The sequence below is a fragment of the Acartia tonsa genome, chromosome 2 (genome assembly GCF_053477335.1).
Source record: "Acartia tonsa isolate MP-2025a chromosome 2, ASM5347733v1, whole genome shotgun sequence".
In the NCBI taxonomy this organism is placed as follows: Eukaryota; Metazoa; Arthropoda; class Copepoda; order Calanoida; family Acartiidae; genus Acartia; species Acartia tonsa.
Genome location: NC_137261.1, coordinates 17,740,957 through 17,885,135, shown reverse-complemented (window position 1 = coordinate 17,885,135; position 144,179 = coordinate 17,740,957). Strand labels below are relative to the sequence as shown.

The window sequence follows — 144,179 nt, the reverse complement described above, 5'->3', positions numbered from 1 at the left end:
CATTGCGCTACTTATTAAACTAGTCCCCAAAGTCTTATAATAACATTTTCTTATTCGTTAGTTCACATTTAGGGAGACTTTAGTTAATTTTGATTTGTTGATTCATTAAATTGAGTGTACAAACGTTTTAACCACTAATTGTAATCTGCAGGAGGAGTAATTTTGTGTATCATCATAGGGTATGTACATTAATTTATCGGCCATTGTCTTAACCCTTTATATCCCTGGTGTGCTGTGCATCCAAAAATGAATGATGTGCTTATGTTTATATTAACAAAATATTTCATGCAATTTCGAGCATTTGCGGACAATTCTCTTTTTTTTGCGACTGTAGCACAAATATTTTCCCCCGGCAATGTCGGGTTTGAGTTTGGACCCCTCAGTGTCATACTAAAGGCGTTAAAATGGTACCTACAACTACAACTGTGAGGAGTGTGACAATTATAGTAAAAGTAGAGGGAATGTCTTGGCACAGTAAGGGCTTCAAGACAAAGATGGTGCAAAAGGTTGGTATATAAGTTAATTCCATTTGGAAAAAAAATCACTGAAGATAATAATTTTGTAAAAAAAAAAGTTTAATTAACCCATTAGTGCCGAGCGCCACTTTTATGGGCCGATCGAGCTGTAAGTTTCAGGGAAGCTTTATAATGGTCAAAACGGAATTCGTATTTTTTTGTTTTGCTCTAGTGGCGTGCACAGGAAAGTTGCAAAAAAACCCGGTTCGGCTTGGCCATAAATACCAACCAGGCATTAACACCCGTTTTTGGTGCTTTCCCCCAGTTTTAAAACCCGGTTGACCTGTATAAACCCGGTTATTTTGACCAAAAATCGAAAAATGTAATTTTTGAACGCCAAAAGTGAGATGAACACTTTTTAGAACTTTGATACGATCCGTAATTGAAAACTACAAAACCTCATGTAATCTAATATAATACGAAGCGAATTATTTCAAATTTTGTGTTTAGCCGGCGATTTCGGGTAAAAAAAAACCCTGTTTTGTTGTTGTTGTCAAAAAAGATCTATTAGTGAAACCGGGTAATAAAAATTTCAGACTCAAAATGGAAATGCCGAACCGGGCCTATATAGGGCGTAAAAAAACGATAAAAAAATCATATAAAAAATAATAATTTAAATAAAACAAATTCACAAATAGATGTACTTGTCAATAAACTTTAGATTTAACGAAAAAAATCAGCGACTTTACTATAAAAACAAAAAAGTTAGATGGGGTATTTTGAATTGTCATGATTTTCAAACTTTGTTGATCTATACCGGCAAACGGAAGTAAGCAAAACTGCCTGCTCCAGGGGGAAATGAAAGCCAGGGTAGTAGAGGGGGGATTCATACTGAGAATGATGCAATTATGAAGCCGGAAACCGTTTTTTTTACATTTTCTGGCACCGGGTTTTAAAACCCGGTTCGGCACTAATGGGTTAATTATAAATAGGGACTTACTGTATGAATATTAGGGATCTAAAGCGATAAGACAATGACCGATAAATTGATGTAAGATCCCAATATTAATACACAAAATTGCACCGTCTACAGATTACAATTTATGGTTGATACGTTTGGACACTCAACCTAATGAAACAACCAATTAAAATTCAATAAAGTCCCAAAATTTGTTAGGCTAACGAATAAGAAAATGTTATAATAAAAATTTATGGACTAGTGTAATAAACAGCCTTATGTACCCTCCCTCTCTGTATATGAATATAAAAAGAGCTGAAATAAATCTAAATAGTGGGTGATGTACATCATCAAATTCTGGTTTGTTGGACGATGCCTGTAAATTTGTTGTAAAAAAAATGTGCAGGCAGTATTTATCTAAGATTTTAAATTTCCACATGCTTTTCATTCCTGTCTTAAAAAATGAGATCGAAGGCAGGGAAGGAGGAGACATTGCGCTGTTTATTACACTAGTCCCCACAGTTTAATAATAATGCTTTCTTATTTGTTGCCTTAACAACTTTGTGGACCTTTTGTTGTATTTTAATTGGTTGGTTCTTTAATAATAGTGCACAAATATTTTAACCAATAATTGTAATCTGTAGAAGATAATTTTGTGCATAATCAATGGTCATAATCTTATCACTTTAGATCCCTGGAACGAAGCTCAAAATTATGCATAATTTAGTACAAAGATTAGGTCGTACGTTATTTTTTCTATCCATACGAAAAATAAAATCACAAGAAAAAAAGTTAATTTGCGTACATTATGTGAGTACATTATTTCTATAAACTAAAGAAAATTTTCAATTTGTTTTATAATGTAAATATCCAAATTCAAAGATACCGAAAACTAAATGTTTTTTTCTTTCTTTTCTTTGATATGAGATAAGAAATAAGCAAAAAATATTTATAAATTGATTAAATTAGAACTTAATTTCTATGAGAATGAAACAAAACTGGGCGCTTTCCCCAAACGTTACTCAAGTGCAGGCACCCCTTATTTGAAATCAATTGAAATTGAGTGGGATTCTTATTGTTTGTGCATAATCCCTGCGGGACTTAAAACTGCAGTGCCCTAATATAACCTTACCTATTTAGACTAATGTAAAGTTACAATTAACTTTTAAGTTTCAAATTATTTCAAAATAAGAGTGAAGAAAACCGTCCAAATTTTTTTTTTGAGGTTTCAACTTTTTTTAATTTGTAAAGATCACAATGTCGTTATCAATAGCAGGAAGGTTAGCTCTTGTATGTCATATTATACTAGAGTTGGCTCAATATAACTATCTCGCTATTGGCTAGTTTTCTATAAGTACATATCTATTTATCTATTTCTCAATAAATCAATTTTCCTCCCCCGCCATTACTATCTAAAAGAATGAAGTAAATATTTATTAATTTAAATGATTTTAAAAATATTTTTTCAATTATATTTTTTTCACATTACCATCACCAAAGGGTTAATATGATTAAAATTTTAATTTTAATATTTTAACACAAAGGAAGTGTCGCCACAATCGAATTCTTTAAAAATAGAGTTTTTTTAGATTTACTCTATTATAAACGTATATATTTTTTTAATGAAATAAGGATTAAATACTTCAATGTAATTCAAATATCAACATGAGGTGAAAAATTTAATTCATTCCATAAACAAATAGAATAAAGGTCTTATCACTTTGGTCAATGAGAGTTTAATGAGGATTATTGGAGCACTGTGATTTTTAAACACTTTACCATTGGAAGACTCGAGCTCATTTATAGACGTTTATTTCCTATATAGATCTGTCATGGATCTTGATGCAATAAAGCAGGCCGTTTTGTAAATGTTAAAAATTGGAAGATTTCATTAAATAAAAGTAATCGCAAATATACTTAGTAAATAAAACTGTAAACACAAGACCTTACAGTTTTACACGAAAGAACTATATGCAGAAAAAATAAATTTTACTGAGAAAATTTAAATAAACAAAAAAAAACATAATTATATAACCGTTAACATTAAAATCTAAATATCAAGGCTAATCAAATTAAAATGTGAACAATTAGATCCATAAGTAGTTAGCGCATCAGTAACAAGCTATGAACAGAAACAGTTGTTTTAACATTTTGGATCATGGAAAGTAAACGAAGTAGCGGGTTTCGTCGAATTTTCACATTAACTTATGATAGGTTATTTTAGGTTTGGTAAATGTTAATGATTCCCCCGCAGGTCATACTGGAAAATCATGTATAGCATCATTTTACATAAAACTCCCACGAATATTTAAATAAAAATGATGATTTTTATTTGATATATCCGCGGATGACTGTCTATAATACGATATCTGTATGAGATATCTTAGATGAAATGCATAAACAAAGTATCCAATATGACTTAAATATTGGCTGGGTTTCTTCTAAAGCAGTGTGTTCTTGTTTGTTAAAATTACTTTGTTTACATATATTTGTAAAAGCTATCAGAAATAAATGGATAAGTAACTTAATAGACACAGACCAACAAACCCTTAATAATAAAGTAATATGATCTTTGTCTGTTTGTTTGTACCAATGAATCTTGGTAAAGGCTGAACCGATATGGTTCTCTTTTACAGGATAGCTTCTGTTAGGTGAATTAACTTAATTTTAAGTGAATTTTGATTGGTTGATTCATTAAGTTGAGTGTTCAAAAGTTTCAGCCACAAATTTAATTTACAGTAGTAATTTTAAATATCATCATTGGGGATGTACATCAATTTATCGGCCATTGTCTCATCCCTTTAGATCCCTGACGTAACAATCATTTCACAAATTCAATAAACTTATCTCTGTATCCCTGACAAGGCATATAAAAAATCTTTATTTGTTTAATTCATGCCCCTACGAATTTTGATAAAGATAAAAGGGACAATCTTTCATTTTATTTTATATGCATGATTTTACAATTATTGAACTAAACATTTTCATTTAATTGAAAATTTTGAGGCAAAGTTTTTTTTCATTTTTAAAAGCGAAGCTTTTCTATATTTGGGTTCGGTACGTCCGTAACAGTTAGCTTTTTTGGTTTATGTTACATTTTTCCTATCGATTTCAACTTTGCTTCCTATAACAGTAAATTACAATTTAATGTGCGTAGCAACTCTATAATCATTACCAGGAAGTCTGTGTTTATCTGCAACATTGACAACAATTTTTATGTGATAAATATCATAATCATTTGATTTTTGAAATACTGATTACTAGGAACAAAATACAATGTAATGAGCAAAAAAGCTCTATCATCAAGTCCTTATAATGTAAGTATGTTCTATAACAGTGTCCTGTATTTCTACAGTTTGGAACAAATTTACATATAATTTTGTTTATGAGATTCCTTTTAAGTATTTCAGTATTTTATTGTCCATATCATAAAAAACTAAATTTACGTCTTTTTCAATTTTGACAACGAAAATTTTGACAGGATTAAAAGTATTTGGCAAAATCCTCTATTACCTATTTATAGTCAAAGAGAAAAACTGGCTAGGTTTCTTCAGTCATCCTACTCAGGAATCTAAAGGGATAAGACAATGACTGATAAATTGGTGTACATCCCAAATGATGATACACAAAATTATCCATTGTGTAGATTACAATTAGTGGTTGAAGAAACGTTTGGACACTTATCTAAATTAACCAACCAATCAAAATTCAATAAAAGTCCCCAAGGTCGTTAAACCAAATAGAAATACGTCCTGCTAAATATATTTTTAGGATTACCGTCCTGAAATAATGTGTATGGGGAAGGGGATGTCCACTCGAAGAAAAAAAGTTTTTGCTTTATATTATGACCAATAAAAATTTTTTTATGTTCAAAGTTTGGCGCAAATTTTTTATAATACAAATCTTGAAAAAAGTATTTTTTTCGTGTACTACATCCAACCTAGTTTTTAGTTTTCTTTGTACTTTATCTTGAATTCATTGTTTACGTCTTAATTCTATTTATGACTCACAAATATTAATAGCTTTTAATTAAATTTAGGACAAGAATAAAAATCATCCATGAAATCGAAGCTTGAGCATAAAACTTTCGCATATAACGGAGGAGAAATGAATACGTGTGGTAGATGAATACATATACCTAAATAGAGTTTTTTATTCAGAATTTTATATACATAATGTTCTGAACAGTAACATCAACAGGGTTTTGTCAGGGGGAATGAACTTTTTGGGGGTAAAGACAGGCCATTTCAATTTCATTTTAAATTCCAAACGCCTATGTTTCCAAAAAAAAGTTAGGTAACAATCAGATGAAAGAAAAGTATTATTAAAGAAAAGATTTGCAATTCATTTAATTTGGCAGCCGTTATTCAATGGTGTTTTCTCATATTTTGGACGTTTGAACACTCAACATAATGCACAAACTAATCCAAATTCACTAAAAGTCCCCAAAGTTGCTGAGCCAACAAATAAGAAAACATCAATATAAAAAAAACTTTGGGGAGTAATGTAATAAACAGCTTATTGTCCCATCTCTCTCTCTTTGGAATTATTGGTGCTAGAAGTTTTATTGCTGTGTTGGTAAATTTGCGATTTTGATTGAACAGCCTTTTGATATCAGGTCCAAATATCTTTGAATATCTATTGATGATCATTTACATGAAAGAGCTCTTTATTCTCTAAATACTTTTATAAAGATTTACAGGATTAAAAGGATAGGTAAATGAAAAAATTCAGTGATGTTATTGCCCTAAAAATCATATTTAGAAGTTCATTAATAATTATAGTGTATGTAAAAAATGACGTCATTCAATACAAATGACTAATGATAGGCCAATACACAGACATAGTTACCAATGGCAGTCTAGCATACATTTTAATTGACTTATGGTAGGCCAGTATGTCGGCACTATAAAGAACTTCATAGGTAGTTGCAAAAAATCCATTCATATTAATGCCCTAAGAATATTATTTCTTTGAATAGGTCATATGCCCTGAAAATTAAGTTGTATATTTGACAACAAACAAAACTGTGTTTATGACAGTATAAAATATAACTGTGCAATTATAAAAACAGTTAATTGGTATAAAAACACAGTAATCATATTTTTGCTAGCTGTAAAATTTTCATATACACTACAAATGTGTAAGTGCGTTATTCGTTATTAATAACATTTATAGCATGCTAGTGTAAAAAGATAAAATCTTTTATTTTGTAGAGATCTAAAACTTTTTTATTTTTCCCTGATTTTTGGACGATAGCTTAGGCCTATTTATTTATTTGCTTTTGTCCCTTAAATCAAGGATAAAAAAGATTTAAATCTTAAAAAATGATTTAAAGATAGATAGATATTCTTTTATAACATATGTAGGAGGTTAGTCTTTAATATATTTTTTTTGAAAAGAATGTTCGGACTGCCAGATAATCATTATAAAGTTTCTTCTTATTATAAAATTTACTAAAACAGAATTATCTTGCAAAGATTAAAATTTATAGGGCAGTTATATCTTGTCTTAAGTAAAGCCAGACCTATCAAAATTGTCCAAAGATTTACTTTTAGTAAAGGCAGGTAAAAAATTACCATTCCTTGGCACATTTATGAGTTTAATATAGCTTACTTGAGTCGAATTGTTGCTAACATGGACCATCACTTATTGATCAGTTCGTTCATAAAGCAGAAGGGTATATAGGGTGGATCGTTGTTATAGCCAGCTACAAGTTTCACCAAATTAGAGTAGATTATAAACTGGTTTAAGATCCAAGTAATTAAATCCATTACTAAATCAAACTTTAAAATCTTGTGACGAACTTAAAAATTTCATGAAAATACATTTTAATAGTGTATATGTTTAATATACCACAGGGAGGGAGAAATCTTTGAACTTAAAATCAATCTGGTACCCAAAGTTTTATAGACACAATCTCTTAATCAATAATTTGAAAACTTTGGGTACTTTTTTTAAAATTTTAATTGGTTCGCTTAAATACAAGAGTTTTTTTGATTTACAGAAGAGATAATTTTGTCTACTATCATTAGGGATTTACTTTACCTTTGTCTTATCCCCTAAGGTCTCTGATATACCCAAATATGGCAAAAATCAGTTTTCCTCCTCAAATTTTGGTTGAAAATTAAACAAAGAAAATTGGTTATGAATAATGGGATAGGTGTATAAACAAATAAACCGATTTATTATATAGATGTACTAGCGGCTTCGCCCCTAGCCTCTAGGGGCTTCGCCCTATGAAGTAATGGGAAGTCAACCCTCCTAAATAGAAATATTCAAATAAATTATTCTTTGTTTAATTACTCTGTGGTAAAATTAAACCGAGCTTGTGCGTTTTATGCACAAAAATTTTAATTTGTACAAATCAAACCCAGGTTGTTTGCCGTATACACAAAAATTTCAATTCGTAAAAATTAAACCTAGGTTGTTCGCATACACAAAAATTAGAATTAAAAAAAAAAATATTTAAATTATATAAATATATTAAATTCGTGGGGGCTTCGCCCCATGTTGCAGTGAGGTTCCCCCACCCCAATTACTGGTTTTTGTTCACAAAAATTTCAAAAAATTAAAAATTTTGGAAGTGGGGATTTTTATTTTTGGGGGGGTTGGGGTGTCCCACCCCCCAAGAAAATAGCTTAAAACCACCAGAGGACCAGTAGGTATATTCTCAGAAGGGTTGAGCCCAATTTGATCAACAGTTACTGAGATTTTACAAAAAATGTAAAAAACAAATCTTTGGGGGGTGGTTTTTTTTATTTTTTGGGGGGTTGGGGGTGTCCCACCCCCCAAGAAAATAGCCTAAAACCACCACAGGACCAGTAGGTATATTCCCTGAAGAGTAGAATCCGATCGGTTCAGTGGTTACCGAGATCTTAAGGGACGGACGGACAGACAGACGGACAGACAGACGGACAGACGGTCAGACGGACAGACATCAAGCTACTTTGTATTATAGATATACAGATAACTACTTTCCCTTTTTTCCAATGACCTTTTTCGTCTGCTAGCAAATTGTTTTCTGCTAGTTGGCTGTGTCAATATTCCCGACACCATTGGTTAATTTTCAAAAACCCAATTGACAGTTGGCACAAGGTCATTGGGATAGGGAAATACAGTTACTAACCCCTATCCCCTCTAGTGTTTTACTATAATGCTTATTATTATGATTCCTAATCCTATCATATAAAGAAGTAATTTTTAAAAGCGAAGCTTTTCTATAATTAGGGTCGGTCCGTCCGTACGTCCGTCCGTCCGTCCGTCCGTAACGGATAGCTTTTTTCGCTAATTTAGGCATGTTAGAATTGTCCTATTGATTTCAAACTTTGCATGGTGATTCCTGTAGTAGTTAGGTACGATTTAAAAAGCGTAGCAACTCTATAATCATTACTAGAATGTCCGTACGTCCATTTTAAACATGTTGATTTTTTTTACTTTTTTAACAACAAATTTTTATGTGATCTAATAATCCGATTGATCTGATTATTGGTATACTGATTCCTGGGACAACAAAGTACAATATTACAAGCGAAGCAACTCTATAATCAAGTCCTAAAATGTAAGTATGTCCATAAATATTATTCTGTATCAAGCAGTTTTTCAACAATTTTACTTACGATTTTGCTTCGACATTTATACATTTATATTCTGATTATTCAGTTCTGACACTATACAAGTGTTAGTGTCCGTTTGTCCTACCGTTTCAGTGCTTCGCTTTTCTGGATGTTGTCATCCTTGTTTGTATGTAACTTAAGATTTCGACAACCACTTAGATTGTTAAGGAAGCTTTACATAGGTCCAAGGATGGTTTTATGATATTTTACTTGGAAATCTTAATCTGGGAAAAGTTTTACTGTTCTCCTTCCTCTAGCTTTTATCTGTGTAAGATAACATATAAATAAATTGCTTATCAAACATGCGTTCTTGGTATTTTAAGGTTTATAAAGAGTAATTCTGTTGGTTATAATGCCACCGTATAATTGATATCTCAATATATGTCTATAGTTTTAAAGGGGTAGTAATAATAAAAATAAAAAATTATTTTTCATTCAATTTTTACTTTCTTCTTATCTCTGACTATTATTAAAGGTTATATATTTTGAAACCATTAATTTTAACTTTTTGCCCGAGCAACAGATATTTGAGTTTTGTCTGAGGAGATTTGCAAATTTTGTAGCTGCATTTTTTGGAGTCTTTTGCAGATTTTCTTGTGAACAAAGGGGATTCAAGTTAAAAGTGAACAATGTTTCTTAGTTTACATGAAGAGGTTGATACATTAGAGGGTGAAGGGGGAAGTGTATGTCCCCACCCCGTGGACCCTGTGCCGACTTTCAATTGAGTCTTTAAATAACAGCCAATAGAGTCGGAAATATTAAGACAGCCAAGTCGCTACAGAAAGCAATTTTCTAGCATACGAATAAGGTTCCCATCGCTGGATCCAGGTAGTTATTTGGATTATAAAGATTAAATAGATTCTTCATCTCACAACCCCAAAGTTCCAAGTTGACTAGCCTTAAAATGTTAAAATAAAGAGTTGGTATCTGAGGCGCCTAAATTTAGGTATTTGAACAAACAAAAACTATGGGTATCATATTGACAGCAAAGCTTTTTGTATTATATAAAACTATGCTCTTCAAAGACGTCCAAGCATTTTTGTGGGGAAGGTGGGGTGGGGGTAAAATGAGTTGTTTGAAAGGTTGTGGTGGGGGTAGGGTAATCTAATTCTAGTGTACATCCACAATTTTTAAAAAAAGATACAGGGAGGGAGGGGACATTGGGCTGTTTTTTACACTAGTCCCCAAAGTTTTATAATAAAGATTTCTTATTCATTGGCTTAACAACATTTGGGACTTTTCTTAAATTTTGATTGGTTGGTTTATTAAGTTGAGTGTTTAAACGATATAACCACTAATTTTAATTTACAGAAAGAATAATTTAGTGTATCATCATTGGGGATTAACATCAATTTAATGGCAATTGTTTTATCCCTTTAGATCCCTGGATTGAAGCTAAGAATAGAATAGAGTGTGAAGATATCTAGTTACAGATATTCTTTTCTATAGCAGCTAAACCCTATTTGTTCTGGGGTATGGTCAGAGGGGGGGGGGGAGCCTGGAGGGGTTGGGTCATGGCAATTTAAAATATTCTTATCATTGTGTATGTAAATAGAAAATTCTAAAAATCCTTAATTTTAAATAAAAAAAGTTTTTAAAATTAATATCTAGATACATTTTTTTGAATATATCTTTTTTCAGTATCAATATTTTATTTTCATTCCCCCCCCCCCCCCCTCCACAGGAATAGAGTTAACTACACAATATAAATATCTTCTTCCACTTTTACTAAATTATTCATTGTTTGGCCATAGGCAAGATTTTATAGAAAACAAGCAAGAATCAATCCTTCCCATTATCCTTCTTTTCTCTCCAATAAGATTTTTATCTTTCGTTTGATTTTATTTTGGCCTGTATGAAAACAATGTGTGAATAGACATTACTACATACTTCCTACTTTTTAGGAAACTGTCATTAGGAAAGAAAATTTTCATAAAAAATACCATATCAAGAAAATTTGACTGTATAAAAATGAGGCTAATCAAATCTAATAAAAAAATCTAGTACTCATTGAATTATTTGAGCAGCTGCGTCCCTGTCATCAGAGGATTCTGCATTCAAAGAGTACAGAAAATAGCCAAAACCATACTAAGATTTGTAGTACTGCCATTGACATACCTGTAATAGAAAATATGATATAATACCAATTGTTCTCCTGGTTTTTTTTGATCGAAATTTTTTTCTTTAATTTGCTAATTTTTAGAGAAATGATAAATCCAACTTTTCCGTCAGTCAAATATTCCCAGGGAGGTAGGGGACATTGGGATGATCATAACACTAGACCCCAAAGTCTTATAATAACGTTTTCTTATTCGTTGACTTAACAACCTTGGGGACTTTTATTGAATTTTGATTAGTTGGTTCATATTGCTGAGTGTCCAAACGTGCCAACCACTAATTGTAATCTACAGATTTGTGCATCATTATCGGAAATAATTATCAATTTATCGACCATTGTCTTATCCCTTTAGATCCCTGCAGTTCTGCTGCATTTCTAGGACACAGAGAGAGAGAGAGCTGCACATTAATGTCCCTGGGGCATTTTTGGACAGGAGCCGGTGGGGGGGGGGGGGCGGAGGCGACAAAACTGGGGACGTGCGAAAAAAGGGGTAATAAAGAGAAGAGTTTAAGCATTATAGAATGAGTATGTGTGAGTGTTTGTGTGTGTGTGTATATGTGTGAGCGTGTGTGTGCGGCCTGCTTCACATTTTAAAATCTGGCAATGATCCAATTTTTAGCCTAAAATCACTTCACTTGCCTTAAATAACAACAATCTTGTATGTACTACCTACAAAATTTTCAACCCTGTTGAAATATTTTAATTAATTTTTATTAAACTCATCTAAATTTTTTCATAAATAGTCGCTTAAAAAGATAAATAGTCATTTTTAAGAATAAGATCCAACACTTTCTTTATGAAACTTATCCTTTTTAAAAACGTCTGTAAGAAACTTTGCATGATGATTCCTATAGCAGATAGATAAATCAAGTTGATTTTTATCCTTTTTAACAACAATTTTTATGTTATTTAATTACCCTGTATATCTGATTTTTGGAAAACTGATTCCTAGGACAACAAAGTACAATATTAGTTCTGACACTCTACAAGTGTTAATGTTCGTTTGTCCTACCGTTTCAGAGCTTCGCTTTTATTGATATCTTCATCCATGTTCCGTTGCATTTAATCAAAACTTATTTATCAAATGTTAAATAAATAACATATAAAATGTTAGTTAAGTTTATAGATACAATGTTCAAGTTTGAGAAAGTTTAATTAAAGAAAAAAAACATTACGACAATTTTGATAATAGAAAAGCAATGCTGAATTAATTTATTAATGTACTCTATATATACCTATTGCACTCAGGGATCCAAAGGAATAAGAAATAGCCGATAAATTAATGTTTATCTCTAATGATAATTCACAAAATTAACCCATCTGTAGATTATAATTAGTGGTTGAAACGTTTTGACATTCAACTTCATGAGCCAACCAACCAAATTTCAATAAAAGTCCCCAAAGTTGTAAAGCCAATGAATCAATATTTTAAAACTTTGGAGACTAGTGTAATAAAAAGACAATTGTCCCCTTCCTTCCTGTATAGAACTCAATTAAAAAACATAAACTTTACCTCCACCTAAGTATGTAATAGAAATTAATAACTAGACCTCTCAACAATGTGTAAATGGTAGGTATAAATGTCTATGTCAGTAAAATCTTTCACTCAAAAGTAGCTGGATGGTTGTATAATAAATCTAATACAATTTGTGATTTGGTAAAGTTAATACTCCTGGAGCCCATAGGGCATTTATATTTCAAATTCTTTCGAATTCTTAGTTTTGGTCCTAGGGTGGTTCAAGGCTATTAATTTGAATAATTCTAACAAAAAGTAGAGCAGCAATATCAACCCAACAAAATTAATTATAATTTCTTATACTAGTCAATAACAGCTCGACCTTTGGCCCCAACAATTGAAAAGGTTATAATTTTTTATGGATTTGATTCATGAAAAAAAAACCTTACAAATTTAATATAGAAAATATTTGACTATATTCAATCTTAACTTCAGTTTTAATTTCTTGATAACTGAATCGAGCAGCTTATAGTGCCTATAAAAAAATGACGTCATACAATACAAATGACCAATGATAGGCGGTATACATTATAATTGATCAATGGTATGTATGGTCAGTATGACGTCATTTTTTATAGGCACTATAAGCTGCTTCGACTAAATTACTTTATTTCTAGATATCTACATGAGAATCTCTATTGCCTAAGTAAACATTTCTAAATGAAGGGCTCAACTCATTAATAACTAAGATTTAAATGTTAACCTTCTGAGGTTGGGACTATGAAACCAAGCTCAACTCATTAATAACTAAGATTTAAATGTTAACCTTCTTAGGTTGGGACTATGAAACCAAGCTCAACTCATTAATAACTAAGATTTAAATGTTAACCTTCTGAGGTTGGGACTATGAAACCAAGCTCAACTCATTAATAACTAAGATTTAAATGTTAACCTTCTGAGGTTGGGACTATGAAACCAAGCTAAACTCATTAATAACTAAGATTTAAATGTTAACCTTCTGAGGTTGGGACTATGAAACCAAGCTCAACTCATTAAACTAAGATTTAAATGTTAACCTTCTGAGGTTGGGACTATGAAACCAAGCTAAACTCATTAATAACTAAGATTTAAATGTTAACCTTCTGAGGTTGGGACTATGAAACCAAGCTAAACTCATTAATAACTAAGATTTAAATGTTAACCTTCTGAGGTTGGGACTATGAAACCAAGCTCAACTCATTAATAACTAAGATTTAAATGTTAACCTTCTGAGGTTGGGACTATGAAACCAAGCTAAACTCATTAATAACTAAGATTTAAATGTTAACCTTCTGAGGTTGGGACTATGAAACCAAGCTCAACTCATTAATAACTAAGATTTAAATGTTAACCTTCTGAGGTTGGGACTATGAAACCAAGCTAAACTCATTAATAACTCAGATTTAAATGTTAACCTTCTGAGGTTGGGACTATGAAACCACACTCAACTCATTAATAACTAAGATTTAAATTTTAACTTTCTGAGGTTGGGACTATGAAACCAAATTTACTTTTTGTATTCATTAATAGTTAGAATATGATTACGCAGCAGCAGAGAGAGATAGAGAGAGAAAGAGAACAATCGGCTGTTTATTACACTAGTCCCCAAAATTTTTATAATAACGTTTTCTTATGTGCTCGCTTAATAAATTTCCCTTAGTTGTTTCATTTAAGTTGAGTGTTCAAACTTTTTAACCACTAATTGTAATCTACAAATTTTGTGTATCATTATTGGGGAAGTACATCAATTTATCGGTCATTGTCTTTTATCCTTTTAGAAAGTGAAATTGTTTTCATACTCCCAACTGGTAAATGTTAACCTTCTCTACTAGTACATGTAAACAAAAACAAAAATATCCATTGATATAAAAAGCTAGATATCAATATATAAGATCCAAGTCAGGGATATGAAAGGAAAAGACAATGGCCGATAAATTGATGCACATCCCAAATGATGATACACAATATTACCACTTCTTTAGACTACAATTAATGGTTGAAACGTTTAAATATTAAAGTTAAAGAACCAACGAATCAAAATTCACTTTAGTCTCAAAAGTTGTTAAGCCAACGAATAAGATATTTAACCTTGTTTAAGTTTTAAAAACAATTACTACATATTTGTTAAAATGAAGTCTTTTTAAAAGGTGATGATAACAATATAATTAACGTTTTTTTCATAAGTTGAGAAATGCCATGTTTTTAAAAGCGAAGCTTTTTTATAATTATGATCGGTCCGTCCGTACGTCCGTAACGGTTAGCTCTTTTCGTTAAGTTAGGCATGATATAGTTATCCTATCGATATCAAACTTTGCATGATGATTAACTATAACAGTAAGGTACGAATTAGAAACCGAAGCATCTCTATTATCGTTACCAGAAAGTCAATACGTCCATTTAAATCATGCTAATTTTAAACTTTTTTGACAACTTTTTTTTGAAAATATGATGATAAGAATACAATTAACGTTTTTATCATAAGTTGAGAAATGCCATATTTGTAAAATTAATCTAGATATTGTCAAAACAGACAAAACACAGAATTTTACAGAGACATAAGTATAGTTAGCTTTTGCATTTTATTACAAACAGTTTCTGCGGATAAAAAAATAAAAAGATAATAGGATTTATCTCTTTTTTGGTTGCCCCGAAAGGCCTTGGCCAACAAAACAGGGTTTATTTTTGTTATATTGTTCATAGAAAATAACTTTAATACGATACTTGGTTTTTTAGCATGGCTAAGAAAAAGGTTCAAATTCAGTTGGAATAAATCGGATTTGGAGCTATATGATAATAGTTATTTATTGCATCGTATTATACAGCTTTCCGCGGATATTAGAATTAGAAATTATAAGATTAAAGCCAGTTACATCCGAGGTGCCGAAGGCCCGGGCTAACAATAACAATATTAATGGAAAATTGTCTTTAATATGATGCTATACATTATTTTTCAGTATGGTTGAGAACCGTTTCTAATCAACCTGATGTAAATCAATGACGAAGCGATACTGGAAAACATGCTCTACGATTTGAAGAAAAAAATGAAATAAAAACAGAAATACTTCTTATTTACTTATCCCTTTTTTTTCATAAAAAAACTGTTAGTTAAAAAAAGGTTGTTCTAGATTAATAACAGATTTTTCTACCATATAAGGTAAATTTGATGAAAAGCGTCCAGTAATTATCAGAGCTACAGGGAAAGGGCAATGATATATTAATCAGGTATCTAAAGGGATAAGACAATAGCAGATAAATTAATGTACATCCTAATAATGATACAAAAAAACTACCCCTTCTGAAGATTACACTAAGTGGTTGAAACGTTTGGACCCAAAAGTTGTTAAGCCAACGAAAAAGAAAACGTTATAAAACTTTGGGGACTAGTGTAATAAACAATGTCCCTTTTTTAAATTCAATTGAAAATCAAAAACAAACAACTGGATAAATTTGAAATAAATCAAATTGTTTTACTTTCAAAGTCTGAAACTGAAAGAAAATTTTATAAATTGATTCTAAACTTTAGAAATGAAATTGAAATGAAGAAACTTATCCAAAGTTGTTGTAATAGAAAGTACAACAATTTGAAACTGTAAGCCACAAAAAGTTAGAAATCCCTTCGATGCCACGTTTATAACATTGTACCTTGTTGTAATGGGAATCAGTATTCAAAAATCAGATGAATAGGATAATTTTAACATTCAAACATTTGTGTCAAAAAAGTAAAAAATTTGCTTGTTTTAAATGGACGTACGGACTTTCTGGCAACGATTATAGAGTTGATACGATTTCTAAATCTTAATTAACTGTTGTAGGAATCATCATGCAAAGTTTAAAATCAATAGGACAATTCTAACATCTAAATTAAAGAAAAGAGCTAACCATTTCTGACGTATGGACGGACTGACCCTTATTAGAGAAAAGCTTCGGTTTTAAAATCTATGTTGCTAGATTAATAGGTTTATTGAATAGAAATAGAAGAGTAGAAGAATATTCTGAACCCTTTTTTCGTCAAATCTAAGAGAGAACATTCCTAGCAGACAAAAGTATTGTTTACTTTCGACTCAAGCTGATGTGGATTCTTAAAAAATGATAGACTCGCTATTCGATAGTGAGGCAAAATTATTTTTGTGAAAAATCATCCAAAAGCACATTAAAAATCTACAAAAATTAAACAAAATCATATGTTAATAACCCTCTTAAGATTTTATTTCATTTTTGTAAATTTTTTTATTCGATTTTGGAGGATTTTTCACAAAAATAATTTTGCCTCACCAGCGAGTTGCCAGCCTAACTTTTTTTTTAAGAATCCAACTTTGTTTCAAGCTTTCAAATTGTAAACGAAATTTTTGGGCAATTAATTCTGATTCCGCAAAGCTTTCTACTAAGAAAATATACTGTTAACAGCTGACTTTTATGTATGTATGAAATGAAAAAAAACATGCCTTCGTAGGAAAATGTGTACATAATTTCAACCAATGAGATCCAATGTAAATTCCGATGCGATTCTCCTATTGGCTCAATCAGACATTCCCTCTCTTTCTTAGTACCTTTATTGTTTATTGAAAAATAATCAAAATATGCCTTGGGGGATTTTATACCTTGACCAATTTTAAATTAAGAAATTAAACATGAAAGATGTGTTTTAACAATTTTATTTTCTCAATTTATTTGAAGAGTAAAACGTGAAAAGTAAAATATGTAAATTATAGTAAATAATTTGATGCTTGATTGGTTATTTGTTATCGAATGAAAAAACTGTTATGATTTACAACATTCTATGTAGACATAAACAGGGATATGACAATTGCCGATAAATTTATTTGCATCCCCAATGTTATACACAAAATTGCCCCTTCTGTAGATTACAATTAGTGACTGAAACGTTTGGACACTCAACTTGAAGAACCAACTAATCAAAATTCAATAAAAGTCACTAAGGCTGCTAAGCCAACAAATAGAAAAACGTTATTTTACTTTGGGGACTATTGTACTAAACCGCCCAATTTATCCTTCCCTCCCTGCTAAAATTAGCTATTTAAAAAATATTATTTGTAATTTTGTAATGACAGCATTTAATTTTAATTCACCATCAAATATTTTGATATTTCATCTTCTGAAGTAAAAAGTTGTAAACTTTCTTGTTTTTCTTATATTTTGTATTTTCTTTGATAATTTATTTAATTGTCTACCATAAATGGATGCTTAAAAGATCCCGCTTAATATTTTCATAATTAACAAGGATGACAACATCCAAAAAGTATGGCTTTGTATCAAGAGCTTCAAAAGCTCCTTCATTTAGGGGGAAAGGCCGGGGGGAGGGTAAAAATTCAAAATTCACCTCCTTACCCCTTTTTCTCCCCCCCCCCCCCCAACCATTGGACGTCCTTGTTTATTATTAGGCTTTGAAACTGTTATTTCACAGTATTTTAAAAGGATAAGACAATAGCCGATAAATTGATGTACATTGTACATACCCAATGATGATATACAAAATTACTCCCTCTATATATTACAATTAGTGGTTGAACCGTTTGAACACTCAACATACTTAACCAACCAATCAAAATTAACTGAAGTCTCCAAAGTTGTTGAGTCAACAAATAGAAAACGTTATTATAGGACTTCGGGGACTAGTGTAATAAACAGCCCATTGTTCCCTCTCTGGTTGAAACCCATTGAAAATCTGTTTCTGTACTTGTACTTTGTTGTTAATAATTTAATGAAAATTAACCTTTATTCACCTTTATTCCGTACACGTCTTAAAAACGCAATATCATGGGAAAAGAATGGGTTAAAATGCTATAAAACTAAAATACTCTTATTTTTAATAGCTTAACCTTCTTTCCCACTTCTCCTCTCATCTCCCTCATTTTTATGACGTTACATGGGTAATTTTTAACACACTTTGGTCTTTGTTCTCTTTTGCCTCAGCAAAATATTTTTTTTTTCTAAAATCTTTTCTACTTTGTTATTTAACCTATTCCTTTACCCCCAGACTCATATACACTCCTTTTTTTAATCCATCCGCCCACATTGAAAAGTTTTAAATTTTATCAGGGGGTAACATCACATCCGCAAACTCCAACAAGGACGTGCAGTATGGGGTTGGGAAGTTAAGCCCCCCCCCCCCAAAAAAAAAAAAAATTGATTTCTCCTTAACTTATTATTGAAACTCTAGGCTAATTTTTTGTGCATACGTTTGATTGCAAATATATTAACAGATAAAAATGTGATCATATTAAGAAATGAGACAATTAATGGACGTTAAATTGATATCAATACCAAATAATGATAAACAAAATTAACCCTTCTGTCTATTAAAACTAATTGCTAGTTATCGAAAAAAAATTAGAATTAGTAAAAAGACCCATTATTTTTTAGCCAACGAATGAGGAAATTATATTACAACAATGGGTACCAGTTTAATTTGTGGTCAAATGTCCCTTCCCTCCCTTCGGCATATGGGTTTAATTCTAATATCGATGTAAATATCAGGCAAATTATAATATATTCCAAATAAACCAATTAATCTTAGGTCGACCAAAATCCTCTTTGTGGACATGAATTGCCAACTTTATGATAATGTTTGAAATCTGAAGAAATTCTGTTTTGAAATTGTAATAAAATTAGACCTACGCAGGTACTTAAAACTTTCAGGGAGGGAGGGGACATTGGGCTGTTTATTGCACTAGTCCCCATAGTTTTCAATAACATTTTCTTATTAGTTGGCCTAACAACTTTGGAGACTTTGAATTGAATTTTGATTTGTTGGTTCATTAAGCTGATTGTCCAAACGTTGTTTATTAACGTTTTTATCAATAGAAGAGGGAATTTTGTGTACCATCATTTGTGTGGTACATTAATTTATCTCCATTGTCTTATCCCTTCAAATACCTAAAAACTTTCAATCAAGTCGCTAATACAAATAATTTAATTTATATTTTAAAGAGGCTGGCGCTCTATGTTCTTTAATGTCCACTTGTCGTCTAATTTGTTGAGCTTCGCTTATATAGATGTTGACATTCTTGTTTTAGAAAGGACGTGTTCTCTTTTGTACTCTCTGTCAATGTGTAATACAAAAATGATTACGTCATAGAAATTTCTAGATCTGCAAGCCATTAAAAATTTTCTTTCATGATAAACAACTAAGTTTATTTAAACAATACTGGCTTATTTTTAAAATATGTTTTTAACATAGATTATCATTAATTATGTTTATGGAGAATAAATTGAAATTAATAATTTTACATTTTTGAAATAAATCTTTGAATTTGATTGACGTTTGGACACTCAACTTTGTGAACAAAAAAATCAAAATTCAATGAAATCTCCCAAAGTTGCTGAGCCAACCAATAAGAAAATATTATTATAAAACTTTAGGGACCATTTTAATAAATAGCCCATTGTCCCCTCCCTCCCTGGCTAATAATGTTATGGACATTGGTGGAAGTTAATAATAATGTTCCTACCTGTTGTTCATAATGTTGTGTGCTCCTCCAGGGGGTGAGCGCGGTCCCAGTGACCGTTGGCTCGCGCCTGATGGGCACAATGCGCGTCTGACCCGACTCCAGCCCTATTGCTGACGGGCTTTTCTCAAACAGCAACACACGCTCGGCGACCGAACCTCCGGGGAGCATTGCTCGCCGTGAGGGCATAACATTCAACGGTGCAGTTGAGGCAGCCGCGGCGGTAGCCGTCCGCTCTGAAATATGCTGCCGCTGTTGGGGAGTTAGTTCTGGGTGGGGAGCGGCGGGGGTTTCCATGCGGCGTTTATGCCGCCGGCGAAGTTGATCCAACAGAAAAGATCCGCCGTCATCCGCCCAGGAATTAGTAAATTTCCCGTCATCAAACATACTGCGCGCAAGGAGGCTGTTTGGTCGCAGTCCGCCCTCACGGGCTGGCAGCGATAGCGCCATCCGCTGCTTAGCCTCCTCAAATCTTTGTCGCATAGCTTTTATGTTATCATCCGCGTCCTTTACCCTGCCCAGGGGGTCAAACAGGTTAGGCATTGGACTGTGAGCGTCCTCGTGGTGGGGGGCGGTTATAACACTTTCCGGCTTAGACACAATTGGAAATTGAAACGGATTGGCTGGTTTGCTGTTGGGTGTTATATTACTACTGCCACTTGAATTATTACTATTATTATTATTATTGCTGCTCACGTGTTGGAGCACGGAGGGGGATTTTAGCCCATGACTACTAGAGCCAGCACTAGATACCACTTTCACTGGTATAGGCATGGAGGGCTCATTCATATCCTTGCGGGAGTTATGCAGCAAGGACGAACTGGTAGGAAAAAACGGTTCCTTTGTCACAATAGGTTGACCTAAACCTAACCCCAGTGGGGATCGCACCGACGGTGGGCTTTGGAGAGAGGGTGTTCTGACCGCCCCCGGCTTGATGCCGTTGTCCCCAAAGATGGACTGCATGGGCGCGTGCACGCTGTCCAGGTTGCTAGAGAAGTCGGAGGGAAACATGCTGGCTAGGGACGGCTTGCTGGGGGAGGTTAACCCTCCCTGCGGGTCGGGTGATGTCATAGACCTATAGGCGATACTTAAATAGTTTAAAAGAAATTAAAGGCATTGAGTTTTTTTATAGGAATAGAAAAATATTATAACTTTAGAAAAGAATTTCGGGTGTTTTTCCTTATGTAGAACTCTTAATATTTAGTATTGGAGAGGGGGATCCTATGCCTAACTCTGCGTGGCTACCAAATACCCAATATAACCTATCGTAATATATTTTTCTCTGTATTAATTAATTGTCTTAGACTGACACAAAATCGGGAGGTAAAATAGTTATTTCTACATAAAAAAATATCTAGGTATTGAAAATAAGTATATAACTTAATTAAAATTATTGCTTAATATTTTTTTTAACTAGATGTGATGTAATATATTTTAACTTAAACATATGACACTGTAAAAAAAGAGTCACTTCTTTTCTACAATAAAGATTAAAATTTCAGTACATATTATTTTAAATTTCTTGAAAATAAACTCTAAAAAATATGTGTCAAATATGCCAATGAATTTTTTACAGTGTATGATGTAATATTATGCAATAAATGTAAAAATTTGCTAGGTGAAATAAAGTAAACACTGAACAGGACACCATAGTAGGGATCTAAAGGGATAAGACAATGGCCGATAAATTGATGTACATCCCCTATGATGATACCCCTTCTGTAGATTACAATTATTGGTTAAAACGTTTGAACACTCAACTTAATGAATCAACCAATCAAAATTCACTAAAGTCCCCAAAGTTGTTAGGCCAGCGAATAAGAAAACATTATTGTAAAACGTTGGGGACTGGTATAATAAACAGTCCAATGTCATATGACACCAAAAGGATTTAATTATCAAACTTTGAAAATATTTAAGATTAAGTTTTTAAAAAAATCACAAATGGTTAAAAAAAAGGTTTTGAAAGGTTAGGTTAAAAAGCTATTTAAGTATGCATCCCTAGCTGAGCTGGTTAGCATTGGGCTCCTCAGGGGACTAGCCCCCATAAAAGCTGACGCGCTTGGGGAGGGGCTTCTCACGGGGGAGGCAGTGCCCCCGCTGGGGCTCGGGGAGCCCAGCCGGCGCATAATTGTGGACGAAATTGTGTTTCTCGCCGCCTGCTTGGCACGATCTGTGCTGACGAAACTGGTGACAAGCTCCTCCAAGTTTCCGCTCAGGTTGGGGGAGGCGAGCAACTCTAGGGGTCCCACTTCTGTGGCGATGGAGGATGGTGTGTGTGGGGGGGAGGTGGTGATGTGGGTTATGCTGGAGCCTACAATCACAAGATCTTTGGAGACTCAAGATTTTTACTTGAAAGTACGATAGGGAAATGATTTTACAGTATGGCTTCCAATCCGATTAAAATCCGCTGGATTAGAACCGGTTCTGAGTCATACTAATAAAAATTATGTATAGCATCGTATTGAAGACTATTTTCCACGAATATTAAAAAATCATAAAATCAAAACCAGTTTTGTTTACATAGGCTTTTGGCCCCTTAAATAACAAAACTGGTTTTAATCTTAAAATTTTTCATTTAAATATCCGCAGAAAGCTGTCTGTAATACGATGCGATAAATAACTGTTTAACATTTATTTTAACATGCACTTTTGAAATATTAAAAGGTTAACTAAAGATTCTAATTTATCCATTTTCTTTAACAAAAAAGTGAATGCTTGTATTGCTGCGATGCTTTTTACAGTGCTTATAAAAAATGACGTCACACAATACAAATGACCTAAAATGACCAATAACACAGACTAAGTTAGGCCAGTATACATTTTAATTCACCAATGGTAGGTCAGAATTTTTATAACCAATATAAAAAGCTTCTATTGTTGCGCTTTTTCGATTAAAATTGAATTTCTTTTGTCTCTCAAGATTTTGTTCCTTTAGCTGGAGACTCTCTGCTAGATGATGGGGGTGACGAAAATGATGAATTTCTTGACAATGAAGCTGAATTTCTGCCCGGCTGCTGTTGGCTGTTATATCCACCGCCGCCAGAATGATGACCGTTCGGCGTTAGTGAGCTGTTGAACGCCCCATGTCGGTCCAGGCTGTTGGTTGAAAAATTAGCGGGTACACTGTTGGTTCGCAAGTTTTGGCGGTCAAGACTGCCGTATTGGCTGTTACCGCCGGGATAGCTAATTTTCACGGTTGGCCGTTCTTCTAGACCGCCATTTCTAACTTCCGTTTTAATCGGGACTGTATAGCCGCGAGTTACACTACCGCCGTTACCACCACCATAGCCGTTAGCATATGGGCTGCCGCCGACGCTGCTAGGTGCCGGCGAATTGCGTCCCCCGCCGCGTTCACGTAAATCACGGGACAACGTATTGTTTGACTGATCCTCTAGCGAAGGAGAAACTGACTGCTGCTGCAACAAATTATTTCGTTTCAATGTGTTGATAGGACTAGTGGGGCTTGTGGGCGCAACTACATGACTCATCCCATTAGCAGAACTAGAGTTGTTATTATTATTGTTTTTCCAAGAATTATACAACACCTCTGCATGCTGTGATATCTGTTGGGATATAGCTTCAATATCGTCCAATTCTTTCACCATATCATTGTCAATTAGCTGTTGATAGATGTCCCGGCCGTTGGCAGCAGCGGTTGTGTTACCATTGGGTTTAAACCCACTACTACCATTACTACTGCCCGGCCCTCCTCGAGACATTATTTGGGCCTAGTATAATAGTAATCTTTAAATTTTGAGTGTATAGTGCTCCAACACACACACACACACAAGCTTTATATGGAAACACCTGTTTTCTTTTTCAGATGATAACAAGATTGTCTAGAGAGCTGTTGATAGTTGTTGTTGTTGTATTAATAACTGTTGTTGTTGGATGTTGTGCTATTTAATTACGTCACTTGAATTACACCGCAAACACATGGTTATAAACGCGCCACCACCTAAAAAATTGCAATTTTTTTGCAGATTATTTTTTTATTACATTTCTGAGTTTTTTCACTATAAATACACAGAATTTTTTTTAAATCACTTAAATTAGTATATGTAATAATTATTTTACATTCATTAATCACTTAAATCACAAATAAAATTCAAAATCAAATATATATATATTTATATATTTTAAGGAGTGGCAAATTTTTTAAAATTATTGTGTCGTCACATTATGCAAATTTTTTTGAAATCACACACACAGAATAAATTATTTCACTGTTCAGTATTGCAAAGATATTTGACTTGCTAACTTTGCAACAAGCTAAAATAGTATTTTTATGTATGTTTAATATTGGCGATAGGCCAAGTAGACTAAGACTTGAAATTTAAGTTAGTAAGCAGCACTCTACGGCGCTCTCTCTCTCTATCTCTCTCTCTGTCAAGCTGAAGTTTGAACACACACAGCTGAGATTTTACACTAATATTCTCTCTCTTCTATACTTTTATTTCTCTAACAAAAGAGAGAGAGAGAAAGAGAGAGAGAGAGAGAGAGTAAGAGAGAGAGGGAGACAGACAGAGAAAGTAAGAGAGAGAGAGAAAGAAATAAGAGTAAAGGGAGAGACGTGACACTTAAATTGAAAGACATAGAGAGAGAGAGAGAGAAAGAGAGAGAGAGGCGTAAAAAGAGGGGAGAGAGAGAGGGAAAAATGCAGAGATTGCGGTCTTTTACATATACATATATACGGTTGTAGATAAAGTATATCTGACATGAAAAATATATATTCTAACCGGTTTATGATAATAACAATAATAAAAGAAAAATCTCATTATTCGCTCTTTTTTTTAGTGCAACTACAAATCCTAGCGATTTTAAAAGACTAAAAATGATAAAAAGATTCTAGAATAAAATAAGCATAATATTTGAATTGTAAACCTATATATTTAATTACATCCAAGAAAAGCCACAAGGCAAATAAATTAAAGAGTAACTGCACTGTTGATCAACAATTTTTTGGCTGGAAATCCATAGTTTGAAAATTATAGGACAATTCTAACATGCTTAAATTAATCAATTTATCGCATCATATTATAGACAGCTTTCCACGGTTATTTAGAATGAAAATATATACAAATAAAACCAGTTTTGTGAGCCCTGAGGTGCCTAAGGCCCATGGTAAAAAAAATTAGCATTAATTTTATGATTTTTATTTTAATAATTGTGGAAATTTGATTGTTATACCAAGCTAAACATTATTTTTCAGTATTGCATAGAGCTGGTTCTAATCCAGCGGATATAAATTGGTTTGGAAGCCATACTGGAATAGGTATTTATCGCATTGTATTATAGACAGCTTTCCGCGGTAATTTAGAATGAAAAAATATACAAATAAAACCAGTTTTGTTTGCCCTGAGGTGCCGAAGACCCATGCTAAAAAATTAAACATTATTTTATGATTTCTATTTTAATAATTGGAAATTTTACTGTAAAACGAAGCTAAACATGATTTTTCAGTATTGCTTAGAGCCAGTTCTAATCCATCTGATATAAATCGGTTTGAAGCTATACTGGAATATATATTTATCGCATTGTATTATAGACAGCTTTTCACAGTTATTTATAATGAAAAAATATACAAATAAAACCAGTTTTGTGGGCCCTGATGTGCCTAAGGCCCGTGGTAAAAAAATTAACATTAATTTTATGATTTTTATTTTAATAATCGTGGAAATTTGACTGTAATATGAAGCTAAACATGATTTTTCAGTATTGCTTAGAGCCAGTTCTAATCCATTGGATATAAATCAGTTTGAAGCCATACTGGAATAGTTATTTATTGCATTGTATTATAGACAGCTGTCTGCGGATATTAAAATGGAAAATTATAAGATTAAAACCAGTTTTGTAATAAAGGCCTGTGATAAAAAAACTGACATTATTATTTATGATTTTTATTTTAGTAATCGTGGGAAAATGTGGAAATTTAACTGTAATACGAAGCTAAACATGATTTTTCAGTATGGCTTAGAACTGGTTCTTATCCATCGGAAATAAATTGTTTTGGAAGTCATACTGGAATAGTTATTTATTGCATTGTATTATAGACAGCTGTCCACGGATATTAAAATGGAAAATTATACAATTAAAACCAGTTTTGTGGGCTCCAAATGGCCGAAGGCCTGTGCTAAAAAAACTGACATTATTCTTTAGAATTTTTATTTTAGTAATTGTGGGAAAATGTCTGTAATACAATGCTATACATGACTTTTTCAATATGGCTTAGAACAGGTTCTTATCCAGCGGATATAAATCGGTTTGGAAGCCTTACTGGAATAGTTATTTATCACATCGTATTATAGACAGCTGTCCGCAGATATTAAAATAGAAATACAAGAGTTAAAAACTTAAAAACGAAGTGAAAAACGTTATTCTATAGCCATTAAATTACTAACAATATTTGTTAAAAAGTATCGTTAAATTGGATGGTTTGTAACGTAAAAACAACGTAAAAAATTCATTAAAATAACGGTTAGTCTATAGCCATTATATTGCTAACAATATTTGTTAAAAAGTATTGTTAAATTGGACGGTTTTAACGTAAACATGATGTAAAAAACTATTTAAAAAAACCGTTATACTATAGTTATTAAATTACTAAAAATATTTTTATAAAAAGTATCGTTAAATTGGACGGTTTTAACGTAAAGACAATGTAAAAAAGGATTAAAAAGACGTTATTCTATAGACATTAAATTACTAATAATATTTGTTGAAAAGTATTGTTAAATTGGACGATTTTTAACATAAAAACAACGTGTAAAACGATTCTAAAGCCATTAAATTACTTACAATATTTGTGCCAAATTGTCTGTAATATGATGCATTTCAGTATGGCAGAGAACCAATTATAATCTAGCGGATATAGCCATATAGGTTTATAAAACTTTGGGTACCAAATGTAATTTACAGTCCAATGTTTACTAATGGTTATGAAACTTTGGGTACTGAGTGTAATTTACAGTCCAATGTTTACAAATGGTTATAAAACTTTGGGTACCAAATGTAATTTACAAACCAATTTTTACTAATGGTTATAAATGTTTGGGTACCAATTAGTCCTGATTTAATATTGTTTGCCTTATTTATTATAGGTTTATTAATAGAGAGAAAATTGCCTGTAATATGATGCTTTTCAGTATGACTGAGAACTGATTTTAATCTAGCGGATATTTATCCGTTGCAAAGCTGTACTGAAAAAATAAAAGATCCCTCATTCATGGAAATATTTACAAGGTAGAACATGTTGTATAGTTAGGTTGCTAATATGGACCTCATTTTTTGGTAAGGGGTAAGGGGTAAGGGGTTGGGGGCAGACCCAAATGGCAGGATTTATGCTAGTTTTCATTTGCTAGGTTTAAATTTCGGATCAATTACTTTTTTCCTGTAACAAAATTTACATTAACTTTTCGTGCAAAAAAAACCCACTAAAATTAAAGAAAGGAGTCTGAATTTTTTTGTGTAGATTCCTTAGGCAAATAAGAATCGCAGTTCTATTATGCTTTGTGCCCGATTTTTACGTTTAAACCCCTATAGTTATGTAATCTTTGTCAGTAGGTTCTTTGTTTAAATTTCGGATCAATTATTTTTTTCCTTTCACAAAATTAACGTTAACTTTTCGTGCAAAAAAAAAACACTTAAAATAAAGATAGGAGTCTGAAATTTTTTGTGTAGATTCTTTAGACAAATGACAATTGCAGTTTTTTCATGCTTCATGATCGATTTTAACGTTTAAATCCCTTTAATTTTGCAATCTTTGTCCGTAGGTACTACATTTAAAAAAGTCTTTTTTTATACTATTAAATAAAAAATGTTGATTGTCTTTGAGTGTCGTTAACTCGTTGGCCTTTCAATGTAGATCGATGAAATTTTAAACATAGCTAGTTAAAGTAGTTGGTAGTCTCTGTATGGAATTTCATTAATATCACATGAATACAAAAAAAATTAGTACAATCGTAAAAAACGACACTAAAAACCATAAACCCCAAATGAAAATAAAAAAAACATTTTTAAAAAAAATTATTTAAGACTTTTCACGTTATCGTCAGCTAAGGGGTTAATACGAGCCCACTTATTGAAACCATTTATAAGATTTTATATGAAAGCGAAAGTGTTCCCCATTTTCAGGCCATAAAGGGGGAGAGGGAAATGGCCACAAACCGGTTTCAACATATCCAACACAATATAGAATTAATCTATACTCAATCCATATATACATATCAGAAAGAAAGAGAGAGAGAGAGAGAGAGAGAGAGAGAGAGAGAGAGAGAAAGACATAGAGAGATAGAGAGAGAATGTGAGAGCTAAAGAAAGAGTGGGGGGAAAGGTATTTGTGAATATTCCATTACCCCACACTCTTTTGAAAGGGGTTAAAATTAAGGGGTGTGGGGAAAGCCATATAATGCTAGGAGAGAGGGTAATATGGGGGAAGGGGGTAAAGGTGCCTATTCTGTATATTGAGGCCTGTGCTAACAAAATTGTGAGTGTCAGCTCACTCACTCAGGCAGTTGCAGGGACGTCAAATTTCATATTTAGAAAACCCTAAATTATTGAAAATTTAAATGTTTGAAAAATGAGATGCGACAACATATTAAGTCTTTTGAAATTTAAGTAATTTTAATCAATGGGTTTATTACCTTTTATGTGGGAGTAAGGGGGGGGGGGATAAATCCGCATATTGTTGTTGATTTTGAAGAAATTAGTAATTAACATTTTTTTTGAAAATTTCACATTTTTTTTAAGGGGGTTTGAACCCCCACCTTAAAATTTAAGGGGTGCCTCAGCCTTATTCACTCCCAATTTAGGTTCATGGGGATAAAACATATTTCCAACACTTTTGGAGTTACTTATTATACTACCAAATTCGTTTGGAGTGGTTGAAGAATCATTTTCTCCCCACCTTCTTGGACGTTCCTGGTATAGGGTTTGTCTCTCTGCAATGACTTGGTCCAGATCCCCCACCTCTCAAAATGAGGACCTTTTATAATGGAACAAGTTACAAAAGTATTGCTTAATTTTACCTACTTATTATTGACAGAAATTAATGATCTTATTATTTTCATAGGCTGGGGTGGGACATAATATTCAACAAATTATACCCCAAAATGTGTTTTTCGATTGCATATTATTTTAGATTGCAAGGTCATTATGCACTTCTCTTGAAAAGATTCTATATTTCCCTGATACACCTCTCTATGTGTATCCGGGGAATATGGAGGGTGTCAAATTAAAAAGTCACACTCTTACATCCCATTAAAGGTATTATCCTCTTAGGAAATTTTTTTCAATTTTGAAAATTTGAGTACCCCCCCCCCCCCCACAGCAAACTATGAACTCTGGCCGCAGTGCTCAGCTCCCTAGCCTGCCTAGCCGCAGCGCTCAGCCCCCTTGCCTGCCTAGGCACAGCGCTCGGCTCCCTAGCCTAAAACCTAACCTAACCTAAAATAGTTGTTCGTCGTTGTTGGGGGGGGGGGGGGGGGGGGGGTACTCAAATTTTCAAAATTGAAAAAAATATTTCTAAGAGGATACCCCCATTAAAATTTAAGGGGGATGTGTGAGAAAAATGGCATGCTTTTTGCATAACTTTTCCAATGAAACAACACTTTTGAACTCTTGGGTATGTTATTTATGTTTTGGGTTGATTTATCCACGGACCACTCCCCTAACATTAAAATTGCACCCCTTTTGTTGTCTGTATTACAAACCCCCCACCCCCCTCCATTTTTTGGAGATGTCAAAAATTATGAAGAGGATGTCAAAACTCTGAGCATGACACTGCAGATGCTGAATTTGTTTTAGATTTAATTTTGATAGGAAGCTCTTTATTGTGTCTATAAAAAAATGACGTCAAGCAATACAAATGACCAATAATAGGCCAATACACAGACTAAATTAACAATCGTAGGCCTGAATACATTTTTATTGATCAATGATAGACCAATATGACGTCATTTTTATAGGAACTACAAAAAGCTTCTTTTGATAGTATATTTGTTTTAAAGTTAGTATGTTTTTAATAGTATATTTAGCAAATTTTTAAGATTGATTTGACAAAAAATTTTAATGCGCTTCATGCTTCTTTAAGGGATTTGTTACTTCAAAAGTTGGACAACATTTCATAGTTAGACAGCTCTCTATGTAGTCAAATATATATTTTCTGTCCTTAAAATCAGAGTCAGCTTAATAAAATGATACCATTTAAACATTTACAAAAAAAATATATTTTTTTACCAAATTCTTATTTAGAATTATATGTTCATAATCACTTTGAGCTAGAAAAATAGAATAAAAGATAGCTTATGTCGTGTAAAAATTTCCATTCAGGCCACAACTGCATATCCACTCCACACACACATACAATATACTTACTTACCTCATATTTAATGCAGGAGCACACAGGGGGCTTATTGAAAGAGGGGAAAGGAGGGTAAAGTGACCCTTTAAGAGACTGCCCCTTCCTTTTCTAAATTTGCCCTTTTCATTGAAACACATATAGAGAAAAATCAGCTGATTTTGAGCACCAATTTAGAATATTGGGGGGATGCATGTAGGGGAGAGGGGGGTAATATTGTGGAGGTGTTTGTATTTATAATTGGCACACACACCCGCACGTACACACGAACACGCATACACACACACACACACACACACACACACACACACACACACACACACACACACACACACATGTAAGATGAATAGAGGAGTAATAATGAGGAAAAGACACCTGTGTAAAATTTCCCATTTTTAATTGGAAAAAAAACAACGATGTCAATTATAATTTTTCTAGAGCAACAAGGATGACAATATCCATAATAGCGACGCTCTGAAACGGAAGTACAAGCAAACATTATCACTTGTAGAGTGTCAGGACGGAAAAAGCAGAATTTAAATGTAAATTGTAAATTGGTTCACAGCTGCTTAAGGACGGACGGACCGATCCTAATAAAAGAAAAGCTTCGCTTTTAATACAAACATAATTTTAAGAATGTAAAATGCATGATTTACAGCTAAGCTTTTTTTACATTTATGGCGTGTCTGTCTGTAAGGCGAAACATCGTAAATTTAAGCCATTTAAAATCAGTCATTTTTTTATTTTTATTTAAACATAAAAGTAAAACAATAGAGGGGACACGGTTTAATTAACTGTATGTATGTCCTCACTTCGTGGACCCTCTACCGAATTTTAATTAGATCTTTGAATATCAGCTAATAGCGTCGGAAATATTAAGTCGCTTCAAATGAGCAGAAAGCATTTTGATAGCAGACTCTTTTATGGATTTTGTCTTTTTTTTTACTTCTATCTTTTTACATCTTATTGTATATTTTACATGTATATTGTATGAAAAGAAATCCTTAAACTCATACAAATAAGGAAAAAATACCAAATATAAAATTCATAGCATTTTTGACACTATTCCTGACCTATAGCTCCGCCAAATTGCTGTGTAGTACAAAACCAAAAGTTAATTCCAAAATGGGTACATTGCCCCCCCCCCCTCCCTCTCTTTTACTTTAAACAAGGATGACAACATCCATAAAAGTGAAACTTGGAAATCGAAGGACAAAAGAACATTAACACTTGTAGAGTGTCAGAACTGAATAAGCAGAATATGTAATATCTAAACAAAATTGGAAGTAAATTTGTTGCAAAATAGAGGATACTGTTTAAGGAAATACTTCAATTTTTAAGACTTTAATATAGAGATGCTTCGCTCATAAATTTGTACCTCGATTTCGAACTTGGCATCAGGATTTCTATAACATATAGGTAAAATCTGGACAGCAAAGCAACTATAAATTATTCTTGCTACAACCACCGAACGTCTATTTTAAATTTTTATAGATTTTTTGTGTAATTGGTCTTTTTGATTCATTTTGAGAACAACAAAGGAAAACGCTTTGAGTATAAAACCAAATAAATTTCAGCAAAAGAGAATTCAAATAGGTCCTAACTTTTAAGAAGGGATATTGCTATACAATATCTATTCACAAAAGCATGTAGAAGATTTTTGGACATATGAATTTTGGTTAGAAAATAGAAATAGTAAAAAAATATTCAGATGTAAACAAGGATGGCAAAATTCACACAAGCAAAGCGTAAGAAAGGGGACAAACAATAACCATAATGTAAAAAAAATAATTATGAAAGGTAAATAACAAAATTACGGTTGATATCAGAGAGAGAGGGGATTATGGGATGTTTATTGAACTAGACCTCAAAGTTTTATAATAACGTTATCTTATTCGTTTGCTTAACAATATTGGGGACTCTTAATGAATTCTCATTGATTGCTTTATTAATTTGAGTGTCCAAACGTTTCAACCACTAATTGTATTCTACAGAAGGGGTAATTCTGTGTATAAACATAGGGGATGTACATCAACCTATCTTTTTTTCCGGGTTGATATCCTTTTAAATTGTTTTTCAAAAGTTAGAATAAATAAATATTTAGCCGTAGTTATAGAGATGTTATGATTATAACATGTTACCCAATTACTAAAGGAATCACTTTTTAAAATTTGAATGATTTTGTTATATCAAATGTAACTTTTGTTTTGTACTATAATATTCTGCACAATATGTCGTCATACAGAAACATAAAATCTTATCAAAATATATATATAAATTTTGCTCATTTTCTTTTCGAACAAGGATGGCATTATAAAATAATCAAAGCTTTAACAACTAATAAAATCTGACAAACGAAATCTTTCAGTCCTTATAATAAAGTAAAAGGATCTCTGTCTGTGTGTACCGAAGGATCTCGCTAACCTCTGAACTGGAAAGGTTCTACTTTACAGTGAAGCTTCTTATAGGTTCATGGAAGGTTTATAACTATTGAAAGTACGGGAATCTTCACCCTCCGAAGAGAAAATTATTCCCCCCCCCCAAAAAAAAAAACTTAACTTTTAAGAAAAAATGGGGGTGGTTTGACTTCTTCCTTAAATGCCACTAGAGGGGTCTAGGGGACGTAACCGTAGTATGATAAAATAGTGATATTCTACGTTGAACTTGACTTACTTAAAATTCACGAATTATGGGAAATAGAATTTTTGGAAACTTATAAATATACCATAAACAAAACTTTTTAGGGAAATGTTTAGTGGTCCTCTTATTCTTAAATGGGAGGTGGGGTTGATTATATAGAGTAGCTTCGCTACCAAAAATAAAAGCACAAACAAAAGATATTTATGCAATCAGAATTCTTTAAATTTATTGAATCAGGCAAGTCAGTGCAGAATAATTATCACCATTTATTGCTAAAATAGAGATTGAATTATAAGAAAGATAATACATAGTTATGTATTATAGGCAACTTTCCGCGGATATTGGTATGAAAAATTACAAGATTAAACCAGTTTAATTAATCTTTTAATTTCTATTTTAACATTCGTGGAAAATTGTCTGTATAACATAAAAAAAAATTTCATTATTGCTGAAAAACGGTTCTGATCCAGCGGAATTAATCGGTTTTGAATCCATACTGGAAAAAAAATACTTTATCTCTGTATACAGCTAAAGTATCAAATTGCAATCTAATGTGAATTTTTAAAGACACTCGAAGAAGCTTTTCAGATGGTAGGGTTACAAACATACAAATATTGAAGACAACAAACTTTTTAATACACAAATTGAGTCTATATGTCCCAATTGGTCAAGCTTAAATTTCATTTTTTTTTCAGGCTAGGTAGGACAAACGAACATTAACACATGGAGAGTGTCAAAATTGAATAAGCAGTATGAATATGAAGGTCTAAGCAAAATTGTAAGTAAATTAAATACAGCACTTGATAATAGAAATGCTTTGCTTATAACACTGTACCTTGTTGTAATAGGAATCACTATTACAAAAATTAGATAAATGGAATGATTATAGAGTTGCTATAGAGTTCCTAATCATAACTGATAGAACAATTCTTACATGTCTAAATTAACCGTTACAGACGAGCAGACCCTAATTATAAAAGCTTTAAAGTTAAAAGTTATAGAATCTAAGAAATAATTCATTTCAACAGTAAGATTGTATCACCACCCATATTTCTTTTGTTATTAAGACTGTACCACAGATCAATTAGGTAGAAAACAGAGACGTACAAAGAGCCTGACAATCTCAAATTTTTTTTAGTTATTTATCGCATCTTATTATAAATAGCTTTCCGTGGATGATAAAATAAAAAATTATAAGTTTAATACCAGTTTTGTTAATCCCAAATGGACGAAGGCCCCGGTTAACAAAAATGGTATTAAACTTATAATTTTTTATTTTATCATCCACGGAAAGCTTTTATGATTTTTATTTTAATATCCGTAAAAATTGTCTGTATTACGATGTTACATACACATGATTTTTCACTATGGCTGTAACCGGTTCTAATCCAGCGAATATTAACCAGTTTCGAAGCTGGAAAAGATTTCCACCTTTTCTCTATCTTCGGACGTAGTGGACCTTTTTCTTCACATACTGTGCATTAATAATCAGAGAGAGTAGATGGACAATATGAGCTGTTTATTACACTAGTCCCTAAAGTTTTAAAATAAACGTTGGCTTACCAACTTTGGAAACTTGAGTGAATTTAGTTTGATGTTCAAGCGATTAAACCACTAATTTTGTGTATTATCATTGGGGTTGTACATCAATTTATTGGCCATTTTCTTATCACCTTAGATCCCAAATAAACACTACCTACCAAAAAAACACTCTTATTCTATGCTATGAGCATTGAACACAAGCTAAATTGGGTAATATGATCTTTCCAACAACAAAAATTCAAACACTTTAAAATTGGCATTGTCGAAGCTGCAGTTGCAACCGCAGTAGTAACAAACCGTGAGGCTTGGAGGAATAATGAGCCACCATGAGTCAAGCGACAAGTCGTTGGCTCAACAACCTGGGGGACTTTAATGAATTTTAAATGGTTGGTTCATAAAGTTGAGTGTCCAAACATTTCAACCAATAATTGTAATCTACAGAAGGGGTAATTTTATGCATCATTAATGCAGATCTACATCAAATTATCGGCCGTTGTCCTATCCCCTTTGATCACTGCCTAAAATGAAGATGCAGCCACATTTGCAACAAACCGTGCGGATTGGAGGAGTCGAAGCATCCCACAGCCTTTAAGCCAACTGTAGCTATACAACTGCCAAATTTTATTTCGGCCACCCTAAACCACAGCGTTCCTGCTTTAAATTTGGTATTTACTCTGTATCCTTTGATATAAAGTGGAAAAATAAATTTGTCTCTAGCTTAAGATCTCGAAAATGGCTAGTCTAATTAGACTGTGCTTTTCAAGGAAGCTTATTAAACTTATTATCACTCACTAAAAAATAAAAAAATAAACATCTGTGCGTCAGCTGTACAAAAACCGGTTTGGGTTTACAGAAAAGATGCAATGCCTCATCATGAAGAGGGTTAGACAAGATTTTAACGTCGATTTGTTGTTGATGGCCTTATTGCACCGATGCTTCTTAGCCCTGAAAAAGAAATGAAATGAAGGTTTCGTGATTATTTATCATCTTCTTTTTTGGCATTTTAGCAAAGGGATTAGACAATGGCCGATAAATTGATGTACATCTCTATTGATGATGCAAAAAGTTACCCCTCCTGTAGATTGCAATTATTGGTTGAAACGTTTGTACACACAACCTAATGAATTCATAAGTTATAGCATGTATGTTTGTCTGCCAGTTTTTCTGTGGCTGTTATCTCGCCAACCGCTGATTTGGTTCTCCTTCACTGGGAAGCTTCTTAAATGTCCGGTATATGGGCGTAATCGCTAGTAACTATATACAATTACTACATACTTCTATTGATTTAATAACACACAAAGTTTGGGTAGGTTTATCTCCCACTTTCCTATTCTTCCGCGCATTGCATGTACATTTAAGTATTTTAATACCTAAATGAAAAGATGAAAATTAAATTTAATGCATTTTTAAAGCTTTTCTTTGAATATTGAGCAAATTTTTAGCGTCTATCTTTTTACTCCATTTGTTATTTTGGATATTAATATATTAAGAAAGAAATATTTCATTTCAAAGTTTATTGATAAAATGTAGTGCATTTTATGACACTCACATCCATAAAAACATACAAGCAATTAAATTTTTTTCTGTATTATAGATTTATTCATTAAAACAGAATTAAATGTATGTTTCTTTGCTTGATATTGCTACGCACCTTTGGACACAATTGTCCTTTTCGTTGTATAATTGACTTAGGGGACTTTTGATTGGTTGCTTCATTAAGTTGGGTGTTCGAAAGTTTTAACTACTACATTTAATCTACAAAAGGGGTTATTTTGTGTATCATCATTGGGAATGTACATAAATTTATCGACCTGAGTCTTATCCCTTTATATCCCTGATAATTTTACATGTTTGACATGGTTCAGACTTAAATTGTACAGTGATACTAATATATCCAACAAATATGGAACCATTACTAGAAGCGTAGGAGTGGGGTTTAATTAACCCGCTTTTTCCACACCTTCTTCCTTGATAGCGTAGCAAGGCATGGATCTAAAGGGATAAGACAATGGCCGCTAAATTTATGCATATCCCAAATGATGATTCACAAATTACCATTTCTTTAGATTAAATTTTGTAGTTTAAAAGTTTGAACTCTCAACTAATGAACCAACCAATCAATAATCAATAAGAGTCCCCAAAGTTACTAATCCACTGAATAAGAAAATGTTATTATAAAACTTTTGGGACTATTGTAATAAAAAAAACATCGACCAATTTTCTCTCCATCCATAGTTTTAAGGAACATTGATCTTTTGATGAGGGTACATGAAGTTTTAACACCGTCCTACAGACAACCAGTTCTAACCTTGGATAATACAACATCAAGTATGAAGAAGGAATTAATAAAGACAGTGTAATAAACTTTTAGAGAGTTAAAAATATTATCTGCCAAGATGATTTCATTAAAAAGAGAGGGAAAAATGTAATCATACTCTACACTTTTTATAGGATCAAAACCGTAATCAAAGATTATATTTCTGCTTTTATAAAAATGGATTCGACCCCGGCCTCCTAACTGTTGACGCCCTTGCAATACTATTCAAAATTCACCTACTAGTTTTTCTCAAGAAAAAAAGTTGATATGTTTTGACATAACAGGGATGTATCTGTTCAAAGTAAAACTGGATTGATTAAGATATTTTTTAAAAATCGCAATAATTTTAGATATCTAACCTTGCGTTTAGGAAGTGGGTAATCCTCCTATTTTTGAGGTTTTACTTTGTGGACAATTTTGGATTTATTCAGTAACGTCATATTTCTAGCCTCACTATATTAAGGTGACTCATTAAAAATTGAGATCGCCTTAGAACTCTTTCTTGTGAATTGGGCTTCATATAAATTCTTAAAATAATCACGAAACCTTGCCCTTGTAACTAAAGGCTCCGAGATCAAATATAAGTATAAGATTTGGGGGCAAGATATCTTCAAATATAGAATTAGATATTCATAAAACTAAAAAAAAATAAGAGAAAAAATAAGGTTATGAAGAACCTACTTAAATATCCCAATTTATATTTTTATAAATTTAATTCTTTTCAAATTTAACAGCATTGCTTTTTTTACTCTATACCTTAAAACAAACCATAAAATATTAAAAAATAGCCTAACTCGTTATCCTAAAATCTTGATAGGAGTCTGACATATACAATTTGAATAAAATTTTAAGCTATGTTTATTAATTAATTGTGTAGAATTGACATAATATATCTAGATGGTCCATCTGACCCAAAAATTCGTCAAACTTAAAAAGGGATTCCTAGCAGATAAACACCTTTTGTTTATTTTTTTGCATTTAAGGAACGAAATTTTTGAAGAGTATTAAAAGGGAGGAGGGAGGGAGACATTGGCTGTTAATTAAACTAGTCCCCAAAGTCTTATAATGACGTTTTCTTATATGTTGGCTTAACAACTTTTTAGCCTTAAATTTTTATCAGTTGTTCATTTAGTTGAGTGTCATAACGTTTCAACCACTAATTGTAATCCACAGAAGGGGTAAGAATATTATCATTAGGAATATAAAACAATTTATCGGCCATTGATTTATCCCTTTAGATCTCTAAAATTTGCCTCTTCCAAAAAAGTTGATTATTCAAGCTGGATAAATTTTTCAGATAGGAGCCAGGAATAAGGTATAGCCAACAAGCTAAATAAATCTAAAATAATATTTGCGGGGCAGATAAAAAGGTCGTAAATTATACTAAGTGTTGCACCCCAACGACAGCTAAAATTTTTTTCTCGAATTAATTGCATTGTTGGTATAAGCTAGAGAGGGTCCATTATATTATCAAAAGGGTCGGTCCGTCCGTACGTCCGTCCGTAACGGATAGCTTTTTTCGTTAATTTAGGCATGTTATAATTGTCCTATTGATTTCAAACTTTGCATGGTGATTCCTGTAGTAGTTAGGTACGATTTAAAAAGCGTATCAACTCTATAATCATTACCAGAATGTCCGTTCGTCCATTTTGAACATGTTGATATTTTTACTTTTTTAACAACAAATTTTTATGTGATCTAATAATCCGATTGATCTGATTTTTGGTATACTGATTCCTGGGACAACAAAGCACAACATTATAAGCGAAGCAACTCTATAATCAAGTCCTAAAAATGTAAGTATGTCTATAAACATTATTCTGTATCAAGCAGTTTTTCAACAATTTTACTTACAATTTTGCTTCGACTCTTATACATTTATATTCTGATTATTCAGTTCTGACACTATAAAAGTGTTAATGTCCGTTTGTCCTACCGTTTCAGTGCTTCGCTTTTTTGTTTGTTGTCATCCTTATCATAATCTTCAAAGTTTTAAAGACACATGCTCTCATTCGTTTGCTTATGTTTTATGGTTTGCGTTAATTTTTTGTCAAAATTGTCCTATCCCTTAAGATCCCTAAATATTTAACTATCTAATCATTTGCATATAAAAGGAAGCTCAGCTTCATGAATGCACAAAGTCATTAGTAAAGCAAAGTAATTAACAAATATAGACATACATATTAGGTGCTAAATCGATCACTTCTCATGAAAATATTGATTTTTCAAAACAAAAATCTACCTTATAATTAAGTATAGTAATGATAAGAAGCACATTTAAAACACATTTATTAAACCAATGAGAGAGGGGACAATTGGCTGTTACATTATTACCCAAAGTTTACAATAACGTTTTCTTATTAGTTGACGAAACAACTTTTGGGACTTTTACTGAATTTTGGTGGTTCGTTTATTGAGTTTAGTGTTCAAACGTTTCAACCATCTACAGAATGGGTAATTTTGTGTGTCATTATTGGGGATGTACGTGAATTTATTAGCTATTGTCATATCCCTTTAGATCCCTGGTTTCAACAATGAGCTGTGTCCATAACCTTAGCGAGCTTTACACCAGAGGGAAGGGTGTAATAACCCTTAAAGCTTAAATAAAAAAAAAACTGTTAGCAAGATCTGAGGTTAAATATATAATAATGATGGACATTTAAAATATTAAGTTAAAGAAGAATGTTATCATAGATTTAACAGCGGGCACACCTCTTGCCTCTAGGAGCTCTGTATATTGGAAGATGAAGAGAGAGGCTAGAAAAAAAGCTTAAAACCATCCAAAGAATTAAACCTGAAAATATAATTTACTGAAACTATCACAGAAGCTATGTAAAGCTTACCAAAAAAACAATCAGTTCAGTAGACAAAAAACCTATAGCACTGAAAAGTATCATGTGTAACGTCATAAAAATACATCTAAAAAGGAGAAGTGGGATAGAAAACCTCTAAAAAAAAGATGAATAATAAACGTATTTTTATTACGTCACAAATGACACTTTCCAGGGCTTCAAAAACCTTGTATGATAGGATTATAATTAAACTAAACCATTCTAATGAACTCATAATACAATCCCATGACACAATTCATCTACAGCCAAGTCTACAAAGATTTCAATCTATTGTTTAACAGTAGGATTTTAAGCTACCTTCCATTCAAATTTTACTGTAAAAGTACTAAAGTAGTAACGTTAGACCCGTACCAAATAAAAGAGCTGTCATTAACTTCCCATCTCTCGCACAAATCAAGGATGCATATCAAAGGTTGTTAACCAATATGGGAGGGAAAATTGGACTGTTTATAATTAAACTAGTCTCCAAAGTTTTACAACGACGTTTTCTTATTTGTTGGCTCAATAACTTTGGGGACTTTTACTGAATTTTGTTTAGTTGGTTTATTAAAGTAAGTGTTCAAACGATTCCACCACTATTTTTAATCTACAGATGGGGTAATTTAGTGTATCATCATTGGGGATGTACATCAATTTATCGGCCTTGTCTTATCCCTTTAGATCCCTGGCTCATGTGAGGCGAGTGTAAATGTCTTGTTCCACACACCCATAAACAGACAAGGGCAGGGACGTCCAAGCTTTTATTGTATTTTTAAATATTTTGAGGGGGGCAAATGAGTGGTTTAAAGTTTGAAGTCTATGGACAAGGGTAATGCAATCAAAGGATTTGTTGTATGCAGGATTGATTTTATCTTGATTGATTTTGACAACCATTTCTTGGTCTTTTTACTTATTTTTTTCGATAAGTTATTGAACATAAACAAGCTTTTATAAAAATAAATAAAGGAATAATGTAAAAATATTATAGCCGCGCTACGAAAACCTGCTAATTTTACAATCAAAACGTAAATAGTCCTTGATAGATTGCAGAAATAGACGGAGTCAAACTATTCTCCGGCAATTGGACCTCAAACCTCCGTTTAAGCCTCGCAGCTTCGGAGAGGCCTGTTGCCGCCAAGCCCTCTGATTGGTTGGGAGTGGACCAAGTGCCGCCAGGATATGATGGTAATGTTGTTTGTTTGTTTGTGTAAATGTTGGTTAATTTGGTTTTAGTGAGCTTACCGCCCCGGTTTTATACAGAACACAACAGTTATTCATTTATCATATTTTTAATAATTATCTTTACTTGTTTAATTTTTCAATTATTAATGGTTACATATATATACATTACTTTTTAATTAAATAGTATTTTTAATCAAAGAGATAGAGGAGACAATGGGCTGTTTATTACACTAGTTTTCTTATAACCTTTTTTTTATTTGTTAGCTTAACAACTTTAGGGACTGTTTCTGAATTTTGATTGATTGGTTTACTAGGTTCAAAGTTCAAACGTTTTGACCAGCAGAAGGAGTAATTTTGTGTGTCATAATTTGGAATGTACATCCATTTATCGGCCATTGTCTTATCATTTAGATACCTGAAATTTGATGCTACGAAGCTTCTAATAAAATCTAATGCAATTATCTATTTCAACAAACAAATATTGTTACTTGGTTTCTGATTGATAAGTTAACCTGCGATTTTTGTAGTGTAACATATTGCGCATTCGCTCATCGTTGGGAAGATGATGAATTTGTTTTTCATTCTCAGCCACAACCTTTTACAAGACGTAAAATTGTAACTACTGTTACTTTGCCAGATATGTGAAATTAATAGTAAGTGTAGAGAAATGCCTTGGCCAAAAAAGGCGCAACTCATCACTATGCTCAGTTAGGGCTTCCAGACAGAGGTCTTATATAATCAAAGGTTTCAACCACTAACTATAATCTACAGAAGGGTTATTTTTGTGTATCATCATTTGGGATTTACAACAATTTATCGGTCATTGTCTTATTTCTTTAGATATCGGGATATGAGTTTCTTGGGATCTACATGCAGAGGTTTTATTTAAAGTTATATATAAGGCTTGTTTGAATTTCGTAAAGCGTTTAATATTTCTTTTTAAATTCTTTAATTATTCGTATTATAACTTATCTTGACCTAAAAATTTAAATCTCTTAATATCTTTGTTTCACTTTGTTACAATTGAAAAAGAAAAGATGAAGATTTTAACATGACAAAACGTTAATAACAATCCTTATAATAAAGTAACAGGATGTGTGTTTGTCTGTTTGTTTGTTTGTACCAAAGGATCTCACTACCCGCTGAACCGATCGGGTTCTCCTTAACATGACATATTTAAAATATAAAAAAAAACATTTAAAGTGCAACTAGAGGCCTCTTGGGACGTAGCCGCTATTTAAAATATAAAAAATTTTAAAAATTCAATAAAAAAAGTGCAGCTGACCACGATATATGTGTACTAAGGTTAACAGTGAAACATTGTAAAATCTTCTAGGATATTTCTATCCACTTTCTCACCCCATAAATTTTAAAGAGTGCCTCTACACTTACAATACATTTGAAACTAAGGTTTGCTGCATGAAATTTGTCGAAGCAGCATATAATGCATGACGTCATAGAAGCTGTTTAAGTGCTCTAGGAAAATGGGGATAGATGTCACCGCTTTTGACCTATCTATTCTATTGATGTTATAGTAGGGGGAAAGAGAAAGGAAAGGGTGAAAGAAAAGAATTAGGGGTATAGGGAATTTCCTGACCTCATTAGAATAGGTAGGCCGAAAGCAGTAACATCTATCCCCTTTTGCTAGAGTACCATAGAAAGCTACGACGTCTTAAAAAACAATCATAATTGAAAACTGAATTTTTATTAGCCTGCATTCGATTGTTCTATATTATGCGTTGAGTCAGTGCATTATTTAAAAATTGTTTTTTTATTTAAGTGATTTAATTGAAAAGTTTCTTTAGAGTTTTGTTTTATGATTAAGACTATATTTATAAAGTTAAGATTCAATTAATTGAAATGAAAGAGTTTATTCTATAAAGGAAAAAGATAATGTTTTTTTCTGAGGTTTTGTATCTTCTCCCTTGGGACTTATTCAATCTACACTGTATCAGTACTTCCTTGTTATATAGATAGATAGATAGATAGATAGATAGATAGATAGATAGATAGATAGATAGATAGATAGATAGATAGATAGATAGATAGATAGATAGATAGATAGATAGATAGATAGATAGATAGATAGATAGATAGATAGATAGATAGATAGATAGATAGATAGATAGATAGATAGATAAATAGAAAGAGAATTTAGCTAGATATTTAGAAAGATAGATAGATAAATAGATAGATAGATAATTAAATAAATAGAGAAAGAGAAAATAGGTAGAAATATCTTCTAGATACTTATTAAATATACAGAAATAAAAAGGATAGACATACAGAATGGTCCAATTTTAAGAAATATACAAAGACGTAGAAAATCTAATTTGAAAATCTAAATATCTTTATAGATTGAAAGGGAGGGAGAGGACATTGGGCAGTTTATTACAATAGTCCCCAGAGTTTTATAATAATGTTTTCTTTTTCATTGGATCAACTACTTTGGGGACTTTATTCGAATTTTGATTGGTCTATTCATTAAGTTTAGTGTCAAAAAGTTTCAACCAAAATTGTAATTTATAGAAAGGGCAATTTTGTGTATTAACATTAGGGATGTACATCAATTCATCGTCCATTGTCTTATCCCTTTAGATCCCTGTTGAACAGTGGAAATTCTATAGAGTAGTCAAATTTAAAACTAATCCACTTAAATATTATGACATAGTTTAACAACACTAAGTCGACTCTATCAGGGGGAAAGCCAATTTTTAAAATATCCTATAAATCCTAGGTTTCTTTCTGGAATCTAAAAGGATAAGACAATTGTCGATATATAGATGTACTTCCCCAATGATGAAAGACAAAATCACCCTTTCTTTGATTAAAATTATTGGTCGAAACGTTTGAACACTCAACTTAATAAACCAACAAATCAAAATTCAGAAAAAAGTCCTCAGAGTTGTTAAGTCCACGAATAAGAAAACGTTATTGTAAAACTTTAGAACTAGTGCAATAAACAGCACATTGCTCTCTCTCTCAGGATTTTCACTCCATCGACTTGTTTGATAAAGAAACCTGCCTTTTGTAAACTTTATCTTTTGTTAGGCACATTATGATTTACCCAATCGCCCTAAGAATCATCATCATTAAGGTTAAAGCTAGCTGTTTGATACCCCTAATTCAACAAAGCATAGCTTTTAAAGATAGCAAAGTCCCATTAAAAAAGGCTATTTTCTTAGATAATTGTTCATTTCAGGGAAGCTTTATTTCAATATATATGGATAAAATTTAACGTGTATAGTAATAGCTTTTCCTTTATGTTTTCGAAACCGATTAATAGCCGCTGGATGAGAGCCGGTTGTACGCCATACTAAAAAGCATGTATCGTATATTATTAAATCCAGTTTTCTACGAATATAAAAATGTACAATTATAATATTTAAACAAGTTTTGTTAAATCGTGCCTTCGGTATCTTAGGACTAACAAAACTTGTTTTAATCCCATAATTGTACATTTTTATATCCGCAAGAAGCTGTTTATAATACGATGCGATAATTAACTATACTTGAAGGATCGGGCCAAATTTTAAATGAAGAATATGTAATATGTATGTAAACTAACAAATTTTCTCCAACAAATATTCAAATGATATTTTTATAGGTCAAGTATGTATAAAGTTGGCCTTTTTATATTTAAGAGGATTTAAGCCTTGAAAATTTCATAGAGGCCAGTTTTTAAAGAGATTATTAGAGATTTTAAGCCTTGTTTGGTTATCATCCGCCCGTCACTTTAACTTTTTAAAATCGAAGATTTTCTATAATTAGGGTCTTACGTCTGTACGTCACAGTAAGCTCTTTCCGTTGGTTTAGGCATGTTGGAATTGTCCTATCGTTTTCAAACCCTAGTAAGAAGATTTCTGTAACTATAAGTCATATCTTTAAAAAAAAAACTATGTTTTAATATCTAAAAAACTGATTTATTTTAATCAATGTATTTCAACTTTGACATTCAGAAGTACAAAATCATTACCCAGCTTTATATAAAAAGCGTAGGGGAAGAAAATCACTCAAAAATCAGACACGTCACTTCATAAAAATGAGGGAGATGAGAGGAGAAGTGGGAAAGAAAACCCCTAAAAAATATATGGATATTACTTTATTTCTATGACGTCACGTGGCTAATTTTTGAGTGACGTTCTCCCCCTTTTAAATTCTGAAAATATTGTTTTATTGTTTATAGAGGTATCTAATCTTTATAGAAAACACTTTGCGTAAATTTTAGTATCATTAATAATATTTATTTTACATTGCAATATAGGACAAAATCAAATAAAATCAATGAAAAATATTCCAATTTAAATGTTTAATCTTCCTTACATAGTTGATATCCTGGGAATTCAAAGGATCATATCAAGTCCAGATATTCTAATATCCTGCCGTTTTTTGCTGACCTTAAGACTGCAGCTACTCTTGAATATCAGTAGGTATATTCCCTGACGAGTAGAACCCAATCGGTTCAGCGGTTTCCGATATCGTAAGCTTCAGACAGACAAATAGACAAACAAAAAGACAGACATCGCTCTACTTTGTATTATTTACATCCTGGAATTCAAATGATCATATCAAGTCCAGATATTCTAATTCTGACTTTAAGCAGGGATCTAAAGGGATAAGATAATGGCCGATAAATTAATGTACATCCCCAATGTTAATAAACAACAAAAAAACGTCTGTAGATTACAATTATTGGTTGAAAAATCAACCAATTGGAATTCATTAAAAGTTCCCAAAGTGGTTACACCAACGAATAAGAAAACTTTAATAAAAAACTTCGGGGACTAGTGTAGCAAACAGCCCATTGTCACTTCTCTCTCTGTTTAAGACTGCAGCCACTCTAAAACTAGAGTTGATCTAAACCTCCCAAATTTCCTATTTGAAACATTAAAATCCCTATTTCTTGACTGATTAATAAATGAAAGAATGTTTGTTATTGTTCATAGTTTGATAAGTCATAGATTTTAGAGATTTATCCATAACATTTGGGTTTTTGCTGGATTTTCTCTTCATTTTGAAATGCTACTAATTTTTAAATATAATATATACTATTTTTCTCGGATAAAATTTCATTAGGAACATTATAAAGTACATTGTTTGTAATAAAACAATTTTTTCTAGCTATATGATATATCGAGAAATCTAATTTTTTGCTATTAAAAGAAAGACTATAATTTCCTTCCTGAATTCGATGTAAAAATATGTAATATAGTGGGACAGAGCGAAAAGTAAATAAGGCAAAAATATGTTGTCAACTTTTTTATTGTACTTTTTTTAACAATAATTGATTAGAAAGTAACTACACAAATTAAGTTAAATTACAAAGTGCAACAGTATTTGAACTGCTATAAAATAAAATTATAAATAATGCTCTATAATAAGGTTGCAAGACAACTTATTAGAATATGCTGTGCTTATAGAATTTGTAGTCTGACCTTAAACAGTCTGGACTATAATGTAGCTTCTGTGCAGTCATTTTAAAATCCACGAACAAACACACATCCAACTACTTCAGCTAATAAGAGTTTCCTTCATTATTTATATGATATTTATTCAGAGATCTAAAGGGATAAGACAATGCCCCATAAATTTATGTACATCTCCAATGATAATACACATAATTACCCATTCTATAGATTACAATTAGTGATTGAAACGATTGGACACCCAACTTAATGAACCAACTAATCAAAATTTAATAAGAGTCCCCAAAGTTGTCAAACCAACGAATAAGAAAACTTTGGGAACCAATTTAAGAAACAGCCCAATGTCCCCTCCCTCCCTGTGTTACATGATATTTATTAGTTTTTAAGGATGTTAACAAGTTTTTCCCTTCCCATAAGTTAAATCAAAATGAGGGATATTACAACTGAGGAAATATTATTTTGCCCCAAATATTCCTCCATCAATCACCAATAAAAAAAAGTGTATTGTTGAATCAGCTATATTGCCTTAAAAATGACGTCATACAATACAAATGACCAATTATAGGTTAGTATACATTTATATTAACCAACCGTAAAATGTATACTGGCCTATCATTGGTCAATTGTATGATGTCATTATTTTGCTTCTTATTGTTCTACAAAATGTATAATATTGAATATTATCCCGTATTATTTTCAAAGAAAAGTTAGGGGCAATAATTAAATTTTCTGCTATTTAAATATCCCTCCCAAAATTTTTGAATATTACTTAATTGTGTAGTAGGGAATATTATAATTTGTAGATATCAAATTTTTGTTAACTTCTTTTAACTTCTATAGCTTACTTTTTTCGTCCTTCAATTGAATTATCTGTGTTGAAATTTTAGAAGAAAATGTCTAAGATTTGCTTTTAACAAATGCTGTCATCCTGTCATCATTGATTTTTTAAATGCCTTAAATCCTGAGACCTTCGTAAAGCTTCCCTTAAATGGGGAACTCAATTAATTCAGTGGTTAGCTAGATCTTAGCAAACAAACAAAAACATTTTAGAGACTATTTAATAAAATTACATGAAGTAGTAATTGATCATTAACTGAAAAGTAAAAGTTATGAAAAGACAATTGTGTAAAATCTAATTTTATGTAGAGGGAGCCTAATTTTCATGTGATTAGCTCAAATCCTTTTTATGATATGAATATGCTTTCAACACCCAACCTAAAACACAATTTCCCCATCTTTAACACTTTGGAGGGTTTAAATTAACCCCTCTCAAACTTTTTTTTTGTTGACACTCCTCTACGCCCCCATTGGCAATGGTTTACAACCCCTTTTTATAACCCCAAGGGGGAAGTCCAATCCAGGTAAAATAGTTACAAAATTTGCGCGCTTCGCACTTTAAATGATCAATTGAAGAATGCTTGATTGACTTTCAGGTGGATGTGTGGGCATCTAGGGGGGTGTATCCATCCCAATGAACAAAAATAAGCAAAAAAAGAAAAACAAAATTTTAAACATTTCAAGATTAAAATTTTTTTAAAATTTATTTTGGGGAAGTGATTTTTTTGCTTTTTGGGGGGTGGGGGTATTCCACCTTCCAAGTAAATAAAACCAATTCAGTTCAGCAGTTACCGCGATATTAAGCTTAAGACGGACAGACAAACGGACGGACAGACAGACATCATTCTACTTTTTATTATAGATAAGAAGGGCTATCAGAATTATATAGGATATTACTTTTAGTTTGTGTCTAACAAAGTTTTCTGTTCAGTGCAAATTATGCTTCAAATGTTTTAAGACTTTTGGTCATATCTTTTAAGTGCAATCATATTTAAAAGAAAATTATTTCTCGTATTCATTCGAATCCGGTGGATAGGAACCGGTTCTCATCCATACGAAAAAACTATGTCTAGCATCGTATTATTTCCAGTTTTCTACGAATATAGAAATGTACAATCATAAGATTAAAACCAGTTTTTTTAGCCGGTGCCTCCGGCACCTCGGGGCTAAAAAAACTAGTTTTAATCCTATAATTGTACATTCTATATCCGCGGAAAGCCGTTTATAATACGATACGAGAAATAACTATTCTCGTATTCATTCGAATCCGGCTGGAAAGGAACCGGTTCTCATCCATACGAAAAAACTATGTCTAGCATCGTATCATATCCAGCTTTCTACGAAAATAAAAATGTACAATCATAAGATTAAAACCAGTATTTTAGCCCGTGCCTTCGGCACCTCGGGGATAAAAAAACTGGTTTTAATCTTATAATTGTACGTTCTATATCCGCGGAAAGCTGTTTATAATACGATGCGAGAAATAACTATTAATACTTTTTAGTAGACTAGCGGCTTCGCCCCTAGCCTCTAGGGGCTTTGCTCAAAGAGGTGATCAAAAAAAAATTAAGGTGAAATTCGTAAAAGGACGAACAAAAAAAAAGGACCAAGGAAATCTTCTGCAATAAAAAAATGGGGGGGGATTTTTTTGTTTTTGGGGGGGTTGGGGGTGTCCCACCCTCCAAAAAAAATAGCTTAAACCATCACAGGACCAGTAGGTATAATCCCTAAAAAGTAGAGTCCAATCGGTTCAGCGGTTACTGATATCTTAAGCTTCAGACGGACGACAGACGGACAGACATCGTTCTACTTTGTATTATAGATAAGCTACTCCAAATCGAAATGTCCTTTTATCTTAGTTTTGTTTTGTTTTTTATCAGATTTTCAATTTTTTATAATATATATTATCAAAATATAAAATGTTAGACCGATAGACGATTAAACACTCACATACACACACACACACACACACACACACACACACAAACACACACATACCCCCCCCCCCCCACACACACACACATTATTATCATTTTTTGTAATTACTAATGGGAAATAATTTAATTACCACTATCTATCTATCTATCTCTTATTTTGTAAGAATAATGAAATTATATATATTTATTAAGATATAATTAGTCAGATGTACATTTGTTCACACATATGTAACCCCATGCAGGGAGGGAGAGCACATTAAGCTCTTTATGACACTAGTCCCCAATGTTTCATGGTAACTTTTTCCTTATTCGTAGGCAAAATAACTTTTGGAACTACGTTGAAATTTGAATGGTTGGTTCATTAAGTTGAGTGTTCAAACGTTCAAACGTTGTAATCTACAGATGGGGTAATTTTGTGTTTTATCATTTTGGATGTACAACAATTTATCGACCATTGTCTTTTTCTTCTAGATCCCTGGCAGCCATGTTACAGTTTCCTTTTTTGAAACCATATGTACAAAATTATTCCCCCACCCTTCGTAAAAAAAATCCGGCATTATGACATGAAATTTCATTAGTCGACAATCATTAGCAGTGATCTAAAGGGATAAGACAATGACCGATAAATTGAAGTACATTCCCATTGAAATTTCACCAAATAACACTGCTGTAGATTACAATTAGTGGCTGAAACGTTTAAAGACTCAATTTAATGAAACAATCAATCAAAATCAATAAAAGTCAACAAAGTTGGTAAGCCAACGAATAAGAAACATAACATAAAACTTTAGGGACTAGTTTAATAAACAGCCCAATGTCTCCTCCATTCCTGAATCATTGGCTATTATTTATGTCGACTATTTGGCGTTAAATAAAGTGCTTTTTGCTGACATTCAATAGATTATTCTAATGACATTATGAAGAAGATGTTCTATAGAAGTTCTGTATCATGAAGTACAGACGTACATATAGAGTAGCTAACAAAAAGTAGGGGTACATATGTATGTCCCATTACAATCTATATAAAAATTACCTACTCTATCTATTATTTACGTCATAATGTCTCGTCGCCTCTTTGTTAGCACCTGATAATAGGTACATTAGCTATTTTAAGAACTATAAATATTTATCTAAAATCTAATTTCATTACCTAAGAAAATAATCATTTAAACTGTACATATTAATCTGTTTAAATATGCAAAAAAAACTTTTAGGTTAAATAAGCTTTTGTTGAAGAAAAAATGATTGAAATATGTTATCATGTTATGACTATCTATCGATTCCTTAAACAGTTAGAATTTAGAAAGTGAAGCAACTCTATAATCGTTATCAGAAAGTTCAACAGTTATTCCAATATTTGAAATACTGATTCCTAGGACAACATTGTACAATGGTTAAGCGAAGCTTCTCTATTATCAATTTCTAGAAATGTAAATATGTCCTTAAATTGTATCCTTTATTTAAGCAGTTTTGCAACAAATTTACTTAAATTTTGTTTGCATTCATATATATATTCTGCTTATTCATAACTTACACTCTTCAATTGTTAATGTTTGTTTGTCCCATCATTTCAGAGCTTCGCTTTTATGGATGTTGCCATCCTAGTATTATCTAAAACGCATAAAAATATTACTGCAAAAAAATAAATGGTTTAACAAATGATTAAAATGAATAGAATATAAAATGAGGTTTATTATGTTAAAAATCACTCAAATGCTCTTACAATTGTTTTCCATTGCGTTTGTTTGAATCCTTTTCATATATTCTAAATTTGCTAATTAGATTTCAGGAAATTAAGACACAGCATTTTGGTTAAACTGTAGATTTTTATTTTACATTAATGTTGTATTTCATCTACAATAGATCTATTAAGCACTAACGGCTACGTCCAAGAGGCCTCTGGAGTGCTCTTGAGGGTGGGGGGGAAGTTAAGTGGAACCTCTCTTTACTTTCAATTAAAGTTTTCTAGGTGCCATTTCTCTTGGGAAGGTGGTGTTACCTTCCCACAAAACAATTAGAAACCTTCTTAGAAACCTATGAGAAGCTGACCTGTAAAGTAAGACCATAACAGTTCAGTGGTTAGCGAGATCATTTGGTACACACAGACAGACACATAGAGATCCTTTTACTTTATTATAACGATATCATAATATTTAGTTAAAAAATTTAAAAAACTTTATCCTTGTTAATATAAATTACTGAATACATATCATTAAATTTATTGTTTGTTTGACCTTAGATCAACGTTTGATCATACTATCTCAAAGAATTTTCAGCTAAATGTACTGTAAAAAGTTTTTCTTTCTTGTGCTACAATTAGTATTTTTATAAGTGAGCTTTTATATAATTGGAATCTGTCCGTCCGTACGTTTGAAACTGTTACCTTTTTTCGTTAATTTAGGCATTGTCCTATCGATTTGAAACTGTTCATTGTGTTTCCTGTAGTCTATAATCCTTACCAGAATGTCCTATTTGTATTTTAACTTTTTTAACAAAAACGTTTTTTGTGATATAATTATCCAATTCATATGATATTTGGAATACTGATTTCTGGGACAACAATGTATAATGTTATCAGCGAAGCATCTCTTTAATCAAGTCCTAATAATGTGAGTATGTCCTTGAACATTATCTTGTATTCATTTAGTTTTTCAACATATACTAACAAATTTTTTTTCTCGACTTTTAGACATTTATATTCTGATTATTCTGTTCTGACACTCTACCAGGTATTAACGTTCGTTTGTCCCACTTAAGATGATTAGGTACTTTTAAAAGGAAAAACATCCATGTAAAGCTTCATAAATTTTGATAATTTACATAAGATTTACAAAAATTATTCTGTTTCTTATATATTGAGTTGATATTGCAAGTTTTAATATTCGTGATTTTTTTTAGCTTCGCTTTTTATTTATGGTGTCACCCTTGTTATATGCAAATTTTTATCATTGATAATTAATTAGATTATCAACCAATAATAGAAATACAGACCTGATAACATACATTTATTGAATTAAACATTATTAGCAATTCTTATAAGGAAAAGTATAATGGGAAAACATATTTTGTTTCCAATTTTGAAGCTCTTTTTAGGCACTTCCATAAATAAGTCTAGAAAAAAAGATAAAGAAATTAAATACACAAAAATAATATAGATAAAATGCAAGAGAATAGAAAGATATAAAAAATAGCGGTGGTGGTAAAGTGTGAAAAATAAAATAGAATTGATATGAATATATGTACACGGCTGTAACGTATTGTGTTTCTTTATTAAACTATTTTTTTTCTTATAGGCAACATTTAAACTTGGTTATCTATAATACAAAGAAGAACGATGTCAGTCTGTCCGTATAAAGCTTAAGATCTCGGTAACCACTCAACCTACTCTTCAGGGTATATACCTATTGGTCCTGTGGTGGTTTTAAACTATTTTCTTAGGGGAAGGGACACCCCCAACCCCCCAAAATAGAACCCCCAACCAAAAAAAAAATAATTGCTTTTAGGCAGTTACTTCAAAATAAATGGCAGCACCAGAAATACTTAATTTTTTAAAATTACCTCTTGTAGAAAAACAAGCCCCTAGAGGCTAGGGGCAAAGCCGCTGGTTATCGTAAAAAGTAGTGTAGAGAATAGTAATGATTTTTCTCGTATTCATTCGAATCCGGTGGATAGGAACCGGCTCTCATCCATACGAAAAAACTATGTCTAGCATAGTATTATATCCAGCTTTCTACGAATATAAAAATGTACAATTATGAGATTAAAACCAGTTTTTTTAGCCCTGCATTGTACATTCTATATCCGCGGAAAGCCGATTATAATACGATGAAAGAAATAACTATTAAAACTTTTTTGACAATAATTGTATTTAAAATTCTATATATTTTTGAATTATCAAATTGAATACTAAGGTTGGCTTTTGTAAATTTTTCATCCTTTTTTTTCATTTAAATTGTATGCTATAATAGTAAAAGGAAGAGAAAATGTTTTTCCTCAAACTCTCAATCTCTGAAACCCTAGAAATGTGGGACTAGGACACTTACAATACAATTGGCCACTACACCCATGGGAATTTTATTCTAGGGAAATCTTTACATTATTCTATACATTCAAATAGATAGATACAGAAGTATGATTTAAAATAGACCGACAGTCAAAATAATCATTGTTTAGTCGAAATTATTCATATTTTTGACCTTTATTATGGATTGTTTTATTAGAGAAATTGGAAAAGGTATTTTACAGTGCCTGTACAAAAAATTATTGGTCAAATAAAATTTATATTGGCCTGCTATTGGTAATTTAGTCTGTGTATTGGCCTATCAGTGGTCATTTGTATTATGTGACGTCATTTATTTATTTTATTTCTTAATCTTTTTGTTTGTATACTTATTTATGAAATTTCTTTATAGTGCCTATAAAAAAAATGACGTCATACAATACAAATGACCAAATGACAATGGCCAATCCTTATAATAAAGTAATTGGATTTCTGTCTGTTTGTACTAAAGGATCTCGCTAACAGCTAAACTAATATGATTCTCCTTTACAGGGTAGCATCTCATTGGTCCTGGGAAGGTTTATAACTATTTTAGGGGAGGGTACCACCACCCTCCCAAGAGAAGTCGCCCCTAATGTTATTAAATTTAACTTCCTCCTCCTAAAGTTCTATAAAAAGATGATTACTTTTTTTCCAAATAAATTGAAAAAAAGGGGGAGAGTTTTATCTTTTAACCCAACCATTGCGAGGCCTTTACCTAGTGTTTAAAATCAAGGTTACTTTTTTGTTATTTTTAGTTGAATTTTTATTTATTTTTGATTTTGAGAATTGAACTCCCTATGGTATATCATTATCCAGCCCCTAGAGACTATGAGCGCAGCTGCTTGAGTAATGATAAAGTATATAAGGCCTGTACAATTTTCGTGTTATAGACAATTAGCGCAAAGATTGGATCCTTTAACACTCTCTCTTTCTCACTCTTTCTCCAAAGCCTTCTAAATCCCGGTATCTAAAGGGATAAGACAATGGCCGATGAATTTATTTACATCCCCAATAATAATACAAAAAAAATTACCACATCTGTAGATTGTACAGTTACACTCAACATAATGAACCAACCAATCAAATTCAATAAAAGTCCCTAAGGTTGTTAAGCCAATGAATAATAAAAAGTTATTATAAGACTTTGGGGACTAGTGTAATATGTATGTACCTCTAAAGCCTTCTCAATCTCATTTTTAGTTTAGCAAAGCTACTCTATAATTATATCATGTTCTTTCTTCGTCTTTGTGGAATATTGATCCCTAGTACAACATTATATTCTGCTTTTTTAGTTCGTTTGTCCTACCATTTCAGAGCTTCGCTTTTATTGATATTGCATCCTTGTTTTTTTTAAAGTTTTTACTACTTATTTTGCTTACAAACATAATTGTCCTTGTCAATATGAATGAATATTTATAACATCCCTAATTTAGTATTAAGATTGTAGAAAAAGCACTTCATCTTTTCTTTCTCGTTTCTGTAGCAGTAATTTTTCATACAAATATCCTTTAATAGTTCTAGTCATACCTAACTCAGGAATATAGGTAAACAAAGATCAGCTGATTGTACAATTGGTGTGCAATTGCCGCGTAAAATTATGAAAATTAAAATGTCGTCTTTTTGTGTTGAAATAACATCTTAAATTAATGACTCAAAAAATATAATTTTTTTTACATATTTTTAAATAGTTCTAGTCATACCTAACTCAGGAATATAGGTATACCTAGTAATTTTTAATATAAATATTTTTTAATAGTTCTAGTCATACCTAACTTAGGTATATAGGTATACCTTGTAATTTTTCATATAAATATTCTTTAATAGTTCTAGTCATACCTAACTTAGGAATATAGTTATACCTGGCAATTTTTCATATGAATATTCTTTAATAGTTCTAGTCATACCTAACTCAGGAATATAGAGTGATATTTACGCTTTAGACAGAAATTTTTTAAACTCATTTTCAATATTATTAATTTTTTTTGCATTTTTTAGAAGAAAAAAAATATCAAAAAGACATATGCCTAAATTCTTGCAAAAGTATGCTTTACTCTACTCCTATTTTCCCAAAATATATTGGGTGAGAAAAAAAGCAGTCAATATCTTAATATACCAGTTGTCATATCATTAGTAATGTTTACCAGGGATCTAAAGGGATAAGACAACGGCCGATAAATTGATATACATCCCCAATGAAAGAAAACGTTCTTATAAGAGTTTGGGGACTAGTGTAATAAATAGCCCAATATCCCATCCCTCCCTGTTAGCTAGTACTAAATACCATAAATAAATAGGTGCATGCTATTGTACAGTAATAATAAATTATACAGGTTGATAAATGTAATTTATCTTTTTATAATGAAGAGTTTGTTATCTCAACAATTAACAAGGAATTACAAGTGAATTCTTATAATAAAGTAACAGGATGTTTTCTCTCTGTCTGTCTGTTTGTACCGTAGGATCTTGCTAACCGCTTAACCGATTTGGTTCTCCTTTATAGGGTAGCTTCTCATATGTCCTGGGAAGGTTTCCAACTATTTTAAAGGAGGGTACCACCACCCTCCCAAGAAAAATCACCCCTAGAAAACAGCCACCCCCCCCCCACACTCAATTTTTTTTTATATATTTTAAAAACCAAATTATTTTTTTTTACTTTTTCTTTTTAAATCTAAAATAAAACGAAGGAGTTATTACATTCAACTTTCCTTCTTATTAAGTGCTTCTAAAGGCGTAGCCGCTAGAAATATACATTTAATTAGCTCACCTTCCATATAAGAGGTCTTTAGAGGTGAGGTTATTTAAATAAATAAAGAGAAAAAATTGTTACCTAAATAACAATTAGACATTTTCAAGACTAATGTGAAGCTACATGAAAAGTATAAAAACATACAAAATGATATTCTGCTACTTTGTATAAAACTTATATAGGATGTATTTTTATTTATCAACATAGAAAATGGTTTGTTTATTTTTATACCTTTTATTAAAAGCTTTTATATTAATCTATTAATAAATTGTTTGCTAATACTAAATGGCTCTATTGAATAGTTAAATTTGATACTCTCTTTCAGTGGCGTGCAGAGGATTTGGCCAGGGGGGTGGGCTGTATGAAGCGCCATCAAAAATTTTGAAACCAGCTTCCTTAAACCAAAATCAATGGAGTAAAGGGGGAGCTGTAGGGGGTAAATTGTAGACATCAAGAGGTGTGTATTTTTAGTGTTAGGGGGGTGGATACACCCCATAGGTGTTGATCTATGTAAGTGAAAAATATGTGATATGCCTTAGAAAAGCTTTCTATTGATCTTTAATGGTTGATAGGTTTAATATTGATTTTTTTTATCTGTTGCACTAAGATATTACAAATATCATAGAGAAACGGTGCATGTTTAGCTTAAAAATATTGATTTTATTACAATTAGGTAAAAACGTTTGGACACTCTACTTAATGAACTAATTCACCAATCAATAAAATTCAACATAGGTCCCTAAAGATCTTAAGCCAACAAATAAGAAAACGTTATTGCAATACTCTGGAGACTAGTGTAATAAACATTCCAATGTCCCCTACCTTCCTGAAAATGATCGATATCCACCGTTTCCTTATTTGTAACCAAACAGACATCCTGCTTATTAGGATTAAATATAATATTATACAACTTTAAAATGTAAAATCCACAAAAAAAAACCAAAATTTTTGTAGGTTAGATGTTTGTAGGTTGGTTTGGTGTAAAATTTCTTCTATTCAATTAAAAGAAAGAACAAAGTTCGGGCTGTAAAAGTTATTTCCATGGATGTAGGGGATAAGTTATTCTATTATTTTTTTTTCAAAAATAGATTTTGGCATGTATACACAACTAAGTTTACTTTTTTTCAACTGAATTCCAAAATTAAAAAAAAATTTTAGGAAAGATACATAAAATTTTAAGGTATCTTTGCTGAAAAGCATTATACTTAAATATTAAGTATTTTTCGTCTAAAACTTAAGATTTCAATAACTACTCAACCGATTAAGTTCTCAATTTAAAGGAAGCTTCACATAGGTCCTGTCATAGTTTTAATCTTTTTCATTATACAGATTTAAGTCTTTGAATGGTTTTATGATTCAGTAGATGCTAAGGGTACAGCCGCTAGCACTTTTTATAAAATATTAAAAGTTGTTCTGGAAACTTTTAGAATATAGACTCCTTCCTATATTTTCCACATTTACGTTTTATTAAATTGCATCGATTAAAAAAAGTAAACCAAAATTTTGATTAGTTTCTAAATAGGATTATCCTGACTCTAGACATTGAAGTTTGGGTTCATATTTAACAGGGCTCGTCAGCTGCGTATTAGCCGCCTGTAAGCCTCAAAGAAATCACCCCTTAACAATTTTAAAAATCAGCTAAATTTCTAAAACAGACCTAAATATATCAAGCCCTATTTTTTTTCAATTCAAAACGTCATAACGGGTTTAATTTTGAGGCTGATGCGCGGCCCCCCCCAGTGCCGAACACTGATATTTAACTTCTACATCAGCAAAGTTACTGTACAATGTACATGTTATCCACATTTTAATTGTCAGTAATATTTATTTTACTTTCGTCCCTTTTTTTATTTTAGTAAATATCCGTTCTTTCTACATTAATTTTTAATTAGCAATTTTGCACGTTTATTCTTTTTAAAACAAACATTTAAAGAAACTATGTAAAATGTGTTGTTATAAAATCAATATCCAACAAACTTACTTCTGTTAGCGACTTAGGTTTCATGATTTATATAATCAAGTTTAATGTTTAATTTTTATGTCACTGCTCAAAGTACTTTTTTCCCCAGTAAAGATGATATTTGAAATCACAATGATGAGATTTATTTTGTTGTAGAGTAAAGTTTATATTTTGATTCTCAATTAGTTTCTGTAATTTAAGATCAACCACTTGATACCAGGGATCTAAAAGGATAAGACAATGGACAATAAATTAATTTGTATCCCTAATGTTGATACACAAAATTATCCCTTCTGTAGATTACAATTAGTGGTTGAAACGTTTGTAAACTAAACTTAATGAACCAACCAAGCAAAATTCAATAAAGTCCTTAAAGTTGTTGGGCCAACGAATAAGAAAACGTTATTATAAAACTTTGGGGACTAGTGTAATAAACAGCTCATTGTCCCCTTCCTTCCTTCCAGGGACGCTGGGGACATTGGTCTCTTTATCATACTAGTCCCCAAAGTTTAGTAATAACGTTTTCTTATTAGTTGGCTTAACACTTTTGGGGACTTTTATTAAATTTTGATATTTTTTTTGTTAAAATGTTTCACCCGATAAAAGTAATATACATGAAAAGTAATTTTGTATAGCATCATTGGGGATGTACATTAATTTATAGGCAATTGTCTTATCCCTTTAGATCCTTGACCTGATACACAGAAATTGTTTGCAAACTATTTTCCCATCTTCTAGTTTTTATAACTTGTTTAACCTGAAAAAATTTATTTTGGTATGGATAAATTTAAAATAAGCCAATTTAGCTGCTGCTCTTCTAGAATCAAGGGGGGTTGGGCTAAAAAAAGTTAAACCCATCCCTAAAATGGAAAACATTATTGGATTTGTGGGGTAGCGAGATCTAAGCTGACATGTCATGACAAACAAAAAACCTACTACTTTGTATAAAAGCAAGTTAACAAGAAAATATGTTAGTGGCTTGATATATTCATACAAGCAGTAACATATTTCTTTGCCTTATCTGTAACTAGCGGTTACGCCCCCTAGAGGCCTATAGGGGCTCTTGAGAAGGGGGAAGTTGAATCCCAAAACATTTTTTTATTGTAGCGGTTCAGCGGTTAGCGAGATCCTTCGGTACAAAAATTCAAACACACAGAAAGATAGATATATTATGATTTTGCTCTAGTTTTGGCATTTTTATTTTTTTTATTACAATTGTTGTTAGAATGCAAATATTAGTTTATGTCAATTGTATGCAATTTAAACCATTTTAACAACTTTTGAGAGGGGGATAAAAAATGGAAAATATAACTTTATTGGAAACTGCCATTTGTTTTTCAGATTGTATTACTTGAAGAAAATGAGAAGTTTTGGTGTAGTTCTATTTCTAGTCTTTACTCAGATAATCAGGGGGGAGAGAGGAGAGGGATTCTATAGTAAGTAGATACTTAGATAGATATATGGATAGATAGATAGATAGACAAACAGATAGATAGATAGATAGAAAAAACATATAGTTAGGTAGATAGATAGATGGTTCTATTTCTAGTCTTTACTCAGATTATCAGGAGAGGGGGGGGGGGAGAGAGATCCTATAGTAACTAGATACTTAGATACATATATGGATAGATAGATAGATAGATAGAAAAATATATAGATAGATAGATAGAAAAATATATAGATAGATATATAACTAGATATACAGATAACTAGATATATAGATAGATAGATAGATAGATAGATAGATAGATAGATAGATAGATAGATAGATAGATAGATAGATAGATAGATAGATAGATAGATAGATAGATAGATAGATAGATAGATAGATAGATAGATAGATAGATAGATAGATAGATAGATAGATAGATAGATAGATAGATAGATAGATAGATAGATAGATAGATAGATAGATAGATAGATAGATAGATAGATAGATAGATAGATAGATAGATAGATAGATAGATAGATAGATAGATAGATAGATAGATAGATAGATAGATAGATAGATAGATAGATAGATAGATAGATAGATAGATAGATAGATAGATAGATAGATAGATAGATAGATAGATAGATAGATAGATAGATAGATAGATAGATAGATAGATAGATAGATAGATAGATAGATAGATAGATAGATAGATAGATAGATAGATAGATAGATAGATAGATAGATAGATAGATAGATAGATAGATAGATAGATAGATAGATAGATAGATAGATAGATAGATAGATAGATAGATAGATAGATAGATAGATAGATAGATAGATAGATAGATAGATAGATAGATAGATAGATAGATAGATAGATAACTAGATACAGACAAAATAAGATATACTAGAACTTAAAAATCCAATCTCTGCTAAAATTTTATTTGTTTAGAATCGCCTGAATTCCTGGGAAGTATAAAGAATATTACAGTTGCGGCTGGTAGAGATGCATCGCTCTCGTGCTTCATCAAAAATAGTAAAGTAAGTCAGGGAGGGAGGGGACATTGGGCGTTTATTACACTAGCCACCAAAGTTGTACAATAATGTTTTATAATTCGTTGTCTTAGCAACTTTAACACTTTTGTTAAATTTTGATTGGTTGGTTCATTAGATTGAATGTCCAAACGATTCAACCACTGATTGTAATCTAAATAAAGAGTTATTTGTGTTTCATCAATGGGGATATACATCAATTTATCGTCCATTGTCTGATCATTTAGATGAAGTAATGTGGATGGGAATTTAGAAGAGTCATAAAACCATTATCAAAAATATAAAATCAATATGTTTTAAGTGTAGAAAATTTTTATTCAATTTGTTTCCTGTTAAATATAAAACATAATATTCTAGAATATTATTATACTTATATTAAATAAAAAGAAGCATTTTTCCAGTATGGCTTTGAAACCGAATAATATCCGCTGGATTAGAACCAGTTTTCAGCCATACTGAAAAATTATATATTACATTGTATTACAGTCAAACTTCCACGAATATCAAATTATAAATAATTAATTTAATATATGTTTTGGATAGCCAGGACCCACGGGGCTATTAAAACTGGTTTTAATCTTATGATTTTTAATTTTAAGTCCGCGGAAAGCTGTCTATAATACGATGCGATAAATAACTATAACCATTTTAGGGATATAAAGTAGCATGGGTCAGAGTTAGCACACAAACTATTCTTACCATGAATCATCATGTTATCACTAGAAATCATAGGTAAATTTTGGAGTAGTTTACGCTGGTACCCAAAGTTTTATTACTATATTATCTTATTTGTTGGCTCAAAACTTTGGGTACTTATAGCAAGGGTCAAAGTGAGCACACAAACTATTCTTACTATGAATCATCATGTTATCACCAGAAATCATAGGTGAATTTTGGAGTAGTTTCTACAGGGAGAGAGAGGACATTGGAATGTTAATTATACTGGTACCCAAAGTTTTATTAAAACGTTATTCTATTTGTTGGCTCAAATCTTTGGATACTTAAAGCATGGGTTAGAGTTAGCACACAAACAATTCTAACTATGAATCATCATGTTATCACTAGAAATCATAGGTAAATTTTAGAGTAGTCTCTGGTACCCAAAGTTTTATTACTACGTTATCTTATTAGATGGATCAAAAACTTTGGGTACTTATAGCATGGGTCAGAGTTAGCACACAAACAATTCTTACTATGAATTATCATGCTATCACCAGAAATCATTGGTAAATTTTAGAGTAGTTTACACTGGTACCCAAAGTTTTGTTCCTATGTTATCTTATTTGTTGGCTCAAAAACTTTGGGTACTTATAGCCTGCGTCAGAGTGAGCACACAAACAATTCTTACTATGAATCATCAGGTTATCACCAGAAATCATAGGTAAATTTTGGAGTAGTTTCTACAGGGAGGGATAGGACATTGGAATGTCTATTACACTGGTACCCAAAGTTTTGTTCCTATGTTATCTTTATCTTATTTGTTGGCTCAAAAACTTTGGGTACTTTTAGCCTGGATCAGAGTGAGCACCCAAACTATTCTAACTATGAATCATCAATTTAAGATATATAAGTTTTCCGGAATTTTAAAGTTAGGGGGAGATTTGAAATCTGCATCAAATTTTGAGGATTTTTTATAAAATTCGTTTTTTCTATAATTCTTTATCTAAAAGCGGAAATGCAATTTAACTTAATTAATTTTGGCATCTGTGATTGGTGGATTTAAAAAATCTGCGCTCTGATTGGATGGCGTACATCATTCAACCAATTAGAGCGCAGGTAGTTTAAAATCCACCTATCCTATTGGTCAAAATTAATTAACTTAAAATGTATTTCCGCTTTTAGATAAAGAATTATACAAAAAACAAATTTTATAAAAAATCCTTAAAATTTGATGCAGATTTCAAATCTCCCCCTAACATTAAAATTCCGGAAAACTTATATATCTTAATTATCATGTTATCACAAGAAATCATAGGTAAATTTTAGAGTAGTTTTACAGGGATGGATAGGACATTGGAATGTACCCAAAGTTTTGTTTCTATATTATTTTATTAGTTGGCTCAAAAACTTTTGCTGGATTAGTTGGTTCCAAAATTTAGCTAAGTTTTAACCATCCCTAATGTTGTGATCTGGCTCATACACCGTCATACCAAAGACACAAAAATATTGACATGGCAAATTTTTAAAAACATTTTAATAAAAAATTCAGTTCTTTAAATAAGTAGCTCAGTCTATATTGTATCCAGGTTCATCATTGCAATAATTAAACTTATTATTTTATAAAAGAGAAAATTATTTTTTAATAGAATGTGATAGGAATTCATAAAAAATATTTATTTCAAAATTATTATTAGAATTCATGTGAGCCAACCAGAAGCAGCTGAATGGAAGTTAGATATCAAGGTAAAAAGTTTCTTTATTTTCTATTCTTGTTACTTGTTTACCAAAATCTGTACAATTTCTAACTAATAAAGTGGTCGGATTGTTTCTTCAGCGTGTTCCTATTGGCTGATTTAAGAGAGTTTCTACCAAGAAATTATCCTCATACTAAAGTAACAGGATGTCTGTGTGTTTGTGTGTCTGTGTGTCTGTATGTCTGTGTGTCTGTACCGAAGGATCTCGCTAACCGCTGAACCGATCGGGTTCTTCTAAACAGGGTAGCTTCTCATAGGTCCCGGGAAGGTTTATAATTATTTTCTTGGGGGTGGGACACCCCTAACCCCCCCAAAAATGAAAAATACCCCCCCCCAAAAAAAAAAATATTTTTTACTAAAAAAAAACACATAAATTTTCACCCCCCAAAATATTGTTTTTACTTTTTCTTTTAAAATCTAAAATAAGAAATTGGGTTATCAAATTCGAGTCCCCCCTCCTCAAGTGCCCCTAAGAAGCCTCTAGTATCTAATATATTATTAAAGATAGTTGCATGAAGCTCATTTCAGAAAAATTATTTCAAGCAGAAGTTAAAAGTATGCCATCAAACATATATAATTTGTTTTAATTAACGAACAATTATACAACACTAAATAAGTCATCATGATGTTTTTGTGAAAATAAGCCAGTTATTTTAATAAAATATTTTCAAAAATATGATACATGGTAGAAAATTTAGATTCTTTCAAATATATTCCCTATAAATGTAGTTTAAGCCATTGAATAGGAAAAAATGAGCAGTTTACTAATTTCAAGTTAAAATGCATTTCGTTTACCCCTTAACTATTTAGTAAAGTTGTAAAAATCGTTATAGATTGGACAATTCTAAAATGTTTGAAGTCAGCGGCCAGAGCTATCCTTTACGGACGCATAATCTAACCGACCATACATAAAATTGTTGTCATGTTTAAATTTTGCAACTGACATGATGAAAACAATTTGGATTTATGGAGGCTGATGTTATCAGCCCTCAAGAAAAGTCAACTGTTTTGTTGAAGCTTTTAGGATTTAACAACCTAAATGCATGACCTAAGCTGTACTGAAAAATGCCTATTGTAATATACAATTACAAATTTGTTTTTAGCTTTCAATGACTGTTTTAATTTTTGTTTGTTTGTTAATTGTTTTAATAAACATAAACATTGAAACTTAAATAATTGATTTAAAATTAGAAAAGTTTTTGAATTAACTAATTCATAGGTAAAAATCGATGAATATAAAATATCAAAACAACACCTAGCGGTAAAATTTATTACTACATATAATACAACTTTATAAAAGATTCAAATGTCATTATATTAACAACTAAACTACAGACATATTCTTTACTAATAAACCTATTAGAAGCTATCCTGTTAAGGAGAACCATATCAGTTAGCGAGATCTTTTGGTACAAACAAACATATAGACAAACAAACAAACAGAAAAATAGAAATACAGACAAATAAACAGACAAACGAAGAGACAAACAGACAGACAGACAAACAGGCAGACAAACAGACAGACAAACAGGCAGACAAACAGACAGACAGACAAAGAAACAGACAGACAAACATACAGACAAACAGACAGACAAACAAACAGACATAGAAACAGACAGACAAACATGCAGACAAACATGCATACAAACAGACCGACAAACATACAAACAGACAAACAAACAGACAGACAAACAGACAAACAAACAGACAGACAAACAGACAGACAAACAGACAGACAAACAGACAAACAAACAGACAGACAAACAGACAGACAAACAGACAGACAAACAGACAGGCAAACATACAGACAAACAAACAGACAGACAAACAGACAAACAAACAGACAGACAAACAGACAGACAAACAGACAGGCAAACATACAGACAAACATACAGACAGACAGACAGACAAACAATCAGACAAACAAACTTACAGAAAACAGATAGACAAACAGACAGACTAATAGACAAACAAACATACAGACAAACATAAAGACGAACAGACAGACAAACAAACAGACAGACAAACAGACAGACAACTAGACAGACAAACAGACAGACAGACAAATAGGCATCCTGTTACTTTATTATAAGGACTAGCGGCTACGCCCCTAGAAGCCTCTACGGGCACTTAAGGTAGAAGGGGGGGAAAGTCGACCTCATCCCATTTTAAATTTCAGTGTTTAAAGAAGTAAAAACAATTTTTTTTTGGGGGGGGGGGAGGAGGGCGAAGACACCCTCCCAAAAATAGTTTAAAACCTTCTCAGGACCTATAAGAAGCTTCACTGTAAAGGAGAAAAATATCAGTTCAGTGGTTAGCGAGATCCTTCGGGACAGACAAAAAACGTTTACTACTGTATATTATAGGATAACCATGGTATTTTCTTATGTATAAAAATGTGTGTGTGTTTGTCTGTGTAACTATTGAAGTATTAAGGAAAAAAGTTTGTTATCAAGGAGGGAGGGAACATTGGGATGTTTATTACAACGGTCCCTAAAGGTCTATGATATATAAAGTTTTCTTATTCATTTATCAATTTTGGGATCTTTTATTAAGTTTTGATTGCTTGAATTATTACGTTGAAAGACCAAACGTTTCAACCACTAATTGTAATGTACAGAAGTGTTGATTTTGTATATCATCAGTTAGGGGCGTACATCAATTTATCGGTCTTTGTCTTATCACTTGAGATCCCTGGTTGTGTTGTAAGATAATATTTTATTTTACAACATAGTCGACAATCTTCTGAATGACCCAACTTATTTTAACTTTGCATATTATGCAACAGTTTTATACTTCCAGGAGTATAGGGATAAGTTGTTGGAATTTTTAAAAAGATTTTTATGTTTCCGTCCATAATATGGTTTCCAGTATGGCTTAGAAACCGATTAATATCCTCTTTTTTAGAACCGAACCTCAGACATACTTAAAAATTAAGTTTAACATCGTATTACACAAACAGTTGTCCACTAATATTAAAATAGGAATCATAAAATTGTTACCAGTTATGTTAGCTTGAGCCTTCGGCCCCTAGGGGCTGACAAATTATAGTTCAATATCCGCGGAAAGCTGTCTATGATACGATAAATAACTATTGTCAGTTGATTTTCCAATTACAACTTAATTGACCGATTTTTTAAATCGCATATATCAACTCTATGCATATTTAAATTAGAAAAATGGCGTACTTTAGGTTAGGTCAAAATGGGTTAGTTACCCACTGAACTAGAATATAAATCAGACCAAAAATTGGGCTTGGGTTCATTTTTGGTGGAAGCACCATTATTTGTACTGTCCATGATATATTATATCCTTGATTATTTTAGAAAATTCAATTAGCATTTAACAAACAACTGTTCATTATTTAACTTATTTAGTTAAATATCGACTCTTTGATTCTTGAATTTCCTCAGAATATGACAAACACACAACGTTTCATTTTTAAACAGACAAAAGGAACTTTTACAATATATAATTCAATCCTTATGATAAAGAAACAGAATGTCTATCTGTAGCAAAAGATCTCGCTAACTGTTGAACTGATAAGGTTCTCCCTTACAGGTCAACTTCTCAATGGTCCTGAGAAGGTTTATAACTATTTTTGTGGAGGGTACAACCACACTCCCAAGAGAAATCCTTAAAAAACATAACCCATCTAGCAGCGAAAAAATATTTTCTCTTTAATAGCTGATATTCTTATATAGAATCAAAAGAAAACGTAGCCGTTAGTAATATATTATAATAGAAAAGAATTTATTAACTAACGAGACTATGAAAAATTCTTATAAGACAATAGTTTGTTATTTTGTTTATTGAATAAATTGATTTTGTGTTTTGTACTAGACATATTATAATCTTAATGAACAATGCTGACAAACAAAATCTTGAAATTATTCAAGGCCTTGCCATAGAAAACAAGTACATAACATATAGTTATAAAATTAATAAATTTATTTCTCGTATTCATTCGAATCCGGTGGATAGGAACCGGTTCTCATCTATACGAAAAAACTATGTCTAGCACCGTATTATATCCAGCTTTCTACGAATATAAAAATGTACAATCATAAGATTTAAACCAGTTTTTTTAGCCGGTGTCTCCGGCACCTCGGGGCTAAAAAAATAGTTTTAATCTTATAATTGTACATTCTATATCCGCGGAAAGCCGTTTATAATACGATGCGAGAAATAACTATTATTGTATAATTTTTTTATTCAGGATGTACGGCCGAGGGATGCTGGTTTTTACATGTGCCAGGTATTCAAGGTTTAATACTTACGACACAGTAATATTTTTTCCAGTATGGCTTCGAAACCGATTAATATCCGCTGGAATATGACTGGTTCTAAGCCATACTGCAATATTACTGCAGTTTTCTACGAATAAAAATCATAATATTCAATCCAGTTTTGTTAGCCCGTGCTTCGGCATCTCGGGGTTAACAGATTTGATTTAAATCTTATTATTGTTATATATAGGCACTATAAAGAGCCTCAGATAATTTTAAAATAAATTTTTTAAAGGTGAATACCGAACCAATGCGAAGTAAACTTGGTTATCTTGAAGTTGTAGGTAAGTGTATTTAAAACATCCAGATTTTTAATTTATTTTCTCGTATCCATACGAAAAAAACTATGTCTAGCATCGTATTATATCCAGTTTTCTACGAATATAGAAATGTACAATCACAAGATTAAAACTAGTTTTTTTAGCCGGTGCCTTCGGCACCACGGGGCTAAAAAAAACTAGTTTTAATCTTATAATTGTACATTCTATATCCGCGGAAAGCCGTTTATAATACGATACGAGAAATAACTGTTACAAAATTTTTTTGTATGAGATAATTATCCTTTCATCGATTTTTGTAAGGAAGATTCCTATGACAACCAGGTACAATAGGTAAAGCGAAGCATCTCTATACTTAGGTTTTAAAAATGTAAGTGTGTCTTTAAACAGAATCCTGTATTTACGCAATTTTACAACAAGTTAAAATACAATTTTGTTTATACCTTTTAATTAATATTATGCTCATTACGTTTTGACACTCTACAAGTGTTAATGTTTGTTTGTGTCATCGTCTGATCTCAGATCTTCGCTTTTATGGATGTTGTTACCTTGATAAAGAAAAGATTATTCCGAACCGTCATAATAAATTTTAGCACTTTTTTTTCAGAGCCGCCTGGAATAGTTGACGGAGAAACTAGCAGAGATCAGATAGTATCCGAAGGAGACAGTATTATACTTGCCTGTAAAGCTAAAGGACATCCGGTTCCACAGATAAGGTAAGAACTTTAGAGTAGCTACAAATAGTTTCAGAAGAAGAAAGTATTATACTTGCCTGTAAAGCTAAAGGACATCCGGTTCCACAGATAAGGTAAGAACTTTATAGTAGCTACAAATAGTATCAGAAGGAGACAGTATTATACTTGCCTGTAAAGCTAAAGGACATCCGGTTTCACAGATAAGGTATGAACTTTAGAGTAGCTACAAATAGTATCAGAAGGAGACAGTATTATACTTGCTTGTAAAGCTAAAGGACATCCGGTTCCACAGATAAGGTAAGAACTTTAGAGTAGCTACAAATAGTATCAGAAGGAGACAGTATTATACTTGCTTGTAAAGCTAAAGGACATCCGGTTCCACAGATAAGGTAAGAACTTTAGAGTAGCTACAAATAGTACCAGAAGGAGATAGTATTATACTTGCTTGTAAAGCTAAAGGACATCCGGTGCCACAGATAGGGTAATAATATTGTATAAAGTAGTAAGCTTTTTTTGTCTGTAGCGAAGGATCTTGCAAACCACTGAACCGATATGGCAGAAAAATAAGTTCAGTAATTTTTGAGATCTTAAGCTCCATTCAAAAAAACCCTTACTTATCACCCTTACCCGTTATATAATAGGATTGCATAAAAACATTTTTGTTAGTTTGTAACTTATTTTATTAGATCCATAAATTTTTACCAATTTTTTCTACACCTGTTTCAGTTGGAGACGAGAAGACGGTATGCCAGTCATTGCAGGAACAGGTACCTCTTTTATGCATATATTTATAAATTTATTAGCGGCTACGCCCCTAGAGGCATCTAGGATCCCTTAAGGGCAAGGGGAGGGGAAGTCGACCCTCTTAACCTTTATTTGTAGTTTTTTTTAAATGGGGGGTTGGGGGGAAGGATAAAATTTTTTTATGGGCGATTTCTCTTGGGAGGGTGGTGGTACCCTCCCCCAAAATAGTTATAAACCTTCCCAGGTCCTATGAGAAGCTATCCTCGATCAGTTCAGCTGTTAGCGAAATCCTTCGGTACAGACAAGCAGACAGACATCCTGTTACTTTATTATAAGGATAAAAAAATCGGATACATCTATCTAGCTATTTATTTTAGCTTTTTATTGATCTATCCAAATAACCTCAGGTTCAGGGGAGTATATTGGCCCTGTAATCCAGCTGACTTCAGTACGCCGCGATGATATGGGCGCCTACCTGTGCATCGCCCAAAATGGCGTACCACCAGCTGTTAGCAGACGAATCATTCTTCAAGTCAAGTGTAAGTTACATTTTTAGTGACTATCTATAGATTTTTTTTAAAAATAAAAAATAACCTATTTCATTACCTTGAAATTTTCGGCATACTTCCAGAAATGGTCAATAGTTTGGTCAGATTTATTTAAATTTTTTTTCTTACTCTATTTTTTAAGACCATCGAACATTTGCTTAATAATTCACTTTGTCAGTTTGTCTATCCATCTTATGGATGTTTTTATCCTTGTTTATATTTGTATTTTGTTTTTATTTATGGCGGCTTGCCACGTTATGACTGTTTTTGATCTAGTTATATTTACAAAGAAGCAGCTATGCCCAATTTCATGGAGGACTTTACTAGAGATCCTTTTACTTTGTCAAAAAGGATACAGTTATTGTATTTACAAATATACATTTTTTCAGATCCGCCAAAAGTTGATCTGAGTTTGACCTCTGTACGTGGCAGGGCTGGAGAGGCTATGGTACTCACCTGCGTTGCTTCAGGTATACTAATAAATTATTTTCCAGCAGAGCTTCTAAACCGATTACTATCCGCGGGATTAAAACCGGTTCTTAGCCATAGTGAAAAATCATGTATTTTACTGTATTACTATTATATCCAATTTTCAACGAATATAAAAAAGTAAGATCATACTATTAAAACCAATTTTTTTATCCCGTGCCTTCGATTCTGAGGGATAAAAAAAAACTTTGTACCATTGTACCATTTTATATCCGCGGAAAGCTGTTTGTAATACGATGTGATAAATAACTATTAATGTTAATAGGATTTCCTGAACCTGTGACCTCCTGGGTACATTCTGGCAAAACCATTCAATCAGGTCAGATACCTAATTTTAACTTACACAAAATTACCCTTTAAGCAGATTAAAATTAGTGGTTGAAACGTTTGAACTCTCAACTTAATGAGCTAACCAATCAAAATTCACTAAAGTCCCCAAAGTTATTAAACCAACGAATAAGAAAACATTATTATAAAACTATGTGGACTACTGTGATAAACACTCTATTTTCCCCTCTCTCTCTCTGATTAATAATTCACTGAAAATTTGTAGATGGAAGATATGAGATTGCCACTGAACTCTCCAGCAGTCACGTGACAACAAGACTTATTATTGAATATTTGTAGATGGAAGATATGAGATAGCCACTGAACTCTCCAGCAGTCACGTGACAACAAGACTTATTATTGAATATTTGTAGATGGAAGATATGAGATAGCCACAGAACTATCCAGCAGTCACGTGACAACAAGACTTATTATTGAATATTTGTAGATGGAAGATATGAGATAGCCACTGAACTATCCAGCAGTCACGTGACAACAAGACTTATTATTGAATATTTGTAGATGGAATATATGAGATAGCCACAGAACTATCCAGCAGTCACGTGACAACAAGACTTATTATTGAATATTTGTAGATGGAAGATATGAGATAGCCACAGAACTATCCAGCAGTCACGTGACAACAAGACTTATTATTGAATATTTGTAGATGGAAGATATGAGATAGCCACTGAACTATCCAGCAGTCACGTGACAACAAGACTTATCATTGAATATTTGTAGATGGAAGATATGAGATAGCAACAGAACTCTCCAGCAGTCACGTGACAACAAGACTTATCATTGAATATTTGTAGATGGAAGATATGAGATAGCCACAGAACTATCCAGCAGTCACGTGACAACAAGACTTATTATTGATCCGCTAGAGATGACTGATAATTTTGATAGGTAAGCATATAAGTTGCCAGGAAAGGTGCGCGAAGCGCACCTAAATATTTTTCCACACCTAACGATTTTTTATACCCTTTTTAAGTCCAAAGCGTCCAATGACTGAAAAATTGAAAGGAATGTGAATTTTATTACATTGACAACCCCCCCTTTCCCCCCTATGGCTAATGGTGGTTGCATAGAACCCTGTAAAGGGGGGTATAAAGGGGTATAACTATAAGGGGTTTCCACCACCCTAAATTTACTAGGGGTTGGATACAGCCCCTTCTGCACGCCCATTTTCAAAACTACTTTGTGAAAAATAGTAATTATATTTAAATATTTGTATTTACAAATCGAAAAGTAGTTTTAAGAATTATACATTAGTTAATGTTGAAACTTCATGGTAAAAAAACAAAAAGGAAGCATTTTATAGTGCCTATAAAAACATGACGTCATACATTACACATGATCAATGATAGTAGCATATCATTGTATGACGTCATTTGTTTTATAGGCACTATAAGCTGCTTCAACTAATTATATTATTCAGGTATACTTGTGTAGCAAAGAACAGTTTGGGAAATACAGAGGATTATGTCACCATTCAAGTTTCAGGTATCTTAACTTACAAATATTGATTTATTAGCAGGGATCTAAAGGGATAAGACAATGGGCGATAATTTGATGTGTATCTCCAATAATGATACACAAAATTATCCCTTCTATAGATTACAATTAGTGGTTGAAACGTTTTGATACTGAACTTAATGAAACAAACAATCAAATTTCAATTAAAGTTTCCAAAGTTGTTAAGCCACTTTGGTGCACTAATAATCTTAAACAATACATAAAAAATTTATACTTTTCAATAAAAAATATAAATTTATCTTCTATTTACCTATCTAAATATCTCTGCAAATATTACATAGTTTAATAAGTCATAAAAAAGCATGAAACTACAAGAAAAGTCAGTAAGGAAACCACATATTTGTAAAGGCCAAACCAGGAAAAGTACTTTGATACAATTTTATATTGCTTTGGCAAGTCCATTAAAAAGTAGAGTACAATATTAAATGTTTAAATTTGACAAACACAACTGGTGATTTCGCCTAAAGTCCTTATCGAGCCAAATTATATCGAAAATTAGGGATAGATTAGATGCCTAACACCTCTGGGGAAGGGGGCGATAACACTGCGGGGCCTATACATGCGGTGCCCCAACCATGTGGGACTATCCACTACCCAATTTAACCTAACCGTACCACTAACCTAAAGTAATAAACAAACTAAAAAAACTTATCTTTATATTAACCTTTCAACATTAGTTGTAAAATCATAAGTTTTTTCTCTTTTTCATGCGTATTTTTTAAAAGAAATAAAGTTTCTTGACACCCTGTAAAATAATTTATTTTTCAGCGAAGGTAGCTTATGACAGTGGAATTAGAAGAGACAATAATGATTATGCTTCCAATCAGAAACCAAAATTGGGTAAGCAATTGGAAGCAGTTGATAGTGCCTAACAAAAAATGACGTCACACAATACAATTGACCAAAGACAGGCCAGTATACATTGATATTGACCAATGGTAAAATGTATACTGGCCTGTCATTGGTAATTGAGCAAAAAATACACACTTGTGTACCTGGGAAGGGGGAGATTCAATAGGATACTTAATAAACCAAACCTAATCAAAATTCAATGTTAATCAGTCAACGAATAAGAAAATAATATTATAAGACTTTGGGGACGAGTGTAATTAACAACCCAATGTCCCCTCCATCCCTGGGTAAAATGTACCTAAATTGATTTAACCTTTCCCTATTTTTTTTCAAAAAAGAGAAAAAAAACTTTATAAGCTATTGTTAGAAACCTTTTATAAACAATAATATGGTTGTATTCAACCCCCCCCCCTCCCCCCTCCCACATCTTTCTTCAAAAATAGTTCTTTGTTCAAGTTTTAACTACTTTTAGATATTTGGGAGGTGAAAAAAGATGAGTTTAACAAGTACACAAGTGTCAACTCTATGGATATTCACAAACAACAAAATCAACAAGAAAGACAACAGGAAATAATATAATTATGGATTATCAAAAACAGCGATGTTGCCATGGCCAAGCATAATAAATTATTTTAAAAACTTCATCCTTTGGCAACTAATAATATCGGGTGCTAGTAAACCCAGCAGGATCGTCCAGGTACAGAGTAAAAATAATTTTTGACTTAAACAAAGAATTTCATGTTACCTTAATACTAATTTATCCTTTGGTAGTACATCCTAATACAAAATATAAGACAAAGCCCAAATTTTGTCAAAAATTATCCATGTGACGTCATAAAAATGAAGGATTATCCATCTTTTTTAGGGGTTTTCTTTCCCACTTCTCCTCTCATCTCCCTCATTTTTATGACGTCACATGGATCTTTTTTGACACAATTTGGGCTTTGTCTAATATAGGCGTTAAAGTCGATTTTAGGTTCCAAGTATGATTCTTCAGGACTCTAGCAATCTTTAAATCACACCCAATAACATAAGAATTATATTTGATGTGAAGGTGATGAGAATCGACACAAGAAACCAAGTACAGAACACAGAAAGGAAACATGATCTAACATTATTCTCAAATGGAAAACAAAACAATTGTATAGCATATCAATTAATTGTAGTTATTTTAAGTTTATGTTATATCATATTTTAGAATATTTAGTTGTAAAATGAAATCTAATTGTCATTATTTGTGACATACTCAGTATGTATAAAAATAAAATAAAGTTGTTTTCATTCTCAAATTACCCTAAAAGTCTGATATAGTATTTATGGTCTTGATAGTCTTAATTAAAGGAACCCTGAAAGAAATACACTAATCTATTTGCTGAAAGAGCGCCACTAGTAGATCCAATAAGCCAAATTTGAAGCCTTCAGCTTCAATAATAAAAAGTTTAAATTTTGAAAGTTTTCCATTGCTCATGATAGAAATTTCAATATTTAATTACGTCGGCTAGAAGCAAAATTATCAGCTTATTTTGGTCACAAATGCCTGTAGCCATTTACATTTTTACAATAAAAACACCCTTTTTAAAAAAGTATGGTTTAACTTTGCGTTTGTAAGCTGAATTATAGTGTTATTTTTTTTATGACAGACTGAAAAAATCGAAGAAAAAAACACAAAATAAAAAGAGGTCCTGTGCCCCCAAAACTGAAGTAATATATTTTGATTTAACGACTGACATACTAAATTGTAGAGTAACCCCATACTCATGAAAAATACTGATTTGTAAACCTAATATTTTATTTTTATTATTTGGTGTAATATATTTAATTTATTAATACTATTTTGTAAGCTTTACCCCTATTCAATGATTATTGTAGAATATAAATTTTAAATTTAATAGGTAGAGAAAAAAAATATTAAAAACTATAACCTTTTTGTGACACCCTTCAAATAAAAGTAGCTGTGTTTAGTGCCCTGGGAAATTGGGGATAGATGTCACAGCTTTTGGCCTACCTATTTTTTTGTCGTCAAAGTAGAGGGAAAGAGAAAGGGAAGGGGGAAAGAAACCCCCTAGAAAAGAGATGCTGTATAGGTTAATTATTGGCGTCAATAGAATAGGTAGGCCAAAAGCAGTGACATCTATCCCCTTTTTGCTAGGGCACTGTAGACAGCTACAAAATAAAACCCTCATATACATATATTTTAAAATTAATAGTCTTTTTATAATTTAATTTCTGAAATAAGATTGTTGTAGATATACTTAAAATGATTTCATTAAAGTAAATAGAAGTTTGAAAAATATAGTAAGAGTTTTTTTAATTTTAATTTTTGGGCTTATAATTTTTTATATCCGCGAAAGCTGTTTATAATACGATGCGATAAATAACTATTAAGGTATCCATCTTTCTTTGTGCAAAAGTTAATTCCTTAATGCCTTATCTGGGATCTGTAGGTAAAATATATTTATCTGTGGTAGATTGATATCTATGGACACAGGACAAGCAAGGATCTAAAGGGATAAGATAATGGCCGTTAAATTAATTTACATCCCCATGTTAATACACAAAAATACCACATATCTAGATAAGGATAAGCGGTTAAAACGTACAATCAAATTAATGAACCAACCAATCAAAACTTAATAAAAGTTCCCAAGGTCAAGCCAACGAATAAGCAGCAAACGTTATTATAAGACTTTGGGGACTAGTGTAATAAAAAGCCCAATGTCCCCTCCCTCCAAGCAGGACAAGCCTTATTGCTAGGCCATTACTTTGTAAATACAACAAGGATGACAACATCCAGAAAATCGAAGGTAAATAAGTAAACAGCTGCTTTGTCTAAGCTTTTGTCCGCAAATCGGCAAGGATATGGCACTGTAGCAAAAAATAGGCAGAAAAACATTTACGAGACTATTGAAGCTACTTTTAGATCCTGATATGGTTTTAGGCTATTTTATTTCTATAAAAAAGTTTGGGTATGGTTTAAGGCTATTTTTCTGCACTTCCGTTTTCCATATCCCCTAAAATATAAAGCCCCTAGATGCTTGGGGCTCAGCAACTAGTCTTTATAATAAAGTAACATGATCTGTGTCTGTCTGCATGTACTGAAGGATCTTGCTAACCGCTGAACCGATACAGTTCTCCTTTACAGAGTGGCTTCTCATTGGTCCTGGGCAGGTTTAGAACTATTTTGGGGGAGGGTACCACCACACGAAGAAAACGCCAAAAAATCATGTTCTACGAAATTTGCGCCGCCTAGCGGCATATTATGTTACCATATGTTTTGTAAACATTTTATGGTAATCTAGAGTTCTCTAGGGGCGAAGCCGCTAGTAATGAAATAAATAAGTTATACGTATATAATGCAAATAAAACCAGAAACTGCTTTAGTTTGGTTTTCTCCGAACATAGAAATTGCCACCCTAGGTTTCCCTTTAAGAATCCAGGGAGGAAGGGGATATTGGGCTGTTTATTACCCTAGTCCCCAAAGTTTTATGATAACCGCTAGTGTTGCACATATATTTAGACAAAGTTAGCTCTTTAACCTATACAAGCTGTTTAAAATGACAATATCACAAAGTCGACTTAAACCATTGAATATTTATTTCTCGCATCGTATTATGCGAGGATATAAAATGTACAATTATAAGATTAAAACCAGTTTTTTAGCCCCGAGATGTCTAAGGCACGGGCTAAAAAAAACTGGTTTTAATCTCATGATTGTACATTTTTATGTTCGTAGAAAACTGGATACATTACGATGGTAATCATAGTTTTTTCGTTTGGATGAGAACCGGTCCTTATCCACCGTATTCGAATGAAATTGTGACATATAAAATGGTTGAATGTTAAACATAGGAATTTTTGAAGGATCGAACCTGAGCCAAATGGTAAACAAAGGAATCTTTGAAGGATCGAACCTGGGCCATAAACTGTGAATGAATTATTAAGGATCGAACCCGGGCCATAAACTGTAAATGAATTATTAAGGATCGAGCCCGGGCCATAAACTGTGAATGAATTATTAAGGATCGAACCCGGGCCATAAACTGTGAATGAATTATTAAGGATCGAACCCGGGCCATAAACTGTAAATGAATTATTAAGGATCGAGCCCGGGCCATAAACTGTGAATGAATTATTAAGGATCGAACCCGGGCCATAAACTGTGAATGAATTATTAAGGATCGAACCCGGGCCATAAACTGTGAATGAATTATTAAGGATCGAACCCGGGCCATAAACTGTAAATGAATTATTAAGGATCGAGCCCGGGCCATAAACTGTGAATGAATTATTAAGGATCGAACCCGGGCCATAAACTGTGAATGAATTATTAAGGATCGAACCCGGGCCATAAACTGTGAATGAATTATTAAGGATCGAACCCGGGCCATAAACTGTGAATGAATTATTAAGGATCGAACCCGGGCCATAAACTGTGAATGAATTGCCTATTAAGCCTAGTCAGAAACTTTTGATGTAAAAGTAAAATTATATTTGTATGTATAATGAGAATAAGGAAGAAAGGGAACATTGGGCTGTTTATTACACTAGTCCCAAAAGTTTTTTTGATAAGGCTATCTTATTCGTTGGCTCGACAATTTTAAAGACTTTTTAGTTTAGTGTCCAATCAATTCAGCCAGTAATTGAATTTTACAGAAGAGGTAATTTTGTGTTTCATCATTGGGGATGTACATCAATTTATAGGTCATTGTCTTATACCTTGAGTTCCCTGAATAAGATACAGGGAGTTAGAGTTAGGGTAGAATATAAAAACTTATATTATAAACCGCTGAAACATATCTAAGGGTCGTCCGAAGAGCGTAGTAATCCTTATAATAAAGTAAACGGATCTGTCTGTCTCTGACAAAAGATCTCTAACTGCTAAACCGAAATGGTTATCCTTTACAGTGTAGCTTCTCAAAGGTCCTAGGAAGGTTTACAACTATAGTACATAACTCCCTCCAAGGAAATCACCCCGAAAAAATTAACCCCCACAATTTATAAAACCTTTTCCTTTTTAAAACTACAAATTTTATGAAGGGGTCGACTCAAAGTGTGTACACTTTACAACCATTATTTTCAGTGTTCCTATTAACCAGATAAAGGAATGGAGGATTTTAACAATATATCTAAATATAAAAAACTAACCTAATGAAATAAAAATCGTAGTTGTTTGAAATTATTTATTATGCCAAATTGATCAAATAAAACAAGAATTTTCTATTGATCTACAACAGAAACAATACCAAAAAAGGATTAATTTTGACTTTTAATTTGGGCATAAATATTTTGTAGAATTAAAATCATTAAGAGAATAAAAATATTTTTTTAGGTTATACATAATATTGATTTTTAAATAGTTTAAACAGGGCGAAAACTTAAATATCAAGAAATTTAACTAAAAGTTTTTTGAATTTTTTTAATATTAAAATCTTTCGCTTGAATATGATTTATATTAATTGAAAAATAAAATAGGTCATCGTTCAGAATGAATATACCATCACATTATAATCCAGGGGGTGAATTGCGCCCCTGAAAAATACATAATACACAACTATATATAGATTATAGTTCATAGGGTTGGAACACGCTTCTTCTTCTAAATATTATCACACTTGGAATTTGTCATGATTAAAATATTGTTTAACTAACCACCCCCAACACACACACAACTTTGCACAGCCATCGCTCTGGTTCAAAGCTAAAATCTGTTATACAAAAATTGTATACCAAAGGTTTAAAAATTATAATGTATATAGAGTGTCTCAAAAAAACCTGCGTTTTCCGATATAGGGAAACAACCAGTAGGTGAATGAAAAAATATGTAAATATGTATATTTTTACAAATAATATGAACCTATAATTATTTTTTTTACATGTTTCTTCTGGTTGGTTCACAAAATCGGAATTCGCAGTTTTTTTCGAGACACCCTGTATAAGAAAATACGTAACTGGAAATTTTTTTGTTAAAGACAAACCAAATGTTTATGAACAAATAATAGCTCTAACCATATGACGGGTGTGTGTGTGTAGGGGGGTAATGCCACAGCCTTTAATATTACTCGATATACAGATTATACACACATTTTTTTATATAACCACACCAGAATTTACATTTACAAGGTACAAATTATAGCTCATTATATAATATCTTAATCTTTACTTAAAGTTATATCAAGAAAAGAGAGAAAATAGGAGAATCGAACAGTTATTTATCGCACCGTATTTTTGTCAATGAATTAAAACCGAGGGACCGATGGTCCAGGCTAACAAAACTGGTATAATTTTTATTTTACTATTAGTTAAAAATTGTCTGTAATACGATGCTATACATGATTTTCAGTGTGGCTTAGAATCGATTTTAATCCAGTGCAGCGGATATTAAACAGCTTCGAAGACAATGGAAAAAGAAAAATCCTAAGACCAATCCAGGAATTAAACTAGATAGGTAAGTATTAGTAACAAAAGTAAAGACTAAGATTTACATAAAAAAAACTTGTCAAGAATGCATCATAACACAAAATTACATAAGAACACTGGAAGAATAAGAGAAGTCACACTTTTGTTAAGAAAATACTGTTTTTTGACACACACTAAAACAAGTCGCGCATTTTTGGACGATTTTTCATAAAAGAATTGAATGTGTGATAGGATTTTGATGGATTATTTTAGGTTCATTTCGACTTTAAATTAAACTAAAATATGTATTTGAAACACCTTTTCAGAATTGAGCAATTTTTCCCATTAACATTTCACCCACAAACCATAGCAAAAAATCGTCTAAAACCCGCAACTGTTTAGAATACAAGTCCTCGCAAATGATAACATTATAAACATACATAAAGTTTTAATATTTACTACTAAATATATCTATCCACATATCTTGTATCAGTTCATTAATCACTAGAACATTGGTTTATCACAGCCACGAGTAAGCAAACTAGATTAATGTAAAAGAATATTTGATTTTGATTTGATGATAAAAAAATAGAAATCGAGAAAACGATTCTAGAACTAAGTTAAAAGCTAAAAAAAAACCTCTTTTGGAGTAATATTTTTTAGCTACTAAAAAATCTTTAAAAAAAAGATTCTAAGAAAAAAAAGTTTGCTTACAAAGTATTAAGTCACATAATGTATATAACACGCTTGAATATTCATATCTCAGTAAGAAAAAAAACTCCGCAAATTAAGCAGCCACATCATCTCATATCTCAGTCTCATAAAAAATCAACTAGCTTCAAAATAGGGTCAGAGTCCTATTTAGGTTTTAGTCTTTTTAAGGTCCCGTACTAACTGAATTCTTCAGTTTTCTGATCTCTTTTGTTGCCCACGTGGACAGGCTCTTCGTTTTGGACTGCTTGGACCGCCTGCCCTGGGTCAGCAACTCGGTTATGGGATCAACGTCCAAGACGGCAAGGATTTCGGTGCCGAAAGCGGCACACAGATCGCCGATTAGACCGGCGGATGCAGCTATGCTGGCGTCGCTGTGCTCAGAATCCTGGTTATTGTACAACAATTAGATTATATTTATCTTTGAAAATAGGAATTAGTTCTCATTAGGTAGGTAATCTTTTTAAATTGTAAAAAGTGCAAATCCTATACTATAATTGATTCTAAAATTAAGACCCCCCCCCCCTCCCCCGCCCTTAAAACACAGTCAAATAAACAACTTCAACTTCATCAAAAATAAGTAGGTAGACTTTTTTTTCCATCTTCTACTTATTACTTAATTATGATTAAAAAAAAATAATAAAAACATCGTTAAAAAGCTCAGATTAACCGTTTAACGTGTAAAAGACAAACAGACAATTTTGTGAAAATAAGTAAATTAACTCAAAATCTCTATTTTAAATTGAATAAAATCTAAATGTATAAATTCCTGTGCGACAACTGTGATAAACTGAATAATATATCCCACATGCTGCTTTACACGTACAATCTCTTCAGATGGCTTATCCCCATCCCCCTTCAGGCCCTGGATAATTCCTGTGTACGCCTCCAAACAGCCTTCGCGCAACTCGTTCAAGTAGTCCAACATGTCAAAGTCGGACCTGTCCACCTGACACTGGCTAGCCTGACACAAGGTCTCCATAACATGATCAAAGTATTTGACAAAGGCAGGTCCCATCGCAAGAGCCATATCGCCGAAAACCGACAAAATTTGGGGTTTAACCGTTCTGTGAACAGATTGATTGCTGAGGTTTGTCATCAAGACCTCCATGATTTCATCGCTGTAGATGGCAACTTTGTTGCCAAGAGCACGGCAAATATCTCCCACTAGGCCGACCGCGGCATGGCACACTTGATATTCCGCAATATTTTTCAGGCCAAGGATCAGGAACGGCTTGAAAGCATCCATATATTTCATAAAGCCGTCATTAAGGACCTCGACAAGGGTGGCAACCGCCATGAGAGCGTCTTCCTGCACTCCTCCAGCCCGTGATTGAGTGCTGGACTGGAACATTTGTAGCAGTGCGGTCATAATGGTGTCGGATATCTGTGGGGCATGTTCCGGCTCAACCTTTCTCAGCACAGATTGAAGAGTGGCGCAGAGCAGCGATTGTAGATCATTAAACTGAGCTCTGTCGGATTGATTTTGAATGTGCGATTCCATTTGCAGGACTTGCTGTAGACGTTGTAGGATAGTGATGGTGGTCTTCTGAACAGTTTCATAACAATCTTTAGGAGAGTTTTTCACGGTCTCCATTAGGGCTTCATAAGCTGCGGCACGCAGGTTGGATGCACTGGCGTCCTCTCGGTCAGTAACCCATAGCAAACGTTCAACAATTGGCTGAAAGAATGGGGAGAGGACATAGGTTGGTGGGGTTTCATCATCCCCCATACGGTCAGCGGCTTCATAAGCTGCTTCGGTCAGGGAAGTAAACGCCCAGCAGACGTTTGAGGCGACTCTGGGTTCGGCGGACAGGCCATGGACCAGGGCCTCCAGCAGGGGTTGCAGGGTGTTGCCGTTGATAGCTGCTTCGGGGATGATTTCGCAGACACGACCGATGGTCCAGGCAGCCGTATCCTGAACATTTAAATTTGTTATTAAATAATGAAGGGGTAATTCATGCAGAAATGACGCAGAAACCGTGGATCTTAAGGGATATATGACAATGGCCGAATTATCCCTACAGTAGATTAAAATAAGTGGTTGAAACGTTTGAACACATTAATTAATAATCCAAATAGTTAACATTAACTTCAAGAGCACAAAGTTGTTAAGCCAACGAATGATATAAATACTAAAGAATTCTAAGAGCACGATATCTTAAAGATTTTTTAGTTGTGGGCGAAACAAAAGATATAAACGATAGTATTATTTAAATTAGACAAAAGAATTTTACATAAATATTAAACATATCCATGTTACATGTAAACAGTGTACAAAAACCAATCGCTCAGGTTTTAAAGTACTTGAAATCTTGGAGATAAGACACACAATGTTTAGAAATTTTTATTGGGCATGTGCAAAACTTAACATGGTTTTTAACTCAGTCCTAGACGATTTGGCATAAAAAAAAAGACAAACCAATCAAACATTGAGACATGATGGCTCAGTCTTTTCATTCTCGATTTCTAACTGGTCTGTCTTTTAAAGCCAAAACAAAAAAAAGAAAACCAAAAAAATAAAGAAAAAAAAAAGAAAACAAAACAAAAAAAAGAAAACAAAAAAAGATCATTAAATTAAAAAAAGAAAAAAAATTATGAGATAAAAAAGCACTTAAAATTGGACACCCAAGCTCTGTAATATTTTGTAATTATTCATTGTGATTTATTTATATATTCTCTCTCACACACTCGCGAGGGTGCCCCGTACCTATCAAGTCTCGGTAGGGTAGGGGAGAGAGTTGAGTATATTTTAAGTTTATGTTGGGAGATTTTCTGTTGTTGGAGTGAATCAGACAAAACTAGCTGTGTTGGAAGATGGCAGAAAAACAGAAGTATTTTTGCCTTGGCTGTAAAGAAGCTTTTAAAAGAAAGGACACATGTGTCATGTGTCAGGTGTGTGAAGAATATACACACCCGGATTGTTCTGGTATAAGCAAGGACCTGCTAAAATACTTGCTGGATGAGACAAACAGTGGAAATTGTATCTCTTGGACTTGTGCACACTGTAAGAAGGTTGGCTTGGTGCTGAACAACAAAGTAAAGGCATTGAACAAAGAGTTTCAAGAAATGAAGAATACAATGCAAACACTGAAAAATGATCATAGTGATCTTAAAAAGGACGTTGCTAGTGTGAAAACTGATTGTGAAGAAAATCGTCGCAGGATTGCAAGTTCCTCAAAATCTGTAAAAAATGACATTTTTAGTGAAATAAGAGAAAGAGAGGAAAGAAAGTTAAATGTTATCATTTATGGCGTCCCAGAAGCTGGCGAAGATGTTGTGGGAAAGGATAGGAAGATGTTTGACCATGAATGGATCCAAGATGTTGCAAATGCTATGAATGTTAACTTAAAAGACACTGATGTTAAATTCTTAAAAAGACTTGGAGAGAAAAAAGATGAAAATCAAGATCCGCGGCCAATTTTGATTGGTCTCAAAAATGCTCAAACTAGAAGTGATCTTGTAAGCAAGAGTAGATACCTTAAAGACGGCGAATTTGACGGCATTCATATCGTACCTGACCTGACAAAGCAGCAGAGGGAGGAAGAGGCTGAATTAACCAAAGAAATGCACAAAAGAAATGCTGAATTAGATAGTGATTTAAACTCAGAATGGAGGTTGGTGGGCCTAAAAGGCGAAAAACGGCTAGTTTTGAGCAGGATTCAGGTGAGAAACCAGAGTTACAGAGGTCGGGGCCAGGGCCAGAGTCGAGGCCAGAGGACCCGAGGATCAACAGTGAGAGGCCGAGGACGAGGAGGAGCCAATGTGAGGAGCATGAAAAGGGTAAGGACTCCAGATCCAGAAACAAGATACCAAAAAAGGACACGCCCATCGGAGGTAGAAGAGGAGGAGGAGACAGAGGACAGGATGGTGGCAGGCCACAACCAGATCGAGGTGGAGGAGGAGGAGACAATACAAAAGGATTAAACTTTATTTATCTTAATGCTCAAAGCATATTAAGTAAAGTTACAGACTTAGAAGCCACGGCTAGTATTATCAAACCAGATTTAATTTTAGTAACAGAATCATGGTGTAATTCTAATATAAGTGATAATGTTTTAAAAATTTCCAACTATGAACTAGTGTCAGAACTGAGAAAGGACAGGCATGACACAACAAATGGTATTGGAGGAGGGCTGCTTGTTTATTCAAGAAAAGGACTTGAAGTTTTACCATGTGACAAATATAACAATTTTAACCAATATGTTAGTTTTAAAGTTTCATGTAATAATTCTATTATTAATGTATTTTTAGTATATCGACCACCTAATTGTTTGAAAGAAAATTGTGATAAACTTATTGAGATTTTAGAAAATGCACCTAACAACAGTATTTTAATTGGAGATTTTAATTATCCTGGTGTTGATTGGGATAATCTTACTTCTGATAACAAAAGCTTGACTTTTTTAAACACTTGTATTGATAAAAATTTTAGCCAATATGTTGACTTTCCCACACATAGTCGTAACAATATTTTAGACCTTGTTTTATCTAACAATGACAATATTGTAAATGTTGAAAATCTTGGACCCCTCAGTAACAGTGACCATGTAATGCTTTTAATAACAACAAATTTTTATGTTAAAAATGAAGTGAATAGCTATGTTAGATATGATTGGAAAAATGCTGACTTTTTAAAAATGGAAAATGAGATGAAAAATGTTGATTGGGAGCGAGAAATAAATAATGTTCATGATGGCTGGAACAAACTGAAAAGTGTCATTGATAATGTAACAGAAAAATATGTGCCAAAAGTGATAATTAAAAATGACGCACAAAAACCACTGTGGATGAATAGTTATATAGTTAGACTTCAGCGAAAAAAATCTCGACTCTATAAAAAAAAGAAAGCCAATAATTGTGATGAAAATATTCAGAACTATGATGCTGTTTCCAAGGAACTCAGAAAAGCTGTCAGAAGAGCCAAAAGAAAAGTTGAGGTAAAGATATCAAAACAGTCTGGTAATGATGGTCGTAAAAAGTTTAATGCTTATGTTAAAAAAAAACTTGGAAACAACTTTGGAACAGGACCATTAATGGAGAACAACAAAATTATAACTGATGACTTGGGTATGGCAAATATTCTCAACAATCAGTTCAGTTCAGTATTTACTACAGATCAGCCTAATGTGAATTATGTTCAGCCGACGACTCGAGCAGAGGTAGAGGAGAAGCTGTTTGAATTTGTTGTTACAAAAAACGATATTAGTAAAAGAATAGATGATATGAAAAATGGGAAAGCACCAGGCCCGGATGGAATCTGTACTGCAGTCTTGAAAAATCTTAAAAATGCTCTCTTGGATCCTCTACAGATTTTATTTCAGTTATCTTTGGATACAGGTCAAGTACCAGATGATTGGAAAAGAGCAAAAGTTACTCCAATCTTCAAGAAAGGATCGAAAGGTAAAGCTTCTAATTATAGACCTGTCTCATTAACCAGTCTTGTATGTAAACTGTTAGAAGGAATTATACGTGAAAAGTTGACTGACCATCTACTACGTCATAATCTCCTGAATGGCTCGCAACATGGATTCATGAAAAACCGTTCCTGCCAGACAAACTTGCTTGAATTCATGGATAAAATACTTCAACTTATTGATGATGGAAAACCTGTTGATATTTTCTACCTGGACTTTGCTAAAGCCTTCGATAGAATTAGCCACAAAAAGCTAATCCAGAAACTAGAATTGTATGGAATTTCTGGTAAGATTAAAAATTGGATTCAAGAATGGCTAACCAACAGAAAGCAGTGGGTTTGTATCAATGGCTGTCAATCTGAGGAGAGAGATGTTACCTCTGGAGTACCACAAGGAAGTGTGTTAGGCCCCCTCCTGTTCATTATTTATATTGATGATATTGATCTTGAAGCACTTGCCATTGATATTCTCCGTAAGTTTGCAGATGATACCAAAGGTGCTAAGGTTGTTCTAAATCAAGAGGATGCAGATATTATGCAAGATTGTCTCAACAAATTGTATGAATGGGGACAAGTCTGGAATATGGATTTCAATGTTGCAAAATGTAAAATTATGCACTGTGGTTATAACAATAAAAAGTTTGATTATAACATAAATGGAGTAAGTTTGGAGAAAATATCGAGTGAAAGAGACATTGGTGTGTGTTTTACTTCAAACCTTAAGCCATCCCAACAATGCCAGGAAGCTGCCAATAAAGCAAGATCAGTACTTGGACAGATTACCAGATGTTTCCATTACAGAGATAAAGTTGTTTTCCTTCGTTTATACAAACAGTATGTCAGAACTCACCTGGAATTTTCTTCCTCTGTGTGGAGTCCTTGGCAGCAGGCAGATGTTCAACTTCTGGAAAATGTACAGAAGAAAGCCATTGGAATGATTTCTGGCCTCAGATCAAGTGTATATGAGGAAAGGCTTGTTGAACTTGACCTTTGGACATTAGAAAAACGCCGTGAAATGTTTGATATGATACAAGTGTATAAAATGGCTAACAGGATTGGAAATGTTCAGTCAAGCTTGATTTTTAACAGAGACCTAAATAACTCCAACAGAACCACCAGAAATAGATCTGAACCTTTAAACCTGGTTAAGCAGAGAAGCAACCTAGAAATTAAAAGGCATTTCTTTAGTGACAGAGTCGTTGATAAATGGAACTCAATACCTAGTGAAATAAAAAAAGCTAGGGATGTTAAAAAATTCAAGAACTGCATTGTTAAGTGGATGAACGAGAATTAGTCGAGTAGAAGCTCAGAGATTTCCGACTTGTCCCAACCTGGGAATAAAGGAAATAATTTCTTCAAGTAACAAGTAACAAGTAAGTCTTAGATTAATAAAGATAAGAAATAATATACCTTAACTACTACAGAAGAATCCTTCATTGTTTCAATCAACATGGGCATAGCTTGTTCCACCAGAGGCTTCAACTTGGTCGGGTCCGGTCCCTCCAGGATGGAACCAAAGGCCATAAGGGCTGCGTCCCTGTGTCTCCAATCAGCATCCTAGAAATATATTAAACTTAGGGATCTAAAGGGGTAAGACAATGGCCAACATATTTATGTATATTCCCAATGTTACACATAATTACCCTTTCTGTAGATTAAAATTAGTAGTTCCAACTTTTGAACACCCAACTTAATGGACTAACCAATCAAAATTCACTAAGTATCGAATGTTGTTAAGCCAACGAATAAGAAAATGTTATTATAAAACCTTGTGGATTAATGTAATAAACAGCCCACGGTAACCTTTCTCTCTTTCTCTGATTGAACTTAGGATATTTTGCCTCAAATAAAAGGTTTTTTTTTAATGCAACCATCTCGTAATCAATGATTAAATGGCACTTAGAATTCGAATTTCGATTTGAAATTTTCCATGAGTAATCCTTGGTAGGTCTATTTTCCCTAAATCGAACAAAACGTTGGAAAAAAAACGGCTGGCGGCTCAGCCGTTTAGCCGTTTTTTTTTGCCTATTTTCAGGGCAAATTCATCATTCAGGGAAATAAAAATAAGTGGTTGGAGGGGAAAAAAGTGTAAAAATTAAGAAAACTGAAAACATTTTTCTCGTATTCATTCGAATCCGGTGGATAGGAACCGGTTCTCATCCATACGAAAAAACTATGTCTAGCATCGTATTATATCCAGCTTTCTACGAATAAAGAAATGTACAATCATAAGATTAAAACTAGTTTTTTTAGCCCCGAGGTGACGAAGGTGACGCGGAAAGCCGTTTATAATACGATGCGAGAAATAACTATTTCCATTTTTCCCCCTCCTTGGAGAAAAAAAACTAAAAAAATGTGTGGTAGGAGGGATAAAATAAATAAAATATAGAGATCTTTAAATATTTTTTCATTTTCCCCCCTACTTGGAGAGAAAAAAACTAAGGGGGGGGGGGGGGGAAATAAAAAAATTTGGAGCCGGGAAAAAAAAAAATCTTGTGCAGAATATACACCCCTGCACGGATCTAAAGGTATAAGACAATGGCCGATAAATTAATGTAAAACTCAAATGATTTTTCACAAAATTACCCCATCTATAGACTATAATTAGTGGTTGAAACGTTTGGACATAACTAAATAACCAACCAATCAAAATTCAATAAAAGTCCCCACGGTTGGTAAGCAAACGAATTAGAAAAGGTTAATATAAGACTTAGGGAATAGTTTAATACACAACCAATGTCCCATACCTCCCTGATAAAAACAAGTATTAAACTTTAAAACTAGTACAACTGTAAATTAACCTATAAACATGTAAATAGGCCCATACTATTATCCTACCTTAATATTATCCTTGACAAATGGTAGAACATGTGGAACTATATCATCCTAACAAGTAGCTAGAAGTATGATACACACTAATTATCCTACCTTAATATTATCCTTGACAAATGGTAGAACATGTGGAACTATATCATCCTCACAACAAGTGGCTAGAAGCATGACACAGACTCCAGCTGCTTTGTATGGATTCCAATCGTCTTCATCATCGAATTCCTCCTACAAAACATTAAGTTAGGTTATTAAGTTAAGATTTCAGTCAGGTTTCTGCTTTGATGAATGTTATTTGAAAGATTGTTGCAAAACTGTTAAATACAAGATACTGTTTAAATGACAGTTACATATTTATGACTTCATAATAGGCATTCTTCGCTTATAATTTTGTACTTTGTTGTCCTAGGAATCAGTATTCCAAAAATCAGATGTAAAGAACATAATAGTAAAAAATGAAAAAATCAACAGGATTTAAATGAACTTAAAGACATGCTGGTAATGCTTATATAGCTGCTACGCTTTCTAAATTGTAACCGACTGTTATAGGAATCATCTTGTAAAGTTAGAAATCGATATGACAATTCTAACATATCTAGATTAATGAAAAGAGCTAACCATTACAGATGGACCGACCGTAATACTAATTATAGAAAAGCTTTGCTTATAAAATACAAAATGAATTAAGATTACCTGTTTACAAAGGCTTTGCATAAGAGCTGGCACCAAGAAAGCAAGGGCACCCTTAGCATAGAATCTAAAAAATAAGTTTATGCAATTCCTATCCTATTATATAAAGTAGGTAGTAAGATTTTTCGGTCTGTAGATTAAGATTTCGATAACATTAACTACTGAACCGATTGAGATTTCCATTTAAGGGAAGCTTAATAAAGGCCTCAGGGATGGTTTAGTTGTATTTATTTTTTATGACGCGAGATGGATTTGGGCTATTTTCTGCCCTTCCCTAGCCTTCAAATAAAGAGCCTATACTCTTCTATGAGATGGGAATCAAATATGCATCATTATTTTAATAGTATTGAATAGGTTATTTTTTTCGATTCATTAAAAGGATCGACACGATAAACTATATGAATGAATAAAATGTACAATAAAATACTAAGACGTATAATATTAACTCCTTATTTAAGACTTCCATACTTGGAAACATATTCTGGACACATGTTCTGGCGGGCGGCCAGTCTCCATGGCTTCAGAGGCCTTTATCTATTTATATACCTGGAAACATGTTCTGGTGGACGGCCAGTCTCTATGGCTTCAAAGGCCTCTATATTTTTTTATACCTGGAAACATGTTCTGATGGGCGGCCAGTCTCCATGGCTTCAGAGGCCTCTATCTATTTATATACCTGGAAACATGTTCTGGTGGGCGGCCCGTCTCCATGGCTTCAGAGGCCTCTATCTGCAGGTCAACCTCCTCATCACATACGTTAGACCAAAACTCAATACCTGAAAATCAAATAAAATATTAAAAAAAAAAAATAAACTTATCATTGATCAAGATCATATACTCAAGTTAAAGATATCTGTGTTTCTTAAACGGCTCGACCGATCGCTTATTGTGTTCAATGAAATTTGGCAATAGTCCAACCTATTTTGATGGGTTAACCCTCCTGAGAAATATAACCCAAATTTACCTTTTTTTAAAAAGCCCAAAATCACAAAATGTATGGAATTTCCTCGGAAAATATATCCTATTATATAAAGTAGTAAGCGTTTTTTTGTCTGTCACGAAGGATCTCGCTAACCGCTGAACCGATATTGTTCTCCTTTACATTGAAGCTTCTAATAGGTCCTGGGAAGGTTTTAAACTATTTTTGGGGAGAGTGTCTTCACCCCCCCCCCAAAAAAAAAAAAAATATTTAAAAAAATTTTTTGAAACTCAAATTTAAAATAGGATGTGGTCGACTTTTCCCCCTCTTACTTTAAGTGACCCTAGAGGCTTCTAGGGGCGTATCCGCTAGTATACTATACTACACCTTGTAGAGCAACCTCATCAACTTCTGATTTCATGGCATCCATAGTAATAGCAAACAATGCCTAAAATTAAAATTGTTTAAGTACCTAGTTATTCAAAATACAAATACTTATTACTTAAGTCTACAGAACTTAGCAGGGGTGTATATTCTGCAAAAAATGAAAAAATTAAGAGAAAATAAAACATTTTTCCCATCCTTGTTGAAAAAGAAACTATAAATAAAAAACCAGGAGGGGAAAAAAAAATTGCAGCCGGAAAAAATCAATCTTATGCAGAATATACACCCCCCCCCCCTATAGCGTGCACGGTCAGGTCAAAGTGGGTATAAAAAATATAACCTAAAAAGAATCAAATTAAAGTCATTTTAAAAATACTTTAATAAAGTTATGGTATTAAAAAAAACTCTAAAACCAATTCTTTCAGTAAAAATCCACTCATTTTAATCCAACTATTACTTAAGGTTTCTTTAAACTTGTATATCATCTATTGCAAAGGCTATCCAATATTACCTCTCACGAGATTGTTTAGTCCTTTGAAACTGTACATAATTATTATTTGATCTGTCCTTAATATTTTATTCATATACAATTTTTTTGTTTGTATATGAATATTTAATACCTGTATTATAATACTGTTATTATTTTTACTTGTTATGTGTGTCATAAAATAAATATGTAATCTAATCTAATCTAAGTTTTTACCTGTCCCATATAAGTTTCCATGTACTGATAATATAAAGACATGATCTTAACAAGACACTGTAGAGCAGCTACTTTGACCTAAAATAATAATATTTGATGATGGAATAAAAAATACTTTTATATCGCATCGTACAATAAGACAGCTTTCCGTGCTTATTAAAATGAAAAATTATAAGATTAAAACTAACTGAAAGCCCTTAGCCCGGGCTAACAAAACTGGTATTACTATCACGATTTTTATTTTAATGTTTGTCGAAAATTGTCTGTGATACTATGCTATACATGTTTTTTTTTCAGTATGTATGAGAACCGGTTCTAATCCAGCGGATATTTATCGATTTCGAAACATTACCGGAAAATGTTATATATGCATTATTGAATACGTTGATTTTAATTAAAGAAGAATATGCAAAGATTTCAGGGTCTGATCTAATTGGCTTCTAGCATAATAAAAGATTGTTGTCTTCCTGGGCCTATCGTTTATTATTTTTGTAGGTTTATCAGGTAAGTTATTATACAGACAGACACAAAGAGGAACATCCAACTACTAGGGTTAATCAGAGAGAGGGGACAATAGGCTATTTATTAAACAAGAACCCAAAATTTTATAACGTTTTCTTATCCGTTGGCTTAACAAATTTGGGGTCTTTATAGAATTTTGATTTGCTGATTCATTAAGTTAGTTGTTTTGGCATTTCAACCATTAACTTTTTATCTACATCAGGGGTATTTTTGTGTATCATCATTGGGGATGTGCATCAATTTATAGACCATAGTCTTATCCATTAGGATCCTTGTGGGTTAATAGGGTCATATATTACCTGAACGTCTTGGCTTTGAGTGGCTTCACAAACAACCTGCATGATAAAATGTCTCTCCGCGTCCTTCTCAAAGTTACCCCGAGTAAACTCTAGAGAATTCAACAGGGCATTTGTAGCGGCTAACTTAACCTACAAAAAAATATGCAATATTTCTATTAATTTTGATTTCATATTTTAAAAAAGGGCGTTTGGGAAATGGGTATACGCCCTAGAGGCCTCCGCTAGTTATAACATATAGTAGTCATAAATATTTTCTTAATAGGTTCAAAGTCCTCTTACAAAAAAACAGCTTCATAAAGAAAAGTATACAATACCACTAATAAAACAAATTAAGATGATAATACATAATAGAATTGATTTCATGACTATACCTGTGTAGAGGGTTCATTTGCTCTCATGCCATGCACAATAGCTGTCAGGATCTCATTAGACTTCTCCTCTAACCATCGAGGATCAACATCCTAACAAACAAAGCAAAGAAATTAATTTTTTTTTATGAAAACAGTTTTTACAGCATTTGCAGTAAACATAGGGTCAAGGCGAAAATATTGATGGGCATTTTAATAGCTATGGCAAATTTATTACAATTTTAATTAAAATTGCAAATTAAGCTGTAGATGTTCGTCAAATTCAATCTTCCTTACTAGCTTACAAGGTAAACAGGACGTCTTAGCCTTTATTTTTTAGATAGTTAAAACTTAAAATCAGGTGGAGCAATAAACCATAGCGTGAAGCGTAAATATTTTTTAATGAGTTATTACAGGCACACCAAAGTTGGGGATTTAAAAGAAGCCCAAAATAAAATTGCTGGTATGTCGTGTTACGAGTCACCACATCCCCCTCCCCCCCTTTATGAGGGGGAGGAGTTAATATCTTATTTCATCCCTGCTAGAAGGTATCTTATTCAAACGTTAACAAAGAACATAATGATGGCATACCTGACAGATATATCCAATAGCTTGGAGTGTGCATTCTTTCAGTAGCGCCGTGCTTTCTGGCTTTGTGATATTTTGTACAAGGGTGCTGATGAGTGCGGGCCACATCCCTCTGGGCAGCTCCACCATGGCTATCAGCTGGATGCATTGAGCAGCTGCACTGGGACGAAAACTCTCAGTTCCAAGTGTGTTCAATACATTGTTCTAAATTAAAACAATTTTATTAAAAAAGGTTGGAAAAATGGTCATTTATACAGCATATAATGGGTGTAAATGGCTGGCTATTTATATGGAAGGTAAAAACCTGACACATTGACTAATAATGCTTTAGAGTTGGGTATTAAAATTGCCATCGCAGGCATCTCTTAAAAGGCTTTCATGAAAGGATTATACGAACTGGACAAACAAATAATCTTATTTTAGAAGTGGAGGGTAATATAAAGAATTAAATTGAGATATTTCGATGGGAATGAAATTTCGGTTTTTATTACCTAAACATACCAAAATACTGCTTTTAAATTCAATCATTAATAATTATCATAAATAATACTTTTTCGTTTTACAACGGCGGGCGTCCGTCGATTTAGGCTAGGTTAGACGATCTTACAAACTTTAAATACCAATGTTAGAACAGTATATTATAATGCACAAAAATATGTGACGGACAGAAAAACTTTTAGAGATCCCAATGGGGTGTACAAATATCTAAGGGCCTTTTCTATACATGCATAAACATACCTTTGTGTATTCCCGCATCTCTGGGGCCATGGCAAGCCATCTCTCCTCATAGTGGGCTCGCAAACTTTCATCGTTAGTGTACAAGAAGTTTTTAAGTTGTACACCAGCTTGCTGACGCACTACAGGAGAGTTTCCACCTTGATATAGCACATCAGACAAGGTCTATAAGATGACAAATTTCGTTTTATTCCTCTTTATGTAAATTCTAGGGGCTTCTAGCATGTTATCTGTTATTGAAGATTTTAAAAAATAGCTTAAAATCATCCCATTACTTCAGAAATCTTACTATAAAAAAGCATAGAATCAATCTTTGACCTATGTGAAGGTTCTAAAAGATAGAATTTAATCATAGATTTGCAAAAACGAATAGTTTCCTTAATAAGTTCAGGAAGATTGGATTGTGCTGCAGACTCCAGGAAATGTTGAGCAGCCTTCAATTCATTCTGGTCCGGAGAAATGGTCTTCTCCAGGACCTGAATTAACTGCGCAGCGGCAGCTGAATCCATCTTTACTATATCTGAAAACATAAATTTAAATAATCAAATGACCAAATTAAAAAAAAGTTTATATTACTTACTAACTAAATAAGAATTGAGTCATCTCAAAAAACGCCCATCTCACAAAACGCATAACTCAATAAACGCCTGATTCATATAAAATAAATATATAGAGAGGGTTATGGCTACAAACAAAGAAAGGTCGACTAAGTTGGAATTTATGACATTAATCAAATACAAATATGCCTTTCATCAATCCAATGAAATAAGAGTTGGTTAATGTAAGTAATTTTAATTTTCTATTAAAAAATCATTTATTTTTAGCAGGAACATGTCCTGACAAACAGATGAATCATATCGGATCGGGACCTTTGATATATTCAATCAAGCGGACGACCTAATCGGTTCCATGGTTATTGAGATCTTAAAGGGACATACAGACACTTCAAAAACGTCTTAATTTGAATAAATATAAAGCTTCGCTGAAAAAGAACCTGATACGAAAAGCAATTATAGAGATCTAAACTCATGAATTAAATTATAGCGAAACTCAATCAAGGCAGCTTCCAAATGTCCAAGGATTTTGTACTTTTAAAGTACAAATATAAAAAAACCGTTATATATTTAAAATAAAAGGGTTATTATTACCTACTACTTTCTTATATAACTTAGAAATTAATAAATAACAATAAAAATTATCACAAATATAATAAATTAACAAATTAAAAGGTTTTTGGTTCGAATCCTGTAATGAAAATTCTCGAAATGGAAAAGAACAACGAAAATTTGTAAAAATGAGTTGTACATCTATTGTAGAGCAATATCCCGCCATTAACCATTGCACATTGTGTAACATTTTTTCTCTGTACAATGTTTCCGGAATATTTTTGGTGGTCGTGTATCAAAATATGCCTTTTATAAGGAAGGGATGGAAAACTAGCTGTTTATTATACCAGACAAAAAGTATTTTAATAACGTTTTTTCATTCGTTGGCTAATCAACTATGGGGAAGTTTACTGTATGTTCAATGGTTGGTTCATTAAATCGAGTATCTACACGTTTCAGACATAAATTGTAAACTTTTAAAGGTATTATGTGTTTCATAAGTGGGAATTTACATTAATATATTGGCAATTATCTTAGAATCCTGCCATTATGACCTAATTTTCAAATTAAAAGAAGGGGAACATTTTCGTAAGAAGTATTTGTCCGTTAATCCTGGGAGCTAACACCACTTGCTAGGAACTGGTTTTTAAATTGTTTTGTCTTAATTTACTACAAGCCTGATAGTACGACGACATTTCTAAACATCAACGATCGATATTTTTGAATACAAGTTGCCATATTTAAAAAGATAATAATGAAAATATTTTTAATAGAAATACAAAAACTTTTTTTGTTCTAAGAACATTATAATGATCATAATATCAGAATGAAAATATTTTGATCTTTTATTATTTCTAAAAGTTGGCAACCTAAAGGTAGAAGGCAGCCATGTTTACAAAATCAAATACAAAAATTTCTCTACACTTATTCTTCACCAAAAATCTTACAACATTTTGTTAATTCATAATCAGTAAAAGTAAAATTTAATGTTTATATCATTTTATGCATTTAAAATGATAAAAGTAAATGGTATCTTTTTAAAGTGTTTTTGTTTCAAGGCCTACAATAAACTTTTAAAAGCGGGATATTTTGTGCAGTCAGAATTTGTCGCAGATCCTCGAATGCCAACCGGCTTCTTCATTTTTCCCAGCCTAGCGAATTATTTTGCAATTGCTAAATTGAAATACGGCATGAATTTAGCTATACAAATTATTAACAAGCTATTTTACTGTTTATATTCGCCTTTTTATTCCTATTTAAAATGCTTTTTCGTCTTTTGGCCTAAAGACATTTAACACTTCGGTTTCCATAAAGTTTGACTGTAAATTAATTGTGTTTGTTTCATGACTATGATCTACTATTATTATTATTATGATAATATTTAGTTTATTTTCATTTATTTGAACACTATCATAAGTATTTCCTACATTAGTTTTATTATAACAATCCTGTATTGTGTTAAATTCCAATAGATTGTTTATCTTGTGAAACATATGGCCGGCGCTGTAAGAAGCTATACATTCTTTACTTTTTTAAAAATCAAAATATATTTATACAGATTAAAAATATCTCCCCTATCATTAAGGGGCTTCACCTCATGAGTTGGAGGAGATTCTCGGCCTTCTAAATAGTTTTCCCACCTAAATGAATGAATTTTTTAACTTTTTACATCTAAATTCTAACTTAATTTAGTATGTACGTATTACAAGTAAAACTAGGATACTTGCCGTTGCGCCCCTAGAATCCAGAGAATCTATACGTACACTGATAGGGTTATGCGCAGTTCTAGCTTAAAATCATTCTAAAACTAAACTCAAGCTTACCCCAGGAGAACTTAAACTGTTCATTATTTTTTTTTGGAATTTAATCTTTCATGCATGAAAACTGTAACTTACAACGGGATTAATCGTTCACGTCATGTTTGTTTTTTTATTTGTTTGTCAAACCTATTGAATATTTTTGTATTTCAGATATTTTTCGCGATCATTTTTTGAGCAGCAAGCTTTGTACGCGTCGGTTGTTTTGACTAACAGAAATAAAACATTTCCCAATTCAAAAACAAATAGAACAAGTCAACTTTTAACTGGGTGAGTGTTCTAATTATTCACTAGTATTAAACTGAGAAAATAAAACTAATATCTTAAAAAATTATATGATAAAAGTTTAATTTGTCTCATTCACCATCACAATAGCCTAAAACCACTGCAGAACCAGCATCTTTTTTCTCTGAAGAGTAGAGCCCAGTCGGTTCGGCGGTCATTGAGATCTTAGCTTTCAGACGGATAAACAACGTACTACTTTGTATTAAAGACTAGTTGCGTTACCCCTAGACTCTAGATGAAGGATGGAAAAGAGCCTAAAACCACCTCAGTCTTACATAAAGGTTTTCTGAAATGGACCTGTATTTACTGAGATCTTTAGCTTCAGACAAAAAAACCTACTATTTGATACAATATATCACCATTTTTTTTATAGAAATATGTACAGATGTTTCTTTTATTGTTAATCTTAAAAATTATAATTGTTGTCTTGTTTTAGTTTCTAATGAACGTAACTGGATCTCAGCCTCAATCAAATCTGGTGTTGGGACCTCTGCCGCCCTCCAGCTACCAACAACAGGAAAATAAATACATTCAATTTAAAAATCTGAAATATTTTTTTATCAAATCTGGAAGAAAATTAAATAAACAAAACAGTATATTTTTATGTTTAGGTTTTTATTAATATTTTGTTTACTTCAGTAAAGAAATAGCATTACAGTAGATGAGATTTTTAATAGGTAAGAATAAACTATAGGCAGGAGTGCATTCTTTGCATGGGACCCACTGGCTAAAGGGGGGGGGGGAATATCTGGGAGGGGGGGAAATTTAGAGTCCTGAAAACAAAAAAACTTAACTAGGTAGTTAAATATGTGGGAGGAGTAAAATAAAATCAATAGAATTAAGAGTAGGTACTAAAAACTAGTGCGGAATATACACCTTTGGTTGTAGGTAATTCTGATTGTAATGTATATTTATTGGACTAGGCTCAGCACCAACAGCAACAACACCAGCAACAGCAGAGAGGAGCTGGTGGCAACAACCAGGGATACAATAGACAATACAAAGTAAGTTATAGATAGATAGATAGATATATATACCAACAACAACAACAACAACAACACCAGCTACAGCAGAGAGGACAATAGACAATACAAAGTAAGTTGCATGTACTTATTTTGTAGCAAAGCTACTCTATAATTCCATATGTCTGTCTGTCCGTAATAGACAGGTTGCGGAAAACGTGAAATATTTAGCAGCCGGGGAAAAAATCAATCTTGTGCAGAATATACATCCCTGGATTATAATTTAATTAAATGAAAGAATCTTAATAAACTTTAAACTTCTTATTAATATTTTTTCTTGTAACCCTATGTACTTATATTATATTTATTAAAATATATTTTATAATTGAAATGAAGTATAAAAATGCATATTAAAGATTTCAAACAAGTGTCCAATGTGATTTCGTTGATTATAAAAAAACCTTGGGTTCATGAGTTACAATAAACATCTGTTACCTACTAAAAGTAAAAAAGTGTTTGATATTATTTTGATATTGGACATCAGACGTGTTATAAACCCATATGGATTCATTTAATTCTCAAGTGAAATGATAAGCGTTTTACCGGTTATTGTAGGCTACGATTATGTAAGTTTTCATAATAATATTGAAAAATTCCTATGGAATATATCTTAGAAAAAATTTTTAGTTATTTTTATGTGAAAGTAAACTTACTTAGTGTCATACAATGAAGTTAGAAAATTTTATTTATAAGTACAATTTTTATAGAATTATCATTCTATTGTTAAAAAGTTTAGACTCTTTTATGATCTAAATCAAGGCACTTAAGTTAAGGAAAATGAGTATTGACATTGTTATTTTTAACTTAATATATATTTCATTTTATTTAGCACCAAAGAAGAGAAAGGAACACTGCTAACATGAGCAACTACGAGACCAACCCTATTGGCGCTCTGCAGGAGAGGTAAGATTAGGATTAAGATTGTTTTTTCTATCTTGACTCAGTTGACATCTCTTTCGGGGATCTAAAGGGATAAGACAATGGCCGATAAATTGATGTATATCCCATTTTCAAAGGATACAATTACACAAAATTCCCTCTTCTGTAGATTTCAATTATTGGTTGTAACGTTAAGACACTCCACTTAATGTATCAACTAATCAAAATTCATTAAAAATCCCCAAGGCAAACGTATAAGAAAACGATATTTTAAAACTTTGGGGACTAGTGTAATAAACAGCCCAATGTCCCCTCCCTTCCTGCATCTTTTTACCTTCTTTAAATGTTCTTGATACGTTTTCATTAAAGGTTTCAATCCAGAGGAATAACCCCTACCTACAGAGTTGTCCAGGCCGATGGAGCAAGCCATGCTCCTACTTTTGCCTTCCAGGTATTGATTAGACAATTAGACTTGTTTTGTTATTCAGGTGAAGCCGCTATATATTTAAAAAGTTTAAAATAAATAATTCCCAAAAGTAGTATTAGATTCATCTCTTTGTATATAACACCATATTTATACCCTGAATAAAAGAACTAAAATTGTTACTTTTGATTCAGGTAATCCTGGGAGATCTGACTGCTACCGGCACTGGTTCAAGCAAGAAACAGGAAAGATATTCAAATAAACTTGACAAATTGTATATTATTGAACATATTTTTTGCCCATTGTGCTAAGGTGAATTCTTAAGAAACTTTTTTAGCTCATTACCTCACTAATATAGTGAGGCAAAATTAACTCCTCTAAATTTTTTGCGAGCCTCGCTAATTTTAGTGTGGCATAGAATTTTTAGTGAGGCAAAAGTTTTTTTTAGAATCCACCTCTGTTTATTACACTAGTCCCTAAAGTTTTACATAACATTTCTTATCCGTTGGCTATGGGCAGGGTTTCGGATCCAGATCCGGATCCGCATATTTTTGAGTCCAAGGATCCGGATCCTAAATGCAGAAAAAATGGAAAAATCTACCTAAATGTATATAAAATCTCAGACATTCTCTTGATGAGAGCCAATCTTTAAGGTTTAGGTTCAGACTTGAAAAATAAAAGTATTTTTGACTTCGAATTAAAGAGAATTTTTTTGAAAAGTTTGGTGATTTCATTTTTATGTCAAGGATCCGGATCCGCACTGACCAAATGTTGAGGATCCGGATCCGCATACAATCAATGCGGATCCGAAACCCTGGCTATGGGGAGGGACTTTTGACGCATTTCAACCACTAATTTTAATCTACAGAATCTCGTCATTGGGGATATACATCAATTTATCTGTCATTGTCTTATCCCTTTAGATCCCTGGAAATTGTATATTAGTGTACATATTTTTCTTGGTTCCAAATCAAGTTATTTTTTTGTGCCTACTTCTGTAAATATTTGGGTATTTGATTATCTGTAACTGCAGGCCAAGCACAACGCTGCCCGTGCTATGCTGGACAAACTGGACGGCCGTGTGCCCGCCCAGGACGGCCAACAGCCGCTGCCTGAGGTGAACGACACCAACGGCAGCCAGGCCCCGACCAACATGGTGGGCGCCCTGCAGGAGGTCTGTGTCAAGCAGGGCTTCCCCATGCCCACCTACAGCATGGGACAGGGTGGCAACAGCCAGCCACACCAGCGCAGCTTTGTCATGGTCTGTACTGTTGGCAAGTTTAAGGAGAACGGACAGGGCGGCTCCAAGAAGGATGCCAAGCGCGAAGCTGCTCAAAAAATGATCGATAAATTGAAAACAGTTTCATCTGCTGACTCGGTAGGTCAACTTTTTATTTAAGAAACAAAGAAAACATGATAGCATTATTGAAGATGGAAGAAACAGCTATTTCTGATTTTGTTGTATACCTACACAGCACAGAAATCCCCCTTCCTTATTATAAAAAAAATTGGAAAAAAGGGGGTGGGAGGTAGTATTGTTTTACCCGCAGGGTTAGGAAATTGCAGGTAAGGCCTTGCAGGGCTTGGGCCCGTTAACTCATCTTGTGTTCTTTGTATACATACAAATATATAAATTTTTTTCTGCCAAAACTGCAGGGAGGGAGGGGAAATTGAGCTGTTTATTACACTAGTCCCCAATGTTTTATAATAACCTTTAGGTATTATTTATTAGCATAAAAACTAAGGGGAATTTATTGAATTTTGATTAGTGGTTTAATAAATTAAGTGTCGAAACGTTTAAACCAATATTTGTAATCTAAAAAAGGGTGTAACTTTGTTTGCTATCATTGGAGACATACTACAATTTATCGGCCACTGCCTTATCCCTTTAGATCCCTTATCCCTTGGCTTCTGGCTTTAAAATGCGCCAATTTTGCAGGTTGCAGATGACATGTCTCAGATGAAGATTGACACCTTGACCAACGAGGCCAGTGAGAAGGTGGCTGGATTCTACAAGAACCTGCAGAATTCCACCGGCAGCCACCTTAATAAACTTCACAAGGCGTCCTTGAAAATGGGGAAAGGCAGGGGTAATGGTTTATAGCATAATTGTTCATCCAAAAATTATAGTCAATGATTTCTGCCTCAAATTGGAGAATATTTATTTCTCACATCGTATTAAAGACAGCTTTCCGCGGATAAAAAATGTACAATTATAAGATTAATACCTTTATTTTTAGCCCCGAGATGTTGAAGGCACGGTCTAAAAAAACTGGTTTTAATCTTATGATTGTACATTTCTATATCAGTAGAAAACTGTATATGATACAATGCTAGACATAATTTTTCAGTATGGCTGAGAACAGGTTCTAATCGAGCAGATATTAATCTTCTTAGAAGACATAATAGAATATATTTTTTCCTAGATATATTCTTCAGTTCGGTCTATCTTTAAAAGTTTGATAGCTTCATATGATAGCTTACATCACTCAAAGACCAAATGAATTACTAATTTTAAAGCACAACCTAATTCGCTGTGGCATTTTCTAACTCTTACTTTTCAAAAACTATTGCTACTTCATATAAAAGATTTATAGTAGTGAATATTTTCTGCTAACTGTCTTTGTTTTATTTGATTTTAAAAGAAATATTTTACTGTCTTTTTTTGCACCTTTACTAAATGAGAAAATAAACCAAATACCCAAACGTCTCAGGAGTCAATTACATTGGTATGCTTGAAGATCTGAGCAAGGAACAGTCCTTCGAGGTCACTTATGTCGACATCGAGGACAAGACAGAGGATAACGAGACTCAGTGCTTGGTTCAGGTAACTATCATTACATGGAGGAAGGGTACATTGGATTTTTTATTACACTCGTCCCCAAAGTTTTATATTAAGTTTTCTTAATGGTTGGCCTAACAACTTTAGGGACTTTAGTGTATTTTGATTGGTAGATTCATCAAGTTAAGTGTTCAAACGTTTCAACCTCTATTTTTATTTAATTGGCGCATTAACTACTCCTATCACATCAAGACAATTTGTATAAGATATTTGTTCCATTAAGATCTCGACCCTGCCGGTGGCTGTCTGCTATGGAGTTGGCAAGGATCTGGACAAGGCTAAAACTGAGGCCGCAAGGTAAAGTTTTTTGTTTGTTTTTTAGTCTCGAAGTTACTCTATAACTCAAAATATCCGTTTGTCTGAAACGCTTCGGGAGAATTGTGACGACTAAAATAGAATTTTTATTGTTTGGTTCATTCAGTTGAGTGTTCAAACGTTTCAACCAATAATTTAATTTTACAGAAGGGTTAATTTTGGTAATCATCATTAGGAATGTACCTCAATTTATCAGCCATTGTCTTATCACTTTAGACCCCTGTCATCAAATGATAGTTTTAAATTATTATCTTGATTGTATTGTAGATATGCTCTGTACTATCTGAGAATGATGTCTAAGAAGCGAGGAAAGAAGTAAATAATAATATTAACCCATTGACGACGACACGGATAAAAGTCGAGGAGGCCAACAACGTATCCAGCGAATATGGTTCATATATCCAATTTCAATAGAAAAATGAAAAAAAAATAAAAAATGAGATTCTTCCTCTATATGGAAATACCCTAAGGCAGTCAAAAATTTCTTTAAAAAACTAAATATAAACTAACTTAATTCTAATTCTACATTTATAAATAAGCAAATTCGCTGGGTGATCGTTTTATTGTACTTATTTAAGTAGAATTTATTCAAGAATTAATAATTGTCTCATATATATAAACTTAATAAGCTTAAGATATGTTCCATTCTAAATAAGTCTTTTTAGCACTTAAATTAGTGGAACTACTTTTTTTGTTTAAATAAAACATTATAAATACCTCAATTTTTCTTTTTTTGTAGTTAAAAATTTGTTAAATATTATTGATTGTAAAAAATAAGCACATTTCTATAAAGTATTATTATTCTTTTTATGTTTAGAAAATGTAATTTTAACGTTTTTAATAATTTTAATGCTTTTTAAGTAAAACTAATTGAATAATAATACTTTATATCTACTACAGTTCAACATTTTGAATGAATTTTACTTGTGTAGCTTTGTAAGATTATACAACAGTAGCAAAATATGAAAAAGAATCATAAAAAAATCTTCAATAAAAAATGAAAGGGGAGTATGCACGAACGAAAGCATCTTCCAGCATTTAACCTGATTATTTTTTTGTGAATATACTTGGTTTGTTTTATTATTAGTTAATATAACTCTATTAAACATAAACCTAGTATATTCATCAAAAAAATACTCAGGTTCACTGCTGGAAAGTGCTTAAAATCACTTGCTCTCGTTCGTGCATCATAGTCCCCTTTTGAATATTTTCTGTGGCAAATTGAATTTTTGATGATACTGTTTTATAGTTTTACCAACATTGTACTCTTGCCTCCCCTTTTTCTCAGTTTTCTTCAACTTTAGTTTCTCATTGTCCTAGCATTCTTTGTCCTAGAGAATTTACACATTTTCAACTAAAAGTTAAAAAATAATAGTTTTTTTTATACAGTTAACAATGCATATACTATTAGGGAGGGAGAAGACATTGGGCTGATTATTATACTAGTCCCCAAAGTTTTAAAATAACCTTTTTTTTGTTCGTTGGCTTAATCACTTTTTGTGTATCTTCGATTTATCGGCCATTGTCTTATCCCTTTAGATCTCTGAAACATTGTATTTTCTATAAATAATCTAGAAAGCAATCCAATAAAAAATTCTCTATCTCGCCTATCCTAATTTTCACCTAACAAAATCACCCCCCTCCCCCTCCTAATTAGGATGTTAGTGCAATGAGAATTTTCCCCCCGGGCTTCTCTCTACAGTTGCATAATCTCTTATAGTATGTTAGTCTGTACATTAATTTACATAATATACATGTAATTGACTAGAAATTAAAAGAAAATTCATTTTTACATCAAGATTTTATTAAAAAGGTCAAAAATAAATTGAATTTTCTTTTTAGTTCTTGTTTTTTTACCGAATGTTTATGAAAAAGGTGGATAGACAAGTAGCAATTTTTGTGCTTTTTTGGATGATTTCATTCTTTTTTTGATTGTTCTATTAGCAACTTTTGTTCTTTAAGGATGATTTCATCCTTGTTTTTTTGTTCTATCTACCTATTTTATGAGTGTTGCTTGTTGCTGAATGGTTCTATAACATTTTATTTTCTTCATAATATTTAAACTTAAACATCACAGTGATCTTTTTTTGAAAATTTTTATTTTGATATTATTAGATCTGATTTTGATTTAATATGTTATCTTGGATTAAACTTATGTTGTTCTTATTTATTATAATTAAAGTACAAAATAAAACATAATTTTAATATTTGATACATATTTTATTCTGTATGATTGTTGAGCTATGTCTGTTTATATTAGGGTTGGAACGGATATCCGGCTGATTTCTAATGCCGGATATCCGGTAATTTGCTGTATATCTGGCGTTGGCCAGATATTCGACTCAACCCTACTGTTTATATTATTACTGTAATGTTTAGATTTAAGAAGAGTGACATAAAAATACATCAAATAGTTTTGCTTCGTTTCAAAATTTAAAAATTAAAAAAAAGTTCAAATTAAAAATCTCAATAATTAAAACTTAATACTATGAAATTTATCTCCTTATATCTTGTATAAAAATATATAAAAAAAATGGAACAGGTTACCTTGGCTAACTTTGAAATTATTATTCAAACAATAAGGATTTTCTATATTCTTGTTCTGAGTGTAAATTTATTTCTTGTAGAAGTGACAACATGTCCAAACAGTAAAAATTAAGGTCTTAATTGTTCGAATTTTTATTTTGAAATTGGATTCTTTGTGAAATTTAAATTTAACAAAATTAAAAGGGACTATGCGCGAACGAGAGCAAGTGATTTTAAACACCTTCCAGCATTGAATCTGAGTATTTTTTTGGTAAATATACTAGGTTTATACTTAATATAGTTACATCGACAAAAAAAGTAAGGTTTACTGCAGGGGTGTATATTCTACATGGGATCCCCTGCTCAGGGGGGGGGGGGGGGAAATAAAAAATAGGTTGTTGGAGGGAAAAAAAATGTAAAAATTAAGAAAACTGAAAACATTTTTTCCATTTCCCCCCCTTCTTGGTGAAAAAAACTTTTAAAAATGTGTGGTAGGAGGGATAAAATAAATAAAATATAGAGTTCTTTAAATATTTTTCCATTTTCCCCCTACTTGGTGAGAAAAAACTAGGGGGGGAAGAAAAATAAAAAAAATTTGTAGCAGGGGAAAAAAAATAAATCTTATGCAGAATATACACCCCTGGTTTACTGCTGGAAGATGCTTAAAATAACTTGCTTCCGTTCGTGCATAGTCCCCTTCAGGTTATCTTGTGTAATGTGACTAATGTGTTGTTAGCCTGTTCCTCCTGTCTTTGCATAATTGTTGTTGTTGTTGTTGTGTGAGATTGTGTTGCAACTGTGTGGGTGTCCACATGTCGTCTGATATGTGCACCCATCCTGCACCGAGATTAGCCCTGCCTGGAATACCTCAATATAAAACCTTGGCCACCCTTCCATATTTTTAATCTTTGTGCTTTTTGAGTTGTCCTACGGATTATCATCATGGACTTAATAAAAACATTTCTAGTATGGCTTCGAGTCCGCTTAATGTCCATAGGATTAGAACCAGTCCTCAGCCATACTGAAAACTCGTGTATAGCATCATTTTACAGACAATTTTCTACTAATAGTAAAATAAAAATCATGAAAATATTACGAATTTTTTTCTACCATGGCCTTCGGCCACTGGGGGCTTACAACTGGTTTTAATCTTATAAATTCACATTTTATTATCAGCGGAAAGTTGTCAATTATACGGTGCGATAAATAACTAATAAAAATCCATGTAAATACCTTAATACCTACATAAATTGTTATGTAACCAAATACTTTATTCCATGATACAAAATATTTCTGAGAAAGTATCAGAGCGGATAATGTTCCCCGACCTCAAAAAGCTACCTAAAGTTTAAAAGTTGGAGGATTTTTTCTCCGAATCCAATTATATTTTTCCTATGAATTGAAGTATTCCTGGTATTACTTTTCATTTTATCCTTTTTTTTACAATATTGAGATAATCGCATTATTTTTCAAAGTAAACTCTACAATTTTAACACGATTTAAAAATGAATAATAATTGTTTTCAATTTTAGGAGAGAAAAAAAAAACAATAATTATACTATTGTAGTTTGACAAGGGGGGGGGAAGTTCTGACACTTTTGCGTAAACAGTGATTATAGGCTTTGTCTTTGGAGATAATGGATAGGTTATTTGGCAAAAAAGTTTCCTTTTGGGATGTAGTTTTCCTATTTTAAAAAAAATTTTGGATTCGGCCTCCAGGTTCCAGTACTCCAGGCCTCCAGGTGGATTCTGGACAGGTAAAAAAAAAATTCAAGATAGAACAAAACTTATTTAACAAAAGTTGGTACTATATGGATGGTATGAACTAATTTGAAGAAATTTTTGAAATCGGGCTCCAGGTTCTGGTACTGCAGGCCTCCAGGTGGATCCTGGACAGGTAAAAATTGAAAATTTTTACTTTAAAAGTTAGAACAAAACTTATTTAACAAAAGTTGCTACTTTATGGATGGTATGATCTAATTTGAAGAAATTTTTGAAATCGGGATCCAGGTTCTGGTACTGCAGGCCTCCAGGTGGATCCTGGACAGGTAAAAATTGAAGATTTTTAATTTTAAAGTTAGAACAAAACTTATTTAACAAAAGTTGGTACTTTATGGATGGTATGAACTAATTTGAAGAAATTTTTGGATTCGGGCTCCAGGTTCAGGTGCTGCAGGCCTCCAGGTGGATTCTGGACAGGTAAAAATTGAAAATTCAAGATAGAACAAAACTTATTTAACAAAAGTTGGTACTTTATGGATGGTATGAACTAATTTGAAGAAATTTTTGGATTTGGCCTCCAGGTTCCGGTACTCCAGGCCTCCAGGTGGATTCTGGACAGGTAAAAATTGAAAATTCAAGATAGAACAAAACTTATTTAACAAAAGTTTGTACTTTATAGATGGTATGAACTAATTTGAAGAAATTTTTGAAATCGGGCTCCAGGTTCAGGTGCTGCAGGCCTCCAGGTGGATCCTGGACAGGTAAAAATTGAAAATTTTTACTTTAAAAGTTAGAACAAAACTTATTTAACAAAAGTTGCTACTTTATGGATGGTATGATCTAATTTGAAGAAGTTTTTGAAATCGGGCTCCAGGTTCTGGTACTGCAGGCCTCCAGGTGGATCCTGGACAGGTAAAAATTAAAAATTTTTAATTTATAAGTTAGAACAAAACTTATTTAACAAAAGTGGCTTCTTTATAGATGGTATTAACTAATCTGAAAAAAATTTGAAATCGGGCTCCAGGTTCAGGTAAAAATTTCAATTTTTACTTTAAAAGTTAGAACAAAACTTATTTAACAAAAGTGGCTTCTTTATAGATGGTAGGAAGTAATTTGAAGAAAATTTTGAAATCGGGCGCCAGGTTCAGGTACTGCAGGCCTCCAGGTGGATCCTGGACAGGTAACAATTAAAAATTTTTACTTTAAAAGTTAAAACAAAACTTATTTGACAAAAGTGGCTTCTTTAAAGATGGTAGGAAGTAATTTGAAGAAAATTTTGAAATTTCAAAATTTTCTTCAAATTAGTTAATACCATCCATAAAGTATCAACTTTTGTAAAATAAGCTTTGATCTAACTTTTAAAGTGAAAAAATTCAATTTTTATGTGTCCAGGATCTACCTGGAGGCCTGCAGTACCTGAACCTGGAGCCCAATTTCAAATTTTTCTTTAAAGTATTTAATACCATCCATAAAGTATCAACTTTTGTTCAATAAGTTTTGTTCTAACTTTAATAGAAAAAAAATTTAGTTTTTACCTGTCCAGGATCCACCTGAAGGCCTGCAGTACCTGAACCTGGAGCCCGATTTCAAAATTTTCTTCAAATTACTTCCTACCATCCATAAAGAAGCCACTTTTGTTAAATAAGTTTTGTTCTAACTTTTAAAGTAAAGAATTTCAATTTTTACCTGTCCAGGATCTACCTGGAGGCCTGCAGTACCTGAACCTGAAGCCCGATTTCAAAATTTTCTTCAAAATAGTTCATACCATCTATAAAGAAGCCACTTTTTTGAATAAGTTTTTTTCTAACTTTTTAAGTAAAAAATTACTGTTTATCTGTCCAGGATCCACCTGGAGGCCTGCAGTACCTGAACCTGGAGCTCGATTTCAAAATTTTCTTCAGATTAGTTAAAACCATCTATAAAGAAGCCACTTTTGTAAAAATAAGTTTTGTTTTAACTTTTAAAGTAAAAAATTTTACTTTTACCTGTCCAGGATCCACCTGGAGGTCTGCAGCACCTGAACCTGGAGCCCGATATCAAAATTTTCTTCAGATTAGTTAATACCATCTATAAAGAAGCCACTTTTGTAAAAATAAGTTTTGTTCTAACTTATAAATTAAAAATTTTCAATTTTTACCTGTCCAGGATCCACCTGGAGGCCTGCAGCACCTGAACCTGGAGCCTGATTTTAAAATTTTCTTCAAATTAGTTCATACCATCCATAAAAAAGCCACTTTTGTTAAATAAGTTTTGTTCTAACTTTTAAAGTAAATATTTTCAATTTTTACATGTCCAGGATCCACCTGGAGGCCTGCAGTATCTAAACCTGGAGCCCGATTTCAAAATTTTCTTCAGATTAGTTAATACCATCTATAAAGAAGCCACTTTTGTTAAATAAGTTTTGTTCTAACTTTTAAATTAAAAATTTTCAATTTTTACCTGTCCAGGATCCACCTGGAGGCCTGCAGTACCAGAACCTGGAGCCGGATTTCAAAAATTTCTTCAAATTAGTTCATACCATCCATAAAGTACAAACTTTTGTTAAATAAGTTTTGTTCTATCTTGAATTTTCAATTTTTACCTGTCCAGAATCCACCTGGAGGCCTGGAGTACCGGAACCTGGAGGCCGAATCCAAAATTTTTTTTAAAATAGGAAAACTACATCCCAAAAGGAAACTTTTTTGCCAAATAACCTATCCATTATCTCCAAAGACAAAGCCTATAATCACTGTTTACGCAAAAGTGTCAGAACTTCCCCCCCCCTTGTTTAGTTTGAAAAATAATATGTGTATCTTTAATGTTTAATAAAAATATTGAAAGATTTTTGAGTTTTTTTATTGATTGATTCCCTAATTCTTTCAGATATAAAAGAAAATGTTTAAGACAATGATATTATACAATACATAGAATAAAGATAGGTATGTATACTAGGGAATAATGTATCCTCCATCCCCTGGTGTCATTAATCTGGAACTATTAAAATCAAAGGCGAAGCTGACTCCTATGGATTTTTCTTGTCTTTAATATGACTTGATAGACGCTTGCGAGTAATTGCCTAATAGCGAAGATGTATAAACAAGACATCTACCTGGGTCCGATGTTGGGGACCTTTTTTTGTCTGATAGCAAATTGCTTTCTGCCCTTTTGTAGTGAATTAGACGGGTTAATATTCACGACGCTATTGGCTAGTATTCAAGGAACCAATTGAAAGCCGGCACACTGTCTATAGGTTTGAGACATATAGTTATTTAATCCCTTCTCCCTCTAGTGATTTACTCTATTTTTTTAGGTACCTTTAAAATCTGCAAAAGAAAATGGCTCATTCCTGTAGAATATGCAATGAACAATTTAATTCTCAGGTTCTAATAAATAAAGAAAAAATTATTTTTATTAAAAATCCTATGCAGGATTGACGGCTGAAATTAACAGAGATGATTGAATATGCTACTATTCTACATATTTCCATCAAGTTCCATTAAGATTTGTCTATGAATTGCGGTGCCGGCCAGATCGATTCCTAGATATTTAAGTTTTTGTGATTTTAAAGGTTTCGTGATTTCCCTATTTTATCAAGTTTAATGTTTATTGTATAACACTGATCTATAGTAAATATTTTTTCCCGATATCCCTTCATAATTTTTTAGCTTCGCTACTTATAGATGGTGTCATCCTTGTTATTTCAAGAAAGCGTCTAGATTGAACCGGTTGTCATCCATACTGAAAAATTATGTCTAGCGTCGTATTATACGAATATAAAAGTGTACAATTATAAAATTAAATCCAGTTCTTAATGAGTTTTAATATTCAGAGATCAGTTAGCAATCATATGAGAAAACATGAGGATGTTGTGTTTATGTGTAATGAACCAAACTGCCAGCTGGCGTTTATATCCATAGGCAAGGTTTACATGCAGTTAATTAAAGCTTTGTATGATGATTCCTATAACCGTAAGGTACAATTTAGAAAGCGTAGCAACTCTATTATCGTTAACAGAAAGTCCGTACGTTCATTTAATCAAGTTGATAATTTTGACAATTGTTTGACTACCTAAATAATCAATCGGAATTAATCGTAGCATTTCAATGTTCTCTTAGACTACAATCTGACTTATTTGAATTGTGAAAAAGTCCACATTAAAAGTAGGCGATCTACTCTTTAATTCAATATGTCTGTTTGTCAGCAAGTCCGTAACGTCATTATAATTTTCTAGGCTGCTGTTGAAGAGAGATTTAACGACTTATTTTTACTTCGCTATATTCTATGAATGTTGTTTTAATCCTTGTTTTTATGAACTTAAATTCTTTTAAAAATTTATAAATGTTCAAAATACTTTTTACAAACATCCATGTAACACTTGAAACTGTGTCAGGGGATTTTAACACACACCATAACCTGCACAAGGACGAATTAAAATGTGATGTTTGTCAGCGAAGCTTTTACAAGAAATCTGCCCTGAACACACACATTGCTAGTGTACATAATAAAGAGAAGAAATTCTTCTGCCATCAACCAAAATGTTCCAAAGGAAAAGAAAATAAGTTTTACTGGGGTACATTGATAGACTAAAAAAGCCCTTTTCTCGAATTTAAAAAAGAAATAAAATTGTTTAAGGAGATTATTCACTATTTGTGTATTTACAAATTACCATATCTTTTTTAGATTTCTTACATATATTGCAAGATTAGGTATGTTCTTGTCGAATTTTTTAATTCCAATTTCTTTTTTTACAATTTCACAAAAGTGCAATGGAACATTTAAAAATAAGTATGATAAATAGAAATGTTATATTTATTTTTATCACATGTATCCAAACACCCGGGGGATAAGGTTAAGTAGCAACCTATTTGATTGCACGACCTTTGGCTGGAAGTATTAACTGTGGTGCATGGTAATGAGTTGCGCCTGTTTTGGGCCAAGGGATCCACCCTAATATACTATAATTAATATCGCGCACCCGACATATCAGCAATAGGAACCATTTTTAGAGCCTTTAGTCATACAAGACCGGATATGGATGGCTTTAAAGAAATGTTTTTGTATGATCTCCAGGTCTTAATGTACCTGCTTTGAGTATGGCTGGTGTTCTTCATATTATCATATTGAGCTTTGTGATGTGGTGGGTAGACTCAAACCAAACAACATCAGAACTGGTAACTATCTGGGAGGGAGGGGACATTGGGCTGTTTATTAAACTAGTCCCCAAAGTCTTATAATAGAGTTTTCCAAATTCGTTGGATTAAAACCTTGGGGACTTTTATTATATTTTGATAAGTTAGTTCATTTAGTTGAGTGTACAAACGTTTCAATCACAAGTTGTAATCTATAGAAGAGTAATTTTGTGTATCATTATTGGGGATGTACATTTATCAGCCATTGCCTTATCCCTTTAGATCCCTGGGTAACTATATTATATTTTCTTTATGAACAGGCTTTTATAGAAAAACTGATTTGGTCATCCACCAGCAGCTACATAATAATAAAAAAGAAAAATACAAATGTGAAACTTGCTCCAAATCATTCTCCCATATATCAAACCTGAATAGACACAAAAGATTGCATACCAAAGAAAAATTTTACTGTTGTAATGTTTGCAATAAAAGATTTACACAAAGTGCCACCTTAACACGACACAAAGAAACTCATGATGCAGGCACTAAGCTAAGATGTCGGCTGTGTGACCAAATTTTTGTCAACCAAATTCTATTGAAGAATCATATTGAGCGTATTCACGATTCTGGGTGTGCAGAAGATACAGCAAAACAAAAGTCGCGCGGATTTTTTTGCTATAGTTGTGGTGACCAGTTTCAGATGAAAATTCATCTAGGAAAGCTTAATGTGTTTAAAGTAGAAAATGTTGCTTTATAAGCCCTTTAACAACATTTTTTTATGTGATATAAATATCCTATTTATCTGATTTTTAAGATACTGATTCCTATTACAACAAGGTACAAAGTTATAATCAATCTCTGTAATCAAGTTTTAAGATTGTAAGTATGTCCTTAAACAATAAACAGTATCCTGTATTTAAACATTTTTGTAACAAATTTAATTACAATTTTATTGAGACTTAAACATTATATTATGCTTTTTCATTTCTGTTACTCTAAAAGCGTAATGCTCGTTTGTACTACCCTTTCAGATCTTCGCTTTTTTTGATGTTGTCATCCTTGTTTTCTTGACTTTGAGCTGTATGTTAAGGCAAGCACAAGTTGCAATGTCATACTACTACAACAACTAGCAGCGTAACAAGAACAACTGATAAAGATCAAGGCGCAACTCATTCCAACAATTATGCTCCACATAACATTGTCAGATCTCAATCTTTGTCCCAGCAAGGCATGGATAAATGGATAAGATAGAGTTAACAAAATTGAGCATTGTTAAGAATTAAAAATATTAATTCTATTCAGAAAGGGAGGGGACATTGGGCTGTTTATTACACTAGTCCCCAAAGTTTTATAATACCTAACGTTTTCTTATTAGTTTGCTTAACAACTTTGGGGACTTTCGTGAATTTTGATTAATTGATTCATTAGGTTGAGTGTCCAAACGTTTCAACCATTATTTTAATGTACAGAAGAAGTAAATTTGTGTATTATCAATGGGAGTGTACATCAATTTATCGGCCGTTGTCTTATCAATTTATATCCCTTATTTACTTCATGTATCGAAGTCCTTTGAGACTAGAAACGGAACAAAAGCACTAGTAATTTTCATATAGTAAAACTATTATTTAAATATATTAAATGCTTGTGGTGTTTCTATTTCTTTATCCCAAATTAGAAGAAGTTGAAAAATTGTCTCGTAATGATGTTACAAAACAAGAACATCTCAATTATAGAATAGTCAACAGAGGAAATATTCATAGAGGCGGGGAACTGTTGGATTCTAATAATGCTCAGGAATATTATGTAATTTTTATTGAAGTATTTTTATTTTGAACCACTGAACCGATCGGATTCTACTCTTCAGGGAATATACCTACTGGTCCTTTGGTGGTTTTAGGCTATTTTCTTGCCTAAAACCACCAAAAATTCCCCCCCCCCCTTTTTTTGCAGAACATTTCCTTAGTCCTTTTTTTTCGCCTTAATTTTTTTTATCACCTCTTGGGGCAAAGCCCCTAGAGGCTAGAAGCGAAGCCGCTAGTATATTATAATACACTAGCGTCTATGCCATTAAAAACTTATAGGGGCAAATAAGGGAAAAGGATAGGTAAGTCGACCCTTAACTTTCAGTTTTAGATAAAAAAAAAGTTATATTTGGGAGTGTCTTTTTTTCTAGGGGCGATTTATCTTGGGAGGGTTTTGGTACACTCGCCTAAAATAATTAAAAACTTTCCGTGGACATATGAGAAGCTTCACTGTAGAGTATAGTATATATGTACAAGTAATTCAAGACAAAAGTTGTACAATTAAAAATATTTTATTTCTTAATTAACATATTAAATCACAGGAAAATAACACCAAAACCTATAGAATTCACCATGAAGGAGAAACATCTAAAAACAACAGGGATGAAATAGTTGATGTTGTTTATGCTCTGGAAGAAAATGATGATGACAATTTGTCTGATGACAGTGATTATACAATCAATAGTAGTATGGAGTCTGAGTGTGGCATGTGCTATCCAGTTAGTAATAATCAACAAACAGGTTCTTCTCAAATCAACCAGGGACAGGCACAATGATTTGTAAAATATATAACAGGGCCTACTAGGATACAGATCAGAAAATGATATTTATTTTCTTGGCTCGGCAGCCGCCAAAATCCTTTTCACTGCTTAAAAATTATAGTTGACTTACATAATACAGGGCTAATTTGTAAAGTGGCTGGCTAGTGACAATAGAAAAAAACATCTTGGTTTAGGTAGGTGTATTATAATCAACAAAAAATATAAGAAATATCATTGGAAAAGTCATTGCTTTTTAGCGGAAAAGCTAAATGCAAGGGTTTTTGTTAATGTTACTAAAAAAGACCAGAGAGACGGTACAATTGGCTGTTAATTGCACTAATCCCCAAAGTTTTATAATAACGTTTTCTTATTCGTTGGGTTAACAACTTTGGGAACATTAATGAATTTTGACTGGTTGGATCATTAAGTTAACTGTTCAAACGTGTCAACCTCTAATTTTAGTCTACTGGAGAGTTTTTTTTGTGTATCATCATTGGGGTTGTACATTAATTTATCGGCCATTGTCTTATCCCTTTAGATCCCCGAATATCTGTTTTTATAAGTCATTTGACTGTTTAAAATAATCAGTTTTCAATTGACAATCATCAAAACCTTCCTGGAAGCAGCAATAATAGCCAAAGTTTAAATTTACAAGCAAATCAGTCAAATCAGCTGATTTTCATACAACAGCCTTCACATTCAAAAATATCTAAAATTCAAGAAATACATAATACAGTATCTGATAGAAGTTCTAATATCACTGAGCTAAATGTGATGGGAGTTACAGCAGTAGAGAATGAAGATGATAATTTACCATTAGCAGGCGTCATAAAGTCAGATATTTTGAAAACAGGTAAATATGTTCTAACTGTATATAAAAGATTATTGAAAAAATGTGACTTGACTTTTTACCTTAGGTTTAGAATTATTTTTCCAGTATGGCTCTTGAACCGATTAATATCTGCTGGATTAGAAGTGGTTCTCAGTCACACTGAAAAATTATGTATAGCATCGTATTACAGACAATTTTCCACAAAAATTAAAATAAAAATCATAAAATTAACACCAGTTTTTTTAGCCTTAGCCTTCGGCCCCTCAGGGTAAACAAAACTAGTTTAATATTATGATTTTTTTAGTTTAATTTCCGCGGAAAGCTGTCTATAAAACGATACAAACAATAACTATTTTTTAATTCATCTGTTTTAGAAAACTTGAAACCTGTTTTACATGGAATCAATAAACCAATTCCAAGAACTTGTGACAAGGAACTGAATCCAGCAGCTACACAAAACAATATACTCACAAATAAAGGTTCTGTTATCAAATTGGCATCTAGTGTAAATTCGAATAGCAGTTTAACACAAGCTGCTGAAACACCTTTTCTTATCCAAGCAGCTGACAGCTTAAGTGCTCCAGTTAATATTAGCAGCCAATCGGTTAGTGTAAAAAATAGTGAAGCTACTATAACACTTACAAAACCCTCTCCAACGATACAAAGCACAATTAATTCATCAGTTATTAGATATTCAAGCAGTTCATCAAATGTAATACAACCTATCATCCTTCCCCAAGTGCAGAGCTCACCTTTGCCAATAAACATTGAAGATTTATCTAAAAATTCTAAAGTTGTAAATCTCCCAAATGATAATAAATCAAAAGAAAAACCTCTAATTGCAAAGAACATAAAGAATAGTTTTGATGTCGAAGAAATTCACCCAACAACGAATAAAATTGAAAATAAATCAACTATTAAAAGAAAAACAGGTATTTGATATTTTGATGAAACTTTGACAAAGAAAGGATTAAATGTCAATTGAAAGTAAAACATTGATCTCATAAATTAAAATACATTAAAAAGAAGTCCAATAGATTTTCAGAAAATGCATTAGTATCTTTCTAGTATGGCTTCCAAACCGATTCATATCCGCTGGATTATAACAGGTTCTCAGCTATACTGAAAAATTTTGTATAGCATCGTATTACAGACAATTTTCAACGAACAATAAAATAAAAATCATTAAATTAATACCAGTTTTGTTAGACCGGGCCTCCAGCCCATCGGGGCTTACAAAACTGGTTTTAATCTTATGATCACCTATTCATGTTGATATCCACGGGAAGCTGTCTATAATACGATGCGATAATTAACTATTCTCGCTTATTGGCATTTTAAATGTTATATAATTATATTCTTACAGGACTGAAAAGTGCTATAAATGAGGAAATGTCTCACACCCATGTGATCAAAACAATCAGAAGAATAGTCAAGGATTTGGCACATCCAAATGTTAAAGAAGATGATAATGAACAACTGGATGAAATTCCAGGAATGAATAATCTGAAAATTATGTATGTACTGTAGATATTTACTTTAAGTTGTAGTTTTACAAAGAAAAAGTTTCAGCACCCTACAATTGCGCCGCCTGGCGGGACTTTTCTATTGATATTTCTGATCTAAGGTTGATTTCTCTTGGAAGAGTGTATTACCCTCCCACAAAATTAATGTAAAATTCCCCAGGACCTAATAGAAGATACACTGTAAAGGAAAACCATATTGGTTTAGTGGTTACTGAGATCCTTCGGTACAGACAGACACAAAGACATAGATCTTGTTACTTTATTACAAGGATTCAAGGAATGATAAATTCTAGGAAAATTTTAAGAGTTAAAGATTTTAGTTTTTTTTTCATTTCAATTTCCTTTTCCATTAATTTAAGCATTGAATTTTAGAAAATGTTGGAAATTATTTATTCTTGTTTCCGACAAACAGAAGAAAATACCATATGTGATAAAACTGATGTTAACATTGCGGAAGAAAAACTTGAATCAGCTGATATTGATGTTGCAATGGTGCAAGAAAAAATCACGAAACCTGCTAAGAAATTTGTATGCAAAGAATGCGGGATGGGATTTGATAAACCTTGCCACCTTGAATTTCATAAAGGTTACAATTTTTTTTTTTATAATGAAGTAAAAGAATCTTTGTCTGTCTGTCAGTACTGAAGGATCTCGTTAACCACCGAACTGATAAGTTTCTCCTTTACAGTGTAGCTTCTCATAGTCCTGGTAAGGACTTGCCAAAAATTTTATAAAATATAAAACGCCAAATAGCGGACATTTTTGGGAAACAGCTAATCTTAACTTAGATTGAAAAAAAACATTGTATATGTCACTAGGGCCATAGCCGTTAATTAACTTGAAAATAAAGAATGGGAGGGTTAATTTTTATTTCCTTTATTCGTAACACACAAGGAGGGGGGGGGGGGGTATATTCTTTCGGTGCCCCAACCGTGATGGGCTGCTCTGTACCCAATATAACCTATCCTATCCAAAGTTAATATCCAACATACAAAACTCCCCCCTTATTGTCAATGTGTATTTCAAATAGGAGGGGTCTGTGCTCGATAGGCACTTTGAAGTAAATCACCACTGACTTTTTGTTTATTTTGACTCATCTTAAAATAAATTTTTTATACAGTAAATTAAATCGTTGTATTTTTTCCTTAATTTTAAGTTATTGTATTATAGACCGCTTTCCGCAGATAGCAAAATAAAAAAATTATAACATTAAACAGCTTGCCCCAGGGGATAAAGGCCATGGCGAGCAAAACTGGTTTTAATTTTAATATTCTTGAAAAATTGTCTGTAATGCGATGCTATACATGATTTTCAGTATTGCTGAATACCGATTTTAATTCAGCGGATATAAATTGGTTTTAGAGCCTTACTGGAAAAGATTTTCCATAATATTCCTTATTTTCTTAGGAGTCCACGATGAAAGCTTAAAGAAATTTTCATGTGAAATATGCCACGCTCGATTTTGTTGGAAATCTCGCCTCAAACAACACATGGCTGCCCAGCATTCAGAATTAGATGAAGGCAAAATATTTACCTGTGATATCTGTGATAAGAAGTTTTCAGCCGCCCACTCTCTGAAGGATCACAAGAAGAGAATTCATCTCAAAGGAACACTTTTCATTTATTTTTAAAAAAAGACTAAGACTTTTATATCCTGCCTTATATTTAATTTAGAACTGTGTAGCATTCAATGTTTCCTGTAATATTAGAGCAAAACAATAGAGGGGGAAGGGGTTAAATAACTGTAAATCCTCACCCAAGGACCTTGTGCCGACAAACAATTTGCTAGCAGACGAAAAAGGTCCTTGGAAAAGGGGTGGGAAGGTATTTATCTGTATATACATCTTCATACACTAAAGATCTTTTCCTATAATAGTAAAACAGCACTTTATGCTTTTTGCTTTAAAGAGATTAAGCAAGTTCATCTTCGGGCTAAAACAATCATAAAAAAGGCTAACTGACAAAAAGATAAAAATACGAACCTCAATTTTAAAGAAAAGTCATTTAAAGAAAGAAGTATTGTTTGCAGTCAATGTTCTAAACAATTTTATAAAAATTCAGATCTTAAGGTAAAGATCTTTTTAAAAGCGAAGCTTTTCCATAATTAGGGTATGGTTATTCCTTAATTATATTATATTCTGCATATTCAGTTCTGATACTCTACAATATTCGTTTGTCCTACCGTTTCACAGCTTCGCATTTATGGATGTTGTCATCCTTGTTTTATCTATTTGGAAATGTTTTTTTCTGTTTTGCTTTCTGTCCTTTAGATAGTAATGTGTAATTATTTTAGTTGAGATTCAAAACTTAATCCTAGAATTTTGTGAAATATGATTATAAGCTAACTTTCAACTTATACCAACAACGAAATTGATTCTAAAAAATCACGAAACCTATATGTGATTTTCAGCTGTCGTTGTGAGGCAACACTTAGTAGAATTTACTACCTTTTTATCTGCTCCGCAATTATTATTTTTTATTTATTTCGCTTGTTGGCTACACCTTATTTCAAATAGCTTTGCTACTTTAAGACATGTTTGTCCTCGGTTTACTATGTAGTCAATCCTATTATATAATTGTAAGGGATTTAGTCTTAAGTTTAATATCTCAATAACTATTGAACCGCTTTTCTCGATTATAAGTAAGCTTCACACAGGTCCTATGATGTCTTTAGGCTATTTTATTGTCAGATTTAAGTCTTAGGATGGTTTTAAGCTATTTTTAACCAGTTTTAACAATAGTTTATAAATTAAATGATACTTTTTGTTTCAATAATGATCGTCTTATTCTGATTACTAAGTATAAATATAGGCAAAAAGTTAGAAAGAAACATGTTAGAATTGTCCTATCGATTTTAAACTTTGCATGATGATTCCTATAACAATTAGATACGATTTAGGAAGTGCAGCAACTTTATAATCTTTACCGAAAAGAATTTTTTATTTGTTTTATTTGTCTGCAATGATTTCTGTTTAAAATTTCTTTATTTTAATTTTGACATGTTTAAATGTGTTGATGATCTAGATATTGTATTTTAACCAGGGATCTAAGGGATAAGACAATGGTCAATAAATTATTGTACATCCCCAATGATGACACACAAAATTACCCTTACTGTAGATTAAAATTAATGATTGAAACGTTTGAACACCAAACTTAATGCACCAACAAATCAAAGTTCAATTAAGTCCGCAAAGTTGATAAGCCAACGAATAAGAAAACGTTATTTTAACTTTGGGAACCAGTATAATAAACAACCAATGTACCCTCTCTCTCTGATTTTAAACAAATAAATTGTAAAGTTGATATTCATGTTTGCAATGTAATTAGACTTGGGTGGATTTAAACATATACCATTACAGACTAAACATTTAGATGTGCACTTAAAATAACACAACTTTTAATATAGAAAAAAAAAATTTTGCTAAAAATTATCTATAAGAATAACCATGGTGTTAGAGGATATTAAGCTGTTTTTTACGCTAGTCCCAAAAGTTTAATAATAACGTTTACTTATTAGTTTGCTTTACAACTTTGGAGACTTTTATTAAATTTTGATTGGTTGGCTAATTGAGTTGACTGTTCAAACGTTTAAAACACTAATTTTGATCTACAGAAGGGGTATTTTGAGTGTTGTACTGTTACTTAATATGTAAAAGATATTCATATTCCTGTTTCTTTGAATAAACGTTGACTGTTTATATTCGAATGATTTTGTTTGATTAGTTTTTTTGTGTCAATTATGCTAGCGGTACATCTAAAGTCTATAGTGGCTACTTAATAGCCAGGAAGGAAGGGGACAATGAGCTTTTATTTACACTAGTCCCCAAAGTATTTGAACTATGTCTTCTCATTCGTTGGCTTAACAACTTTGGGGACTTGAATTTTGATTGGTTGTTGCATAAAGTTGAGTATTTAAGCGTTTCAATCATTAAGTATGATCTAAAGAAAGGTTAATTTGCGTATCATCATTGGGGATGTACATCAATTTATTGGCCATTATCTTATCCCTTTATATCCCTGTATAATAGCGGCTATCGCAGAAACTCTAGAGGAAGGGCCAGATAGCTTAATGGCAACTTGCTACGTATAGAGACTGACATTGATTAATATAGACGTTTTATTTGGTAGGTAGTTCAATTTAATGATTGCTTGAAATTTTTTAGTTAAGAAGAAATTGATTGGTTCATTACAATCATAGATATTTGATATTTTACACATTCATTCAGAGATCTAAAGGGATAAGACAATGACCGATACATTTATGTACAATGTACATCCCCATTAATGATACACAAAATTACATTTCTGCAGATTACAATTAGTGGTTAAAAGGTTTAGAACAAGCTCCCAAAATTTAAGTCCCAAAAGTTGTTAAGCTAATGTTTTCGTAAAACTCTAGGGACTAATGTAACAAACAGCCCCTCCCTCACTGCATTCAATTGATATCATCTTGTTGTCTATCTTTCTATTCTCAATTATTCTATGGTGTCTAGCCTTATAATACTAAAAATGACCGCATTGAGGTTTACATTCCAACTGTCCACCAATTAACTTTAATTTTAGTTATGAGGTTTTTTTGGATGGGTGTTAACATCGACAATATAAAGTATACATATTTACAGGGATCTAAAGGGATAAGACAATGACCGATAAATTAATTATAACTCTCTACTCCGCTGCATTCTCGCAGTTTTAGTTGTAGAGCCAGAACCTTCAGCAAAACCTATTAACATAAAAATTTATTTGGATCATGGAGAAAACTAAGTATCGGCTTTTGTCGTAGCACAGTAACTTTTAATAGTTAATTTTTAGGTTAGGTAAATTTTAATGATAGCCAGATATAGGAGAAAAGCTACTGTGAAAATACGACGAAACCCTCTACTTCGTTTTTTTTCCATGATCAAAAATTATTTTAGGTTCACATGCGAACACATATGAAGTCTAAGCCTTATTCGTGCAAATTTTGTTCAAAACAATTTGCCCATATATCACATATGTACAGGTAAAATTTAGTTGAATTTTAATCTGTTAATTTTTTACAATAAAGCAACATGATATCTGTCTGTCTATGTTTACTAAAGGATCTTGCTAACCAAAGAACCGATATGGTTCTCCTTTACAGAGAGGTCCTGGGAAGGTTTATAACTATTTTGGGGAAGGGTACCACTACTACCCTCCCAAGAGAAATTAACCTTTAGAAAAAATGACCCTCAACAAATTTTTTTTTTCTATTTAAAACTACAATTGAAACGGGGGCTGACTTCTCAAGGGCTTCTAGAGGCCTCTAAGGGCGTGTCCGCTAGTAAATAAATAAAGTGAAAGGTAAGTAATGTAGAATTATGTTTTATAAAAATCATAATATTTATTTTAGTTTCCAAATAATATTTTTTTAGGCATGAAAAAATCCACAGTAGAACCATCAAATAAAAGAAGAATATTCACTTGCACATACAATTCCATCAGAAACAATAATCAACTTAAAATAACGTTAATTCAAGAATAGTTATCTATCGCATAGTACTATAAACAGCTTTTCGCCATACTGGAAAATAAAGTACTGTTAGTGCAGAGAAATGTATTTTGCCTTGTACTTTTTTCACAATTTGATTATACAAAGCGAAGCTTTTCTATATCTAGGGTCGGTCTGTCCGTCCGTACGGCAGTCCGTGACGGATAGCTTTTTCGTTAATTTAGAAATGTTAGAATTGTCCTATCGATTTTAAACTTTGCATGATGATTCCTGTAGTAGTTAGGTTCGATTAAGAAAGCGTAGCAACTCTATAATCGTTACAAGAATTTAACAACAATTTTTTAAGTGATATAATCATCCGACTGATCTGATATTTGGAGTACTGATTCCTATTACAATAAGGTACAATATTATTAGCGAAGCAATTCTATAATTAAGTTATAAAAATGTTATTATCCCCTTAAACAGTATTTTAAGAAGTTTTGCAACAAATTTACGTATAACCGTCAAAACTTATATATTTATATTTTGTATATTCAGTTCTGACACTCTACGAGAGTTAATGTTCCTCTGTCATACCGTTTCAGAGCTTCGCTTTTGTGGATGATGTCATCCTTGTTTACTATACAATAGCATACATACAATAATGGTTTTCATTAATATTCCAGTATGGCTTCCAAACTTTTTAATATTCGCCGGATTAGAACCGGTTCTCTACAATAATGAAAATCTTTTATAGCATCGTATTACAGACAATTTTCTACTAATATTAAATTAAAAATCAAAATTAATACCAGTTTTATTTGCCCGACCGTTCAGCTCTTGTGGCTAACCAAATTGGATTTAATCTTGTAATTTTTCATTTTGATATCCTCGGAAATCTGTCAATCATACGATGCGATAAATAACTATTACAACAGCGTAAAAGTAAGAGGCAAATAAGTTTGTCTTCGGGAGTCATTATTCCTATATATTTGTAAAGATAAAATTGTGAAATAAAATTTAAAATCAAGATTCAATACCTATTTGTTTTTGTAATTTGTTATCGAGTTTAATTTTACAATTTATCCTTGTTGCGCTACCTATGATCCTATTTGTACTTGTTAGAAGGGGACATTATTATAATAGTCCCCAAAGTTTTGAAAGAATGCTTTCTTGTTCGTTGAAAGTACAGATTTGGGGACTTTTATTGAATTTTAATTAGTTGTCTCATAAAGTGTTTTTAAACATTTTAACCACAAATTGTAATTTTGTGTATCGTCAGTTATTATTCAAATTTTCGGCGATTGTCTTATCCCTTTAGATCCTTGCCTTGTTGCGCTACTTATAATCCTATTTGTCCTTGTATTTGTTCAACTTTAACTTGGGGGTTACGCCCAAGTAAAAGCAGTTTTCATATTCTTCAAGACTTAGATTGAGCACAACATAGTTTCAGGGTTGCTTGCACTGATATGCTATTGTTATTCCACTATATAAAATATCTTGAAACCTCTATATGATGTTAGGCTGTCCAACTTAGAAAAATTAAACATCATAAGAAGTTTGATGGATGGATTGTTGGCATGGTTCTAAAGGGATAAGACAATGGCCGATAAATTGATGTACATCCCCAATGATGATACACAAAATTGCCCCTTCTGTAGATTACAATTAGTGGTTAAAACATTTGGAAACTAAACGAACCAACCAATCAAAATTCAATAGAAGTCCTCAAGGTTTTTTAGCAGATGAATAAGAAAACGTTATTATAAAACTTTCGGGTATAGTGTAATAAACAGCCCAATGTCCCCTCCCTCCCTGATTTTAAGTTTATATATTCGATTTATTGTGTTTTAAGTTCAATGATTAAGAACATATGTAAATTTCGTACCTAGATTTTAGCTTAAAAGTTTCAATATTGAATACGCCATAGGACAAGGTGAATATACAATATTTCAAAAAATTTCATTAAAAATTTAAAAATAAAATTGCTCAGTGCTTTTTATTGTCTGTCTGAAGTTTGACCGTAAGATCTCGCGAACACCATTGGACCTACATTGAATTTTTATTTCTATAATTAAAATTCAAGAAAACAAGTAAAAGAAACTTTAGAAAATAGCAATTTATTTATCAGGGATCCAAAGGGATAAGACAATGGCAGATAAATTAAAGTACATAAAATTATACATACTTTAGATTAAAACTTAAATACCTAGACACTTAATGAATCATACAAAATCAGTTTTAGTCCCCAAAGCTATCAAATGAGAAAACGTTACTATAAAACTTTTGAGACTAGTGTAATAAACAGCCCATTGTCCCCTCCCTCCCTGTTTATTTATATGCCTAAAGTTTTTTTTTTAAATCATGTCCTAGACATTATTGATTGGTTAAGCATTGCTTAAGATTATTTAAATAACTCGTCATTGACAACTCGAAGAAATTTTGTTGTTTTTTGCTATTTTAGAATATCTAAAGTTAGTATGCATGCACAGCCCTCAAGAATGTCAGAGAGAGAGGGAACATTGGGCTGTTTATTACACTAGTCCCCAAAGTTTTATAATAACTTTTCCTTATTCGTTGGCTGAACAACTTTAGGGACCTTAGTGAATTTTGATTGGTTGATTCTAATGTTATTTGGTAATTTTTGAATCATCATTGGGGATGTACATTGTCTTATCCCTTAGATTCCTGATTTATATGCTATTCTAGAATATCTAAAGTAAGTTAATATGCATGCACACCTCTCAAGAATGTCCTTTGTACTACGTAATGTTATGGTTAAGGCAGGAATCTAAAGGGATAATAAATTGATGTACCATCCCAATGATAATACACAAAATTACTCCTGTCAATAAAAACTCCCAATGTTGATTAGCCAACGAATAAGAAAACGTTATACTAAGGGATTTGGGGACTAGTGTAATAAACATCCCAATGTCCCTTTCCTCCCAGAGCTGAGGACTGGTTCCTTTTCTTACTTCTTGTGCACAGTCACACCACCATTTTTAGTTACTTGGTCTACCTGAATAGAATTTTTAGCAATTCCACTCTATAGTTTCTACGTGTCATTTGGTAATAGTTATTTATCGCATAGTATTTATTATAGACAGCTTTCCGCGGATATCAAAATAAAAATTATAAAACCGAGGGGCCGAATGCTTAGGCGAATAATAGTTATTTCTCGCATCGTATTATAAACGGCTTTCCGCGGATATAGAATGTACAATTATAAGATTAAAACTAGTTTTTTCGGCACCGGCTAAAAAAACTGGTTTTAATCTTATGATTGTACATTTTTATATTCGTAGAAAGCTGAATATAATACGATGCTAGACATAGTTTTTTCGTATGGATGAGAACCGGTTCCTATCCACCGGATTCGAATAAATACGAGAAAACTTGTTTTAAATTTATGATTTTATTTTAATATTCGTTAAAAGTTGTCTGTAATACGATGATATACATAATTTTCAGTATGGCTGAGAACCGGTTCTAATCCACCTGATATTAATCAGTTTCGAAGCCGTACTGAAAATTTATCTTATATTTTTCTTTTCATTTGAGGTTCTAAATAAATTGTTGTATTGTAAGGACTTAACTTACCCAGGGAGGGAGGGGACATTAGGCTGTTTATTACACTAGTCTCCAAAATTTTATAATAACGTTTTCTTATTCGTTGGCTTAGCAACTTTGAGTACTTTTATTGAATTTTGATTGGTTAGTTTATTAGATCGATTGTCTAAACGTTTCAACCACTAAATTTATTCTACAGAAGAGATAATTTTTTGTATCATCATTGGGTACTTACATCAAATTATCGGCCTTTGTCTTATCCCTTTAGATCCCTGCCCCCACCACAATGGTGTCTTCGTTGTGTTGTTGGGCTCCAACTCAGGGATACAGAGAGGGATAGGATAATGACTGAAAATCAACCTTTCCCTCATTTTTTATATGACAGTCAGACTATGTTGCTTGTGTATCATATGGGAGAAAGTTTTGTATGTAGACAAAATTCTCATTTATTGTCCTATCCATCAATTTCAATTGCAACAACAACAGCTAAAGTATCATCTTTGGTTTTCCTACATTTTAACAAAATTTTTCCTTCAATTTTTTAGCTTGTCAAATAAATCAAGTATGTTTGGTAATAAAATACTAGTGGCGGTGCCTGCCCCTAGCATCTAGGAGCTCTGTTTTCGAAAGAGGTAGAGAAATCAGAAAAATAGCCTAATACCATAATTGGACCTTTTTAAAGCTTTATGAAATGGAGAACTCTATTAGTTAAGTAGTTATCAAAATCTTATGTAGCAGAAAAAAACTTACTAATTTATATAATAGGATTAATATTATTTGACTACCTAAATAAGACCTAAGAACTTTTTTTAAGTGCTATTGCTTTGTAAAATTACTATTGTTAAAGATATCAAAAAAAAAATTTAATATCTAAATATTTTTTTGTTGTATTTTGAAAACATTCTGCCTTTGCTCATCTTTATTGAGTGTTAGTTGCCTTTATAGATACTAACAGATAGGTAGACATATATATGGATAGATAGATAGACATACATGGATGGATAGATACACATTCATACCGTTCAAGGCGTCAAGGTCATTGGCATCGTTCTTACACACACGCACACACACGTAAGGCCTTACACACACACACTTTGGGCTTACACACACACACACACATACTAAGGGCCTACACACACACGCACAGGTCCTTACACACACACACGGGGCCTTACAACCTTCCCTTTAAAATAATTCCCCCCCCCCTTACTAAGGCCCATACTAAATAATTTGCTTGGTGTACCACCAGGCATCTAAAAGGATAAGACAATGGCTGATAAATTGATGTACATCTCCAATAATGATGATACACAAAGCTACCTCTTCTGAAGATTACAATTAGTGGTTGAAACTTTTGGACACTCAAATAAATAAACCAACCAATCAAATTTAATAAAAGTTCCCAAGGTTGTAAACCTAAAGAATAAGAAAACTTTATTATGAGACTTTGGGGACTAGTGTAATAAGCAGCCGAATGTCCCCTCCCTCCCTGGTTTACCACCTTACAAGAGGGACAGAAAGAGATGTATTTATGTAATTTTTAGGCCTTTAATTAATGTTGAGAATACAGTCTATAATGGTAGTTTTAATTGCCTCTTTTTTAAAATACTTTTTTATGAAAGATATTTAAATAATTGAAAAGATACAAATATTTAATAAGACAATGGCTTATAATTGATGTGCATCCCTAATGATGATACACAAAGTTACCCCTTCTTTAGATTACAATAGTGGTTGAAACGTTTTGACAATCAACTTACTGACCCAACCAATAGAAAAATGCTATAAAAGTTATCAAATAAGAAAACATTACAATAAAACTTTGAGAACTAGTAAACTAAACAGGCCAATGCCCCTAACAAAAATAAAAGTTAATCGTAATACACAAGGATGAAAACAACCATGAAAGCAAAACATATCAGATAAGGGGATAAACGAACAGCAACCATTTTTTGGGGGATTTACAATTGGATAGGGGGTGGGGACGGGAGGGTTTATTGCTGCAAAATTTGACTCCCCATGTGCACGAGTGACTATTTGGTACACTCAACCTTTTAATTGATAAAAAAAATACTTATACTCTTAATTATACGATCGAATCTAACCATCATTTTGCAGAGAGAGACAATAGGCTGTTTATTACACGTTTTCTTATTCGTTAGCTTAACAACTTTGGAGGCATTAGTGAATTTTTATTTCATTAAGTTGAATATTCAAACCTTCCAACCACTAATTTTGATCGACAGAAGGGGTAATTTGTTTATCATTATTGGAGATGTACATTAATTTCTCGGCCATTGTCTTATCCCTTTATATCGTTGATCACTTTGCATATACTTACAGAATACAGATGTACCCTAAATGTATAGAAAATCTTTTTAAGAATAGTTATTTATAGATATGTTTTTGTTTGTATGTATGAATAAGGTGCCAAGTTGCATATTTTTATATCTTTTTGTTTTCTTTGTATGTTCTAGTGAGGAATTTAAGGAGACTTCTACAGTTAGGGAGTTGAATCCATTTTTATAGAAGCAGAAATATAATCTATGATTATGGTTTGGACCCTCTAAAACTGTAATCTACCCTTCCACTTTCCCCTCTCTTGGTGAAGATATCTTCAACGCCGATACGATTTTTGAAATATAAGATTCCACTTTTGTCTCTCTTGTTGAAGATATCTTCACCAAGAGAGGCAAAAGTGGAATCTTAAATTTCAAATATCGTATCGGCGTTGAAGATATCTTCACCAAGAGAGGGGAAAGTGGAATCTTACATTTCAAAAATCGTATAGGCGTTGAAGATATCTTCACCAAGAGAAGGGAAAGTAGAATCTTACATTTCAAAAATCGTATCGGCGTTGAAGATATCTTCACCAAGAGAGGGGAAAGTGGAAAGGTAGATTACAGTTTTAGAGGGTCAAAACCATAATCATAGATTATGTTTCTGCTTCTATAAAAATGGATTCAACTCCCTAACTGTTCTATGTTCTTGTTATGATAATCTTTTATTTTGTCTGTTTTTTTTATAGCTAAGGTATCCAGGGATTAGACAATGGCTGATAAATTTATGTACATCCGCAATGAAGATACACAAAGTTACCCCTTTTGTAGATTAGTGGTGTAACATTTTGACACTCAACTTAATGAATCAACCAATCAAAATTCAATAAAGTCCACAAAGTTGTTAAGCCAACGTATAAGAAAGCCTTATTATAAAACTTTGGGGACTAGTTATCCCCCTTTCTCTCTCTCTGATACTCAAGTGAGTTAAAATTCCCCACTACTCTCTATGTATCACTTTTTTATGATTAATCATATGTGTTCATTGTTATGAATAGATATACAAATATGTATATTATAAATGTATATATGTACAGTGTACACTTATTTTATTTTGAATTTGAAAGAAACAAGGATGACAATATCTATCAATATCAAGTGAAGCTCAATATACCTATAGATTAGAACAAACCTATATTTATAAATATAGAATAAATGCGTTTGATATTATTCCTTATTGTAAAAGGAATTTCTTTTCAAGAATTGAAATTGATGGGACCATTCTAACATGCCTAAATTTGAGTCAGAGTTATCTGCTACAAACAGAAAGAACAAGGATGACAACATCCATAAAAGCGAAGCTCTACAATCAGAAGGAAGGTCAACCGATTAGTAATGCTTGTGGAGTGTCAGAACTTTAATAAGCAGAACATTAATGTCTAAGTCTAAACAAAATTGTACATAAATTTGTTGCAAAATAAAATTGCGTAAATACAGGATACAGTAAAAGAGGACTTACTTTCAACTTAGAATATGATTATAGAGATTCCTCGCTTATAAGATTGTATCTTGTTGTCCTAGTAGTTATTATTACAAAAAATAGGAATAAGAAAATTATACCATACAAAAATTAGTTGTCAAAAAAGCTAAAAGTTTTGATTCGATAGAACAATTCTAACATGTCCAAATAATCGAAAAGAGCTAACAGCCACTGACGGACTGGCTGACCCCTACATATTATAGAAAATCTTTGATTTAAAAAGCATCATAAAAGGTGTAAGTAAGAAATATCACAAAACCTATTGAAAAAATAATTTTATTTCGTTAATTACAAATAAACAAAATCAACACAATGAATTTAAACGTTCTCGTTAGTAAGCAACGTAACTGAGACGTTGTAACCATTGATTCATTTCCAAGATTTGAAATGTGTGTACTTTTACAGTACAATGTTCTTTTATGCCTTTGTAGAACACAAACTTTTTTTTCTGGTTGTTTGTCGGGTTAATAAAGTTACCAAGTTGGTTAAGACAAACTTAGACGTTAAAAAAGATGTTTTATAAAAGAACAAGGAAGGCAACATTTATAAGTAGCGAAGCACAAAACAAATTTTGACTAATGACCAGGAGATTCAAAGCATTTGTTGAAGCACATAATAGAGTTTTAGAGGAAAAAATCTAGAAACTTTTCTCACATATTTTTACTGACAACCAAAGTAAAAACACCAAAAATATAAAGAAATATACAAAAATCCCCAAGAAATTTATTTTTGATCTACAAAATTTTGAAAATTAGAACTGTGACAAATAAAACATGGCAAAAAACTGTTTTATAGTTAAATTTGCACCACAATGACGGGAATAGGAATAAGCCTTCTATCTTCAATAGCAGCCGAAAAAAAAATCACATTTCCCCTAGAGCGTTACGAACGGACAGACAAAGTGAAAAACAAAATACTGTACGATAATATACAAATATCGCAATAAAATATAAACATCCAGTTAGACATGCAAACTATGTTTTAGTCACATGCATAAAAAAAGGATTTCTAGAGACTTTTTATTGTTAAGGATAACGACAAAATTTCATGTTATAAAGCTTATATTTCACTGATAATATATTTAATTTGAAACTTATCAAACGTGTAAGTTACAACAGGGAGATAGGGGACATTAGGTTGTTTATTACACTAGTCCCCAAAGTTTTATAATAACGTTTTCTTAATCACTGGATTATCAACTTTAATAGAATCTGATTGGTTGGCTCATTAAGTTTAGTGTCCATATGTTTCAACCACTAATAGTAATCTACCTAAAGGGTAAATTAGTGTATCAACACTGGGGATGTACATAAATTTATCGGACATTGTCTTATCCCCTAAGATCCCTGAGGTTACAAACATAAAGACAAGGCAAATTAGTTGGACAGAAAGAAAAATTGCCTGGAGGGTTGTTTTTGGGAGTGAAGACACTACATACTTATGGTTAGGTAGTAGGATGACTGTATGTCTGTTGCTTAAGACCTCCTTAACTGCTGGATCGATATGGTTCTCCTTTACATTGAACCATTAATCCTTACCCTAATTACAAATTAATGATATCCAAGCAACTTATTGCTCATTGATCTAAAGGGATTAGACAATGGCCAATGAATTGATGTACTGTACATCCAATTCCACAATGATAAAACACAAAATTACCCCCTCTGTTGATTAAAATTAGCGGGGGAAACGTTTGAACACTTAACTCGATAAACCAACCAATCAAAATTCAGTAAAAGACCCCAAAGTTGTTAAGCCAACGAATAAGAAAACGTTATTATAAAAATGTAGGAACTAGTGTAATAAACAGCCCATTGTCCCTTCTTTTTGCATAATACTATAATACACACATGATAATGGGCATAATTGTCCTTGTTAAAAGAGTAATTAATGATATCCAAGCAACATAATACTACACGTATATCTTCTGCAAGGACTTTTCTTCTAAAAAACCAAATAGTTGGTACCTCAAATTTTAGAAGTATATTAAAGTTAAACCCCCTCTCTCCAAAAGTATCAGGTAGGGATCATATCACTAAAAAAACTCCGAAAAACCCTTAAAAATTTGGATTTCTTAATCACCAGCCCAAGAAAAAGGTTGTGGAGGAAGGGCCAATATTAGACTATAAAAGTTGGAAAGATTTTTAATCAATATAATAGATTTGAAATCTGCATAAAATTTTAAGGATTTTTTATAAAATTCGTTTTTTATATAATTCTTTATTTAAAGGCGCAAATACGATTTAAGTTAATAAATTTTGACCAATAGGATAGCTGGATTGGAAACTACCTACGCTCTAATTGGTTGAATGATGTACGTCACTTAAGCTTCTCCAATCAGAGCGCAGATAGTTTTCAATCCACCAATCACAGATCTTAAAATTATTTAACTTAATTTGTATTTGCGCCTTTAAATAAAGAATTATATAAAAAAACGAATTTTATAAAAAATCCTTAAAATTTTATGCAGATTTCAAATCTATTATATTGATTAAACATCTTTCCAACTTTTATAGTCTAGCCAATATATTAATTTTACTCCCACCAGGGTAAAAATTTAGTTAGGGGTGAAAAAAATGTAAATATTTTTCCAGAACTCTTGTCTACAATGTTTTAATGAATAGTGTTATGTTTATGTAATATTTACTCAAGCGTAGCAACTATGTTGCTTTACTCACCTCCTACAGTTAAAACATAAAACAATTAATAGGCAAAATGTAAATTTTCATGAATATTAAAATAAAAATCATAAAAAAAATTAATACAAGTTTTTTTGGCCCGGGCCTACAAAAGCTGGTTTTAATCTTTTAATAATTTTTCATTTTAATATCCGTGGAAAGCTGTCTATGATATGATGCAACAAAAAACTATATCCATGAAGCTCACAAAATCTTTGTGTATTATTAAACTCTAGTAGTGTCTGGTTATTGGTGGTTCATACGAGTATGTACAAAAACATTATAACTTTTTTATACTAGCGGCTGCGCTCCTACCATCTAGGAGCAAGGAAAGTAGGAAAATAACATAAAACCAAAAAAAGCTTAAAACCATCTAGGGACCTATAAGAAGCTTCCATAAAATGAAGAACTGAACCAGTTAGTTATCGAAATCTTAAGATAAAGACAATGGGTTATAAATATACATATACACTAGCAGATGCGCCCCTAGCATCTAGGGGCTCTGCATTCAAAGGGAGATTTGACAGAAAAATATCTTAAACCATCTTTAGACTTAAATCAAAAAAATTCCAAATGTGAAGGTTTACTAAAGTAAAGAACTCAATCAATCCAGTGCAGTGGTTAGCGAGATTTTAACGTATACACATAAATAATTTACTATTTTTATACAATGGGATATTAAGCATTTAAAAACACATCTTAGGGTCACAAGGATTGGACATTAAAAGATAAATTGACTATAGGTGTAAGATCCAAGTAATATTAATTTCATTTCTTTAAATAATTTTAAAGTTAGTTTACTTCATCACTTAATAACTTTTATGTAAACATTTATTTCTCTGTTCTTTATATGAACAAAACATGTCTGTTCTTGTTAGTAGCGAAGGTACTATAAATTCCAACTGTCCGTCTGTCTGTTTTTACCGTTGGTCATCATACAAAAATAAATATTAAAAACTTAAAGTTATGTTGGAAAGGTTTGACTTTTTCTCTAATGTCCCATATGTGATTTTAACAAATGCTCTTTAAATTCTTGTCCGTATTCTCATCCATGATTTTTTGTGCTTCGCTTCTTACCTTTGTTGTCATCCTTGTTTTATTAATTATCCATATCCTATGGTCTGACTCACTTAGTCATAATTAACAGGAATCAAGGGACAGGCAGATATTGCAGGGATCTAAAGTGATAGGACAATGGCCGATGAATTGATGTACATCTCCAATGATGATACACAAAAATACCCCATATGTATATCAAAATTAGTGGTTGAAACATTTTAACACTCAACTTAACCAATCAAAATTCACTAAAGTCCCCCAAAGCCAACGAATTAGAGAACGTTATCATAAAACTTTGGGGACCAGTGAATAAAAAGCCCATTGTCCCCTCTCACTCTGCAGTATTGGGAGATATTTTCATATTTATTAAAATTTTGAAGGATTTTATCATTCTACAGTGTTGGTATTTTAACAATTAACTAGCGGCCACGTCCCCTTTCCCCCAAGGGCCTCTAGGGGCACTTAAAAGGAGGGGGGAGTCGACCTCACTATATTTTAAAACCACCCCAGGACCTACAATAAATCTTCCCAACCCCCCCAAAAATGAAAATTTCCCCCCACCTAAAACAATTTTCATATTTTTTTCTAATTTTATTGTTTTTTATGTTTTTATATATTTTTATATATTTTTATACTTTTTTATATTTTTTTATATTTTCAATAATTTTTCTTTTTTAAAAATTTCTTTTTTTCTTTTAAACTTTGTTTTATCAAATTCAACAAGATTGTGAAACCTTCCTTCTTCTGTAGGGGCGAAGCCCCAAAAAGCTTAATGGCAAAGAAATTTTAAAAAATAATAAAAAAAAAGAAAAAATTCAAAGGTTTATAAATATAAAAAGTTATAAAGAGTTATAAAAGGTTATAAAGGGTTATAAAATGTTATCCTATAATATAAAGTAATAAGCGGTTTTTTGTCTGTAGTGAAGGATCTAACTAGCCGCTGAACCGATATGGTTCTTCTTTACAGTGAAGCCTCTTAAAGACTCTGAGATGGTTTTAGGCTATTTAATATATTTTAAAAATAAGTCTGGGTATGGTTTTAGGCTATTTTTCTGCTCTTCGAATATAGAGCCCCTAGATGCTAGGGGCGCAGCCGCTAGTAGAGTTATAAAATGTTAAAAAATACAGAAAATATCTATAAAAAAAATGTAAAGAAAATTTTAAAAATTCTCCCCTGAACCTTCAGAAAAAAAACCCTAGAGGCTAGGGGTGAAGCCGCTAGTGAGAAATAAGTTACAACTGCAAGAAGCCTAAAATTTAGATAGAGCTTTTTTTTCTTCAATAAACCTATCCCTTATCCCTGTATAATTTGATATAACGGGAAAACTAGGGAAAACAGACCATGCAAAAAAAACCTCAGGGATGCAGGGGTGAACAATAAATAAATCTTCCACTTAAAATCCATTCGTGGAATTATGCCATTAGTAGCTTATAAACTTAGGGCGCAAAGAAAGTTTGTCAAATTGAAATTGTCCCCTTACTCCCTGAAAAAAATACAATTATATTTTTTTATACATAGAAACACATTTTGATATTATCATCCTTATAATTGAGAATCTCTGTGTGTCTGTCTGCTGTGTGTACCGAAGGATCTCGCTAACCACTGAATCGATTTGGTTCTCCTTTACAGGGTAGCTTCTCATAGATTCTGAGAAGGTTTATAACTATTTTAGGGTAGAGTTTCACCACCCTCCCAAGAGAAATAGCCCACGAGGATCCTTAGAGACCTCTAGGGGCGTAGCTGCTAGTGATGTAGCAATATGCTTATAATGCATGTTGTGTGTACAGAGATTTAAAAAAAGAGAAAGGAAAAAGGCACGCTCACATAATAAATGTTTACACAATTTTTTTTTTATCTAAAACAATCTAATACTTTAATCTTAAAATAAAATAGTCTAAAACCCTTCCCTGGACCTATGTGAAGCTTCCCTAAAATGGTGAAGCCAATCGATTCAAATATCTGCAAACAAACAATATATTTACATAATAGGATTAAAGTTACACTACCTTTGTAATTGATTGTCTTATTTGTTTATCTTCGCTGTTATGGATGTTGTCATCCTTGTTTTAGTTATAATTGAAGATTAATTGATAGTAAATAAAGTGATTAATAACAGGGATCTCAAGGGATAAGATAATGGCTGATAAACTGGTTTACATCCTTAATGATGATATGCAAAATTACAACTTCTTACAATGAGTGGTCGAAATGTTTAGACGCTCACTTGAACCAAAAAATCAAAATTCAATAACAGTTCCCAAAGAGCCAACAAATAAGAAAACGTCATTATTATACTTTGGGGACTAATGTTGAAATCAGCTCATTGTCCCCTCCCTCCCTGAATCAATAAACATTGTTTAATTAATCGTTGTAATTTTTATAAGGAAAATGAAAATCAAATAGAATAAAGTATTGTTAATACAATAATTTGTAGTATATTAATTTTAATAATAGTAATTAAATCAATAAAAATCAACAATTTGATGATTTTAATTGTGAAAGATATAAGAATAGAAATAGAAGAGTAGAAGAATATTCTGAACCCTTTTTTCGTCAAATCTAAGAGAGAACATTCCTAGCAGACAAAAGTATTGTTTACTTTCGACTCAAGCTGATGTGGATTCTTAAAAAATGATAGACTCGCTATTCGATAGTGAGGCAAAATTATTTTTGTGAAAAATCATCCAAAAGCACATTAAAAATCTACAAAAATTAAACAAAATCATATGTTAATAACCCTCTTAAGAGTTTATTTCATTTTTGTAAATTTTTTTATTCGATTTTGGAGGATTTTTCACAAAAATAATTTTGCCTCACCAGCGAGTTGCCAGCCTAACTTTTTTTTAAGAATCCAACTTTGTTTCAAGCTTTCAAATTGTAAACGAAATTTTTGGGCAATTAATTCTGATTCCGCAAAGCTTTCTACTAAGAAAATATACTGTTAACAGCTGACTTTTATGTATGTATGAAATGAAAAAAAACATGCCTTCGTAGGAAAATGTGTACATAATTTCAACCAATGAGATCCAATGTAAATTCCGATGCGATTCTCCTATTGGCTCAATCAGACATTCCCTCTCTTTCTTAGTACCTTTATTGATATAAGAGACAGTAATATAGCAACAAATTATTTTTTAAAAATTATGTTGAAATACATATATATCTATCTATCTAAAGTAATTGCTAATGAAGCAGTTTATATAGTGACTAATAAAAAATGACGTCATACAATACAAATGACCAATTATAGGCCAGCATATGAAATGATAAACAATGATAAACTGTATGCTGACCTAAAATTGGTCACTTGTATTGTATGACGTCATTTTTTATTAGGCACTATAAACTGCTTCATTACTAATTATTTAATCTTCTTAAGCTTTATCTATTCAAGGAAAACTATTCTGTATTTATTTTTTCTAAGGATTGTTAATTATTATTGTTAAAATTAAGCATAACCTAATTAGCACGGCTTTTAAGTTTTATTGCATTTATTTAGTTAGACCACAAAATACTTATCATCAAATCATCTTTATCGCAAATTTATGACAATATTTTGAATAGTAAGACACAGCGTTGCGGAGCCGTTTGATTTTGGTGCGGCTACGGCTCCAGCTCCGGCTCCAACCTAAAATTAAGAAAAACTCGACATATTTTTTCCCCACGTCTATTTTTGACTTCAAAAGTTCAATTTTTGATAAAAATGGACTTGAAAAACTTAAAAAGGGCATTTGCACATGACAAATAAGGTTACCAAATTATAATTTATAAAAAAAATCTCTTTATTTATCTAGTCCGGACCCGGAGCCGTTTTTTTAACGAAAATTACGGTTCCGGCTCCAGCAAAATATGGCGGCTCCACGGCTCCCGGCTCCGGCTCCGCAACACTGGTAAGACAATAATGGATATCATCATACTTGGAATTGTGGAAGGGTAAAAAATTGCCCTCAATTTAAGTTGCTAACATTGACATCACTTATTGGTCATTTCGTTAAATCATGGAGTTGGGGAGGGACTGGGGTAAGAGGGAGGATGGGAGGGGGGAAATTATTTTAGCCAGATACAAGTTTCACTTTATAGCAGTACATGATAATTTGGTGTAAGATCCAATTAATAATAAATCCACTAAAACAATCAATACTTAGATTGCTTTTAGAACTAAATAAGGAATTAATTAAAAAGATTTTACAACAATCTATAATGAAGAAGGATGAAAATATCCAAAATAAGTGAAGCAAAGGTGCATATTTTTGTATGTATTGTATATAGCCCCCTTTCCCCACCCGAGCCAAATTGTACGTCTTGTAGTAGTCTATGAATATATCTCATTCTTTTGATAACAATACAGACGGACGAACAGAGTATATTTATTTTGTTTATATTTTTAATACTTTATTAATTCTGGCTGTACTAACTTTTAACAACTTTTTTTGTTCTTGTTATGTAGTTGAAATGGAACATAAAATTCTTCCCCTCCCTTCCCGCTAAGCCTTTGGTTCCATACAGGGAGGAAAGGGACATTGGGCTGTTTATTACATTAGTACCCAATTTTTTATAATAAAGTTGGCTTGACAACTTTACGGACTTTTATTGAATTTGATTGGATGTATCATTAAGTTAAGTGTCTAAACGTTTCAACCACTAATTGTGATCTACAGAAGGGGTAATTCCGTATATCATAATTTAGGATGTACATCAATTTATCGGCCATTGTCCTATCCCTTTAAATCCCTGGGTTCCATATTCTAATTACTACCTTCGTTAGTCATAGGTTTTACAGTCTGATAGTCTTTTCATATTCATAAAAATATCAGGGAGGGAGGGGACATTGGGCTGTTTATTACACTAGTACCCAAAGTTTGATAATACAGTTTTGCTTATTCGTTGGCCTAAGCAACTTTGGGGACTTTTATTAGATTTTTGATTGGTGGGTTTATTAAGTTAGGTGTCCAAACGTTTCAACCAATAATTGTAATTTACAGAAAGGGGGAATTTTTGTGTATCATCCTTGGGAATGTACATCAAATTATCGGTCCTGGCCTTATCCCTTTATATCCCTGTAAGATATATTTATACAACAAGAATCAGAACATCAATAAGTAATCAAGCAAAGAATAAAACAAATATTATTAAAATGTCCCTGTATATAATAAAAAAAAATTCACAATTAATTACAAGTTAATACAGAAGCTGTGTAAATTTTAGTTATTCCTCCAAAAATTTGAAATTTTTTTGTATATCATCGAATTACAGACAATTTTCGACGAATATTAAAATAAAAATCACAAAATTAATTGGCTTTGGAGGCTATAGCAATACTTGTTCAAATGTTGAAATTTTCCATTCTAATATTCTCGTAAAGCTGTTTATAATACGATAGGATAAAAAACTATTACAACATTACCAACAGACTTCAGAACCAAATGATTTATAACTTGGTGCTTATTTTCATAGGGAATATTTACAACAAAAATACAGACAGACAAGTTTAATGTTAGTAAAGTTTTTCTTCTGAAATAAGATATAAAGGCTACGAAGTATTTAGTAATTATAACAGAGTAAATACATATTAAAGAATAATAATTACTTACGAGATGTTTTACAGTCTAGTGGACACCTATAGGTATACACTATTCATTACTAATAATGCATTAATAATATTGTACGAGGGTTAATTATCAATTCAATTCTTTATGTAAAATATGGTTTTGGATTTGCCTGTAAAACTTTAAAAATTTAATTTTGGCACTTTTTTTAGTGCTAATTGGATAAAAAAACTAACTCAAACACTGAATTTATTTTTCGAGATATCAAGCTGATCTTTTATCGAAACTTTTTTTCACATAACTGAACTGAGTAGCCATTACAGATTTCAATTTGGCACTTTCCTTCTAGGTGGGGTAAAACAACTCCCAATTCCCACTTAAATAAAAATTTTAAGTTCGAGCTTACTAGCCCGTAGAAGGAAAATGTTAAAATGAAATCTGTAGTGGCTACTAAACTCATTTATGTAAAAAAAGGTTCCATTAAAACAATCATCTCGATATCTTTCAAATAAAACTATGTAAGTGTGTTAAGAATTGAACGAGTTAATGATACATATTATAATTATTTTCATTTAAACAATTAACAAAAAAGCAAATCATTGTTGTATTACTGCGATAAAAGATACATATTCTAATTTTATGTTGTACAGTACAGTAAAGGAATTAAATTATTTTAATATAATAATGAAAAAGTTTTTAGAAACTGATTATTTTCTTAAGGGGACACTAGTTCCCAAAATTTCATAAATGTAACGTTTTTCTATTTGTTGGCTTGACCAATTTAGGACTTTTATTTAATTTTGATTTGGTTGGTTCCCTAAGTTGAGTGTCCAAACGTTTGAACCACTAATTGTAACCTTCAGAAGCGGTAATTTTGTGATGCATCATTGGAGATATACATCAATTTATCGGCCATTGTCTTAAATGTCCCTTCAGACCCCTGGTTGTAAGTACACATTCACTGAATATTTATAAGCATGACTTAAGCAATTCAAAGAACCCAAACTTCAAGGAATTGCACTTAATAAAAAAAAATAATTTGCCCCAGACTTTTACCCCAGAAAAAATAAGTGTCTTGATGGGTGGAGGTACCTTCCCAAAAATAGTTATAAATCTCTAATGTGAATAGTGAACTCCTTCGCTACAGAGTTCCTTGTACTTTTAAGTAAGGAATTAAAACTTATATTGACATCATGGTCATGTTGATATAATAAGAGTCGACTACAAGTTTAATAGAGAAATAACGCAGGGATCTAAAGAAATAAGACAATGGACGATAAATTTATGTACATCCTTAATAATAATACACAAAAGTATCTCTTCTGTAAATTACAATTAGTGGTTGAAAGCGTTTGAACACACTTAAAAAATAAACCTATCAAAATTCACCAAAAGTCCCCAAAGTTGTTAGGCAAACGAATAATAAAACACTATTCTAAGACTTTGGGAACTTGTGTAATAAACAGCCCATTGCCCCTCTCTCTCTGGAAATAACGTTATCAGCACAGAGCAGAAAGTGTTACGATTCCTGATATTGATGATAGTATGTTACAGATTATTTACATATTTAGTTTTGGGGCAAGGTTATATTCAAGTAATAATATTAAGGTCATGCATCCTTATACAGTTGGGACGATGAAAATAGTTTCCAGAATGGCTTTGAAAACGATTAAAATCCGCTGGATTAAAACCGGTTCTCAGCCATACCAAAAAATCAAGTATAGCATGTATAGCAAGGCTAGTATAGCAAAGATCTTATAATTATTTATTTTAATGTCCGCGAAAAAATGTCTATAATATGATGTGATAAATAATTATACATTTTTTTCAGCTGAAAATCGGTTTCATTTCAGCAGAAATAAAACTTAAAGGTTGAAAAAAAGTTAGGTTAAAAATTCAAAATTGTAGAAATAAAAATTTTAAAAAACTGTTTGAGTCAAAATATTCAAAATATTCCACACATCGGTTTTTTTTAAGAATATAAAAAGTATTGCAACCTCTCAACTTAATAAGTATGAATATTACTAAGAGAAATGAATATTTATTAGACGAAATTTCCCTAATTTGGGATAAACACCACCCTTTCATGATTCGTTTCAAACTTGTGCAGGGATCTAAAGGGATAAGACAATGGCCGATAAATTGATGTACATCCCTAATGATGATACACAAAATTGCCTCCTCTTAGATTATAATTAGTGGATGAAACGTTTGAACCAACCAATCAAAATTCAATTAGAGTTCCTCAAAATCGTTAAGCCAACGAATGAGAAAATGATGAAACTTTGTTGACTAGTGTAATAAACAACCCAATGTCCCCTCCCTCCATGAACTAGGGGCTTCGTCCCTAAAATAATAAAAAAGCATTTTAGCTATAACCAACAAAATGAATAGATTATTATTTTAGATATCTGATTGAAAGAGTTTTTTTTTATATATTGTTGAAATTCTGCCTTTAGTAGATGGTGAAGCTTTTATGAACTTATATATTCATATGAACTATTTCTTTGCGATTTCTTTCTAGTAATGCGTTGAAGTCTCTTTGAGTAAACTATCAAAATTTTAAAAAAATATGCTGTGTATCTTTCTGTGTACCTGTATAGTTCTCCTATACAGTGAAGCTTCATATTGGTCTCAGAGGCCTCTGGGGACGCAGTCGCAAGATATAAATAATATTCAAAATCTTTCCAAGAAGGGAGGTAAAATAGTAGGGATATCTGGAACATTCGTGTGTGGTAACAACCACCTTAAAATAGAATTGTGAAAGCCTACCTCTCAATAAAAACGCCCAAGACAAAACCCTGCGCACCCCACTCATTTAATTAAAACTATGTGGGGATTCCCCACCTATCTACCTACATCCGCCTTTTCCGTTTATATATTTCATCATTTATTCATTGCGTAAAAATGCGTAATGTACGTATATATATGTATGTATACTGTATAGGTAGATATAAGCATTTGTTGCGTCATTAGTTCTGTGTATCCTGGTCAAGTATTCAATGTACTCTCGACAGAGAGAGAGAAAAAAAAGGGGGGGGGGGAGGCTTGAATTTATCATCTTTTTCTCCTCCAAGTAATGATTTCGTATTTAAATTTTGGGGGAAAATACTTTATCGTCCATTGTACTATTTCTTGGTGTATTCAATTATAGGGGATTGGACATTGGGTTGGTTATTACCCCAAAGTCCCCAAAGTTTCATAATAACGTTATCTTATTTGTTGCCTTAACAACCTTGTGGACTATCATTGAATGTTGATTAGTTGATTCATCCACGTTTCATCCACTAATTACAATCTACAGAAGGGCTGATTTTAAGTATCACCATTGCATTAAGGATGTACATAAATTTAATGATATTGCCTTATCCCTTTAGATCCCTGATTCAATTATGTATTTAGTAGATTTACAAGATATCAATATTGAACGTTCATACAATGAGCACGGCTACTCTTTAATTTGGACATGTCAGTACTGATATTAAACTGTCTCTTACAGTCTCTGCACAGTTTCACATAAATGTATGCACTTTTTAGTAAAGATTTTGCACATAAATGACCATCTATTTTAAAACTTACGAAGCCCGTTGGTCTTTTTTAAGGCTTTGGTAGACATCAAATTTCTAAATAAATTATTTTCTCGATTGCCATTTAAGATAGACGACTGAATTTTCAGCTGATCAATGAATATCTACTCAATATTAATTAGACCTTTATTGTTTCATATTCGTGAGCTTCACTTCTTAAACGTTAATACTTGTTTAAGATACTTAGTACTTCACAAATAAGAATTCATCTTTTTCATCTTTAATTTGGCCCTTTTTTGAATTCTGTTGAGTAATTATTGAAAAATCTATTATGTTTAACCACGTTCATTCAAAATTTTGAACTTTGGGAGCTCGTCACGAATGGGTTAAAAAAACAATTACAAAAGTTAGGACACATTCTTTAAGTTTAAGGATTTGGGTCATGTAAAAATCTAAGATCGGTAAAATTGTCTTAAATGTCATAAATTTAATATAGGATCTGCTCTACTATTAGTAGAACCTTCACACTAAATTATAGAGTTGCTCTGCTGGTTAACAATGGTTATCTAAACAATATAAATGTCCCAAGTTGTTGAGGCAATAAAACTCAACACTATCCCACATTGTCAATATAATTTTGACACGGTCAACAAATAAATATTTCTTGTCAAACTTTTTTAAAAACATGATAATCATATTTCAAGTATAGCTTCAAAATCTCCGGTGGATTAGAACCAGTTCTTAGCTATACTTAAAAGTCTTTATTAGTCATGATAATTGCTTTGCATGATATTGTTAAACGCCCTTTAGACAACCAAGCCTTTGATTGCACGCCATTTGTCTGGAAGTCCTAGCTGTGTATGGTAATGAGTTACACATGTTTTAGGCAAAAGCATTCACCCTTCTACAGCTATTTATGTCGCGCCGCTGACAAAGCAGCAGTATGAACCATTTTAAACTATAACTAGTGACTAGAGTGATCACTAATTTTCTAATGTTATTATTATTATTTGATTCTTTATTTGTCTTTATCATTTACATACAACAATTACATTTAAAGTTTATCAATATTATTTTAAAAGTCATTCACAATATTCAAAAAAAAAAATGGATAAAAATTATTTATGTACACATATATTAAAGAATATCATATCAAAATTACATTGGTTATAAGAAAAGATTTTTACATACTGTGACATTCCCTTTGTTCAGTCATAATTTACGTCTTCATAAAATAATAATGGATCACAATTAAGATGTGATTAGCAGAATGAATAAGTAAGGGAGGGGCATAGACAGTTTTATTAACACTGTTAGGTACAAGGGTCGCCAGAGGATGACTGGTCCCTTACCTTGTTATTGCCCCTTTAATTTAAGTCAGACATCCTGTGGTATTCCCTGAGCCCAGTCATCAATAAAGCCTCAAAGAAATAGTGTATCACATATAAGATGTGCTTGGCAGACTGAATTAAGATGAGTGGGGCAAGGACAGGTATTCTGATAGTAGACAGCTCTGACCTTGTTAGGTTTAAGAGTCGCCAGAGGATTAATGAAGGATCATTATCGACTGGTCCCTTACCTAGGTATTTACCCTGTATAGCATACTTGAGCTGAATAACAGACAGAGTAGGAAAAAAAAATTATCCAGGGTCAAATTGAATTGTTGTTAATTTTTCATATCCTAGCTTATACCTTTTGTTTTTAAGCAAAAATTTCCTTTGAAAGGAAATAAATTCAAGTAGATTTGAATTTAATGGAAGCTTTTTTTTCAGTCTCGACTGAAAGATGAAATATAACACAAGTATAATTTCAATATTTAAAACAGTTATCATATTACTTGTGAGCGTTTTTGGAACTCCTACTAACAGCCAGCTTGCGTCAAAATTGAGTTGAATATTATGTAGTAAGTTTGTGAAGTAGTTGGTAGTAATATCAGTTGTGACAGGACAGTCCAGATAAAAGTGCTGGGCAGTTTCTTTGGGTGCGGGTAGATTCCGGTCTAGTATACAAAGTGTACACTCTGGAGACTCTGGCCTAAAATTAGCGATATTAGCATTAAAATAGTTATAATTGTTTATAGATTTAAACGAGAATTCTCGTATATTTATTGGAATAAAGGACAAAGTCCATACTTTCTGCCATTTGCGCTCTCTCTCTATGTCAAATTCTCTTATTTTCGCCCAGTTATGCCTATTTAAATAAGACTTACACTTTTCTATCCTCTGATCATCATTTGATAAGAAGTAACGAAAATGTTTAGACTTTACTTTTGGCTTTAAAAAAAGTGAACTGATTTTAGTTTGAGGTTTTGAAAGTTTACACCTATATATAGCAATATTGTGTTGAACAAATCCTCGAAGTCTCAAAAATTCCATGTAATTAAAATTGACCTTTGATTTGATTTTAAAGTTTCTATAATC

The 144,179-nt window shown here is 32.3% G+C and overlaps 8 protein-coding genes, 1 long non-coding RNA gene and 1 pseudogene across 23 annotated transcripts in view; 6 read left to right on the top strand and 4 right to left on the bottom strand.

Moving 5' to 3' along the window:
- Window positions 1-21,181, bottom strand: part of LOC145305988 (uncharacterized) — a 162,808-nt gene extending 141,627 nt beyond the window's left edge. Inside the window, exon 1 of the mRNA XM_080147909.1 lies at window positions 20,113-21,181. Within this exon, the coding sequence (XP_080004035.1) occupies window positions 20,113-21,180 (1,068 nt within the window). The 5' untranslated portion in view covers window position 21,181. The remainder of the gene's footprint in view (window positions 1-20,112) is intronic.
- An 883-nt stretch (window positions 21,182-22,064) lies between these two features.
- LOC145305997 (uncharacterized) lies at window positions 22,065-24,634 on the bottom strand. The gene is made up of 2 exons (XM_080147923.1): window positions 23,044-24,634; window positions 22,065-22,425 (listed from the first exon to the last, which is right to left on the bottom strand). The coding sequence occupies exons 1-2, from the start codon at window positions 23,829-23,831 to the stop codon at window positions 22,080-22,082; spliced, it is 1,134 nt and encodes a 377-aa protein (XP_080004049.1). The 5' UTR covers window positions 23,832-24,634; the 3' UTR covers window positions 22,065-22,079.
- A 34,640-nt stretch (window positions 24,635-59,274) lies between these two features.
- Window positions 59,275-73,174, top strand: LOC145312416 (lachesin-like). Its single transcript, XM_080151650.1, has 15 exons — window positions 59,275-59,365; window positions 60,317-60,405; window positions 61,070-61,149; window positions 62,772-62,820; window positions 67,051-67,089; window positions 67,356-67,404; window positions 68,006-68,114; window positions 68,820-68,860; window positions 69,245-69,376; window positions 69,775-69,855; window positions 70,140-70,193; window positions 71,020-71,113; window positions 71,646-71,710; window positions 72,512-72,583; window positions 73,068-73,174. The coding sequence occupies exons 1-15, from the start codon at window positions 59,290-59,292 to the stop codon at window positions 73,172-73,174; spliced, it is 1,137 nt and encodes a 378-aa protein (XP_080007776.1). The 5' UTR covers window positions 59,275-59,289.
- Window positions 73,175-77,761: 4,587 nt separating this feature from the next.
- Window positions 77,762-80,108, bottom strand: LOC145312415 (importin subunit beta pseudogene; annotated as a pseudogene). Its single transcript, XR_013877003.1, has 5 exons — window positions 79,706-80,108; window positions 79,387-79,532; window positions 79,017-79,185; window positions 78,602-78,754; window positions 77,762-78,293 (listed from the first exon to the last, which is right to left on the bottom strand). The product of XR_013877003.1 is annotated as an importin subunit beta pseudogene (transcript).
- A 273-nt stretch (window positions 80,109-80,381) lies between these two features.
- Window positions 80,382-93,656, bottom strand: LOC145306009 (importin subunit beta-1-like). Its single transcript, XM_080147945.1, has 12 exons — window positions 93,514-93,656; window positions 93,138-93,301; window positions 92,403-92,603; window positions 91,836-91,925; window positions 91,465-91,593; window positions 90,644-90,721; window positions 89,944-90,004; window positions 89,314-89,413; window positions 88,641-88,704; window positions 88,047-88,175; window positions 86,529-86,675; window positions 80,382-81,620 (listed from the first exon to the last, which is right to left on the bottom strand). The coding sequence occupies exons 1-12, from the start codon at window positions 93,641-93,643 to the stop codon at window positions 80,421-80,423; spliced, it is 2,493 nt and encodes an 830-aa protein (XP_080004071.1). The 5' UTR covers window positions 93,644-93,656; the 3' UTR covers window positions 80,382-80,420.
- A 2,524-nt stretch (window positions 93,657-96,180) lies between these two features.
- Window positions 96,181-103,459, top strand: LOC145305936 (protein Loquacious-like). Of its 11 annotated transcripts, none has more exons than XM_080147871.1 (13): window positions 96,181-96,327; window positions 96,779-96,860; window positions 97,267-97,346; window positions 98,194-98,267; window positions 98,613-98,694; window positions 98,856-98,913; window positions 99,702-100,045; window positions 100,607-100,751; window positions 101,382-101,494; window positions 101,733-101,806; window positions 102,092-102,616; window positions 102,725-102,776; window positions 103,074-103,459. In XM_080147871.1, exons 2-11 carry the CDS (start codon window positions 96,785-96,787, stop codon window positions 102,141-102,143), a joined length of 1,098 nt encoding a protein of 365 aa, XP_080003997.1. In that variant the 5' UTR covers window positions 96,181-96,327; window positions 96,779-96,784; the 3' UTR covers window positions 102,144-102,616; window positions 102,725-102,776; window positions 103,074-103,459. The 11 variants fall into 11 exon arrangements, with proteins under 11 accessions (XP_080003997.1, XP_080003971.1, XP_080003964.1 ...); XM_080147845.1 differs by having other exon boundaries at window positions 100,607-100,757; window positions 102,092-102,590; XM_080147838.1 differs by having other exon boundaries at window positions 100,607-100,757; window positions 102,725-102,760.
- A 5,473-nt stretch (window positions 103,460-108,932) lies between these two features.
- LOC145305985 (uncharacterized) lies at window positions 108,933-110,624 on the top strand. Its single transcript, XR_013874859.1, has 4 exons — window positions 108,933-108,990; window positions 109,362-109,431; window positions 109,881-109,973; window positions 110,442-110,624. It is a non-coding gene; the product is annotated as an uncharacterized LOC145305985 (long non-coding RNA).
- Window positions 110,625-111,737: 1,113 nt separating this feature from the next.
- Window positions 111,738-113,028, top strand: LOC145312733 (uncharacterized). Its single transcript, XM_080151984.1, has 3 exons — window positions 111,738-111,897; window positions 112,272-112,408; window positions 112,856-113,028. The coding sequence occupies exons 1-3, from the start codon at window positions 111,881-111,883 to the stop codon at window positions 113,011-113,013; spliced, it is 312 nt and encodes a 103-aa protein (XP_080008110.1). The 5' UTR covers window positions 111,738-111,880; the 3' UTR covers window positions 113,014-113,028.
- Window positions 113,029-113,493: 465 nt separating this feature from the next.
- On the top strand, window positions 113,494-116,120 carry LOC145305926 (uncharacterized). The gene is made up of 4 exons (XM_080147810.1): window positions 113,494-113,743; window positions 114,332-114,596; window positions 114,950-115,507; window positions 115,942-116,120. Exons 1-4 carry the CDS (start codon window positions 113,672-113,674, stop codon window positions 116,103-116,105), a joined length of 1,059 nt encoding a protein of 352 aa, XP_080003936.1. The 5' UTR covers window positions 113,494-113,671; the 3' UTR covers window positions 116,106-116,120.
- A 341-nt stretch (window positions 116,121-116,461) lies between these two features.
- Window positions 116,462-122,593, top strand: LOC145305916 (zinc finger X-chromosomal protein-like). 4 transcript variants are annotated; one of them, XR_013874829.1, is made up of 6 exons: window positions 116,462-116,687; window positions 117,509-117,709; window positions 118,112-118,170; window positions 121,021-121,106; window positions 121,498-121,591; window positions 122,495-122,593. XR_013874829.1 is itself a non-coding variant. In XM_080147794.1 (5 exons), the coding sequence occupies exons 1-5, from the start codon at window positions 116,477-116,479 to the stop codon at window positions 121,529-121,531; spliced, it is 591 nt and encodes a 196-aa protein (XP_080003920.1). In that variant the 5' UTR covers window positions 116,462-116,476; the 3' UTR covers window positions 121,532-122,593. The 4 variants fall into 4 exon arrangements, 1 of the variants encoding a protein (XP_080003920.1); XR_013874818.1 differs by having other exon boundaries at window positions 121,498-121,606; XR_013874815.1 differs by having other exon boundaries at window positions 121,498-121,658; window positions 122,243-122,593.
- Window positions 122,594-144,179: the final 21,586 nt, after the last annotated feature.

Bases quoted from the DNA above. Each gene is read 5' to 3' on its own strand.
- LOC145305916 (XM_080147794.1), top strand. From the start codon at position 116,477: ATGTTGGAAATTATTTATTCTTGTTTCCGACAAACAGAAGAAAATACC. The intron at 118,171-121,020 runs GTAAAGATCTTT...AAATTATTTTAG, and splicing joins ATAAAAATTCAGATCTTAAG to GTTCACATGCGAACACATAT. The intron at 121,107-121,497 runs GTAAAATTTAGT...ATATTTTTTTAG, and splicing joins CATATATCACATATGTACAG to GCATGAAAAAATCCACAGTA.
- LOC145312416 (XM_080151650.1), top strand. From the start codon at position 59,290: ATGAGAAGTTTTGGTGTAGTTCTATTTCTAGTCTTTACTCAGATAATC. The intron at 67,405-68,005 runs GTAAGTGTATTT...CTTTTTTTTCAG, and splicing joins TGGTTATCTTGAAGTTGTAG to AGCCGCCTGGAATAGTTGAC. The intron at 71,114-71,645 runs GTAAGCATATAA...TATATTATTCAG, and splicing joins ATGACTGATAATTTTGATAG to GTATACTTGTGTAGCAAAGA.
- LOC145306009 (XM_080147945.1), bottom strand. From the start codon at position 93,643: ATGGATTCAGCTGCCGCTGCGCAGTTAATTCAGGTCCTGGAGAAGACC. The intron at 89,414-89,943 runs GTGTAGTATAGT...TTTGATTTTCAG, and splicing joins TGATGAGGTTGCTCTACAAG to GTATTGAGTTTTGGTCTAAC. The intron at 86,676-88,046 runs GTAGGATAATTA...ATATATTTCTAG, and splicing joins TTGTCAAGGATAATATTAAG to GATGCTGATTGGAGACACAG.
- LOC145312733 (XM_080151984.1), top strand. The intron at 112,409-112,855 runs GCATGGATAAAT...ATCCCAAATTAG, and splicing joins TCAATCTTTGTCCCAGCAAG to AAGAAGTTGAAAAATTGTCT.
- LOC145305997 (XM_080147923.1), bottom strand. From the start codon at position 23,831: ATGTCTCGAGGAGGGCCGGGCAGTAGTAATGGTAGTAGTGGGTTTAAA. The intron at 22,426-23,043 runs AGGAACAAAATC...TCTTGTGATTGT, and splicing joins AGCAGAGAGTCTCCAGCTAA to AGGCTCCAGCATAACCCACA.
- LOC145305926 (XM_080147810.1), top strand. From the start codon at position 113,672: ATGGAGTCTGAGTGTGGCATGTGCTATCCAGTTAGTAATAATCAACAA. The intron at 113,744-114,331 runs GGACAGGCACAA...TAAAATAATCAG, and splicing joins GTTCTTCTCAAATCAACCAG to TTTTCAATTGACAATCATCA. The intron at 114,597-114,949 runs GTAAATATGTTC...CATCTGTTTTAG, and splicing joins GTCAGATATTTTGAAAACAG to AAAACTTGAAACCTGTTTTA.
- LOC145305936 (XM_080147845.1), top strand. From the start codon at position 96,785: ATGAACGTAACTGGATCTCAGCCTCAATCAAATCTGGTGTTGGGACCT. The intron at 97,347-98,193 runs GTAAGTTATAGA...CATTTTATTTAG, and splicing joins GATACAATAGACAATACAAA to CACCAAAGAAGAGAAAGGAA. The intron at 98,268-98,612 runs GTAAGATTAGGA...TTTTCATTAAAG, and splicing joins ATTGGCGCTCTGCAGGAGAG to GTTTCAATCCAGAGGAATAA.